Source organism: Drosophila elegans, unplaced genomic scaffold, assembly GCF_018152505.1.
Source record: "Drosophila elegans isolate 14027-0461.03 unplaced genomic scaffold, ASM1815250v1 contig_183, whole genome shotgun sequence".
Taxonomy (NCBI): Eukaryota; Metazoa; Arthropoda; class Insecta; order Diptera; family Drosophilidae; genus Drosophila; species Drosophila elegans.
Genome location: NW_024545550.1, coordinates 626233 through 732926, shown reverse-complemented (window position 1 = coordinate 732926; position 106694 = coordinate 626233). Strand labels below are relative to the sequence as shown.

At 42.7% G+C, this 106694-nt stretch overlaps 18 protein-coding genes across 39 annotated transcripts; 6 read left to right on the top strand and 12 right to left on the bottom strand.

The window, feature by feature from the left end:
• Positions 1-779: 779 nt before the first annotated feature.
• LOC108147045 (potassium voltage-gated channel subfamily KQT member 1) lies at positions 780-41548 on the top strand. Of its 10 annotated transcripts, none has more exons than XM_041707625.1 (19): positions 780-1176; positions 31598-31783; positions 32285-32502; positions 32567-32742; positions 33041-33166; positions 33227-33337; positions 33549-33736; positions 34276-34320; positions 35684-35880; positions 37678-37770; positions 39072-39199; positions 39281-39365; positions 39746-39788; positions 39854-39950; positions 40022-40378; positions 40441-40544; positions 40619-40734; positions 41001-41221; positions 41293-41548. In XM_041707625.1, exons 2-19 carry the CDS (start codon positions 31647-31649, stop codon positions 41377-41379), a joined length of 2529 nt encoding a protein of 842 aa, XP_041563559.1. In that variant the 5' UTR covers positions 780-1176; positions 31598-31646; the 3' UTR covers positions 41380-41548. The 10 variants fall into 10 exon arrangements, with proteins under 10 accessions (XP_041563559.1, XP_017128807.2, XP_041563554.1 ...); XM_017273318.2 differs by lacking the exons at positions 780-1176; positions 34276-34320 and adding exons at positions 31362-31514; positions 38051-38545 and having other exon boundaries at positions 39129-39199; XM_041707620.1 differs by lacking the exon at positions 780-1176 and adding an exon at positions 31363-31514.
• Positions 26874-29362, top strand: LOC108147044 (tubulin-specific chaperone cofactor E-like protein). Its single transcript, XM_017273317.2, has one exon. It carries the CDS (start codon positions 27715-27717, stop codon positions 29092-29094), a length of 1380 nt encoding a protein of 459 aa, XP_017128806.1. The 5' UTR covers positions 26874-27714; the 3' UTR covers positions 29095-29362.
• LOC108147042 (zinc finger protein 585A) lies at positions 41246-45074 on the bottom strand. Of its 2 annotated transcripts, none has more exons than XM_017273315.2 (10): positions 44328-45074; positions 44120-44275; positions 43800-44061; positions 43585-43737; positions 43386-43529; positions 43193-43328; positions 42676-43131; positions 42427-42613; positions 42138-42370; positions 41246-42078 (listed from the first exon to the last, which is right to left on the bottom strand). In XM_017273315.2, exons 1-10 carry the CDS (start codon positions 45049-45051, stop codon positions 41575-41577), a joined length of 2955 nt encoding a protein of 984 aa, XP_017128804.1. In that variant the 5' UTR covers positions 45052-45074; the 3' UTR covers positions 41246-41574. The 2 variants fall into 2 exon arrangements, with proteins under 2 accessions (XP_017128804.1, XP_017128805.1); XM_017273316.2 differs by having other exon boundaries at positions 44120-44266.
• Positions 45075-45469: 395 nt separating this feature from the next.
• Positions 45470-46890, bottom strand: LOC108147031 (odorant receptor 46a-like). Its single transcript, XM_017273288.2, has 3 exons — positions 45775-46890; positions 45621-45714; positions 45470-45558 (listed from the first exon to the last, which is right to left on the bottom strand). Exons 1-2 carry the CDS (start codon positions 46888-46890, stop codon positions 45661-45663), a joined length of 1170 nt encoding a protein of 389 aa, XP_017128777.1. The 3' UTR covers positions 45470-45558; positions 45621-45660.
• A 78-nt stretch (positions 46891-46968) lies between these two features.
• Positions 46969-48957, bottom strand: LOC108147030 (odorant receptor 46a-like). Its single transcript, XM_017273287.1, has 3 exons — positions 48130-48957; positions 47256-47344; positions 46969-47200 (listed from the first exon to the last, which is right to left on the bottom strand). Exons 1-3 carry the CDS (start codon positions 48955-48957, stop codon positions 46969-46971), a joined length of 1149 nt encoding a protein of 382 aa, XP_017128776.1.
• Positions 48958-49347: 390 nt separating this feature from the next.
• Positions 49348-51406, bottom strand: LOC108147052. The gene is made up of 3 exons (XM_017273336.2): positions 51196-51406; positions 50741-51133; positions 49348-50109 (listed from the first exon to the last, which is right to left on the bottom strand). The coding sequence occupies exons 1-3, from the start codon at positions 51248-51250 to the stop codon at positions 49502-49504; spliced, it is 1056 nt and encodes a 351-aa protein (XP_017128825.1). The 5' UTR covers positions 51251-51406; the 3' UTR covers positions 49348-49501.
• Positions 51407-51491: 85 nt separating this feature from the next.
• On the bottom strand, positions 51492-62830 carry LOC108147051 (upstream-binding protein 1). 4 transcript variants are annotated; one of them, XM_017273335.2, is made up of 14 exons: positions 62474-62830; positions 61443-61554; positions 61102-61347; positions 58256-58328; positions 57784-58179; positions 57069-57213; positions 56208-56738; positions 55589-55764; positions 53970-53975; positions 53806-53928; positions 53535-53739; positions 53351-53466; positions 52642-52716; positions 51492-52572 (listed from the first exon to the last, which is right to left on the bottom strand). In XM_017273335.2, the coding sequence occupies exons 1-14, from the start codon at positions 62828-62830 to the stop codon at positions 52149-52151; spliced, it is 2985 nt and encodes a 994-aa protein (XP_017128824.1). In that variant the 3' UTR covers positions 51492-52148. The 4 variants fall into 4 exon arrangements, with proteins under 4 accessions (XP_017128824.1, XP_017128821.1, XP_017128823.1 ...); XM_017273332.2 differs by lacking the exons at positions 53806-53928; positions 53970-53975; XM_017273334.2 differs by lacking the exons at positions 53806-53928; positions 53970-53975 and having other exon boundaries at positions 61102-61308.
• A 570-nt stretch (positions 62831-63400) lies between these two features.
• LOC121466880 lies at positions 63401-65823 on the bottom strand. Its single transcript, XM_041707801.1, has one exon. It carries the CDS (start codon positions 63582-63584, stop codon positions 63405-63407), a length of 180 nt encoding a protein of 59 aa, XP_041563735.1. The 5' UTR covers positions 63585-65823; the 3' UTR covers positions 63401-63404.
• Positions 65824-67777: 1954 nt separating this feature from the next.
• Positions 67778-68830, top strand: LOC108147029 (copper chaperone for superoxide dismutase). 2 transcript variants are annotated; one of them, XM_041707799.1, is made up of 3 exons: positions 67778-67887; positions 67939-68579; positions 68647-68830. In XM_041707799.1, exons 1-3 carry the CDS (start codon positions 67873-67875, stop codon positions 68780-68782), a joined length of 792 nt encoding a protein of 263 aa, XP_041563733.1. In that variant the 5' UTR covers positions 67778-67872; the 3' UTR covers positions 68783-68830. The 2 variants fall into 2 exon arrangements, with proteins under 2 accessions (XP_041563733.1, XP_041563734.1); XM_041707800.1 differs by having other exon boundaries at positions 67801-67887; positions 67952-68579.
• Positions 68831-69703: 873 nt separating this feature from the next.
• LOC108147028 (F-box only protein 28) lies at positions 69704-74001 on the bottom strand. Its single transcript, XM_041707513.1, has 6 exons — positions 73822-74001; positions 73189-73634; positions 71505-71753; positions 71230-71428; positions 70852-71159; positions 69704-70789 (listed from the first exon to the last, which is right to left on the bottom strand). Exons 2-6 carry the CDS (start codon positions 73570-73572, stop codon positions 70106-70108), a joined length of 1824 nt encoding a protein of 607 aa, XP_041563447.1. The 5' UTR covers positions 73573-73634; positions 73822-74001; the 3' UTR covers positions 69704-70105.
• A 721-nt stretch (positions 74002-74722) lies between these two features.
• LOC108147061 (protein RRNAD1) lies at positions 74723-76525 on the top strand. 4 transcript variants are annotated; one of them, XM_017273352.2, is made up of 5 exons: positions 74723-74824; positions 74877-75077; positions 75149-75966; positions 76024-76217; positions 76276-76525. In XM_017273352.2, exons 1-5 carry the CDS (start codon positions 74753-74755, stop codon positions 76359-76361), a joined length of 1371 nt encoding a protein of 456 aa, XP_017128841.1. In that variant the 5' UTR covers positions 74723-74752; the 3' UTR covers positions 76362-76525. The 4 variants fall into 4 exon arrangements, with proteins under 4 accessions (XP_017128841.1, XP_017128840.1, XP_017128839.1 ...); XM_017273351.2 differs by having other exon boundaries at positions 74723-74830; positions 76027-76217; XM_017273350.2 differs by having other exon boundaries at positions 74723-74830.
• On the bottom strand, positions 76445-78270 carry LOC108147027 (zinc carboxypeptidase). The gene is made up of 3 exons (XM_017273284.2): positions 78226-78270; positions 77639-78163; positions 76445-77570 (listed from the first exon to the last, which is right to left on the bottom strand). Exons 1-3 carry the CDS (start codon positions 78268-78270, stop codon positions 76578-76580), a joined length of 1563 nt encoding a protein of 520 aa, XP_017128773.1. The 3' UTR covers positions 76445-76577.
• A 793-nt stretch (positions 78271-79063) lies between these two features.
• LOC108147066 (septin-2) lies at positions 79064-80790 on the bottom strand. Its single transcript, XM_017273358.2, has one exon. It carries the CDS (start codon positions 80565-80567, stop codon positions 79296-79298), a length of 1272 nt encoding a protein of 423 aa, XP_017128847.1. The 5' UTR covers positions 80568-80790; the 3' UTR covers positions 79064-79295.
• A 279-nt stretch (positions 80791-81069) lies between these two features.
• On the top strand, positions 81070-85379 carry LOC108147046 (RNA-binding protein spenito). Its single transcript, XM_017273319.2, has 3 exons — positions 81070-81204; positions 81374-82009; positions 82073-85379. The coding sequence occupies exons 2-3, from the start codon at positions 81450-81452 to the stop codon at positions 83901-83903; spliced, it is 2391 nt and encodes a 796-aa protein (XP_017128808.1). The 5' UTR covers positions 81070-81204; positions 81374-81449; the 3' UTR covers positions 83904-85379.
• Positions 85380-85470: 91 nt separating this feature from the next.
• LOC108147048 (dynein light chain Tctex-type 5-B) lies at positions 85471-86838 on the bottom strand. Of its 2 annotated transcripts, none has more exons than XM_017273323.2 (4): positions 86645-86838; positions 86034-86114; positions 85772-85971; positions 85471-85706 (listed from the first exon to the last, which is right to left on the bottom strand). In XM_017273323.2, exons 1-4 carry the CDS (start codon positions 86768-86770, stop codon positions 85541-85543), a joined length of 573 nt encoding a protein of 190 aa, XP_017128812.1. In that variant the 5' UTR covers positions 86771-86838; the 3' UTR covers positions 85471-85540. The 2 variants fall into 2 exon arrangements, with proteins under 2 accessions (XP_017128812.1, XP_017128813.1); XM_017273324.2 differs by lacking the exon at positions 86645-86838 and adding an exon at positions 86354-86495.
• A 65-nt stretch (positions 86839-86903) lies between these two features.
• On the bottom strand, positions 86904-90948 carry LOC108147047 (PX domain-containing protein kinase-like protein). 3 transcript variants are annotated; one of them, XM_017273321.2, is made up of 8 exons: positions 90564-90948; positions 90125-90410; positions 89662-90070; positions 89427-89608; positions 89126-89365; positions 88760-89067; positions 88427-88622; positions 86904-88323 (listed from the first exon to the last, which is right to left on the bottom strand). In XM_017273321.2, exons 1-8 carry the CDS (start codon positions 90663-90665, stop codon positions 88100-88102), a joined length of 1947 nt encoding a protein of 648 aa, XP_017128810.1. In that variant the 5' UTR covers positions 90666-90948; the 3' UTR covers positions 86904-88099. The 3 variants fall into 3 exon arrangements, with proteins under 3 accessions (XP_017128810.1, XP_041563140.1, XP_017128811.1); XM_041707206.1 differs by having other exon boundaries at positions 90560-90670; XM_017273322.2 differs by lacking the exon at positions 88427-88622.
• A 464-nt stretch (positions 90949-91412) lies between these two features.
• LOC108147038 (COP9 signalosome complex subunit 4) lies at positions 91413-92936 on the top strand. Its single transcript, XM_017273301.2, has 2 exons — positions 91413-92082; positions 92145-92936. Exons 1-2 carry the CDS (start codon positions 91495-91497, stop codon positions 92793-92795), a joined length of 1239 nt encoding a protein of 412 aa, XP_017128790.1. The 5' UTR covers positions 91413-91494; the 3' UTR covers positions 92796-92936.
• A 52-nt stretch (positions 92937-92988) lies between these two features.
• LOC108147037 (acetyl-CoA carboxylase) lies at positions 92989-105403 on the bottom strand. 2 transcript variants are annotated; one of them, XM_017273298.2, is made up of 13 exons: positions 105225-105403; positions 104682-105073; positions 104479-104600; positions 101708-102074; positions 100246-100534; positions 96446-100179; positions 96076-96378; positions 95843-96013; positions 95350-95778; positions 94228-95097; positions 93814-94161; positions 93614-93748; positions 92989-93543 (listed from the first exon to the last, which is right to left on the bottom strand). In XM_017273298.2, the coding sequence occupies exons 1-13, from the start codon at positions 105382-105384 to the stop codon at positions 93409-93411; spliced, it is 7455 nt and encodes a 2484-aa protein (XP_017128787.1). In that variant the 5' UTR covers positions 105385-105403; the 3' UTR covers positions 92989-93408. The 2 variants fall into 2 exon arrangements, with proteins under 2 accessions (XP_017128787.1, XP_017128789.1); XM_017273300.2 differs by lacking the exons at positions 104479-104600; positions 104682-105073; positions 105225-105403 and adding an exon at positions 102846-103444.
• Positions 105404-106694: the final 1291 nt, after the last annotated feature.

Here is a 106694-nt window from a genome sequence, read left to right as displayed (position 1 = left end):
GAAAAGCAAAGGATAAACCATGAAACCCTTTCAATCAGTATTTATTTGTGCTCACTGATAAATTAGGGCTACGAATCCTTTTAGACCTAACTTTAATTCTGCGTATGTCATTACTCGGACTACAGTAAATAAACGAAACGAACAAGTTCCTCTTCCCATACACATTCGAGGAAAACAAACCGCACAAAAGACTACTCGAAACTGTGGCATCACGTGCAAAATCGAGGGAATTCATTAATACGCATTTGCTGTTTTGGCCTAAAGCAATTACCCTGAAATTTCAAGGGTTAACTTGGTGGGTCGGTTGGTTAGTGGTGGCTTGTAACGGTAACGGATACAAGCGAACGAAACTGTTGCGTTAATGAACTTATGAGTGGGTACATATACAGATACAGATGCAGATACGCTTCGAACAGATACGCATACAGATACACATACAGATACAGATACACATACAAATACAGATACAGATACGTTTACAGATACGAAACGGTGACCTACCAACCTACAAAAGCCAAAGGCAACAGTTTCGAACGGCAACATCGAGCATACGACATGTTGGCCGCAACGGTGACGTAGGCGTCGGCCAACAGGGCGGGTGTGTGATATTGTTGTCGGCCGCATTGGCGGCATCTTTTTGGCCCCTATCGAGAAAACAACACTTTTTTTTCGCAAACGAGCAACGGGCAGTGACGACGACGACGACGATGATGTTCGTTCGACGTCGCAACTTTTGGCATTCGAGCGGATTCCGATTCTGATTCCGATTCAGCTATTGCTCACTCGCTCGGCAACGCTGCTGCTGGCTGCTCCGTGTCCGCTCCGCTCTGCTCCGTTCTGTATTTTCCTCGGTTTTCCGCGATCTCGTCGCCAGTGGATAAGAAGCCGGCGGACGGCGATAATAGCCTCCGTTCACAGCGTGAAAATTATCAAGTTAACCCGTTCACAAACCCAATGCGGCGCGGCGAGGGATAGAAAATTCAGCCAAAACAAATAGCAAAGTTAAAAAGCGTTAAAAAAAAAATAAATAATAAAAGGTGTATTTTTGTGTGCCAGTGTGACGCTCAAACAGCAGTGTAACCAAATAGAAAATAAGAGTAATAATACTCAGCAAACAAATTGGGTAAACAAATAAGTTTAGCAGCCAACGAAAACAGCAAAAATCCAGTCGGAAAGGTGCGTGCCAGACTTATTTAAATAAATAAAAGAAGCCAAGTTCAGCTAAGTAAATTGCAAATATTGCATTGCCCAAATTTCCTAGCTGAAAGGCGGAGAAGGAGAGTTTATTTTGGTTGGAAAACGTTTTCAATCTTTTTGGCGGCGGAAACAACGTCCGATTTTATTCGATATACAGCTCTATATGTCTGCCCATGCATTGGATCTATATAAAAATATATGCGTATGGGGCACGGGTGTTTGTATACACCACAAAACAAATTCGTATTTATAAGATTTTATTTAAATATTCAAATATTCAGTTGTTAACGGCTCGTTAAAGCAAATTGTGCAGCATTCCTGGCCAAGAACAGAACATAGCAAATTATCGTTAAGAGATCCATCGACTATTCCTATGCTCGATTTTGATTTGTAAGTAAAGAAAACCAAACACAAAAAAAAAAAAAAAAGATTCGCAACGTGCGGGGTTTGTATCGAAAAACCCAAACGAGAATATTCATTAAAAATTCCTATGAATGCGCCAAGTAAGCGCCTACGACAACAGAAATGTGCTCATAAAATATAAATATATAAAGTGTTTAAATTTAATCAAAACTTTATTTTCGCTAATCGAAACGTTTGATACCCTCCAAAAATGATGTCAGCAAGGCAAATTCATAGAAATTTAATAGTTAGTTTATCTATGATTGCCCCCTGAAACCCCATAGACACATCTTATCGGAGTCATAAACAACTATATAGACTTTCGTATATGAGAATAAACTTATAAGACTCTCAACCTCGAAGTGACACTTTAAGATAAAGTTCCCGCACTTCTTTCTGATTTTTCATGCTTTAGCTAGAAGCGTAGTTTTCGGCAGATAATATTTCGCTGCGCAACAAAATTGACATGTTGACATTTTTGCATAATTTATAATGAGTCTGAAGTTTTCGCACTCTTTTTTTAAAGCAAATGAAATTCCAATTTGTGGTTTTTTTATTAAGTGAAGATATACAGAAGCGGGAAATTGCTTGCCTTGTATATTATAAACAAAATTGTTTTGTATTTATTGAGAATAATATTTTCAGTGTTTATCTTAAACAATATTTAACATAGTTTTTTTTGTTTCAATCGAGTTTATCAATGTAATTATATACATTTATACATTGTTATGAATTTATCACTATATTTTTATACCGAGCATTGAGGTTATTGTCTTAGGCAAAGGTTTAATAAACCTAATATTATAAAATAAATTTAAAAATTTAATAAATTGGAATATACTTTATAATGCACTAAAATTAGAAATATAGTTTTGTTTAACTCCGTTTTTGCCTATTACCGTTGACTAATATTTTTGAGACCTTAAATTTGAACTTAAATTTGAGAATAGTTCTCGAAACTGAGGTAGAACTATAATAGACCTTCCGCAGGGTATAGAAACGTGCTGGATTCTTGGTCCGAAAAAGTATTTTCATAGGCAAAACGTGCTGGGGATTGTCACCCGAAGAGAAGTGGAACTGAAACACAGCCTATTGAGGGGGGAGGGGGCATATCGTGCCCTTTGCGGTTGTCAAACCAATTTACTTAGCCCCCTTTCAAGCTACGGTACTGCGATATGGCAATTACAACCGAAACAGCAACAGAAATAGCAACAAAAAACTGAAACTGAAACTGAAACGGAGACTCAAATTTAAAGCAATGAATGGGTAGGAGGAGGGTTGTGTACGTGCCTGAAATTATATCGCCTGCCTGACATTCAAATTGGGGACACAACTCCGGCTCCACGGCAGATCGAAGGGCTTGGGCTGGCATTTGCATTTGGTAAATCAATTACCCACCCACAAGTGGAAAACATTTCACTTCGGCCCAAGGTCGATTGTTGGGGGCCTGCACTTCACACGTTTGCACCCATCAATCGGGCATCTGTTCATCCATATAGAGTATAGGAGCAATTACACCCCGAGCAGTTCAATCTGTTCGATTGGTTCGTGGCTAATCCCAGAGACAATTCCATCTGTTGGCCTGGTTAGCCATGTTAGCCGGGGTAAGCTCCTTTGGCCATTTCACAGTTGACAAATGTCAGGGATGTTGCCTGTGGACGACCCCGAACTTCCAATTTGCCTGGCTATCTTTGTGCAATGAAAAACGCAGAGCTTTTCTAAGTGAAATCCCTCGAAATGAAGGTCAAATGTGGAAGTAATCATGCTCTGAATGAAATATAAAAAAACATTTGCTTTGGGATTAATCCATGCATTCATTGATTAAATCCACGAATGAGTAGATAAGGTAATCTCAAATAATTCCGCCTTTGATAAAGTTTAATGAACAAAGAGCTGAAGCTTAAATATTTGTGGGTTTTTTTTTTATTTGGAAGGCTCTGAAATTGCAGTGTATAATAACGAGCCACCAGAATCCCCTTCTCTTCACTTCGATAACAAGTTCTTGCACAGCGCCAAACGAAAACGAACTTGTCAAACTGCATTTGCTTGATAAATGCGACTGATTTCAAACGGCATCAATGTGTCGTTAACCAGCAAAACGGATTCAATTGGATTCTCAACAAAGTTACGAAGTATCTGCCGAATCCGTTTAGTTTGTTGTACCGCCAGCAAAAGCTTATTTGGGTTAATCAAAAACCGGCAAAATGTAGCCCTTAAGCAATTTTTAATTATTGGAGGGGGAGTGAATGTAAAGCAATTTTGCATAATCGCAAAAATCAAAAATCGATGAAAACACAAGCGAGGGTTGTTTGTCAAGTTGGTTGGGTTAATGCCATTTTAATTAAAGTTTATTCAAGACTTCTCAAGAAATAAGTGAAATAAATCCCTAAAACATATTTCTAAAGTGCTGATTTACCTTGCTTACCCTAATTCAATAATAAGTGAAGTAACCTAATGTTATCCCAAAAATAATGGTAGGACAAGTTAAGTATTAATCAAAAGCTTGTTTACATGTCTAGACTTTTTTATTTATAGCAGGTTCAAACAAAATCTGGTTACCTAAATTACTGGAATGATTATTAAATTGCGAAATAAAAGCTTTGATCAAGCAAACATATTAATCACATTTTTGCCGTGAAAAATAAGCTGCTCAAATTCAAAATCTAAAAATATGCATGTTCTTCTTTGTTCTTCATAATGTAATAAATTTTGTCAATAACTTTTTTGAACAGCTCGAGTAATGACATTTTAATCAAAATGTATGTCTACTATATATATAACCTATTATGTTGATTTAAAGAGCAATTCCTATTAAGAGCATATTGCGCGTTGATTAATCATCTTTAAAGTGCGCTTAAAAAGTTGCCACGCCAGATTGAAAGTGAATAATAATGGCAAATAAATGAAAGGCATTTTCCCAGAAATTCTCAAAAGAATTCCTCTATTATGGCCTGGCTTCCGTTGACTCGGCAACTATTTATCATCGCTTGTTACCTTCGGCCAGAATTAATTCACTTTTGTGCATTTCCCATTGCATTCAACTGGAATTTTTGTTGAGAAAGAAAAGCAAGCAAAAGCGGAAAAACTTATGTTGAAGGAGGAAAAACTTTTGTGCCGGCACGAGTTCTGTAAGTCGGAGAACAAAAAGTTCGGAAAGGAACTTACCGATTTCCCCTTTCGCGTTGACCACAAGGATTCCGGCGAGTCCGTTTTACTCATGCCCAATGGGGCATTAATTAATTTGATGGTCCTCGACTGTCAATTTTTGAAGTATTTACATAAATTTGACATTAATAAACCACGAGCATAATGGCCGGAAGGATCACAAATTGAGTGTGAAATTTTACGCACCATTTAACAGGACGAGGAAGGAGTAGGCCTGTGCGAATCTTTTAAGGTGAAATACGGACAGAAATTACAGCACTCGGGGCACTCGACTCCGTAAAGCATTTAGCCTGGCTGTCAATTACCCAGAAATAAATTATGAACACGCCCACACGTCTCAGAAGGCGTAGAAATGGAAATGGAACCAGGCCAGAAGTGAAGCCAAATAGACATGTTCCTTCGTCGTCCTGCGTGTGTACACATGTGTGCAGACATTTCGGAATTATGCTGATATGTTCACACATGTATACAGAATTTTCGCTATGAAAATCGCTTAAGCAAGTCGCTTTTCTTCCCTTTTTTTCCCTTTTCCGGGGCAAAAGAGTTTCTTTCTCACTTAATTGTTGTCTCGTAGTCCCCTTCCTCCGCCATTTATACATGTCTCACAAAAGTTGGCAACGGAATTCATCTTGAGATGTATGAAGCAACTTAAAATTATTTTTGCGAGGGCCTCCAAAAAATTAAAAGCATTCGCAGGCATTCAAATGATTCAACATCTCACATTACCCATCTGCGGGTTTACCAGGAGTGTCACCATTTTGGCCAAACACAAACCCGGAATACTTAAACCAAATCAAATTGATTGTGGCTTCCATATTTGCTGATTTTCCTTGCAAATATTTTCGCACAAATTTAAAATTATGCATTCTGCGTTTCTCTGTTTAGGTAAATAAATTATATATGCTTTTTCTTTATTGATTAAATGCTACATTTTATTTATAACTTAAAAGCTACCCATTTTTGTAATATTTTATAATGAAAAATTAGTTATTGGTCTTTTAATTAAGTCATAAAAAGCAATAATAATGAATGTGAATAAGTAATTATTAATATGCTTGAATTAAATCATCTTCTTTTGCTTTTTGTGTGTTTTAACGTTGAGTAATCAAGAAATGGTTTCATAGTCTTAAATCGGTTAATTATTTTTAATTAAGCAAACTTGTGCCGGAGCTTATACACCCATGCTGCTGTTACAAGAATATTATGTTTTATAAAAGTTTTATCAAATTTTAAATATTACACATTAACTTACATTCTTCAATATCAACAAGTTCAGATGCTTACATTTGTAGATTGGTTCATACATTATTGCCTAGCCAATAACAAACCGTTGAAAATATTTTATATATTCCGTAATCAAGATATTGTTTATGTTTACTCAAAAATATTGAATATATGCATAGGCACTCATAGGCACTGTATGTTATGGCCCTTTATAAACATGAAAAAAAATGTAGGCAAGCCCTTTTCTGATGGCAAAAGTTTCATTTCAATATTGGAATCGAATGGCATAAATACATTTCGCCTTTCGCCAGTCGAGTCGAATAATATAAAATATTCGCTTTGGCATATGGTCGGGTTTATATTCATTCTCAGCCTGATGCTTGCACAGGAGTAGTCCATACACATGTAAATGCCAGACACACACACCTGCACACACATGTGTAAATAAGAGCGTTCGACTTCGAAATTTGCTGACAAGGATGGGATGCCCAATGCCTTCACCTTTTTTACGCCGTCGTCGTCATCTTGATCTTATTGCCAGCATTTTGTAAATGAATAGAAACCCCACATACACACATACACACTTGCACGGGCCCAACACTTTATGTTTGTTTACAATTTTGTTTCTCTCTTTTTCGCCTCTACTTCTTTGCCCATTTGCATGTGTGTTTATACGGGCTGACACACACACACACACGTGTTTATTTGTTATTGTTAACCTTACCTCAAATACATTTTTATGACATTCAATGGCAGCAGCAGAAGCAGCAACAGCACCAACAGCACCAACGCGGCGTATGCGTAATTATGTCAATGACGTCACAAGCCGCTAGATGCGTAGACCATCAAAAGTTCCAAGTACCAAGTTAATTTTCATCTTAGTTTCGGGCCGCCAGAACTTCTTGGTGGCAAACTTCAAAGCTATTTTGCTTGATGAATGAAAACTTTTTACGTTGTCGGCTTTTGCGGCCAGCAAAACCCTTCACAAACAGTTAAGGGTAACTTGCTTGGGGTGTAGCAGTGGGTGGGGGCTGTTCAGTTGGCCCTCTTGGAGGCGGCGCTGAATTTTCAATATAATTTTCCCATCATTTTGCACGAAATTGAAAATTTACGCCCAACTTTATTTTCGCTTTTAATTTGTGTGCCGCTTTGGCCATCCTTTCCCTTTTTACGGCACCTTCAGCTGAGACACACCCTGTCATAAACAGGGTGGCCTCAATACACTTAGACAAAATGTGTTGCTTATAACATTAAATTCAATAGTTACCCAGTATTGTTTATTGTAGAGACTTCGATACTTAAAAAAGTTCTGAACTGTTTAAGGAAATACAACAATCTAATTTTGTATAACATATAAAAATAACTGAAAATTTGCCAAACATTTAAAAACCATTAAAGATTTGTAAATATTTATATACATAGTTAACAAAAATGTTCATCCTAAGAAACTAATTATAGAGAACAATTAGATTCTTCGAGTGCTGAAACATGTATGTATGCCTGCTTAATAAAATTTGCATATAACAAAGGGAATGAGATTCGCAAAGGGGAGAAACAATTTATGTTCAATTGTAATCAGATTGATTACGTTTGGGGTCGGAGAAGTGAGGTGTGCAATTTGTATAATTGATTTAACATTGCGTGTGCCCAAGAGTCGCGGATATAGGTCTTAATTGGAGAAAACTCTGGGGTTTTCCCAGGCGCAAGGCCTAAGAAAATAGGTAAGCAAAAGCGAAATTCATCGGAATTTCACCTAAGCGTAATCTACATAATAATTTGTAAATGTTGACGTCTTGTAGTTCTCTCGGCGCCGCCTCAGTCTTGATTCGTGACACATTTTTGTTTTCATTTTCGTATTATTATACTGCCGTTGGTGGGTCTTTTGTTTGGGAAGTCCCGACGCAAAGCGATAAGGCACGTCTGGAATTGGGTCGTGTTTTGCTCAAATGTTCATGGCAAAACTTTCCTTTGCCCCGACAGGTTCGCACTTTTATTAGCCCGTGGCATGGAATTCCACTGACTTTGGCCGAAGTTAGTGCTCCACTTTTGCCACTTTTCCACTCTCGTCGGCCGAATATGATGGAGCTAACAATAAAATGTGACATTTCGCTGCCAAAATTATTTGCTTTGCGCTCTAGGTCGCGGACAATTGTTTGTTGGCCGACAAAAAGGCGAAATGGGTCAGGAAAGTGGGTAGACCAACCCTTCCAGGATAGGACACATAAAATGTGTAGCATACTTTATGGCGCTCAACTGGATAAAAAGGGGCAGAAAGCTAAAACGAAGCTTAGCACTTTGGGGATTCGGATTGATGTTCATTTGGTGCTCCATTGAAGAAACTTTCTGAAATGGAAGTTTGACGCTCGTAAATGGCTTAAAACATAAAAGTGATTTGTGTTTATTACAAACGTTCCCTAAACTACTAATATTTAATTGTATTTTAATGAAAACAAAAATTCCTTTAAAGTCTTTAATTTAGTGCCAACACATAAACTTTATCACAGCATTTTATCATTTAGTTCGTGTCAAAAATGAATGCATAAATCTGTGTATAATCATTATCTTTTAGTTTGATTAATGCGTTTTGTGTTTAGCAAACAAATGCATTAAAATGAGAGAACATCATTATTCTTAAATTAAAACCAATTTAAATCTGGCAAGCAATCCAAAGTTTGAAAATACAAAAAAATAGTCATGGGCATTCATTACCTCTTGTATAAAATTATAGCTTAAAGTCAACAAGAAATAGTTTAAGGTAAACTTTCCCTTTTAACTTTCTCTTTTGCAAGTCTAACTACAAAGCCCCAATTTTTGCAAAAGTTATTTTCTGGACACATGAGAGCTGTAATTAAATTGCCAAAAACAAAGAACGAACTTGAAATAGAAACCCAAAGAGTGGCAGCCTTCGACACGAAAGCAATTTCAAAGCCAACTTTTGTTGCGGCCATCCATAATACATGAAACATGGAAGCTAAACAGGAAAACCACTCCAACGGACTGTGGGCGGCGGAAAATAACTTTCGAAATATTGCGGACGTAATAAATGCAGCATTGAAAAGTGCACTAAAGCCCCATGCTTCGATACATCGAAAAATAGTGCCAACACTCTAGTGGTCAAGACCCAGGCACTTTCCCTGACCTGACACACATATAATTTCCCCCACGCAACTTTTCCGGGCTTCCGTGAGATACGGATCACGGATGCCACGTGAAAAGTTTGGGATTGGGGTCCGAAATCCGAGCTTAAATAACTTTTAATAATAACATATGGTGGTCTGCTCTCATGGACAGCATTTTTATGAAAGCATGTGGATCGTTGATTTTTTGTGAGCTGATTTTATAAAAATTCTTAAATAAATTTTTGCTGCTGGAGATGAGAAACTTCCAAGTAATATTTAAAAATGGGACCAACTCTTTGTCAAAATGTGTTCAAGTTATTCGATAAAAAATGTTTATGTAAAGATTAAAAAAGAGATTGCCTTGCACTGAAGAGTATGCTACATTTTCCTTACAAATTGTTGAAATACCTTGCCAGCTTTTCGATAAGTGAACAAAGAGCTGCATGCCCCAATTACCATGTCTCTGTTGATATTGATTAGGCCTACGAGCCTGATAAATTCATGAGTCTTGTAAATTAGAGACTTCTGTCTCTCTGCTGCTGTACTTTTGCCTTAGCAAACAATGGGCTCAGCAAAAAGAACCTCGAGCAGGGAACGTGCCACGACTTCACTAGATTCCCTTGAGAACCGCCGCACTCCACTTGGCCATCCTCATCCTCATCCTCAGTCCGCAGTCCTCATCCTCTCCGACCTCCTGGCTAAGGGCCTGCCCCACTCACCTCAGCTGTCCTTAAATACCCTTTCCCTTCTGAAAAAAAAAGTTAAGTGGATTTAGTGATTACTCAATTGATTTATTTAATAAATTTCAATCAAATTCAATTTGCTTGACAAGACAATAATTAATTTAATTGCAAAATAATCATTCAGCACTTCGCTGTTAATATGAACAATTGTTAAATTTACACGCAATAATTGGATGTACATTTTCATATTAACAGAGAATTAAAAGAATCGCACAAATGTGGCAGAAATTTGTTAAGCTAAAAATACAATATTCGAATGAGTTACTCCCATTATATTGGTATATTTTTAGTTAGTGTAATACACAGAAAAAACCAGAGAAATTGATAGCTCTGTTTTTTCTGTGTATAGAAAGTATAGAATTTTGCCATTGGGGGGCCCAAAAACAAAGTTGGTTGAAAACTGTTATTGAATTTCTGGTAAAATATGCATAGAAACTACCGTGTGCTAAATTCACGCTGAATAATTTAGCTGCCAATCCTGCCCAGCGGGCGGATAAAAAAAGATGGCTAAAAATCGCGAGAGTGGCCAATTGCATATTGAAAGGGCATTTCCGCTTCGTTGGCTGGCCAGTGATCAAATGGCATTCTTGTACTTGATGCTTTTTTACGATTTCTTGCCCAAGTTACCCCCATGTTGGCCGGAAAGAGGGCTAGAGCGTTTCGTTAGCTTCAAACGAGCATTTCGGGCCCGCCAGCAAAAAGCTGTTCATAAATTGCATGTTGGCTTTTGTGTTGGCATGTCGTAGACTACCCACCCACCCACATTTCACCCCACCCAGCAGGTGAATATGTGCCGTTGTGTACTCCATTTGGTTTTTTAATAGACCCAGCTCGCATTTAAACTGTTATGCTTGGCCTGGTCCGACGCTCTGCTGCCGACTGGGCACAAAGGGCCCTGCTCCTGGTTTTATCGTTTAAGCCAAATCAGTGTCGAGCTTTGGCACATATTCCTGCCGCTGGCGTCTCTGTGTGTGGGGATCGATGCTTCAGGTAGCCGAAGCGCAGCTAACTTTGGTATAAATTTACAATTTCAGACCCTGCCCACGGGATCTGAACACCATCAATTTCAGGTAATTCCCTTTTGGCCGCCAGTGGGCGTTTCTCGGCGGCAATTAGCACCGCCTTACGGACACATATTAATGGGTTCGTGCAGCTAACGTAATTAAAAACCAGTTAATTAGTGAAGTTTAAGCAAAGGTAAATATGAAACTAAATTGGCCTTGAACACATAACATAAAATACAATATTAAAAAGCAATTCAGTGCGGTTAATTAGCAAAGGTAAATAACGCTGGCAACTGTATGGATTCATAATATTCCATTTTCGAGCGATTGCTAAGTGGCGTGGGCAGAATTCGATAGCGGCCAAAGTGCTAAGTGATTTATACTGACGATTAGAATCGTACACGGAATGAAAACAAACATATGAAGCATTTCTAGTCGGGGAGTTCGATAACGTTTATATCGCCTCCATTACGAATACAAGGCAGAGGTGATGGAACATTTCAAATAATTTATAACCATTTGAAGATATCTATCTATCTAACTAATGTCCATAAAGCGCTAGTTCTATAGTTGTTTCTCCTTAGATAAGGCAAAGAGTGTTAAGTAAATCATTCGAAGGAAAGGAAAACACCTAAAAAGTGTCCATTTATGTATTTCTATGAATTAAAAATCAGCGTTACTATAATAGTAACTTAGTTAGTTAATAATTACCTCTAGATGCCAAAACTATGCTATTATTTTAAAGGATTTTATCACTTTGAAGTTATTAATTAATACATTAATTACTTAATTACATTTATAATATATACTTAAAGGAATTTTTCTTAGAGGGGTATTAACTAGTCGACTCTTTATAATTTATCCGCACTATTTGCTTCTAAATTGCTTATTCATACAATGAAAATCATTCATTTGATTTCTCAGCAACTCTAGAGATTTGAAACCCTCATTCTCAGGAGGCTCATTAGGAGTAATAGAAATTTATTACACTTGAGTAAAGAATGTCTTTAAGATAGAGAAGCAATTATTGATTTTGTGATATATAGACTACAATATATAAAAAAATTATATATTATCCAAATATATTTCCACAACTAGCAAACAAAAAAATGTGGCTAAAAAAGTGCAATCCAATCAAAATGAAATGAAATGCCAGGCAAACAAATTAGCAATTGAACAATTTCGCCCAACATTTGCCAGCATATTGGGTTAATGAGAGCCAGCATTTGCCATTGCTGGCATTAACTATTCATTAATTAAAAAGCCACAGCCTGCTGTCTGTGTTAGTTGTTGCAATTAAAATGAATTTGCACCGGAAATGGAAATGGAAAAGTTCACAGTTTGCTGCTGCTGACTGCAACACATGACGTATACGCAATGCGGTCACAGTTATTATTGGGTTGGCTAAAAACACGTGTCCCTGTGTGAGTGAGTGGCGCAAGAAGAACAAGAAGATGGCGGAGGAGGAGGAGGAGAGCACGTTTTCAAGTGTTTATTATAACTATTTTCCTGTGGTTTCTGTTTGTATTGTTATGGCCGGGTGTTAGTTATTAGTGCAGTTCGCTGTTCGTCCTTTGGCATCTGGCTTCTGGCTTCTGGTTGCCGGTTACTGTTCTGTGTATATTGCAGTTGGTCGCGCTATTGCGGCTTGTTGTGTCAAGGGTCGTCCACAAATTCACCACTTATTCCCCTTTCGCGAAACCCACAGTTTCTTGTTCTTTGTCGCTGTGACATTGTTAGCCGCAGTTGTTCAAGCCGCCTTTTCTGCACATTTGTTAGCGCCACAGAGCCGAAAATAGTTCAAAGGGAAAGCAACTCACCTGCAGGCAACAATCTGGCTTGGTTTCATTAATTTGCATATTTAGCAAGTCACTCGAGTTTCAACCGGCGCACTTTCAATTTCCTCGCTTTTCCTCGCTTTATTTTTAGCCAGCCAGCTAACTGCACTTGGCGCTCATCAAAATTCACTGTCGGAAGTGGTTGCTGCCAAAAGGAAATCTGCACTCGACTCCGTTTGTTATACTTGGCCATTAGACATCCGCATGAATACTATAGACAAACAGATATAAGCAGCTACAAATATATACAGGATGGTCGGAAGCAGATTGCGTCTGCACTGCGGCATCAGCTTATGCAAATGACCCAAGCGAGCTATCTGTCATAGGTCAGCAGATTATGCTAATATGCTTAATATCTGCCCCACTCTTCGTTTCTGGGAATTGGAATTAGAATGCGAATGGGGATGGCAAACGTATCCATATCCATTTACACTCTGTCTTTATCTTTGAATGTTTGAAGATTCTTGGCTTTTGATAAGCTCCAACCAGAGTCCTGCAGTGGCATTCAAAAGTCAATTAGTGAATGACAGAATAAACAAATCTTCATTAAGGGCTAAGGGATAATTCTATCTAGTGGTTAGTTCATTTAATTGAATTGTTTTGTCACCACATTAATCACATGCATAAGCACACCTTTCTCGAACGTTATTTAAAAGGATGCATCTGTTTACTTTCGTTATTTACTAATACCATAATATATATTAACCATCTGATATCTACATACCAAACAATGATAGTCAACTAGATATATAGATCCGAATATATAAAAAACGCTTAATTGCCTCATTTATCATCATAAATTTTTATCTATTAGCAACCAAATAATTTATTTGAAAAAGGCATATCAATCATTTCTTATTGCAGTTTGAAAAGCATAAGAAGTTGCTGGAATATTTAAGTCAAACGTCGAGCAAGCTAAAATCTTCTTCAAAGTTTTGCGAGAACTACTTTCAAACTTTTAGTTCACTGAGTTTAAGGGGCTGTAGATGGAATTTTTGGATACTTACCCCTCCGCCCTTTAATGCACATCGAAAACAATTACTCTCCGCGAATTTTCATTTTCATTTATCGTCCCACCAGCTCCCATTTGAATGTTTGCTTCATTCTTCTTATTCTTAACCTCGATATCAATTATTCCCAGTTCGTTTAAATCATTTTAATTATAAATTGTGTATAACGAAGCGAGGCAAAGCCGCTTAAAGCAAAAAAGGAGCGGAAATGCAAATTTACTCAGACGCCGACTGAATTCCTGCTTACTTGACTTGCATTTCAAATTTGTTTGGACCGAGATTACGCAAAAAGTTGTTAGGCCGAAAACTTCGAACATGAAAATGCAGTTCGCCTCCGTTAAACCTGCTTAAACCGATTTTCCCGCCCAGATCCTGAGAATGTGCAAGCAGAAGGAAACCCTAATCGGATTAGAGTTTGGCAAACTTAAGGTAGGCCAAGTGATTACCGAGAACTAGCCGAAAAATATGTGGGTCCACCATGTGTGAAACTTTGTCAACAGGGTTTTTAAGTCGTTTGGAAAAAAAAAACTGTATTAAATTTACCCAATTGATTTTTAATATAATATTTCGCTTTTAAAATATGTTAGCCTTTTGTTTTTCGAATTTATTTTCAATTTTTTTTTTCTGTGCACTATCAATTTGATTTTGGGAAATATTGGCTATCGAAAAGCAAACAGTCTGCTGGCTTTGTCGGAGCACTCGAGTGTGGTATCAGTTAATTTTGGAATCTGTCAAAAAGCATTCAGCGAATTAAACCCAATTGGCACAGCCACCATAGGGAGAAGAAGTTTCCGCAGCAGCCAACAGCCAACAGCCAGCAGGCAAATAAACATGGCACATGACACTGGATTACATTTCATTTCACATTGCTCACACAACCCACATAAAGAAGGGGAAAAAGCCAAACTGGAAAAATGGCAAACTAGCAAGCTGGCAAGTTGGCAAACTGGCAGCAGTCAGGTGGCGCAGAGACTGCTAAATTTTCAAGTGCAGCCAGCCAACTCTTTTAGGCGCAGCTCGTGGAAATTGGACATGAAAATGAAGGGCGCAGTGGGGGGCGGGCCTATTCGGGTGGGAAAAGCGAAGGAAAAGCGCACGGAACGTGGCAGTAATGCAGCAGCAAGTGGCACAAGTAGCAGCTGCCACAATTTGATGCAGAACGAAACACGATCGGACTGCCTAACGAACTTGCAATGCCCTCAAGGAAATTGGGAAACCAAATTTAATGATTACAATTGTGTTTTTTGATTGTGAAACAACAACATTCATCTTACACTAATACAATAACACCTCAAATAAACCGCAAATATTTGAGAAACACATAAGTAACTTAATTCAATGGTTTATATATTTTACAGATTTTTTATAGTTCCATTATTAGAATTACTTCTACTATACTTTGAACTTTACTTTTATATAATTCAATTAATAGTATCCTTCATTTAAATTAACTTCAAGTGAACAGAAATCTTTAATTGTCTAATGAAACTCCCTCTCTTTCGACTTTGACTAGGTTTTTGTTTCAAGTGCATAAATAGACCATAAAAAAAGATGAATCAATCACCTACTGCCCACCAAACTTACTTCATCATAATAGAAGTATATTTAAACAAGAAAATGTTCCCCCCGAGCTAAACAATGTCAATGAAATCGAAGAATATCAACACCAAAACAATTTTTTTTCATTTGCTGATGGACTTCTATTTTTGCCAAGTCATCAAGCAAATTATCCGGTACATTTAAAGTCAAAGCGAAATCCCCATCTAGATTTAAAATGGAAACAAAGAATATTTATGGCAGAAGTTTCTGGGGAAATGGCAGCCAAAGCCAGCTGGGTCTTAAGCCGACCAGTTTGCCAAGCTACCCCGACGGGCTTTAGAGTGCAAGGGAAATGCGGAAAATGGACCGTGGCCCACTCTAAGTAGTTCGTCTGTCTGCCCAAGTGTCAAAGCTTCGCCAGCCGCAAGTGTAGCATACTTTTCGAGCGGTCAGTCTTTGCGGCTGTGTGCTGTATACATAATGCATATAATGCGACGGACTTGTCTGTGTGTGTGGCCTAGTCCGAGTGGGGAATTGTTTCGTTTTCGTTTCGAAATGAAAGAAAATGCTGTTTAACGTGCTTTTTATTATTTACATCCGCGGCCCGAGGAGCAGGCAAAATAAACAGGCCCTAACAAGCAAGGAACCCCGCTTTTCCTCTAACCGCAAACTCATCAACATTTCCTCTTTTTTTCTGCATTTTCCCCTCGTTTAATTTTTTTTTTTTTTTTGTGGCACAGTTCCGGCTGCGAGGCTTTCATTTCTATGCAAATTCCTAATGCCGCAGGCGCAAAATGTTTTTATTGTATTTAGTGGAATTATTCACGCCAAACTAACTTTTGTCAGGCTACAAAGAGGCGAAACGCCTCATATGGCTTGAGTTTGTTTTGATTTTTAACTGGCGAAATTGCTTTGATGCCGCCACATTTTAATGACTCGAATTGGCCTTTGTGAGAATCCAAATGCCATGTCTCGGTTTAATTTCCTCCCAAGGTGTTCCGGAAAAACTGACATGTGCTTTGAGCTTTTTTGATTGCCGGCAATCAATTGTAATGACAAACAGTGCAAATATTTTCTCAAATCATTCAGTCAACCCGCAACCCGCTGCCATAATGCACTAAGAAAGGGAAGTGGCAATAAGCCGCGCAAAAATCAAATCAATATTATCGATCCCTGCACTCAAGAGCCGCACACAATATATAGTATATAAAACTATAAATTATTCCCATCATGTTACAATTGTATAATTATTGCAATGCAAAGAAGCGTCGGGGATTTGTCAATTGCCAGGAATTGAATGGGGTGTTAAAGCTTGACATGCATTACGGACTCTCTTTCGATTTTGATATGAAACCAACAAATGTATCAGCTTACTATTCTTTCTTTAAGCCCTTTACATTTAAAAAAAGCGTTGATTACTACAGAAACTGTTAAATTATGAAATATTATTTTAAACTAAAAAAATGGACTTACATATTTTACATGTATTCTATATTTACTACACTTAAATGATACATAGTTTCTTATAAAATTACAGAAATAAAATCTCCTATTGCGATACCTTGCTAAAAGCTTAACTAAAATCTTATAGTTATTTTTTCCTTTTAAATTTGTCTGCTTTTGTTATGCTTTGCCATATCAACATAGCATTTTGTCCCTCTTTAATTATATAATATATATTTATATCTTTAATCCAAACTTCAGAAACTCCCAATAACTGAATTATTATTTGCCACATTATAAATGTATATGACAATACTAATCCCCATTCATAACCTACAGAATCGGGCCTTGTTAATTAATTAAACGAAGCTATCTAAACGAACTAATTGAAAGCTGGCTACTGCAACCTGTTGTTCCGCAAGCCACCTTATTGCACAACGTGATACCCGCTTTCTACGACAGCAAAATCTAAATTGTCAATCAATTTTAGCTTGTTTAACATTCATGATACGAGTTTCAAGCAGAATGGACAATGTGGCCGAATGGGAATGGAAGAATTTTAGCTCAAGAGATGCCGCCAATTCCAGACAAGCTCTTATGTAACCCGACTCGTTCTATATGCCACTATATGGTAACGGTGCATGCATATCGGGGTATATGGTGCATGGCTGGCACCGACAACGTTGCGTATGAGCAACTTTGAATAATTAACTCACTTCAATGGCTGCCAAGCGTGTGGAGGTGGTGGTGGTGGTCCTCCCACAATATTCTCGATTCCCCCCAAAACCCTCAATATATATCCCTTCTCCTGTCACTTGATGTGGAACGTAATAAAGTGAGGGGTTGTGGCGGAATTTTGCGCTGACAATATAAATTGCAATTTGGCCATTGTCACTTGGCTCAAAAACTTGGCAGCGAAAAATGTTACACCAACAAAACACCGAGGACCATAAAATAGTTAAAATATTTTTTAATCAATTTGGCAGCTGGTTGTGACCTTTAAAAGCTTTCAATTTAAGGAAAATGAATAAACGGTTTGCAGTTCACACAAATCATCGAGGCGGAGAAGTTTTCCGATTGAGTAAAGCTAGGGAAAATCTAATCATTAAATTCTTCTACGGCAATATTTGTTATTTGATTGGGTCTGAAATGTATGTTTGAACAATCAGCCATTCTGGTGTAAGCAAATACAAAGCAAAGTTAAGTGAAATCTGTATAGGTTTTGCTATGAAACTTACTGACTTAAAGAAAATTTAAAGAGCTCAATGTATATTTAGCACAGTTTTTTTTAAGACATTTTAGTACAAACTATTTTAATTAATTTATATTTTAGAATACTTAACATATATTTATCAGATAAAGAATTTTTGAGTTTGGAGTTGTTTTGTTTTGGAAGCCATTTTGTTAGCTTTAATGATGGGGCTTATCCCTCAAGTTGTTAATCCCTAACTTCGTTGCCAAATTCTCGCTTAGCCACCAACTTTAAAGGTAAACTTTTGTCCCGAGTCACACTGTGTGTTGAGCTAATCAAATATGGGGGAAGTAAAATAATTGCCCGCTGAAGCCTGCTGAGAATGTAACGCAATTTGATGATAATTAAAATTATGCCTGCTGTTGGATGGACAAAGGGGAGCGGTGCGGGGTCGGGAATGTGTCACGAATACCGCTTTAAGCGGCTTATATGCCTGCCCCATCTCCCCGCAAACACCACCCCCTTGAAAGGAGCAAGGCCACGTCGAATGTAATTATCATTAGTAAAGACATTGCTGAACAATTTTTGCGTGTTCGCACGTACGCGGTTTTCCGAGCTCAGGACTTTGGACCCGCAGTCCTTAGTCCTCGGAACAGCCTAATCTTCGGTCAAACAAAAGCGACCACGCCCCCCGTCCCGTTGACAACGCAACCGCCCTCATTTTAATGTTTGCCTTTGGCAGCTGTTCAAACAAATTACAATAAATTCGCAATTGTACTTACAGAGCGGCGGACATTTGATTGATGTAAAGGCATCAACAAGTACAGCAGCAACAATGGCATTAAGATCTTAACATTTTAAATCAACAAACAACAAAAATAAATTTCAGCCCCAAAAAGGGGAAAGAGAAAATGCAAATAGCGCTGGGGAAATTAGCGCACTTAAAGTGATTCATTGATAACTTTTTGGCACGCCATCAGACAAAGTCGGTATGGTTATAATCCCGGGCACCGTCACCCATCAGCCATCACCCTCCTCCTCATCAACATCATCATCATCGGAGCAGGTCTAATCAGTGTCACACGCCATCAAAGTGGGCCAGAAGCCACAGAGGCGATATTCCAAAATAAAGGCATCCAAAAGGCATCGCGGGGGGCTGTGGCAGGTGCATAGATAATGGGTTAATGGCATTAGGTGCAGGGTAATCAGGGCCATTGTTACGGGAAAATAGGACTGACACGGTTAAACCGACCTTCCCACTTTTGGCAGATGTCTAGTCACACTGATTGACTAGCCAGTCAATCAAGTATAATATGATCAAGTGACTCAACAGATTAAAGCCAAAACTGTACATTTTTATACCCTTGCAGAGGGTATTATAATTTCAGTCAGAAGTTTGCAACGCAGTGAAGGAGACGTTTCCGACCCTATAAAGTATATATATTCTTGATCTAGCCATGTCCGTCTGTCCGTCCGTCTGTCCGTCCGTCTGTCCGTCTGTCCGTCCGTTTATATGCAAACTAGTCTCTCAGTTTTAAAGCTATCTGCATGAAACTTTCCCAAAAGTTGTCTTTCTATTGCAGGTAGTATATAAGTCGGAACGAGCCGGATCGGACGACTATAGCATATAGCTCCCATAGGAACAATCGGATAAATAAATGAAAAAAAATTATAACTTTGCTGTTTTTTAATTTTTTGTTTAGTTCTTCGAGATATAGTAATGGTTAAATATTTCAGAATTTTGTTTTAAATTTCATCAAAATCGGACGACTATAGCATATAGCTCCCATAGGAACAATCGGAAAAATAAATGAAAAAAAATTATAACTTTTCTGTTTTTTAATTTTTTGTTTAGTTCTTCGACATATAGCAATGTGAACAAATTAAGAATAACAACCGATTTCGCATTGAGTGCTGTGTAAACAAGTCCTGCCAGGAAGCACTCATCCCTAAGCAAATCAAAAACATAAGACCGGGGACTCCCCGTTGAAATCTTTACCTCTGCCGCAGTCCTTTCCGGATGAGTGGGAGCTTAGAATACACTTAACGTTGCCAGGCATTTTAGTTTGATTAAAAATATGGCTCTGGAGAAGGAACTGGAAATGCAGGAGGTATTATCTTTAATGTTTGCTAGTATCAGTCTGCGCCTGCTGGCGATTGATATGCAGATAATGGGATTGGAGTGGGTAAAATTGGATTTGCCGCTAACATCTTGGCAACTCTGCATCTGCCAGGGTTGCTAAGTAGGCCATGGCAATGTCTTTGCAAAACATACACATGTTCGTACAATCGCACACCTGGCGAATGGAATAATTCCATTGAATGCCAAGGAACTTACAATACGAGTAAACTTCTTCCATATGCACAAGAAAAATAAATGAAGGGAAAGGGAAAACGGGGGAAAACAGAGTGCCGCATGCAGTCAACTGTCAACGATTTTCCCTTTGCCAGCATTTTGCCCTAGATTTCATTATTGCCAGCAAATTAATTGCACACCGAGACCAACACAACTTACACTTGAATAAATGGATTTGTAAATGAAACTATACCGCCATGTGGTGCAATATTGTCAAATCAGTTTAGATTGTTTATCAACAAATACGTCAATAAACAATTTGTGTCTCCAAATGATTTTGTGATAAATAAAAAAAAATGCTCATATATTTAATACGAAGTTAAACTTTTGTATTTTAAACTAGCATTCTAGCCAATGGTTTCTATTAAATCATTTGAAAACCTCTAAAACTTTTATAAATTTAACTCTTACGAACTAAAAGATTTTAAGTATTAAGTATTTATAAGCAATGCAGTTACTATAATTTTTTCTTCATATAACTAAATTATATCATTATATATAATACTAAATTATATCTAAAAGGCATTTCTTCTTCTAAGTGTATCTATACCTCGGTGGTTTATGAATAATTCTGTTTCTGTTGACTTGACCGACCAGACACGCCCACGCCTGCCAAAGGACGACCACTAATTGCCCGTAATGAGCCACTATTGCTGGCCAAGAAAGGGTTGTCAAAGGAACGAGACGTGACCTTCTGAAATAACTACTTACTTTCAGTGCTGTTGATTCTTTTTGCACCCGTTCAAGAAATGCCTTAGTCTAGCTATTTTCAGCCTAATCAAGTTGACTTTTATACGAGACATTCCACGACATTATCTGCGAACTTTCCAAAGAGCCCGGGCGAAACCAGCCAAGCAGCCAACATAAACCTTATCAAGGCTAAGAGACTGTCTCTCAGTGACTAAGCCGAATATGATGGCCATAAAAATGTTACTTTAAGCTGATAACAGGGCAACGGAAAGAAAGCAGTCGAGTGTGCGAAATCCTTCTGCGAAGCAAAAATAAGCAAGAAATGCGATTATTGTAAGCAAACATATTCAAAAATAAATTTTTGACTACTTTAACACGGACATATATTTCCGTGCACTTAAGCAACGTAGCATATTAAAGCTTCAAACAGTAGAAGTACGATTAAGTAAGGCTGTGTTATATCGATAACAAAAGTATTATGAAAATAACAAATTTTGTAATTTATTTGATGCCGTCTACAGGTTCTAAGGATGTAAAACTTAAAAAGAGGTTGTTTATGTAAACAAAAAAAATAAAAATATAAGAAATTAAATGCATTTTATAATTTATAACGATGGGTATACCATAAAAATATTCTGTTTGGTCATTTTAATAATTATGAAATCAAAGAAATAACTGAATATTTATTTAAGTCGAATTGTTTGTTTCTCTTAAGTCAAAAAAATAACCTATAAGTTTGCACAGAAATACATTTTTTATCTCATGGACTTTTGTTGAAATAATCTTTTCATAATATCCTTGTACCTACAGTACATACACTTCACATATTTTGCATTTGCATAATAAATTCATTATCCCAGTCCCTGACTGTCACGAAAATTCATATTTCACAAAAGTGAGCGTTTTTCATTATCCCGCACTCCTTAAAAAGAAATCTCTCGAAGTGCTTGAAAATCATAAAAATGCGTAATGCTCAACCATGGCAACCATCATCGTCATGATGATGACAAACGATGAGCAATATAGTAGACCGGCTTATCCCCTTTTCCAAGGCAACATCCACCACTTCCCCAACTGGTAGACCAGCGAGAGTGCATAAAGTGCATTGCACAAATTGTTCTTTTCGCTGCCAGTACAATCTGCTACTGCAGCCGGAGGGTCAGACCGCAGAGACACCTTCCTCCGGACCACCTCCGTCGTCCCCGAGTTCCCAGAAAACGACACCGTCGGCGGTGGCACAACCGATGAACCCCATTCCTGGGGGCTGTGAGGTGTCGGCACGGGAACTGACCGAAAAGTGCAAATGTCGCATATTAAATTAACGCTGCTAGTTGACAGGCACCCCCATCCATCCCATAAACCGACCCGCAAAACCCACGGTTTCACGTCCAAACCAAATTAGTCAAAGCGTGGAGAAGCACAGCATAACAGCCACAAGATGGAATGGAATTAAAAATTGTTTATCGAAAAAAAACCAAAGTAAATAATATCTTATCAACAACGCCTGCGGTAAAACAAGTGCAAGTGCAAGTGCAAGTGCACTACATCCCATTACTGCTGCTCTTATCGACAGAACGTTGGTTTTTTTTATTATTCGATTCGCTTTCATTTGCCAGAATTTACGAGCCAACTTTTGCCATCTGTGAAATGGCTCAACGAATGGTACGCACTATATTACCTATACAACAGAGGTTAAAATAATGGCTCTATAGATTAATTTTCTAAAAGTGATTGATATCACATATTCGATTTCCAGTTTACCACATGGGAAGGTTAAAAAAGGTTTTGTAATTTCTTAATAACTATTAAAATTGTAGTAATTTATAATAGTATTATTAAAAAATATATATAATGAAACTATTCTTCTAAATAAAGTTATTAATTTCTTGAAACAGCAATAAAAAAATAGAACAAGTGAAAAGAAAAAACCGCTTATATATATAAAATTAAATTAAATTTTTCTCTTTAAAGTGTTATTATGTGTACCCCAACTGTTCATATATCACAGCCGTTAAATGGTACCGCAGACCTCATTTCAAATGCAGCACAAGTCGGCTAATCATAATGAAATTACTCATACGCAAGGTTAGCCGAAGACCAGACACATCTACTCCGACCCAGAGAGTGGATGCTGTTGACACTGGGTATCGTGCAATAATTCAAAATTCCGTCTAGACTCTAAATGAGACAAAGGAGATGAAAAATAAAGATGCTGCCAAGGGAAAATTGTGCCATTTCATATCATTGTTTACGCTGCCATTTCTGAGGTTGTGTGCCATTCGCTTTAAAGTCGTTAAACGTCGCAGACACAAGCTAAATTTTTAGAAACTTTATGACCAACCAAACACAACAACAACAACTCGTCTAGTTTCTGCATTAATTGACGCAATCGATTTGAAAATTCAATGAGCTGGATTATAACAGGCCTTTGTACCGATCCCGATGTGTAAACAAAAGCCAGCGTTTTTGTGGCCATTAAAGCAATATTTATATCGCTGCAAAGCAACAGAAAATTCCTAATTACCGCCAAACGCATCCATCTTCATGAAAAGGCCCCAATAAAGGCAAATCAATGCGCATATAGATCAGCAAATAATAAATTTAACTGATATACATGATGCATGATACATGTGATATATGATATACGATATTGATGGGCAAAGTGACCTGTGGCCCAGAGCACTGGTCACTGGGGAAAAGTCAAGTGAAATGAAAATTCTATTGACAAATGACTTATTTGCCGCTCTGCTTTCGCCGGCGAACCATAACAGAAAATTATATATTTTTGAACTATTAATGCACCAAGCGAAAATGCCAACAAGTCTAAGCGCAAAAATCCCAACGATTTTGGTTAAATATAGACGCAATGGTGAGGGACAACAGGGGTTGGCTTCGTATACAAAAACGCATGTAGCATATAGCTAATGAGCGATGTGGGTCGTCGACATAATTGATGACTTGATAGATGCAAACACACACGAGTCCCCAACTTGGCTATATGGCACAGGTTTAGGCCTACTTAAGTGATTGACTTCTGGGGTTAAGAGCCCCATAAAGTGTCAAGTATAGAAATGGTCAGCATATCACCACTTGCCACAGTAGCTTTTAATGCTTTTTGTGCTAAAGAGTGATTTAGGAGCTCTTTTTGCTTTTGCGAAATTTTCAACAATTATTTATGATTTTATGAGCCTTTGGTGCATACTGTTTGTTATCTGGAGCTGACGAAACACTTAAAGTAAATATGTTACTTCACGGTTGTATTTATTTTTATTGATTAATGAGTGCACATTTTATGAACCAATTTAACCCAATTCATTTATGGCAACTAATTCATATAATTATTTTTATACCAACATTTTTTATACGCACATATATACATAAATATATTTGTCTGCCTAACGCCAAACCTCCCTTGAAACAAAGGGAATACAATTCGTTTTTCAAGCAAGCCTTTCCTTTGGGAAAAATAATATTTGGAATTTGAGCATAGTCGAGGTAGTTTAAAATTCCTGCCTTGATGCAGGTATTCTTTTCAACCTGTCAACGATTTTGACTTCTCTATTCCTCATGTACTTGAATTTTTTTTGGTACAATAAAAATCGGCAATGAATGGAAAACGAAATATTGGAAGAACCTGATTGAACCCTCCTCAGACATTGACCAATTTGCAACTCGCTGTCAATCCGGAATATTAGCTTGCATGTGTGTACAAACACTTTTATCTATCAACCATATTTATAGCAGCGTGAACAGTGAAATATTCGCAAATTGAGTTCAGTCATGCAGAACGGGGCGCGAAAAAAACAATAGCAGATGAAATTCTGTAACGCGAAATTTACTAAATTTAATTTAAATTCAAAACATATCGCTTACACATCACTCAACTTAATTTTACCCTAAAAAAATATTTTAAAGCATCTTCTATAAAGGTTAAATTCTTAAATGTAATGCTCTCACTAAAAAAGCTGTTGTTATGTTGCATTTTTCTTAAAATACAGAATATATAATATCATTAGGTTTAAAAAAAAATAGAAAAAGGCTTTCTTGAATAATATTCTATAAACTAATTTTTAAAATTTAATTATTCTTCCAAAAACGATCGAAAAGAATACGTATTGTATTCAATTCTGTGGTATTTTTAATATGTTTGAAAACAATGTAAATTCTAAAATCTTCTAAGAAACAAAATAATTTTTTCGAGAGCTTATTAGGTATTTATAAAACTTAGTCCGTTGGATTTTTAAATATATCCCTCGTAAGGGTCGTTATAAAACTAAAAGATTTTTTGATTTTGGTTTCAGCTATGGAGGGCGCACTGTATAGCGAAACCTTCGATATGGTGATGGCGTTACAACAACTCTAACCAAAACGCCCCCCAATGACAAAGGAAAAGCACAAAAGAGCGGACACAGTGCTGCCATCTGTTTGCTCTTTGTTTGTTGATTGGTGTTGCACATGGCGCAAAAGCTTTTTGGGGTGTAAATTGGGGGGCTGGGGTGGGGGGAGCTTTCCTGCCCAAACAGAATCAGCTGGTGGCTGGCAAAGCTCCAGCACAAATGCTGCGTAATTTTTTGTTGTCTGCCAAAGCACCGTAATGCAAACAAACATGTGAGTGCTGATTTCCTCGCTCCCCTGCTGTTTGTTTTTGCTTTGTTTTCGTGGGACAACAAAACCCAGCTGTACGGGAGAGAGAGAGTGAGAGAGCTTTGAGTGTTTCTAAGTTGGAGCTCTCTGGTTCTCTTTCCCCCCGTATATCCCCTTCTTCTTCCACTCTCTCGCAAATCTATTGCGCACCTTTCAAGCTCTAAAGTGAAAACCCTTTGACATGTACCCACCAACCCCAATCTAACTGCATTTTATAAGCTGCAAGGTCGCACCAAATTTAAATCAATTTATTTAATTTATTTGTTTGCACTCTCCCATGCTATTTACAATTGCCACTTGTCACTCGGGATCACAATTGGCCACCTGTCACTCGTAATGAGTACCCACTGTGGCATGACCATTGACTTTATAACTGGTTTTCCTCACGGCCCGCCAGAGGCGCACTCACTTTCCACGGGGGACGCTGGGGCGGCCCTTGCGCCCAATTAGATAGTCGCCAGTATTCTCATTTATTTTCTATATTTTCTAGGGCCGCCTGTCAAGTGCACATGACAAGGTCATTGTAAATGTATTTATTTATTTTTAATATTTCCCCGCCCTGCTCTGCATTCTATTTATGCCTGCGCCAGAAACCCAAAAAAATGCTAGAGCAAGCCAAACAAATAATTTGTTCTGCCGTCTTAGTTTAAACAAAATTTCGTAATTGAAACAGCGTATTTATTTTTGTCGGCAAGGTCGCTGTCAAAGCGTTTACATGGGGGGCGGAACTACGCCGCGCTCGAAATTGGGCCCACAGATAATCAGGTTACTGTGACTTCCTCAATTAAAAAAATCCAAATTATGGAGTTTAGTTTAGTTACAGTAATATTTAAGAAACATTTTTTTGGAATTATATTTGCCAGCTAAAGGTCACTTAAACAATATTCCCTGTATCCTATAAAAAAAATGTTTACAAGTTTTAAAGTTTTACCTCAAATCCTTTCCAGTTACCGCTTATAATTTACTGGGAATTTAGTTATTTGAACATCAATATTAATATTATTAATTAAAATGTTATAAAGTCTTATTTTAGGTTTCTGGCTTTGTATCCACTTATTTTTTAATCAAGAGAATTTTAAATTTATGTATTTGCCATTGTGTATTTTATCGTTACTTTTTTATAATTGTATATACATTGTTTTTTTTTTATTTATAAATAATATACCAAGAGGTTTGTAATAAAAATTGATTATTATTCATTATTATTTTTACATGCACTATGACTACGTTCAAATATATAAGGGGGCAGTGAGAATTGCGTCTAAGGGTAAATTTTGAATTGGTATTTTACTGGGCTTTGTCAAAATTAACAGATAAGTTCTTGTCTGATCGGATTTCGGAAGCACCTCAGACGAGAACTTATCGCGTTTTTGTTTCTGAAAATTACACCTCGGCCTGAGTTCGCTGGAAACGCCCCAGTTTGGGCCCGAACCGCTCGTGTGCGCATGTCGAGCGACCTACACACAAAAAGCACTAAACAGGCCAGAATCCGAATCCGAATCCGAATCCGAGCACGAGCACACGACTCACCCGTATATATTCACATATAGATGTGGATGTGTATATGCACTGCACCACCGACTGCTGAGGAGTTTGGCGCGGTTCTCGGTGGTTAGTTGAGCGTTTGGTGGCACTGCGAACGGACGGAGAGCGTTGCGGAAAAGCAAAAAAAAACACAAACAAACAGAAGCAGAAAAGCGGAAAAGCTGGCCACTGCGACAAAGGTTAAGCAGCGACCAATACAAAACGACAACAAAGGGAAAACGCATCTAAGCTGCCAGAGAGATACGAAAAAACCAGCCAAGACCAACGCACTTTGGGTTTCTTTGTTACGATCTTTTTTTATACATCGAAGCACGTTGTAATACAAAAAAAAAAAGACTCAAATTAGTGCGCAATAATTAACAGAAAAGAAAAAAAAAAAAACAAACAACGAATAACGTGAAACGTGCGCAATAATTTGTTTAAAATCAATGAAGACTGCAACTGCGCAAAACTGAAAAATTGCATCACAGCCGACATAGCCGACACAGAACGGGAAAAGCGAGGAAAATCAATAGGGGGCAAAATAAGAGAACCCCAAACATATAGGGGGGGATTAGCACCCATAATATTATTTACCCAATCCCATAGGGAAGTGCATTCGCAATGCCTTCGCTTTTGGAGGCGCTGGAGCGCAAGTACTTCACAGAATGCGAGTTCGAGAATGCCCACGAACCGGAACTCCACAAGCGGAGCGACCTGCCCAATGACTTTACGGTCACAAAGTGCGGCGGACGCATGGAGTTCTCCATCTTCATACCCCGCCTGTCGCCCCTGACCAGTGTGCCAGCCCTGCTGGTGCTCAACGACTGCGACATCGACTCGGCCGGCGACTTCGAGAGCATCCGGGAGAAGTGCCAGCGGGTCAGGGAACTGGATCTGGCCCAGAACAAGCTGAGCGACTGGTCGGAAGTCTTCAGCATACTGGAGCACATGCCGCGCATCGAGTTCCTAAACCTGAGCAAGAACCAGCTGGCCAGTCCGATCAGTTCGCTGCCCACGGCTCCAACGATCAATCTGAAGAGTCTGGTGCTAAACGGTACCTATCTGGACTGGGCCTGTGTGGACTCGCTGCTGCGAAATCTTCCCGTGCTGCAGGAACTGCATCTCAGTCTGAACAACTACAGGCAAGTCTTGATCGACGCCGAGGAGGCGGAGCAGCGGCTGCAGGAGACGGAAACGCCCGAGGAAACGGAGCTGCGCATCACCAGGGCCCATCCTGCGCTAAAGACCCTGCATTTCACCGGCAATCCCGTCGAGCACTGGCAGGAGATCTGTCGACTGGGCCGGCTGTTTCCCAATCTGGAGGCCCTGGTCCTTGCGGACTGTCCCATACGATCGCTGCAGGCCGACGAGGGTAGCGACACGCACAGATATTTCCCCAGTCTGAGGCTGCTGAACCTCAGTTCTGCGCAGCTCGACAGCTGGTCGGCCATCGATCAGCTGGCCAAGTTTGGGCAACTACGCAACCTACGCGTGAAACACTGGCCGCTGTGGGAAAGTCTAGAGTGCACGGAGCACGAGAGAAGGCAGCTTCTGATAGCCCGATTGCCCAATGTGGAGATGCTGAACGGGGGGGGCAAGATCAGTAGCGATGAACGCGTGGATGCCGAGCGGGCCTTTGTCAGATACTACATGGACAAGCCGGAGGACGAGCGGCCGGCGCGGTACGAAGAACTCCTGCAGATCCACGGCAAGCTGGATCCGTTGGTCAATGTCAGCCTGAAGCCGGACAAGCGGGTCAAGGTGCTGTTCACCTACAACGATGTGAGCGAGAGTCGATTCGTGGACATCTACCTGACCGTCAACGATCTGAAGGTCAAGCTGGAGAAGCTGGTGGGCCTGTCGCCCAACAAGATGCGTCTGTACTATCTGGACCAGGACTACAAGGAGTTCGGGCCCGAGGAGATGCGGTACCCCAACAAGCAGCTGTACAGCTACAACATCCAGTCGGGCGACGAGATCATCATCGATGCCAAGAAATGAGAAGCATGAGGTCCCATGCTTCTGGAGAGGATTGGATTTACCCGCGATTAACGCGCTTTCGTCGTCCCCCCGCCTGGTGCCACAACTTGTGATCTTGTGCACGAATTATCATTTATATTTATCGTATATTACTTCTACTGTTAGAGCTGTTCTGTTCTCTCCAGCCAACCACTGTGTAAATACGTTCTGTAAAACGGCCAAGCGAACATTGCGCACCCACATCGTATATTTTAATTACTGCCTAACCTAAGCCACACACACACACACACACACAAAAGTAAACACACACAAAACAAGCAAGAATGCATTAAACAATTTTCAAATCAAACGATTCTTGGCGTTTTATGGTGATGGGCAGCACTTTCCGTTGGGGATCGCTGGAAGATCGCTGGAAGATAAGATATGCATGACTCATACAGCGGAATCAAAACAAATCAACACACACAGGCACATTTCCACGGATCGTGGATAGTGAAGAGCTTTCGCGATCCGTATGTCGATAACTGACTTCGGCACTGCAATTAACTCGCTCGAGGGGAGCTTTAAAAAGTTGCCGGAAAAAGAGGCCTGAGAACTGGCTCTCCCGCTTCCCACATACAATCAGCAGAATAATAACTATTTATGACGACTATATGTATGTCCAGTTAGCATATTATGCACTATAGACAATTATGTATGTATGCTAAGTGAAATGAATACAAACAGTTGTTCTGAAAATTTTGTTTTAGTTTTTACATAAATAAAATAAATTTCTTTCTACACATAGCTAAAAGTTAAGCTTTTTGGGAACAATTTAAAATATTGTTGGGCCAAATAAACAAAAAATCTTATTGATTAGCTTCCTTTAATTATTTTTGCATAAATAAAATGTTTCCTCAATACTGACAAAAGTAAAATACATTTTTCAAAAATTTAAGATTTGTTTTCATAAAAAAAGGTAACTTTTAAGCAACTACAAAAATATTAAATAAAAATAAACGACATTAATATTTCTATTATTTTGATCATAGCTGTGTACTTTATTTGACGGGGAAAGTCATCATTCTGGCCAGTTAAATTATGCTAATTGCTGCGAGTATCATCTGTAGTTGTGTTTTTAGCTGACTCACATCTAATTAGTATTGATCTATAATGTTAATCAAAGATGAGCCAATAAAACTCTGTCTTTGTTTAGTGATTCGTTGTTATGTTAAGATAGATTACTTGTAATCCATCTAACAGAAAACATTCAACTGGATTTCCTTATTTTAAACTCTTTGTTATTTGCTTATTCCAATTTTTTTTATTTCAGGTAGTTAAGCTCTTTACAAATGTATTTATCTAAGGTGTTGGAAAAATGCTAGCAAAATGGTTTATGGTTTATTTGATTTCAAAATAAACTCAAACAATTCACCTTGAATACAAAAATATAAGAAAGGGAAACTTTTTTATTTCAAAAAATTGCGTGTCCATGTTGGATTTATTGGCGCATTTTGACTTTTAAGTTTGTGCAGCCGTTTTACAATTTCGATCCCGCAAAAAAAAACATTTTTTTTTACAATCAGGCTTTTAATTGTTTTTAGAGTTGCTAAAGAAAAATATTTAAGAGTTTTATAAATATTTTTTAAATATTTAAACTAAAAAAAAAATTTTTTTGATTAAAAAAAATTTTGTTTGGTGATTTAAAAAAAAAAAGTTTTTTTGATTACTTACCTTTCTGTTTAGCAACTTTGGCCGTAGACATTTATCAGGTCCAGTTTCTCGTCGTTTGTTTCCGTATTATTTTAAATGCTACTATGGAAACCTCCTGGAATCCCATATCAATAGCAATAGAACTCTCCCATCAGCGGCTGGTAATTTTCCAGCACACCCCGAACGAATTGCCAAAACTCACCCATTTTTGGCTAGTGGGGTATGGCAAGTGGCTAAAGTTAATGACGTACGATCGCCTGGCAGCACGTTGGGCAAAGACAAAGTCGAGAGATCGTGACTAAAGCGAACCTGACCCGCCCACAACGGCGAAGGAGAACCAAAACGAAAACGTCGCTGAAGTACGCGAAATTTTATGGCACTTTGTTGATGACGAGGTGCAATATACTTGGGTATATAGGGTATATATTAAAATAAAACCAAATAGAGGTCTACGCAGACTTGGGGTGTCGTAAAAATGCAAGGTGTGTGGAACGAAAAAACTGTTTATGTAGATAATTAATAAAATTTACACATGGGGTTTTGAAAGTCTAGTTGTTAAGGAAGGTTTTTTAACCGGCCGACGATCAGCCGTCGATTGAGTTGCTATTGAATCGCCGTCGAAGCTAGACGTGTCCAAAGTGTCAAAAATATTAGCCGAGAGATTCCGAGAACCCACCGGGGTGGAATGAGATCAGAATGGATCCGGATAACGATATTTATGCCTTCTACGACATAAAGGGTTACAAGGGGTACACTTAAAACAATATAACCAGCTAACGTGAATTTGAATTGATTAAAATAAAGACTAAGTGGCTCATTATCTGAATTACAGGAAATGTAGACCGGGCAGGCCGAACTCGGAACGAATCCTGCAACCTCGAATGTCACTCCTAGGAAAGCCGCTGAACTACAACCGCGGCACCCGCCGCGATGTTCGCTACCGGCGTCTTCAGAGTCGCCTCTATAACTTCCTGGAGCGGCCTCGCGGCCTGCACGCCATCTTCTACCATGTGATGGTGTAAGTAAACACAAAATAGTATTTTAGTGGCATCCGGATCACACTTTAATTATCTTAAAGTGTTAAAAAAATGTTATGTTGTTTCAAAAAAAATTTAGACTCATAAACAATTTTTTTTTAATCTTTAGTTGTTGTTCATAAGCTAGATCTGTTTTATTTTACTTGATATTTAATTATGGTTTTTAAAAAGTGCCTAAAACGTTGTAATTAACTCCAATTATATTCAAATTTATGTTTATTTATATTTTACAATGACTTGTATATACATAGACCAAATGTCATACGTAGTATTAAGGATAAATCTAAATAAATAGTTTTGATTTAAACTTAAGTATATTGTTACACCTTTCCCCTCCGTATTGAGAATTAAAAATATTCGTGACAAGTGTCGGCTTAGATTTTTTATAAAATATTTAAAAATGAGTTTTCTCTGAATAATCTCCTAAAAGAAGAAAATTAATTTAATAAAACTTATCTAATGTTAATTCATTTTTCCTCAAGGTTTCTGATGGTGTTCACTTGCCTGGCGCTCAGTGTGTTTTCCACCATCAAGGAGTACGAGGAGGACGCCGTCTACATCCTGTTCCGCATGGAGATCCTGGTGGTCATCTGGTTCACGATGGAGTTTGGAGCTCGTTTATGGTCTTCGGGCTGCCGATCGCGATACCAGGGCTGCCTGGGTCGGATGAAGTTCGTGAAGCGACCATTCTGTATTATAGGTATTGTATTCTGCGCAATTTATAAGGATCAACAAGAAGCTAAACTGGGATTATCATATTCCAGATATTGTCACCATTTTAGCCTCAATTGTAGTATTAGGGATGGGCACCTCGGGCCAGGTGTTTGCCACGAGTGCCCTGCGTGGCCTCCGGTTCTTTCAGATATTGCGGATGGTGCGCATGGATCGACGGGGCGGCACCTGGAAGTTGCTCGGCTCGGTTGTTTACGCACATAGACAGGTGAGTGAGCTATCTAATTGTTCTAAATCTATTGCATCCTTATTATATTATTACATAACTAAAGTTTTCTGTAACACAAAGCTATTTATATGGTTTGCAAACGTATAGTCGAACGACAATAAAATCAATTTATCAGTTACCTTGCATTAAAGTATACTTATATTAAAGTGCACTTGTATTAAGGCACATTTACCTTAAACTCTCTTTAAATAAAAAATATTTGTTTGTGTAACATGCTTTAGACAAAAGTAAATTTAAAGATATTTTACATAGTTTTGTATTATATTTTTTAATTTAGGAGCTGATCACAACCATGTATATAGGGTTCTTAGGTCTAATCTTTGCATCATTCCTGGTCTACATGTGGGAGAAGGACGTCAATGACAAGTTCAGCAATTTTGCCCAGGCACTCTGGTGGGGTGTGGTAAGTGCTACAGATTCTAGTATATCTCCCAAGTGTTGTACACTCTATTCGCGATTACAGATAACACTCTGCACAGTGGGCTACGGAGATATGGTGCCGATCACATGGCAGGGCAAGCTCATTGCCTCCTGTTGTGCTCTTCTAGGAATCTCCTTCTTCGCTCTGCCTGCGGTAAGTCTTTTAAGAACAAGAATTCAGTTTAGATTTAAAATGTCATTAGTTTTCTAATTGTTACTATTGTGACTTCTACTTAGACAATCTTAAGTAATTTAATACTTTTTTAAGGACTAATGCCATTAGAGGCGCAGCTCTGTCTAATATTCCTTTGCGTATACTATACTAATGAGCCAATTGTCAATACAAACAACCTCTGATTTTCTAGGGCATCTTGGGCAGTGGATTCGCCCTGAAGGTGCAGCAGCAGCAGCGGCAGAAGCACATGATCCGGCGCCGCCAGCCGGCGGCCACTCTCATCCAGGCCGTGTGGCGATGCTATGCGGCCGACGAGCATTCCGTGTCGGTGGCCACGTGGAATATCCATCGAGTGGCCTTGCCCAGTCCGCCGGCTTCGTAAGTATCGCCTTCAATTCAACACTGACACTCCATTGGGCGGGGCATTTGAATGAAACTGAAGAATCATTTTTTGGGGATATATTGCAGAGGAGAAGTTCAACGACAATTGTACAAAAACGAAAAAAACACTTACACAGCCACAAACACTCGCACACTCACACAAACACAATCTGCATTGGTGTGTATAACCAAAGAAAATATTTGAAAATGTCTTCATGAGCTGGGCAGCTAGAAATTGTGAGAAGCGCATAGAAGAGCGCTGAATTTGGTAAATTAGCATGTGCCGCTCAGAGCATGAAATTGAAAATTTTACAAAATCCCTTAAAGTGTACAGAACAAGATCACAACCTTAAACACTGAACATAGGTAGAGCTAGAGATATATATATCATATGTCTAGAGTGTAGCCCGATCAACTATGTATATCTACCCGGCAATCTTTCTATTCGTCTTTCTTCTCTTCACCCGATTAACCACTTATGTTCTATATAATTTACTTAATCCCATAGATAATATAATTTTTGTAAACATTTTCAGTTCTGAAAACTGGGAGCGATTATTAAAAAACATAACTGAATATAGGTAAAACTTGATAACCATAACAAAAAGCAATCAAAATCAAGCCAAGCAAGACTCAAAGCAATCTGCCAATCATTCTGTACGGGCGGTGTTCCTCAGCCCCCTAAAAGCACCCACATCCGTAGACATGGCTCCCACATCTAAATCGAATCAAGTTAATTCGCAGCTTTTCTACCATCAGCACCAGTCTCTCTATCTCTATCGCTCTCTATCTGACGCTCTCGCTCTATCGCCTGGTCTTTCCATCTCTGTCTTCTGCTGCATTCGAAAGAATTCATTGCTAAATTTTTGATACTTTCCCCAAATGACCGAGGTACTATTAATCAATGTGTTACGAATTGATTCTTATTTTGTGTGTTCTGCTGCCCCGCGCCCAAAAAAAAACTTCATAAAAATGCATATAAATGTGTGTATAATCTATAATTAACACGTGAGTTCAATGATGCAAAATGAGTGAAAAGCTTTTTATTCGATTCTCTCTCTGTCTCTCTCTTTCGCTCCTTTTACCCCCTTAATCCATTCCAAATGAAGACACTATCCACCCACTCACTCCATCCCTGAACTTTTACGATTTTTGCCCCTAGCACCTCGACGCCTGGTTTACCATGGTTCCGTTTTTCAAAGATCAGAGCATCGCCCTTTAAATCCATTTCGCAGTCCGATTGAATTTTTTTATTTGAAACTGTAACAATTTAACAATGGGAAATCGAAAATTCAAGCAATTGGAAATTTCATAATACCTCTTTAAACGCTTGTTACTAATGGTAACAATAAATAATCTGTTTTAGGGGTTGAAAATGTCGAACCACTCAATTTTTGGGGCACTAAATTCAGTTTTCAAGGACAACTAAATTCTTTGCCCAACCGACTGGTTTTCATGACTTTGTCTAACAAAAAAATGGCAAAGATAAGAACAATAATAACCACATTGAAATGGTAAAGCACTCATATAAAATACAGCAGTATAAATAAGTAATATCTCTATTACATTCACTTAATAAAGCAATAATAGCGATGCTTTTTACTTTGAGTTACGGGCAATTAGTCGGAAATGCTCGACTGTGTGGCACTTCATTTATAACTTGTAAATGTTGGAATTAATTAATTCAATGTTGTCCTAGCACCAAAATGCTAACTTTAAATGTTCTTATCCTAACACGTCAATGTATGTATGCGCAATTACACGAACACACACACACAGCCTTCACCTACACACGTTAACTTTGAACCACAGTCGTATCCTGTTAACTATATTTGCCAGATAACCGATAACCTATCTCTTTACTATAAAAACAACTATGTGATAAGTTATGTTTGTATTTGAGTGTTGACTGAGATATATTTTTTTCGCACCCCTCGGCTGCAGACGGGCGTCCTCCAGCTTTAAGCACAATACGTCCTTCGTGGCCCGGCTGCCCACCATCCGGCGGCACAAGAGCCAGACGATCCAAACTCCGGGCGGAGGCGACGGCGGCGGAGTGTCCAAGCCGCCGGGCTCGTCGAGGGCATCCACGCGGTACACCCGCACCATCCGGGACATCAATGCGTCCGTGGAGAACCTGGGTAAGTTGGTGGGCCATCGATCGGGCAGCTCCTTCCGATTTCCGTTTTTGTTCCCCATTTCCATTCCATTGCGAATTTCTGTTTGCACACAGCCCACATGCACAAACTACACACACATACACACAGCTTATGAGGGTATTGAAGTGCGTTTCGTGACCATAAGGCGGGTCTTAAAAATATGTCTGACTTGTTTTTCGCAAAATTATCTAACCTGAGGTTTCCTTTGCCATTCTTAAAAATGTTTTTCCATTCCATCTAGATTAACTAATGCCCTAAACAAAAAATTAAGTCTTCGAATCATAACAAAAGAAAAACGCTAATAAACTTAATATGGAGTTAATTAATTAACTAACTACAGTTGATAATGATTAGTAACTTTCTTTTTAAATTAACTTTATGTGAACTTTTTTTTTAATTTTTATTAAAAACATCAATAAAATTCTAAAATACTAAGCGACCTAATTTTATACATCTATTTCAAAAATCATTTGTAAAACTGGTTAATCTTGGTAACTAAACTGAAATAAAATCTAACTATGATGTTCCCAATATAGAATTTATATTTGTAATACTTGTATAGTAAAATAATTTAACATCTATATTTGTGCAGAAAAAAAATATTGCCTTAAAGTAACGAAACGCACTGTTCGGCTCAAGCATGTTGTTTTTTCCAACTTTATTGTTGAACAAATAATAACACAAGGCCAAGATTTCGTTTGCTATTTACACAGTTCCAAAAAAAATTCCAACAAGACAAATCGCACTTCGAAATAAAGAGGTGACTTGAAAATTAAACAAGTTAAATTAGAAGAGAAAGATGTTCAATTCTATTTTATTTCAAGGGAATTTGCTATTTTTAGTTTACTTTGTTATGCATGCAGCGTTCTGCAATAAATTTCATTTTAACTAATTGTCAATAAGCCAGCCATTAATGGAAAAATAAACCATTCTAGGCAGCTTCGATGTGATATTAATTGAAATATTGCAGTTCTATTGATGTCTTTGCAAGTCCATTACAAATTTTTTGGCATTGCCATTAATAAGCCATTCCATTCCTTTTTGGATTTAATTAAATACAGATTAAGTCATAGCTGTTATTTGCGAAAGATGACCTAATATTAAAATGATAAAACAATACTGGATATTGAGTAAATTATTTAATTTTAAAGTCAAGAAAATAACTATGAAGAAAGTTTAACAAATATTAGAACATTTGTTTTTTAATTGGCTTATAAATTTTAACAAAAAAAACATACTAATAAATTTAATAATAATATTAAATCTCTTAACCCAGAACATAATCTTAAGGCTCTACCATAAAAAACGTACACCAGAAATGCTTTTACTTACGAATTTCAAATATAGGGCATACAAAATTTAAGGCCAAAATGATGTTCCCAAAAAATAACCATAAGCCCATTAAAAGTGTCCATTAAATCCGAACTATTTCTTGAATTTACCAACAAACAAACTAGACAAACCTTAAAAACAACCATCTAATCACGAAAAGAAAATTACATTTTTGTTGTTGTTCCTAGAAGTTGGATGATTTGATTTCTCACTTGTGGCGCATTACTTTTGATTTGTTCTCGCAACTCGTTTCTCGTGTTGAATGTTCCAATATTGTACGACCCATATATAGAGTGTGTACCGTACCGTGTCTCTCGAATCGCAGATATATATTGGCAACCATCCGATTCCAGTTACAGTTACAGTTACAGAAACGCTGCTCCGATTCGCAATGAGTGGAGTTTTGATTGTCGAGTTTAACGTTTGATTTGATTTGAAATTTTGCAGAGGTAGTACAAAACGGCAAATCCATGAATCCAAGTTTCAGCGAAGATTCAGTTGCTGAAACCACTTGCTTAAAAAATATTAAAAATTCAGACGGTAAGTCTACAAGGTCCTCTCCCCCAGGTCCTACAATACGAAAATCCAAAAAAAAAAACAAAAAAGAAAGAAAAAGAAAAAAAAATAATTATTATATCACACTATATTGTATTTGAGTGTTGTGGTTGTGTCAATGTTGTGAATCCAATGCATCCCAGAGATAAGATTGATTGAACTTTGAATTGATGTTGTTTGTTGGTTGGTTGCCTAACACGACTACTCCCCCCCCTCCGTTCCAATGGGTCCTATAATCCAGAACTTAACTTAACCAAATCAATAGCCAGCCAGCCCGCATCGCTGGCCAACTGCAAGCTCAGTTCGAGTGCCGGCTCCCTCACCCAGTTTTCTGATCGGCATGGGGATCAGGATCGAGATCGGGATCAGGCTGAGGAGCAGGTCAAGGTTGGTGGTTCCAGGAGAAATCTCACCATTCCGGTGGTGCTCTACGGCTTTCTGCATGGCAACTTCTGGGGCTCAACGCTTTCGCTGCGCAGTCAAAGGGTGGCTCCGGCCAACGATCGTGATTTGGAAGCTGGCCGGGAGGAGGAGGAGGAGGAGGAGGAGGACGAGAAGTCCGCGAAGGACACTTGCCAGCGGAGCAACACCTTGCCGCTGCCCGTCCATCCGGTCAGTCCCAGCGGCAGTCCAAATCCCAGTCCGGGCAGTGGACGTACGGGTCGCTTTTTTGCGGCTGCATCGCAATTTCTGGAAACCGGATTCAACGTTACCACCATGTCCAACTCCACCTCCACCAATCCAGCTGGCGACGTGGCAAGTGCGTGCTAGCCAGTGAAACGCATCTCCCAAAAGTATCTCCTCCGCCTGCGCTAGGGTTGCATGCTGTCCACCAACCCAACACCCCACCACATCCACAATAGAGTATCCGTATCCCCCCATCGGTTGCCCCTTTGATTTGTAGATGTAGGTGATTTGGTTCCACACCACGACAATCCAACACCCCTGAAATCCACACCCCTCCATCACACAGCGACACCGCACACCACAACGCTTGCTTCAGTATCTCTGGGCTGGAGGATCCTTCGTTCCTCGCATTTACCAACTTACTAACTAACTAACTAACTAACTTACTACCCAACTAACTAAGCTCTCTATCTCTATATATAATATGTATATGTATTAATGATAATCCATGTGTATTTACTAATTGTTCCATATGTGTGTGTAACGGTACTTTTGTATGTGTTGTTGTATATTTGCGTTGACGTTGACTTGATTAACCATATCCAAACCAAAAAAAAAAAAAAAAAAAAAAAAAACGATCCAATAACCAACAAGCGAAGCTAGCAACCAAAACCTAACGCACAAGTCAATCTCTCTGATTCACAAATTGCCCGCAGATGAGGAGGACGAGCCGCGCTGCACGCAGCTAACCAATCGGCACAAGACCGCCATCAGGTTTATACGCAAGGTGAGGATCCACAGATACCCTGTACAATTGGGGATTCGATCGGTAACATAAACTTGTTGGTTGTGCTTGATTCTCCAACAGCTCAAGTACTTTGTGGCGCGACGAAAATTCAAGGAGGCCTTGAAGCCCTACGACGTCAAGGATGTTATGGAGCAATATGCGGCCGGTAAGTGTAAACGAAATGCCACAAAATGCCTTTTTCAACCTTTTCAAATTTTTAAAAATTATTTAAAATCTAAATTTTTTTAAATTTAAAAGTCTAAACTTGCAAAACATGCAAAGAAATTTTTTTGAAATTTTCTTGACTAAAATTCCACCCTAAATGAAAGTACAAAAACTTTTAGGTATATCTTTATGTTGAAGGTGTGCCTTTTTGTTTTTTTAACTAATGAAAATTAATGGTTAAATATATCCTATATATTAAATTTTTACAGTTGATTTCCAATATTATATGCTGTCAATTTCCAGTTGATTTAAGAAGTTTGTTTTAAGTGTTGATCTAAATTTGGGTACCCATATTTCAATAATTTATTTTTTCTATTTAAGGTCACGTTGACTTGTTGGGGCGCGTTAAAATGCTACATTTGCGGTGAGAAATCAACCAAAATAACGCCAAATTTTACCCATATTAACAAACTTAAAACCAATCCCCAGCTTGGATCAAATCCTGGGCAAACAAGGCTCCAAGGCCAAGGATGTGTATGCATCCAAAATAAGCTTAGCCTCCCGCGTGGTTAAAGTCGAGCGACAGGTGAGCTTAAGTTTTTTGGAAATAAAGTAATACAACTATGATACAATTATATAATCTATAATCCCAAATAGGTAGCCGATATCGAAGAGAAGCTGGACGTGCTGATCAAGGCGTACATGGAGGATCGTGATAGATTCCTGGCTCTTCCGCTGCCAGCCAAGCCCAAAATACATTCCATTAGTCCTAGCCACAAGCCCCTGCACCACGCCCACAACCTGGCGATGATCGATGTGTGGAAACGGACGGCGGCACTCAGTGTGCATCCGGAGCAGGTGACACCCTCCGAATCCCTGCTGGATTCCTCGATGGCCGATGGCTCCGAGCTGCGATCCCTGACGGCCACGCAAACGGCCACCACGACAACGGATGCGATTGCCACACAAACCCCGATGCCGCCGCACATGCAGCATACAGCGACCAACACAAAGGTGTTCCCAGTCTAAAACTATTTCTACTATAACTATCTAAAACTTAGAACTCGCATTTTCAGTCTTCCGTGCTTAACTCATATCAGCTTGGATCTGAGAAGCAGCAGCACAATGATGTTTTTATGACTGAATTAGAGAATAGAACCAAAAAACGTGTTACGTTAAGGTGCGTTTTTCTGGCCTTTTTAAAACATAGTTGTACGGATAAGTTAATAAGTGTATAAATTTACAATTTAATAGCCTACATAGATCCACATCGGAGCCGTATAGCAAGCAGGAGCAACGCATTAACATACCCGATGAGGGAGCCGAGTCCCTGGACAGCAGTGCAAAGCCAACGCCGCCAGATAGTTCAAGTAATTAAATTAATTTACTCTTGATTTAGGCAAACCAAATTAGGCTATTAGAAAAATATTTAAATTTAGGAAAAAAGTAAAATTTTAATAAAATCTTTAAATGTTTTAATTTGTCTTTTTTTTATGAGTTGGCTTTTTTTGATTGCCCTTATTTTGCTTTAGTTATAACTTGTAACCAATATGGTTGCTACACAGTTACTAAATATATAGTCTTTACTTATTTACCAAATTAAAGTAAATTTGTCTTTTTAAAATCCCTCCTTCAGTTATACTAATCGATGAGTACGAGGACTTCGAGGAGGAGGATCTAAACTGTGAGGGCGAAATGGATCATTTCCCCTCCTGGGAGATCGACAGTGATATTGGGGTGGATGTGGATGTGGACGCGGATGCGGATGCCGATGGCGACTGTGATGAGTCCACTGAGGACACGGCATTGCTGCAGTGTGCCACGCGCACCGCCATTGTTATAACACCAATTAGCCCAGTAAGTTAGAGAGCATATCTACTATTTCCTTGACAATGTCTTTTAATTAAAAACTAAACTTTCAATTGCAGGTAAGCTCCGCACACAATCTTCAGCAATTAAATGACCAAACTACAACGCTTAATAAATCAAATTTGCTTCCGCCAGACTCTGGCTAGTTAATTGCAATTGAAGTTAGCCTAAACGTAGCTATTACATTATCATTAGAACTATGTATTATAAACTATGGAATACATATTAATGTCATTTTTGGACATCATTTGTGTTCAAACCAATTGGTAGCAAACAATTAAAAATCAAATCAAATAAATCTGCTTTAGCAACAAATCTTACTTAAACAAAACGTGTCTGCCTCAATGCTTGTTGTCTTGATCTGGTTCCTCGTCGATAAATGCGTCCCCATCCTCGTCACCTTCCTCCAATCCCATGCCATCCTGATCTTCTCCATCATCTCCTTCTTCACCGTCTTCTATAAACTCAATATTATCCTCGTTGATACGAATGCAGCGCTTCTTGGATGTGGACGGGCCGTCGCTGACATATTCATCCTCTTCGACGAGATCCTCCTGTAGGAAGATGACTCCCTTGTGTACCTTTCGCACATGCACATTCAGCTGGGAACTGTTTACAAAGGTGCGCCCACAGCCGCCCTCAAAATAATCACGGCACATGTACTTCGACCCATGAGCCCGCTGCATGTGCGTACTCAAGCCCTGTCGACGTCCAAACCTCTTCTTGCACACCTTGCACTCAAAGGCGAAGCGCTTGTAATGCTGACCCAGGATGTGAACCGATAGGGACTTCTTATTCCTGGTGGTGAAGCTGCAATGCTCGCAGCTGTAAGACTGGCCATGGAGCTAACGAAAAAGGTTGGATAATTAGCCCAATTGATTGATGGAAAGGCAACAATATTCACCTTCTGATGCGCCTCCATTTCACTTCTGTGATAGAAACCTTTCTTACAGATGCTGCAGGAGTAGCGCTTCTTGTTCGAATGGACCACGTTTACATGAGTATCATAGTTCCGGCGATTTTTAACGATCTTGAAACATTGAGGGCACTCGATGGGCTCGTGCCAATAGGCATGGTGCTTGGCCAGTGCATCCTGGCTTTTGTACGACGCATTGCACAAGGGACACGACACGTTGTCTAGAAAGTGTTTTGATTAAACTAAGGAAGGATATGTTATACAGTTCCACACTCACCATTATTGTGGCTCCTGGCCACATGAACAGACAAGGACATCTTTGAGCGGCACTCCTTCGAACAGAACTGACAAATCCACTCTTGCGTGGTCTTGGACGACTTCTCCGCCTGCTTGCTCGAAGATTCGTGAGTGCGTCGCTTGTGTGTGTACAAGGAGTTCCAATTCGCATAGGCCTCCGAACAGTTCTGTAATGAAAGTGATACTTTTGATTTCCAATTTGTGTTGCCCAATTCGCAGCAATTCTCACCTCCTGATCGCACATATAAAATACACAAATCTCAAGCTTGCGATGCGTCGAATCCGAGCGCAGTTGCTGATAGTTGCGCAGGTGATGGCGATACAGTTTCATGTGCGGAAAGTCCTTGCCGCAGGGCTGGCACCAGTACAATCCGTCCCTATGAACTCCCGACTCTCGATGGGCTTGCAGATGGGCCTTTTCCTTGAAGTACGAGGAGCAGTACTCGCAGACGTAGGCATCACGCAGTAGTTCCATGTATATCTTAGTGCCAAAACAGGCTGACTTCAGCGAGTCCACATGGGCAAGTAGTGTTTCGCGACTGTCGCTCACCAGGCCACATTTGCCGCACACGTGCACGTCCCGCTCGATGATCAGATGCTTCTTCATGTGAATATTGTAGGTGGCTTCGGTGGCGAACTCGCGTGAGCAGAGCTCACAGCTTACCACGCTGCCATGCCTGGCTCTCTGGAAATATAGAACCCAATTAGTTATTAGATCTAAATTTCAATGTCAAAGAGCATCTTACCAAATGGCCATTTAATCGCCCCCGGGACTCAAAGTTAGCCATGCACTCGCCGCAGGAATAGGTTGTGCTGCTCACATTGGCATGCGACTTGTTGTGCTCCATGAAAACGGCAGGATCCCGGAAAGTGCGGTCGCAACTAAAAGAAATAACAGCTTTAAATGGGTATAACCATAGAGAAATGCAGGGCGCTTACAGGTCGCAGAATAAGGTGCCCACAGGCTCATGGGCGTAATTCAAATGCTGGAACAGCTCATCAATATTGGTGCTGGCAAAGTCGCAGACGAAGCAAGCGCGAGGTCTATGTTTCTCCAAATGGAATTGGTTGTGGAAACTGAAACTGTTAGGGAAATTATGTTGTGGGTATTAGCATAAACAAAGTTATGTCGACTTACCGCTTCCAGGATGGAAACTCCAGGGAGCACATCTCACAAAACGAGCGGACACCGCGTTTCTTTTTAATGACATGGGCACACGAGTGCTTGTTGTACTGCAAAATGTTGGAGAAAGTCATTTTACATTCCGGGCAGCTGCCATAAATTGGAATCCTAAATAACAAAAGCTATGGTTAGTATGGGTAAGAAAGGTTTTGAAGAGTTGCATTAGTTACTCAGCCACGGGAGCATGCAACAGAACCAAATGCATGGCCAGGAACTGGCGACCCTTCAGCTCCTTGTTGCAGCCTTCAATGGGACACTGGTAGACATCTCTCCGCGTTCTGTGGGCCTTAACAATGTGACTGAAAAGACTCTCGAATGTGGGACACTTCAAAGAGCAGTGCTTGCACACTGTACACCACTCAAATGTCAGCTTCTCAAAGCTGGTCTTAACCACCGTGGCCAAGTACTCCGAAATGTCATTTATTTCATCCTCTGAAAGGCAGATTTTTGTCTTATATATGAGTTTTGAATTTGCAGATGTAAAACCCACTTTCTTTGATATCAACAAAGTTGAAGAGAACCACATTGCTGGCCTCGCCCTCGTCGATCTCGCCATCGCTTTGGCTTTCCTCGGCTTGAACTACTAATCTGGATGGACGAACCGCCGGCTTAACCTTGACATCTTCCAAGTCTGGATCAAGAATATCTGAAAATACGCATTTTGATTTTGTAGCTTTGGTTGTAGGTGATGAACCAACCTTCATGCTCGTAGATGTATACATCCTCCTCGTCCAGAACAGGCTCAGCCTCGGATTCGTGGTTCAGCAGAACCATTTCGGCTGTGGTTTCCGATTCTTCGGCGATGTGGATAACTTCACTGACCACCTCCTCAGCAACTGTTTCGTCTTCGTCGAGTATGTTTTGTATCAGGACACTTATCTGCTCCTGGTCAGCATCTTTGGGAGCCGGCACTGCTTCAATATTCAGCGGAGAAGTTGCCTGGGGAGGATCCTTGGCTCGGGACGGCGGCTGGGGCGCTGGAATTCCTTTGTTGATCCGGGCACTTGGTTCCCGGATGGGAGTAATGGGCACAGGGCGCAGGACCTTTGCGAGAGGCTTTGGGGGCGTTGGGTGCTTCGCAGGCTTCGCAGCTGGTGGCGGTGCCTCGACCTTGGTGATGATGATAGGCTCCTCCTGCTTGGGCAGCACCTCAGCCTGCAGCTCCTCGTCCTTGGCTGCATTTGCATCCCTTTCCCGCTGCAATTCATCGATGTCGAACAGGCGGATGAGATTGTTGACGCACACCTCGCACAGGAGTTGCTTTTTCTGGGGATCGGGTGCCACATCAATCTGATAGTGCTTGGCCAGCAGCGATTGGAGACCCAGCTCGATTCCGAACTCATCGAATATCTCCTGGTACTGGTATTTCGTACTGAATACGGAGCAATGCAGACAGCTATCGTTTTTCGCGTTTTCCGACATCTTAATCTTTGTCCGTCAGCGAATTTCAGGCGTTAGGACATTTTTAGGTGGTTTTTGCACTTTGTTTTGGTTCCCGCCGCGAGTCTGGTATTTATTTTCTCGCTGCCAGAGTGACCATATACCACAATTTTTAAAATGTAACCGTTATAAAAGTAAAACCAAACCAAACCAAAAGAAACACTTTATGAATTAAGTACTCCGTAAAAAAGTTAATTTATTTGAAAAGCTATAATAATAAATAAAAAAAAAAATAACACACATTATTTAAACTGTCAAAGAAACCCTAAGAGATGGATTAATATCTAGTTTTAACATGTGGTGCAAAGACTTTATTTTAGTTGTATAGCAAATAAAGTGATATTTTTAAGACAAACACAATAATATTTATTAAATTGAAATTTCTAGTTGTCGTGTAGGGTATTTCAATATCTTGTTGCACTTCGCAAATCGCAAATCGACCCAATGACGTAAGTCCTCAATCTGTATATCCCCAGTGTTGCTACTCCGCTGTAAGAAGATAAAACAAGAGTGTAAAACTGAAAGTCCTAGTCTTATATGGCAAAAACTACCTAAGTACATGGGTGCTATCCGCTTTTTACAGATTGAAATCTAGCTGTTGACCCGCTTGAGCAGAGCGAAATAGCTGTAGGAGCAGTTTACAATCTGGAAAAATACGTCTCAAATAAATATACTACATAGATAAGGATATTTCGGATGGCCTACAGAACCGAAGGCCTCCAAGCTGAAAATAAAGGTGGGATTCAAGGTGCGCAGGAGTATCGGTGAGTTGAAGCGCTGCATCATGAGCAGGACAATCCGCCGGTTCGACCTGTTCCATCCTGTCCACTGGGAGCTGTAGATGCTGTGACACAATCTGGAGCTTTGGACAGTCACCTCGTTGGAGGCGTAGCAAACGATGAAGATCTGCCAGAGCATCACCAGTTGGTAGATGCAGGTCTTGGCCATGAAGATGGCATCGCCATTGGCAATCGACATGGTGGACATGTCATACAGATTTGATATCAGCACGAGCACTGAGCACATGACTTGCACGGATCCTGGTACTCTTATGAACAATTCCACCAGATCCTTGAATTGCACAATGTGGTTGTAGTAGGCGGCACATTCGCGCAACTCCTTGGCAATCCTATCATTGTCCCGAGGTCCAACCACAGGGCCCAACTTCTCCAATCTGAGGACCAACATCTGGAGCTGCGCCTTCAAAAAGCAGAGCAGTGAGAAGGCCACCGAATCGTAGGTAATATTGAGGACACAAGTTGACAGAAGACACATGGAGTGATAGAGGTACTGCAGCCAATAGCAGATCATTCCCTGGATGTTGCACACCTCGAACATGGCCAGTGGTAGCTCCTCATAGTTGTCGAAACAGGGAACCAGGAGGATCAACGAGGCCGTTACAATGCATATGATGCCATAGAAGTTCCTCATGTGGACGACCGTCACTCTGGCCGATTCCAAAATCCGCCTTTCCTGTTCACTTTTAACGGCCAACTTTGAGGACAGCATCATCTCGACGAGACCAGCGAGTTTTTCGCTCTGCACCTTCAGGTGCAATAGCTTAGCCATGCAGGATATCTCGGTGGCGAACATGAAGAACACTTTCATGATCTCCCGCACTTCGGAAATGCTGGTTATCAGCGCCAAGGCAAAGAGCAGCAGCATGATGCAAAGGATGACCAGGATGAAGACAAACCGAAGGTAATGAAAGCGGCGCTGTTGGTCCGTGGCCCAAGTGGGAAGCCTCCAGACTCCGAGGATCTCAAAGTACCACACCTGGTACTTGTAGAAGTCCTTCGTTTCCACTTGATCCTGATACATGCTGACGATTTTTACTTTGACCATAAAATCCCTTGCGGAAACGCTTTTATAGGCCACTAACTCACCCGGCTAATAAGGCTAATTATGGAAATTGGCTACAGTGCGCAAAATAATTGAACTAAGAGAACAACCCACCGAGCTGAAAAGCATTAAATCAAAGCCCAGGCTGGGATTTAGGGTCCTTATCCGCAGAGTGGAGTGCAGGCGTTGCATGAAGAGCAGCACAATCCTCCGGTTGGGGCGACTCCAGTCCACCCAAGAGGTCTTGTAAAGCTCATGGGGCAGCTCCAAGCTGCGCTGGGTGACCTCACTGTTGAAAGAGTAATCAGCAATCTGCAGTAAACTTCTAAGATGTCCTCACGCACCCGGCAAAGTAGCACAATATGAAGATCTGACTCAGCATGCATGCCTGATAGGTGATATACTTAAAGAGCGCCAACTTCTGATCGGATAACTACATTTATAATTGAACAACACACAAATTAGATTAACTTAAATATAATTGTAATATATTTTTTTTTATAAACCTTAGTTGTAGAGAAGGAAAGCCAAATGCAAATCCCTAATAGAAACTGCAGGTCGACATTTAGAAAGAAAAGTTCTTATCAATGCAATTTTAATTATAAATAGCTAAAACTTTTAGGAACGCCTCTTAAGAAAAGACTCTAACGCTTAAGCAATCATAGTTTCAAGGAAAAATAATTTTAAATTAAATTAAATTTACTGAAGCTAGAGCTAGAGCATTAAATATAAGTTTCCTACAAATTAAGACGCTATAAATGACAGTTATTAAAAAAAGAAAATCTTTGAATTTTAATTTAAAGAGTTTCAGATCCGCAATCCAATCGAACCATCAAACAAAACAAAAGTATTATGTATTATTTGTATATGGACAACTTGTTAAATTGGGTATAAATATTTCAAATAATTTTGGATGCAATTGGTATTAGCCCTTGAAGCTTATCTATGTTTGTTTGTTTGGAAGTTCAGACAAAATGTTGTATTTTTTATTTATATCTTGAAGTATTGAAAAAGCTTTGTAAATTTAATATTAAATTATGTTGGTTTTGTCACTTGATCCTTTATCTTATATTGTCTTCTTAATATAACTTTAAATTGGGATGATCTTTTTCGATAATAAGTGATAACAAGATGGAAAACGAGATTTACATAGAGGACTTATATAAATTTGGATATCTATTATAATAATTACAGATATCTTCCATTATGTGTACTCACCAAAGCTATAGCATAAAAATTGGCAGTCAAAACCAATACCGAGCAGAAAATCTGCACCGAAATCGGTTTGCAAAGAAGTCGTTCGATAATTTGGGTCAACTCCACGATGGTCATGTGATAGCGGATGTTTTGCTTCAGTTGCTGTTCAACGGAGAATAAACCAGAACTATGAGGCTGACCCATCTTGTCCAGCCTCACCACCAGAATGTCCAGCTGGCACTTAATGAAGATGAACAGCGAGGAGCAAAGGGAATCGAAGCCTATGTTGGTGATGCAGGAGACGGACAAGGCGAGGCACTGGTAGCAGTACAGGAACCAGTAGCCAGGTGAGCCAGGATTCTCGCCAAAGGGATTGTACGTGCCCAATGGCAGGTGGGACCAGTCCAGAACGAATTGGGGTATAAGAACCATGGACAAGGCGGCCAGGGACAGAGTGCCATAGAAATCCCTAAGCTTCCGACTGCTGTCACTGGCGCCCGCAAAGATCACCTCCTCGTCGGCGCCCTTTGGCCGGAAATCGTCGTCGTCCAACCGCTGGAAGAGCTCCTCCAGCGCCACATTGTTGGCCTTAATGCTGAGCAGTTTGGTCGTATGTCCCACACTGGTGGCCAGCACAAAGATGGCCCTGACAACCTCCGACATGTCAGTCAGATTGGCCACCACGTGCATCACCAGCAGCAGATCGAAGAGCAGTACCCAGAAGCAGATCACATGCACATAGTTCACCTGGTGGCAGATTCTCCGCCAGTGTTCATCCTGTGGCCACAGCGAGAAGATGTTCAACAAGGACTTCTGGCCCTGGTAAAAGATTTCCGCACTTTTCCTCATTTCTTCTTGACGTTTTTCTTTGAACTTGAGTACAATTGTTTTGTGCCGAGTGTTTATATGGCTCCTCCGAGGGCATTTAAAAAGTCGTTAGGCGGTTCCAATTGTTCGCTAATCGTACTGGTGTGTCTTTCACTAAGCAATAATTATCATACTTAAGACAATTAAAAAAAAAATGTTTCTCTTAATAAATTAATATGTGTTATACGATGTTTAGTTGCGATCTAACATAATATTTTTCCCATAAATATTTCGTATTTTATCCAAAAAACATCTTCATGATTTAAGTATTCTTATCTCACACAACACATTTTGATAATATTTTTCTATCGACAAATATGGTTTTGATGTACATCCCAGAAAATTCAACTAGGTAAAGTTTTACTTAAAATTTTATTAAACCCTTTTTTTGCCGTGGAACTGATTTTCGCATTTTCCCTTTGTGTGCGTCTGTTAAATAAAAATACTAAATAATTCAGCCTGCGATTATTACGCAGGACAATTTGGTCATAGTCCTCGGATGAAATATGCACAAATGCTTCAATTTTCAGAGTGGGAACTGCCTGGGATCGCAACAGAAGGTGAATCCTTCATCAGGGTTATTCGGGAGACCCAGGGGGCAATTAACCGGATGACAAACTTCCAGACATTGTGGCCTCTCCCGCGAGAAGGTATTGTTGTAGGTGAGAAAGACGTACAGCCCATTACCACTGGCATCCCGCACCACTTTGTAGGTCCACTCGGGCACTGGGATCTTGGAGTCGGAGAGGAATGCCGGCTTAATGGTTCCCCTGGCATCTGGTAAATTCAGAATGCCAATTCCGCCGGTCTTGATGCGATAATAACTCGACTGCGGGATCTGACTACGCACCCACCTCTCGATTTTCTCCCAGTTACCATCGTTAATCGACTTAAATTGCGGCACCACATTCAGATAGCGAAAGGTACTACCCATCTGGTCCACGAACAGGAAGTCCGCTGAGGCCACCAGGTGACCTCGATTGATCACCAAGGAGTTGGCACTTCGCAAGTAGGACTGCTCATCGCCATAAATGCATTTGAAAGCGAAGTATATGTTGGACTTCATATAGGCAGCGGCCTCCTTTGGACTGAACATCTCATCGGTCACAAATTCGACGAACGGTCTCCTGGGAACTATGAGGGATTAGGCATGGATTATTATCTGTAGTTTAAGGGTTATACTTTCGCACACGGAAGATAACTCTCCTCAATTTCAGTTAATATTCGCTGATTAAAAGAATGGAATGGATGGTAAAAACAAATACCTGGCTACTGAACTCAAAATGTTGTTCCATATTAACAGCATAACTTAATATTAAAATATTTTATATAACGTGGAAAGTATTAGATTTAAGTTATTTATAATTGTATTATATATATATTAATAAATTTTTTTAATTTAAATGAAATTTTCAGATGTTAAAATCAATTTTAAAAAGTTCAAATGAGAAATTTGAATTTTTTTGTATATTTCTATATTAAAAATAACTTAATACCTTAATAGATAAAATTCAAAGCGAATCATTTTTAAATTTAGTAAGAAATACTTGGAAAATTTAGGGACTATTAGCGGTTTAGAAAGCTACATATAATGGTGTGTAAAAGTATACAATAATATATTTAAAATGTAGTAGTCCGTTGGATTTTTATCGAAAGACGTTAATTTTTAGTTCATAAGTTTAAAAAAAACTCATAGTTTGTTCATAACTCAGGCAGAGTGTTAAAGGGTTGACTATAAGTTAAGCAGAGTTAAAGATATACTCACAGAAAGTCTTGAAATAGACATCGCTCTGGGAGTACAAAACCCTACCCTGGGCGGCATTAAAGCAGGTTCGATATAGTTCTAGATTCTTTCCGTCTATCGTATAACCCACGGCATACAAGGTTCCCGGGCAATCGCCATCCCGGATCCGGGTGGTCATCGGTTGCATTGGATTGCCGCATCTCATGGGCAGCGGAACTGAAAACTGACCGCTGTCCTGGCATTGAGTTTCCACCATGTCCGAGGGATTGCAGTACATGAGCAGAGTGACGCCGGTTGGAACGATTTCCCTGCGCTGCAACTGTAGTGATCCACTGGCATCGCGATAGGTGAAAATCCTGTTTGATCCCTCCACCATATGCTGTGCTATTCTACAATCGCTTTGCACTTGCAAAGCTGCCACATTGACACAATTAATAATAAAGGGTTATAACTTACCAGAAATTTGATAGACTCACCTAAAGAGCACAGCAAAGTTAGGTAGATGGATATGTAGATCTGATTGCCAGCCATCGGATCTAGAACTCCTATTTACTTTTAAATTTTGAATATATGCCAAAATAAGAATTGAACTAAATGAGATTTTACATCAAACTAAATTTTGGGGAACTCCCCAAAATCACAAATTAAATTTGTATCTATCAATTTTAGTTGTCTATGATTTCGATAACCACATTATAGAGTCATCAACCCTCCGAAAAATGATATAAACTTATTATATACTAAACCCATGGAATTAACACACATATAGACCTTTTTTTGACAGTCCACTTGTGGATAACACTTTATTGCTTCTATCACATACAAAAGTTGTTGTTTGGTTGCTAGTTGAACTCTGCTTCGAAACAATTGCTCAATTCTTGTATTCGTGGTACTGTACTTGAAGATAATAATCATTATTGTAACTTTATGTTGCTTTTTTTTTGGGTTTTTTTTCTTTCTACTTCAAATAATTGATATTGGTTGGGTTCTACAAACAAATATATAATCGTTATATAAGTGATAAGCATACGCCATAGAAATAGACGAAAATTAAAAGTAGAAAAAAGAACGAATCGAAATGCGATTGCAATAAAGAGAATTAAATGTGCATATGTGGTCATATAAGGTAGGTTATTTAAAATACATATATAATAAACAAAACTTAAAGTGAGGACTGAAAACGAAATCTTAAATATTTTGCACTATTTCTTTAACGAAGATTTTGGGGATTTTAGGGAACAGGGGTTTTCGGGTTGCTTGCTTTATACTTGTTCAAAATTGCTGCGCGAAATCTCATACAAATTGAAGCATATATAGAAAACGATTTCAATATGCCATCGAACAGCGTGTAAATGCTATAAACTATACTTGGTTGCTCGAATGGTGTCTACAGTGGGACTACAGTGGGACTACGTAGCCGTAAGATCTTTCAATTGTTGTCCTGCTTGTTGATCAGCTTGAGGATGACCTTGCCGGCCTGCACCTCCAGGGCATAGAGGCTGCCGTCCTTGATCTCGTTGTTGAGCACCTCGTCGGTGACGGTGACAAGGATGCCCGACGGCCCCGATATGTACACGCAGCTCTTGTTGGCATCGTTGAAGATATTGGAGCCGCTGCCCGAGTACTTGGACTGCATGCCCCAGTTGTTGAACAGGGCGGCAGCGGCAGCAGCAGCGGCGGCCGATCCTCCGGCCCCATTCTCCTGGGCACTGGCCTTGGCCATGAACTCGTAGAAGCCGGGCATCTTGAACAGCTTCTGCTGCAGCTCCTTGGCCGTGCACGACAGCAAGTAGATGGCATTGTAGCTGCAGCCATTTAAACTGGCATACAACGTCAGCCTCGGAGCAATGGTCCTGCAAGAAGGCATAAGTTTATCAAATAGAGTATGTTCGTATTTTCCATAATTGAATTTGCAAACTTACTTGGCGCGCAATATGTTGAACATGCGGATGCCATCGGCCAGGCCGCAGATTTGAATTAAATCCTCCTTGGACATGCTATAAATAAATAAACGAATATAAATAAATCAAAATAAAAACAATTTATATGCATATAAGCTCATAAAAACCCCATTGAGACCATAGAGTAATAGCTAGTAACAAGTCAAGCATCTAAAGCGACTCATTTAGTAATCAAAAGAGTTTATGGTTAAGTTTGATGTTCCTTATCAATTGGCTGTGTATTCATGTTATCCTGTAGTCATTCCCCATTTGTTTCGCTATCTTTTAGATGTCAGTCAATAAGATTACCCAACTGCTGGCTAACTGATTGAAACTTTGTACTAAATTGCCTTGGAAAAATGAAATGGTAATCAAAAACACTCAAGCACTCTTAGTTTGCCAGACAAATGGTTCTTATTGACAAATTGTCTGGCAATTGGATCAACAATTCAGTTATTATGTAAGAGGTTTTGCGTTGTAACTGTTATCAAATAAAGTATGTCAAACAATGGTTATCACTAAACTTTCTTGATTAGACAATAAACTTTTGTGTTTTCGAGTTTTTAACAAAATGCAACGCTAAAAAGCAGGTTGGGACCTAATATTTCTAATAATATATAGATTATACAATAGTTTATATAGGTATTATTCTAAGTCAATCGTATAGTTAATTTTGTGCTGCACTACTTACCGCATGATATCCGCTCCCGAGAAGTGGGCGAACGTCGAAAGATAGGTTGTGAGGCGATGATTGGTCAGCCACTGCGTCACTTGCGAGGGCGTCGATTCCGGCATTATGTTCTGGCTCTGATATGGGCAGTAAGGGGTGGATTAGTTTGATAGTTTTTGGGGTGCAGTGGGGCAATGACACCTACATAGTCGTCCATGTCGGCGGGCACATGCTGCGGTGAGACCATGCTGGTGGCTTCCATCAGCTTGAGGGTGGGCGAATTGGTCGACGTCACCGAGTTGATGGCAATGGGGCTGCTGCTGGTAGCCGGAGATGCTGCACTTGGGGCAAACGGAAGCATCCCATCATACTTGGGTATGTGCACCGGCGAATTTGGCCAGAGTTTCATACTGCAAAGGGATGAGAGAACAGAATGGGATTAATACGCATAAAGTCTGACTGATGGCTCATCCTACAAATCCAGTAGAGCTCGTTCTGTATCTGGCGTTGGCAGGAGCGACGATCCTTCAGATGCAAGCGCATGTTCGCGAATGCGCGGGACTCCTCGATCGCGAAATTCGCATTTTGAACTTCCCATCCTGTCCCGCAGCCCGGAGAATCTGGTTTGCTCTTTGTTGGCGAACCACTCGCCTTGTTTACAAGCCACCCGATACGCCCTGTTGCGGCTGATTGGCTTGGCAAACCCGTTTCGAGTCTATTTTATTTTATATGGCTGCCTTTCTATCGGGGAACTTTTCCAGACTTTCGTCTTTCACCCCATCCCCCGAAATACCACAGTCACTTCCGGTTTTTTGAATGGATAGTTTGGGCCATAGGATAGCTTTTCAGCCTGTGATCGATATAATCGATCCTAACAAAACAAGACCTTATACAATCCTCATATCATTTGCCATTATTATCTATAGTGCTCGGCCTGCAAACAAACAAAATCATTGAGCAGAAACGAATACCGAAAACCGGTTAAAAGCAACTTTAAACTAAAAATAGCTTTGGGGCAGACGCAAAAACAACAAAGACCACGGCGCAAAATGCTCTTAGCTGATCTCTTAGCGCCCAATGATCCTTCAATGGCTCTCTCCAGATCTCGCCACAACTCTCCCCTCTCTCTCTCTCTTTGTATCTCTTTCTCCCGATTCTCCCTATTCTCCCAAACTCTCGCCAATCGAGGGGTATTCTCAGGCAGATGCAGAGAATACTCGCTCTCAATTCGATTGATCTTTATGATTTGGTGATCATGCAAATGACAAACTAAATGATTTCCCCTGGCACTCGTTGTAGGAAAATTCCACTGGAAAGTGCGTTTCGCAATTGTAGGGCAATGACAGATGGCTTATACTATATTTGGTAAAACGTATCTCTTTGTAGTCATTTTGGTATCAAACCAAGAAAAACATTTGATGTTACCACAAAATCGAAAGCTTATTAAATTCGAATGTTTGTTTACACTCAAAAAACATAAATAAACATAATGTTTTTGATGTTTTTATTTAAACAATTTCATTTTTTATCTCAAAGTAAAACTTTACTGGTAGCACTCGAATATAAATGTCTAAAAACTTAAAGATTTAAGGTGTTGTATATATAGTTATAGTCTTATGTTTGTTTATCAACGTTATCCATGATTTTACATACTCCGAAACTATTTGTTATAGTCCACAACATATATAATCCTAGCCACTACTAGACTCATTATTTTTTCCACAAAGAAATCAACCGAGAACCTACTTAAAAACAAAACCAAAATCTATAAATGAATTTGATTGGCATTGAAAAATAACTGAATGCCAAAATCCTATTGACGTTATAAAATATGTGCTTTTATTTGGCCTAGCAAGATTAACTAACGAAAATATGTATGAAAGTCCTTTATAAGCAAATCATACATTGGCCTAAGTGACATTAAATGCAGTCCTAACACGCCACCTTATGGCTCTGAGCCGCACTGTACGGGCTGAAAGGGGAACAAGTATATACGTGATACGTAATATGCACTTGATCTTAACTGGAAGTTATGTAAATGGTTGGGACTGCAGTCGCTGGGTCCGTAAATCAAAAAGTTCAGGCCGTAGCTGTCACATAAATAAGACTTGTGGCAAAATTGGCGAGCTCAATTGGAAGATTGCGGGACAGCGCAGCGAAATAAATTGTAGCTTAATTCTGGAGCAGAAGCTATGCCAGCTGGAGAGATTCACGCTCCCCCACTATGTCTCTGTTATACAGTTATACTGTTATACTCACTATTCCGGACTGTAGCAACCAGTGGTGGTGGTAGGCATCACCAGATCCAGGGATATATCGTTCATGATGGTGCACTCGTAGCTGGGCTGGAACTTATCCTGTTCCGACTGCGGACGCTTCTGGATCTTCTCGCGATCCTGCTTGTGCTTGCGATCGGCTCCCTTTAGCTTGAAGACCTGTAAGAAGTTGGGATTTAGTATACGTTTTCCGTGTGCTTAAGATGGGAAAATATAAATATTGGCGGACATTTCTCCTGAGCGGACAATTCTCTTAAGCGGACAATTTGTCCATACTAATTTATACTGTTTATAGAACAGAATTATTAGAATTATTATAAGTTACAAACAAAATTGTAATATAAAAATATATTACCATTCAATCTCTTTTTGGATTGTCTGGAATAACTGTTGGTCAGAGATATCAATACCCCTTTTAGGTTATTTTAATTGGCACAAGCTATAAATGTTTATGGAACTTGCTTTTCTTACTTTTCTCTGCCTGCTGGGTAAAAATTTATCTCGGTAACCGGACAAAAAAAAGTCTCTTTTAAGCGGACATATGTATATTTCTGTTAACGGACAAGTTAATGCACTTTGACTGGAGGAGCATCCACACTTACCTTGATCTGGCAGGCAGCTGCGTGGACCGCCTGTTTGCCGTTGTTGTTGCCGCCGCCGCCGCCGCCATTGGCCATTGGAGACCTTTCCGGAGATGCTGGGGCAGTGGAACCACTGTTGCCGCTACCGCTGCTGTTGCCACCGGCGCTACCGCTACCGCTATTGCTACCGCCAGTGCTGTTGTTGCTGCCGCTCGAGCCGCCCGAGTTGGTACTGTTCGTGTTTTCTATATAGGTTTCAATCTGCAGTCGGAAGGGCACTCCCTTCTCGCCGCCGTGCTTCTTTGGAGTAAATTCGGTTGAAATGCAGTTGACCTTGATGTAGACGCCGACCTCCTTCAGCGGATCCCAGAAGATCTCGACGGTGTTCAGTGAGCCGGAGCTCAGTGGCTGCGACACGTGGCACAGGCCGTACGAGAGCGGTACGTCCACCTCAATGATGCGTTCGCCTGGGCGGGATTGCTGCCATTGCTGCATCTGCTCGCGCTCCATGAACTGGAGGCGGCGCTCGTGGAAGCAGATCTTGATCACGCTCTGCAAAGAGGGAAGTGCGAAGGGAGGGCGATGTAGTTGTGAGTTGTGGTTGTGGCAAGAAGTGAAGTCAATCGGAAAGTTTTTTTTTCGCACACGCAGATTTCACATGTACATAGCGGAGGGGATGATTTCTGCCTCCCAGTCACATCTCTCAAGTCGACCGGCTTAATTGGAGCTTATTAAAATCAATTGAGCCCCCCCCAGATACACACATTCGGTCACACAACACAGACTCGCCGACCAAGTCTCTCACTCGACGGTCAAATAATTCACCGCATCACATGACTCTCCGCCTCAATTGGAGGCTGCGGACAGGGACTTTGGACTCACCTTCAGTATCTTATCCCTGTAGAGGGACAGGTCGCCGATCTTCTTCAGCTTGATCTCGTAGCTCTGGCCCTGGTTGAGATACGTCAGGGTCTCCTCGTTGTTCTTGGTGGCAATCGAAGTGGCCGCTGCCAAAATGTACTGAAATCTGAAATGGCAAGGAAGTGATTATAATCTTTTAGCTTAAATTCCCATCAGTCGCATTTGCTTTTCAAATCTACTTCCTTTGTTTTATACGCTATTATCCTTTCTGATGCTTTGAAATCTTTATTAGTATTTGCCTATTCTTAAGTATGTGGTTTGTAATAAACTTTTATATAGAGAAAATCACTGGATATTAAAGTTTTAATTGCTTTAACTACTTTAAAAAAGAGACCTTTCTAAGGTCAGATAAACGTTTACAAAGTTTTTTTAACTAAACCCAAAAAAAAATGGTTATATTGTTACATGAATTTTAAACTATTGGATATGAAAAATTTCTCAATAATATGAGTATTAAATTTTTACCACAAAAGTACCAAAATAAAAAAAAAACATCGGTATAGAAATGCTAAAATATTTAGAATTGAATGAATACTTATAATTTAATACTGACAGTAGATTAGTTACAAGACAAAATTATTAAAACTAAACTGTAGACTATATGTTATGTGACCCAAACTCTTAACCAGCCTATGAAATCTCTTCAAGAAGAACAAAACTACTTTATGACACTCACTTGTGATCCTCGGAGTGGGTAGCTCCATTGGCCGAAACGATCTCGATCTTTGCCGGATCCAAAACGCTTAGCTGCTGCTGCTGCTGGAGTTTGCCCTTCTCGTTCAACTCATACTCAGTGTTGGCCAATGGCGAACCCTGCGGTGAGCCACATCCGCAGACGAGGCCAGAGTTCACATCATGTTTGCCGTTTCCGACCGAACCCGATCCGGTAGCCGACTCCTGGCCGGAATTGGCATGCGGCGGTGAGTTCTGGGAATCGTCCAGCTTGGCAACGGCCACGGACGGCGATCGTGCTGCATTTTCCAGGGAAATCTTGGGACTCGGCTTGATGTGCTCCGTCTGCGGCTCCTGCTTCAGGGTGGTCAGTGTGGGCGAGAACGACAGGAAGTTCTCACTGAAGGCGGAGGAGGGTAAACGTAAATTGGATCAGATTTAATTTAGGTTTGCATTCGGAGGGCCTCTGGTCTTACTTGTTCAAGTACGAGTTGCTGTTAAACTCGGCATTCAAATCGAAGCCAATATCATCGCTCCAGCTGCTGCGACCTGCGAATTTGAAGAATACCATAAGCTACATTTCAACCCATATCTGGCACGTTTGAGATTTCTTTTAAATTCGAACTGTTATCACAGAGTGACGCACTCAAAAACCATCGACGACCTTAAACCGTTGACGTCAAACTTGTGTCTTGGCCAAAATAAATTCTGCGACATTTTGTAAGGCCAATTTATAATTAAATGATAAACACGTAACTATAATTTTTGTATAGCTTCAGCTAGTGCTTTTCTACTGGTCCCCATTACAATGTAATTATGTCTATTTATGGAACACAGCGTGTAATTCGGGATGTTCTAATGAGGCATTTTAAGGTATATTTATATTTTTGTTAAAATGAAATTGATTCTTACAAAACCATGGTGGCTAAAATAAGAACAGCAGATACAAAAGCACGTTTTTCCATGCGTCGATCTGGCGATAAGTTATTTTAAGTTCTATAACTTCATGTTTCTTTTCCTAGATTAAGCTTTTAGAAAATAAAATCAATTTCTTATGGATGAACAGCTAAAGTTTTGATGATATTCACTTTATAAGTTAAGAAAAATTTGTCCAAAACAGAACCACAAATTTGCACACCATTACTTTCAATTGTTTTTACAAAATTCCTTCAAAAATGAATGTGGCCTTTAATGAATACATGTTTGTAATGCCTCGTTAATTGATTTAATCTGCCTACAGATAGAATTTGGGCTTGTGTGGGTTCCATCGGACAATACATATCTCGATCACAATTGATTCAGAGTTATCCAAGAACGAATGACGCACATCGCATTGCCGCTGCTCACTCATTTCACATTCGCGATAGTGTCACAGACAATTGTTTGATTAAAAGTATCTGTAAATGTGGACATTGGGGCATCAAATAGAATGGATGCTCCCGCTTAGTTCCCTTGACAAATGGCAAGGGGAAATGGCTTCCATATCATCTTTATAGCCTTCGCTTATATAAACGGCCAATGTGGGAAAAATGCCTGACAAAGGGAAAGGCCATTGGGACCGCCGCAATGATCTAAGATCGGTTGTTGCCTGCTCTATAATCGTGGAGTTCTGAAAAAAGCCAGCCTAATAGCGGATTGTTGGACGACAAAACGCTAGCATTTAGTCTTATCTGCGCCGAGTGCCACCAATGCGGATGATAAGCCATCAGCGAGAGGGGCAGAGCTTTAGATTGGACTCCAAATTATATGGTCGGGTCCCCACACACACCACACACACCACACACACCTACTGCCTACCCGAAACGGTTTGTTCCGAAGTGTATCAGTGGGCCAGTGTCATGTCGCGACCACTCGTTTCGATGTAATTAGTCCGAAGGCCCTGCGTGATTTTCGGTGCAATCGCAAGGGCATATCTACAAAGTGCAAAAGGGTTCCGTCGGCTAGGGGTTTGTTCGGGCCATTGGAAAAGTACTGAGAGAAGATTTATTTCTTTACTGGCAATCTATTATTAAAGCTCCATTGATTAACACAAGTCGAGGTGCTAAGTTAATTACTGTTTTATGGCAAGTTTGAACCATCGCAGGCTGTTAATTTCATTACTGCCACCGAACTTCGATATTAAAACCCATCGCATGCTAATGATTTTATGAAACTATTTAAAGACTGTGCCTCTCAGAATGCAACTCCGCCTGCACCAGGTTTGCCCAACTACTTGAAACACCTCGAGTTTAACCTTTTGTCGAGCTCAAACCTTAATTGTGATCTCACGCATATGTCGCATTACTCCATGTCTGATAGACACAGACTAATTAGCGATCATATTCCTCTGTTTATACGCCACTTAGCACCTGCCAACAGAAAGACTCACGTTTGTCTTACAAACTTACGATCGAATTAGTCGATAGATCGATCTCGTACATCTGTCTGGGCATTCCAATATGTATTCATACTTATACAGGGACGTATAATCAAAGAGGAGCAACTCGGAAACGGGTTCTTTTCAGCTGCAACCACAGGAAGAAGTCCCAAGTCCGATCGAGGCTTTTTTAATTCTTGCTTTCATCAATTGTGGGTCACCGTTCATTTTATGCAAATCACCAAGCAAGACAATTCAATGAACAATATAATTTGTATCGTACTTGTGTTGTTTTAATCATCTTTAGAATGAGAGTGTGACATTATTAGACCCCTTAATTATTTTTTGATATCATCAAAGAATATTCGATTTTAATTTAGTCGCTGGACCTGTTTTCAGTTGCTTTATAAATTATCAAGGCAACATTTCCAAGCTTCTGGGCTTTACTTTTGATTTACAGCGATTGAATCAAGTCGATTTCAAACTTATTGACCTCGTATACTTTTTAAACTTACAACCTTTGAAGAAGTAACGTAAAAAATTTAAAATATTCAAAACGAGAACATACATTTGTTGCTCGTCTTTAAGCGATAAGAATAAAGAATTTTTTAGGGGACTTTATTTGAAGATGAGTCAGTAAAAGTTGTTTGACTTGGGGAATTCCGAAACATAAACTGCATGAAAGTTTAGGAACACAACTATAGTGGTCTGCTACTGATTAATAATCATAACATGAGTCAAAATACTAGAAGTGGGAGAATGTAAAGTGCTCACGATCAACTGATATTTCCATTAGCTAAAAAACCACTATCATTTCATATCATATGACCGCAACTGTATGTATATAAAGTGCCAAGTTCTGATTAGGTCTAACTTAGTGTACATTTTAGTAGAGAACACTGGATTTCCTCATTAATTTATGCGATTATAAACCATAGTGATAGTTAATAGTGATGAAGATCTTACCCGAGTGCTTCTCGCGCTTGTGCTTGTCCTTCTCCTGATTAGCCACTTTGCTGGGCAGCTCGCCGCTCTGCGATGCTGTGGGTGAGTTCTCACTTTGGCCAATGTCCAAAGAGTCCCAATCCATTCGTCTTTTGCGTGAGCCGCTGTTCAGGTAAATGGTCTGTACGTCGATGATCTGCGGTCCCGGCGAGTCCTTCGACTGGGCGTCTACGACAATCGTAATTTGTTCGATTAGCGAGCTGGTCTCTGTGTCGAAGGTGATGACGAGATAATGAGATGATAATGATGGATATAATGAGGTGAGCTGACTGATCTGGGTGAACTGATTGCGGCAGCCTTACCTGTCCACGATTCCTCAGAGTTTGGCGGCGAGTCAACAAAGTTGATCACTTGCTCATAGTCCGATCCAATATGCTGGTGGTGATAGCCGCTTATGAAGTGGCGGTTTTGGATCTGGAAAACCGAAACGGAGAGGATTTTAGTTTGAATCAATGATAGAACCGAATCAGAGCCAGAGCCAGAGCCAAGCTACAAAGCGTGTCTAGCCGCCAACGAGGCTATGCCCTCTCAGCATTATCTCGATTAAGTCCAGCTGGAATACTATATATGTAGGTTCGAACCTTGCTGATAAGGCGGCTAACAATCTCGCCCATGCTCTCCCAATCCCTCTTTTTTTCCCTGCATCGAGAGAGAGTGGGTGAAAACACCCAACGACTTATGTTTTCTTTGTCGATGCCGAGCCGATGAGGACTCGAATGCTTTCGAAAGATAAGTTCGAAACACGCTGCGATGTGTGTAAACAAAACGGAAAATGGCTCAGCTTGAAGAGCTGGGCAAAGAAGACCCAGATCATGCGGATATATATAAACGGACATCCAAAAATAAAGAAACAAAAAATACGAATATCGACTGGGCGAGTGAGACCGACTGTTGACGTAACATTTGCAACTATTTATTAAGCGCAGTTCTGTTGTTTTTCCCTCCATCTGTCCACCACAACTTTGTTATATGATACACCCCGCCATATAGTATAATTAGCAATTGAACTATATATTTATATTTGCCTCAAGGCAAATAGATTTTGCTAGCGAATCTTGAGTAGGTTTCTTCATTTACTTGTAAAAAAAAACATTAACAGTGGGTTTTCTGTTTAAAGAAGCAAACTAACGATGGTGTGAAAAACAGTTGAATAAACATTTAGTGCTAAAAGTAGTCTGAACACTTTCAAATAGGTTTAAATGAAAATATTTTGTAACTTGAACTTCCTTTGTGGCAGATACATATGATCAAAACATCTTCTATTACAATTACAACCTAAACCTATTTAAGCCTGGAAAAAGAAATGCGTTGGTGACTTGACCTTTAAACTCACCTGATTTAGATTTTCACTTACACTGTTATTAGTGTTGGTGTTGTTGGTGTTCTGGGTATTACTGTTGTTGTTGATATTATTACTCTGATATTGATTGCGATTTATATTGTTATTGAATTCCATTTGGTCGAATTCGTTGAAAAGGTTCAAATCGAACTTCGTTGGAAGGGTGCGTTGTTGGTGTTGATGTTGTTGTTGTTGAAACTGTTCCGCTTGTTGATGTTGTTGAATGTGATGTTGGGGGTGGTGGCTCAAATGTTGTTGTTGTTGTTGTTGTTGATGATGAGAATATTGTGGATCAAATATGCTTTGTAAATCCAACAGACCGGAGTTTTGAGAAAGAAACGAAAGCGCCATTCGGTAAGTGAGTTAACGGCGTTGGAATCGCGTTCTGTTCTCTTTTAGTCCTTGATTTTTTGTTTGTTGTTGTTTTATATTATAGCCGCCTGAATGATTGGATTCCCCCGAAATACGAAATACCGCTTCCGACCGGAGTCCTTTCGCCAGCAATTTTGTTCAAGTTTTTTGGTGCAACGCGAAATGCAACAAAAGTGTTGGATTGATGGTAATAGTAATATTCGAAGTAGAAACTGTTATTGATCGACTGACACTTACGGCTTATTTGCTTAGGTTAACATTTTGGCTTGTTCAAAATGCTCATATGACACACTTAATCAAAACGTTCGTCGCACAGCACTTGGATATACGAGGTCTAACAATATGCACTTGACGTGAGTTCTACTAACAACCAAATAATATCTCTAGTTTATTCATATATATTTAATATAGGTAAAACATTTATAACTTGCTTTTTTTGTAACTTTTCTAACTTGGCTCACAATTGAGTGGAATTGGAATTGTTGCGTTGTGCGTAATGTGTTCTTAGGGCCTTTTCCGGGGGGGATTCGGCGGGGATTGGCCCGGGGGCAAATTAAAACAATACGAAAAACGAATTGTATAGTTTCTTGATACCGGTGGTCTCACGCTGACGATGGCTTCGAAGTAGGGTATTTTCGATTTTTAACAGCATTTTGGTCCGGAGATACATATAGCTCGATTTCGACTGATATTCATTAGACATGTGCTGCAGTCGTATTTCAGATTTCTCCATTTATTTCTAAATCGGTGATCCCGAGTTGCAAGTTCAAATTGGTTGATGTTGGTTATTTGGTACAGGTCTCACTGGCACTTGTAAGACTTGTGTAACGGCGGCGATTCTACGACGCTGTCTCTAGCTCTGTTTGCTGGTTGTTTGGACCACTGTCAGATGGCGACGGACATTATATAGCAGTTGTTTACGCTGGAATCGAATATTGTATATATATATATATGTTTTACTGATAGCACAGGCTTCGCGACTGTTTTCCTAGGCGATTTCCTCACAATGCTTTTGAAGTTCTCTGCTTTCGAGTTTTCCGTTTGGATTTATTTGGGGGTTGCTTTTTGGTGTTTATTTAGTCACTGTCAGATATGCGACAACATTCCAATTAGCAGTTAAAGCTGTGGACACTTGTAGGGGTTCGATTCCAAAAATAGGATTATCAATGGTGCTATATAGCTGTGGGTTTTCCTTGTTTTTAAGACACTGTCAGAAGGCTGACATTATTCCGCTGTTATTAAGGCTGGATACTGATACTGATATCACTGATGACGATTGTGGGGGTGTTTTTTTTTTTTTAACTTTTTTTGCGATTCAACAATGGGTTAGACCAACGGTTTTAGACACAACTACTCGGTTTGCTCGACGATTTAGCTCTGGCTTGCACTGACTTTGCGACGTTACTGTGAAGTTGATTCGCTTGATTTTCGCTCTTTTTTTTTTTTTTTTTTTTTTGTATGGGTGTTATCGCGGGCTTTACGTTTGTGTTGGGGTGTTATATATCAAGCTGGGCGAGATGCCAGTTTCTTGGATCGTCACTTTTTTTTATTGGGGGCCTAATTTTTGCGGCGGCGAACAGGTTTTTTGTTGGGGCTAATTATTCACAAAATGCTCTCGTCTTTCATTAGGCGAATTAGGGTTTTTTTTGCGAGTTTTTTTTCTTTCTTTGCTTCACACGATTTAGCACTGTATTTACGACAAAACGGAACGTTTTTTATCTGTGGATTCTGTTTTGCGATAACGATAACGGTACGTTACGGTACGATTCGGTGGTTGGTGATAACTTTGGCTGCCAATTCAATGGGTTAAATATATGTATAGTTTTGGATTTACTTTCTGATGGCCGGACTCTGGCGAGCGTGCTAAAGGAGCACTTTTAGTCCGACGAAGCGAGGCTTCGAAAAGCCCAAAGAGACGAGCATTTTGTGCGGCAGAACCTTGGTCGAGCGGCAGCCAACGCGGACACGAGGTTAAAATATCAATGAGTTGTGTGAATTTTCGCCGTTAGCGGGAAACTACAGATACACCAGAATTCGGAATCAAAAAAGTGCGATGCGATGCGATGGAAGGAATAAAAACCGTTCCAATCAAGACGACGTCGCTGCTGGGTTGTCACCAATACGAGCGCGGAAAAAAAGATCGCGGGCCGAGTGCCCGAGTTGCGATCACGACGGGGGCGGCACGGGAACGGGATCACTTTTCGGAATTAAGCCGAAGATGCTGGCAAATTGATGCGGATGCTGCTGCTGCGCTGCTGGCTCTCTGCTGACGTCGCTGCTATCACTCAAATTGATTGTGGCAACAACAAAGTGTTTGTCTTGTTGAAGTGCTCACACACACACACACGTACACTCTCTTTCTCTCAATTGGAAAGGGCTTTGTGTTGTTATTCTGATTGTTATTGTTATTGTTGCTGTCGCTGCACTTGTTGCTTTGCTTGATATTCCGTTACTCTCGTTCTCAGCTGTTTTTCCACGTTCTTTTGTGTGTATATCGGCGTTTCGCTGCGAATGGCAAAGCAAAGCCAAGAAGAATGCTATAATAACAATAAGTTAATTAATTCAACTTGCTGTGGCTGTGGCTGTGTGTTGTGGAATTTTCCCTCAATTTGTTTTTGTTGCTTCTGCAATTGAATTCAATCGTTTGGCTTGTATGTATCAGTGTTTGTGTTGATTTTTTTGGGCCGTTTTTACGATGCGCGCGTCGATGACGTATTAAATTTTTGGCACGCACACTTAAAGACGCAAGACCAAGAAAAATAGACTCGCTAATTAAGCTTTTCCGCTCGCGATAAACAATAAAAACTCGTCAACGTGTTAAAATTTTCTGCTGCTTTGCTTATTGCTGATGATGCTGCTGTTGTTGTTGTCGCTGTAGTTGTTGGTGCTCTTCCAGATTAGTTTTACACTCCTGCATAAAATCGCTGAACATGAACGTGTGTTTTAACCGATGGTACAAAAAATAATGATGGCGAGCGCACGAAATCAGCGCTAATATTAACACAAAACACAAAAACACTAGCCCGCTATATCTCTCTCTCTACTCTCCCGCTCTCTCTTTCTCGCTCCCGACCGCACGGCTCTAAAAGAGCAGCGCAGTCCGCTCTTCGGCACACATACTAAGACCCACTGGCTGCCCCCCAATGTAACTGTGTGTCTTGTGGAATGCCATAAAAACAAAGGCAAGGCTAATTTCCCATGGCACGCACTTTCCAAGAGACCTTAACTAGCCCCTTCCAGGTTTCATTAGACCTGCTTCCAGAAAGAGTTCAATTTTTTTGGGGCTGACTTGCATTTGTCAGCAAAGGAAAAGGCAACAACGAATCTTAGTGCTATTTATCAACAAGAACAGCTGTTACCCGTTAGTCGCTGCCCCAAAGAGCAGCTACTAAACTAAAGAGAGTTTTCGCAGAGTGCACCTGCTTGGTATTTTTGTGTGGGCGCCATATGCTCTTCAGAGTTGCTCACATATGGCGTCGATCTATGTATAGCTAGAGTGGACCAGTAGGTTCACGGATGGTCAATTAAATTGGTAATTAGATTATGACTTGTAAAATTTGTGCATTTTTATATAAATCAATTTAAAACGATTCGAAATTGAAACTATACAACAGTATTTTTATATTCATATTGATTTATGTGTTTTTTTTTTCAATCTGGTTTTTAATTGAAGTATCGAAAATTATTTAAGTCATATGTCATATTGTGAATGCAAACTAATGTATGTACATATATACAACTATTAAGCCACATTTTTGGGATGAGCACCAGGGTCTAGACCAAGTAACGGTAGTTTATGCCCACTAATTGTTATCCCCCGATTTCATTCATCTCAATCCCCAAACACCGTGCTAATTGAGCCTTAATTGAGCAAAGCAATGTGCCGAGTTGTCGAATTTTTGGAAATTGACTGGACTCGGCATTAGTATTATTTTTCCCTGTTATAGTGCTTCCTTTTACAGTTCTTCAATTGAAGGCAATATTAAATATTTCTCAATTGTTTTTAAATTGCCATCAATAACGGGGTCCAAGTGAAATTAATTTATTTTGCACAATGAAAGTCAAAGACGCAATTTGCTGCAATAAATTGGCGCGCATGGAATCGCTTCATCGAAATTGGTTGCACGTTTTTTGAAAAACCGCAACTAAAGGAGCAACTTTGGGGGACTTTAATTAGCGCTGTTAATTCAGGCGAGTTAGCAGTATTTGGCTTAAAAATAAATATATATCTTTATGGCCATTGATTAAAACCGTCGGTTGCCATAAAGAAAAGTTGAAAAAGCGTAATAAGAAGTGAATGAAGCAACAGGTCTGAAAATTAACAAAGAAATTTAAATAATTAGCATCTGCGCTACTTCGGAGTTAGTATTTTAATTCGAGCGCTCAAACCCGACACGTTTAACAAATCGTATTATAAAAGTTTAACAATGCCGAGCTTAGGAGTAACCAAAAACCAACATTAATTCGATAACTTTACGTTACAGCTGACTTCAATCAAAAAATAAAACAAATAAGTCTTAATCGATAAATTCAAATTTAATTATAGCGTAACTAATTTTGTTTGGTTGTTAAAAATAAAGTTTTATTTATTTGAATGCCATGTTCCAGATACAATTCAAATGTTTTCCAACAAGACAAACAATAGTAATTTAAATTTTATATATTTACGAGCAGGAATTTCCTCACCATTATTTTGGCTTTGGTCTTTTTAAATATTTATCTTGAGACGAAGAGTATACAATTCGTTTGGCTTTTTATGTTTTTATACTTCAAAACATTACTAATAAAATCCCTGCTTATTGTTAATGTTTTTAAATATAAAAACAAAAATTATAAAATGTATGTGTATTAGTAGAATTGAACGTTTAACGGTAAGGCAACACCACTAGGGGAGTCCCCCAAATATTTTGTTCATTTTTTGGTTTAATTAAACATTCGTCGTCTGGTCACACTGTTAAAGCTCGAAAGTCGAAAGGGCCAAAGTTTGTTTATCATTGTTATTCGGCACTTTGGCCATAAAAATGAGCTCCATCAAGGTAAGTATGCATATTCCAGATCAGCAAACATTCTCCCATGTTAAAGTGTAGATTGAATTTGCAGTGCAGATGCGCAAGGGCGATGAGGCGTACGCCGGAGCACTGCGATCGGCGCTGGATGGCGTGGGCCAGGTGGAAATCGACACCCAGGAGGGCCGAGTGATTGTCCAGACGCAGCGACCTTGGTCCGAGATTCACGACAAGATCGAGGCCACCGGGCGCAAGGCCGTACTCTCCGGTTTCGGCGGCCAGTCGGCGGTGGCGCTCATCAACACCACGGGTAGTGTGGTGGATAGAACGCCCATCCAGGGAGTGGTCCGGTTCACCACCATAACGGCCCAGGAGCCCGGAGTGGTGGTCGATGGCGTGGTGGACGGACTGACGCCCGGCCTCCACGGATTCCACATTCACGAAAGCGGTGACACCTCCGCCGGCTGCTCTTCCGTCGGTGAACACTACAATCCCCGCCAGTCGCCCCACGGAAGCCCCACATCGGCGGCAACAGAGCGACATGCCGGCGATTTGGGCAACATTCGGGCCGATGAGAGTGGCAGGGCCACCTTCAGATTCGTGGATCCAGTGCTGGAGGTGTGGGACATCATCGGCAGGGCTGTTGTCATCACAGACGCTCCCGATGACCTGGGACGTGGTGGCCACGAAAGAAGTCTGGTCGATGGCAATTCCGGCGAAAGGTAAGCACACATGATTATCACCCCTTTTAGCTCATTATTTGACGAATTAAATTGTTTCCCCCATAAGGATTGCGTGTGGCATTATTGCTCGTTCGGCTGGTATCCTGGAGAATTTCAAGAGAATCTGTGCCTGCGATGGTGTCACCCTTTGGGATGAGCGCAATAAGCCACTGGCTGGCAAGGAGCGCTCCCAAAAGCTGTAACTTTGTTTCCTTTGTCGACTTTGTAAATAAATGTATTTTTTGTAACTACTCACAGGTTTTGATCTTGAAATATGTAGTTGACTTTTAAACATAAAAATTGGATATAGGCAAGTGTGTTTTGAAAACGCGATTGTTCCTATTACTAAGTATAATATGAAACATATAAGAACAAAATATAAGAAAATGTTTTCAGAAGTAAATAAGGCAATATGTACGATGTACGATATCTGCGAGACTTTAAATATTAAATATATCAGTGGGAATAAAGTATATATATTCTTGATAAGCATCACTGAGAGAGCAGATCTAACAAACTTTTATGTCAGTTTTAAAGCTGTCTGCATTAAACATTCCCAAAAGTTTCCTGTTTCAAATAGACCAGAACGACTATATCATATAGCTTCAATTTGATACCTTTGCTGTTTCTTAGTACTTCGAGATATGTTAATGTTTTATTATTTTAAAAATAGGGTTTAAATTTGATTAAAATCGGACGACTATATCATAAAGCTTCCATGGGAACAATCGAAATAATAAAAAAAAAAAAAATTAAAAGTTAAGTTATCTGACTTTAAATGTTTTTAAATTCTTTTGGAGATAGTATTTGTTTTATAATTCAAAATTAGCCTTTTAATTTGATACAAAAAGGGGGTTTTAAAATGCTTTGAAAAAAGTCAATAAGGTAAGATCCTGAGAAGAATTTTGCAAACTTTGTAAGTAACTATTCCACAAGCAAACAAATTAATATGTAATCGAAATATTCCTTCAAAATTATTGTTTAGAGCTCAAGAAGTAAATATATGTTTGCGATAAAAGCCCCTTCCATTGTAAGTCAGCGATTCTTGAATGCTTTTAAAGTTTTATTTAAAATATTTCTTTGCCATTGTTGGTTTGTTTTTTTTTGTTTTTTTTTTTTTTTGTTTTTCTTAGTTAAAATTAATTTGCTTTTAAATTATTATTATCTGTTTTGCTCTGCCAATAACTACGGGATTCGTGTGTGTGTGTTCGTGTAGTTTGGTGGTTAACTTGAATTGTTTTTGCGGGGCGTTAAAACCGATGAACATACAGACACGTTTGTTGTACTCGATAATAATAGTAATAATAATAATAATAATAATAATGATTAATATTCGAAATGCCTAATGCATTTGACATTAATAGATATATGTGTATATATTTAATTTGATTCCTCCGTTAACACTACGGCGCATGCCCCAATCCCTGGCCCACATCCTTGGTGGTCAGGAGATGGAAGGCATGCACGATTTCTATGTAAATAAGTGGTAAAAAATATGTAAAGTGTATATGCGTAAGTCCTAATGCTTATTTACTGCGTTTGCCGGGCGTATTTACATATCTGTTGGCCTTTTGTACTCTACGTGCTTTCTTCGCCTCCTCGGGCTCCTCGAGTCCCTCCGCTCCGGCGGCCACATTGTCCGTCGGCGGAGCCACCGCCACATTCTTGGACACTGGACTGACAATCACGCCGCTGCGCTGATGGTTGCCGTAGAACAGTTTGGCCGAATACCCGCCCACTGCTTTGGCAGCTGCTCCTCCTGCTCCTCCTGCTCCACCAGCGGCAACCGCCGGCAGCAACTGCGACTGAGGGGCAATCACCTGAGCCGCCTTCGATGTGGACGCTATGGCATTGGACGACTGCGCCTCCGAGGGCTGCTTGCGTTTCAGATTCTTGGCCGCACTGCTCACGGCCAGCAGCTTTGCCGTGGTGGACTCGTCCGGCGAGGCGAACTCCTTCAGCTCGCCCACGCTCACATCGCTCTCGGCATCCGCATCTGCATCGGCATCTGCATCCGCATCTGCATCCGCGTCGGCATCCTCATTGATGATGATGAAGTGCTCGGGATTAACGCCCTGGTTGACCAGCACTTGAAAATCCTCGGGCGGCACAACGGGCGCCACCTTCTGATTGCACGAACTGCACACGGCCGGAATGGCCGGGCTCTTGGAGCGCCAGAACTGCAGCTCCGTCTTGCACTTGTTGAGCTCCTGTTCCAAAAATGTAGGCAAATAAGTGTGTATGACACAGAGAGTGTTAAAGCTTAACTTACCTGCAAAAGGGTGGAGAACTTGCGACTCATCTCCTCGTTCTTCTTGTCATTCTCGTCCAGCCGATTGGCATACTCGAGCGTCTGCTTCTGCTGCTCGGCCAGGAGATTCGATTGCTCTGCCAGCTGCTTGCTCTGCTCGGCGGCCTTGCGCTTGCAGGTGCGTAGCTCGGTGCGCAGCACCGACAGCTGATTGTTGTACATCTTCATGCCCTGCTTGATCTTGCGTATGCCCTTGCGGAGCACCATGTGGTTCTGCGGCGGCGAGTTGCTGGCACTGTCCTCGAGATCTGAACTGATGGCAAGCGTGGCTAACAGATGGATAGATGGTTAAATGGATAGATGGACACAGATGGCAATTGAGTCAATTAGACCGCTTACGTCGCTTTGTGGTGGTGGGCAGCGTGTAAAAGTCCTTGTTGAAGTACGCCAGACCCGGTAGCGTGGACTCGATGCGGTCCTTGAAGTACTCCATGGCCATGGTGGAGAGATCGAAGAGCTCGTCGGTCACCCGATAAGGTCGCTGCAGCCTGGGCGTAATACTGATATAGTTGAGGATTGCCTGCACCTCGTCCAGTATCTGGGGAATGGGAAATAAGAATAAGATCTTCAATAGCCTTTGCCTTTGAGCTAAAGAGAGTTTTGCATGGACTTACGGCGCCCGGAAAGAAGCAGCAGTGGCCCCGCTCGATGTGCTTGCCCATGGACATCTGGAGCAGGGAGAGTCGCATGTAGCACGTCTCGATGATGTCGCACTCGCAGGCCAGCGGATGGTTGCGGCGGGCGGACTCCCGACGCGGCATGCTGGCCTTGATCGACTGGAAGCGGCTGAACGTGGTCTTGATCTGCTTGGAGAAGGCCGAGTTCAGCATGGCCATGCAAATGTCGTTCATGTGGTGCGACACCTGCGAATAAGCGCATCCGGAAGACGGGTTAGCTAAGGGAGTTTGGGGTTACAACTCAACTTAAAAATGTTTTGGGTTTTTTTTTTTTGGGCTAAGCGGAGATTCAGATTTCGGCTGCTGGGCCCGCATCCAAACCATTCCACGAGCTGGAGGTTCTGCCTGTTATTAAATTATATCAGATTACATTTATGGCCGCTACCTACGACAAATAATCATGCATACACACACAGCGAATTGTGGCAGGGAGACGCGGGTGCAGGCAAAAATGCCAACGAAACCCAAACGCCGAAGTGTAGTTACCCTCGTGGTCTGTTTTTTCACCAAATATGCATTAATATATTTTTTACCTAGGTTTTCTACGGCAGGCTGAGGAGTTTTAACGCTAATTCTGATTTTTTTTGCTCAGCTAATTTGCTCATTCAATGCAGTTAACATCTTGAAGTTAATAATCTTTTTACTAGTACTTCAATATAACCAAATAAATAAGAGCACCTTATGAAACTTGGTTAAAGGTCTACAAATAACTACTAGTAGCTAATTATATTATGTATTATTTTTATTTATTTATTTGCAATTTAATTTCTATATTATTTTGTATAATTTATTTATAATTAAAATATTTACTTGATGGTAATCCCGATTTTTACTGAAGTAAGATTAATTCATATAAATTTTTTTTTTAAGTTTTACTACAATTAAAGGTTTACCAATGTTGTATACATATTCATTCATAAATAAAAACATTTCTTTAAAGATGAATAACAAGTGACACAAATAAGTATTAAATGCCTATTATAAAGTGATGAAATATACAAATACAAAGGCTGTTTATGGCACGCTTGTTTTTTTGCTACAAATAATTTAATTTGTTTGTGAACTACAAACTATTGCAACTTTGAGGCTTTTTGCGCTTCATTTAGCTTTCAACGAAGAGAGTTACTCAACAGAAACAAAGAATCAGTAGAAATGGACCTGCTAAAGGCTCACTTTTTGCCCAGTTTTGCCCCCAACCGAAGACCAGATGCCTCATACGCTGCTAAATATAAACAATTGCAAGTGCATGTGCATGTGCATGTGCCCTCGTGACAAAGTTTTAATTGCCTCCTGCCAAGGGAAATCCGAAATCCGTCGGTTGGAGTGGAGCCCACAACGCATGGCAAAAATAATACACATCACATAGTAGCAGCAGAATATTAAAGCTGGCATACAAGTGCAGGTAGTTTAGTTTGTCGGTTGGATAGTTGGTTGGTTTGATGGTTTGATGGCTGGATAGTTGGATGGTTGGACGGTTGGATAACCCAAACCAAACCAAACCAAACCAAACCAAACCGTACCACGCTTGCAGCACTTGGGAAATTGCTTTTTATTGATTTAATAGGGGCAACCGGCAATGTTTTTGGGTGCAACTGGAGAGGGCATGGTGCGGTGCACTTACCAATCTGAGAATGCAAATTTTCTTAAAGTCCAGATAGCTGAGTATCTTCTCAATCAGCTCGTTGGGCAGATCCATCAAACTGAGCGTTCGCTTGCCAACGGCGGACTCCTGTCGTTGCATTTGCATGGTGTACGAGTGGTGGCGAGTCACCACGCTGGCGGAGAAGGCCAAACTGGCCGGCGAGGCGACCTGACCAGATCCCTGCCCCTGATAACTGTTGGTTCGCCGCATGACCAAAGCTCGCGATGAGCTGGACTCGGGCGGCTCCTGGACCATAGAGCCTGATACCGAACCCGATCCAGATGCTGAAACCAATGGAAAGGCAGGAACCCCATCCGATGCGCTGCTTCCGCCTCCACTGCACATTTGGCGGGTGGACACCATTTCCTCCCAGTGGCGTTTCGGTGCTTAATGGACAGAATAAGTGCGAGGACGCTTCGAGTTTGCTACAAAAGTAAGAGCACACACGGAAAAAAACACCGAAAGATCGTTAATTCACCATCCATCCATATATATATATCGTATACACATATACAGCGTCTCTTCGCTTGCTGCTTTATCCCCCCGCAAAAATTTCCTTTGAAATTGTATGCTACGCACTACGAAAACTCGAATTTCGAGCTGACTTCGTACCCGTTTTATCAAATGGAACTATTGCATTGACATCGTTTTTAGCCGCGCTACACCGTGGACCAATATATCTAGTACTTTCGGTCGCTCTTCCTTAACGCTAGCATCCACTTTAACTCAGTTTTTTCGAGCACAATTAAAACTACATACACAATCCGTGGCAAAAAAAAAGTCGAAGTGGCTAGGGCTGGAAAGGCAACGACTACACCGATATTTCCGCAAACATTCAAATTATCGATATTTTCTTATTGCCGGGCTCCACTACAACAATATTTAAATGTTTCCACTACTTTAAATTACACCATACATTGTTTAAGACCTATCCTTAAAGATTAAAGCATTTGTTTTATAATTAACAAAATGCTTTCCTTAGAAGAGCTAAGCTTTATTTGGATATCAAACAGAAACTATAATTTTTTGTTTTTATTTCAAGAAAATTTTCAGATTTACAGTCAGTTTAAAACTATTGGTTTATAAAATTTATGTATTATCCTTCTAAATAATCAAATTTTCAAATATTACAAATGAAATATTCTATAAAACGACAATAATTAGATTTTATTAGATTTGTTGCGTATTTGTTTGAAAACAAAGAAGCTAAGACAAATAGTGAGCAACAGTAAATCACGGAGTAAATTTGTATACCGACAAAATAAATAAAGCTTTTGGGAAAGTTTCAATTAGATATCTTTAATATCTTTATAACTCGACAACAAGTTGGATGACCCTAACAGAAATTACATGTCTTAATTCTAGAATAACATTTTTGTTTAATAAAACTTTAACAGCTGTGTCGATTTTTTATAATTGGTATTATCGATTAATCGAGTAATTGAAGACCGGAACCCGTGGTTAGAAGCTCCGCTAATTCAAAAGCGATGTATCAATTGATGTAATGTTTTGATGTATGTTCATTAGGCGTTTTTAACAAACGATGGATCTAAAAGAAAAACTTAAGAAAAGCTTAGGGCTGCTTAAAAAATATGAGTGGCTGTTGGATGCCTATGTTTTGGTAAGTGGATACATATTTAAGATTAGGACTAAAAGCGGATTTTTAGGATTTCTATCTGGACGACCATTGGAGTAAACTTCCTGAAAACTGGCAGGTTGACTTGGAAAACATTCCCTTGGAGAATCTGGCAGAGCTGCTCCTACACGAGGATCATGATCTCCAGTCGAAATGGCCAGAGGAGCTAGTGGAACTGCAGCATGAGTTGCAAAAACTCTGCATCAGCCGTGCACCCAAGAACAAAGACGAAGTTGGTAAAATCCTGTCGATGTTTAATACCAGAATCAGATATATATTATATATATGATACTCTACACATAGAACTCCTTTCCCTGCCCACTTCTGGATCACCCCAAGCTAAAGCACATGTTCCTGAAGCGGGTGAAACCAAAAAAGCAGCACGAGATTGCCAGGATGGCGGAGATTTGTGCCCTTAGCCATCGACAGTCACCAGTTGACTTTGTTGTCGACTTTGGAGCGGGCGTGGGCCACCTGGCCCGCATCCTGGGCTACGGATATGGACTGCGAGTGTGCTGCTTCGAAATGCAGCCCGATCTCAACAAGCAAGCGGCGGAAATCGATTTGAAACTGGAGTCCATGGCAGCGAAACACCTGCCACCGGATGAGACCAGCCACTTCCAGCGACCAGTGCATCTCACCCAGCGTTTGGAGAGCGGCACACAGCCCGAGCTGTTCCTCTCCAGCATCCGGGATGCGCTTCAGCTGAAAGACTACCATTTTCGCTTTGGAATCATCGGCCTGCATCCGTGTGGCAATCTGGGACCTACACTGATGCGTATGTTTCTCGGCTGCCCGCAGGCCACATTCCTCAACTTTGTGGGCTGTTGCTACCAGAAGATGACCACACGGGGCACACAGCCCCGGGATCAAGTGCACGGCTACCCGCTGAGCAGGTTCCTCCACGATAAGCCCGAATCCCAGTTGAGCTACGAGGCGCGAGAGATCTCCTGCCACGCCCTGGAGGTGTACCACGATCGCCTGCGGTCTGGGGACTACGAACATCTCCGGATACACTCCCTGAGGGCCGCCACCGAGCGCATCATTGTCCAGCAATTTCCAGAACTACGGCACTGTGCGCTCCGGAATGTGAAGTACTCACCCGGCATGACTTTCCACCAGTAAATAGCCTTAGAGTTCCAACAAAAATCTCTTTGTCATCTCTTTATTATGTCCAGCAGATATTTCCGGAGAGCAGTGCAGGGAACTCGCTTTGAATCTCTTGACAGCCGGACTCTGAGCAACCAGCAGACGGAAACCGACCTGGCCAACTGGCGGCGAATAGTTTCCTTCTACACGCTGCGACTAATGATGGCTCCGCTGGTGGAGAGCATCATTCTCTACGATCGCTGCCTGTTTCTCACTGAAAATGGTATTAATCCGCCTTCAAATAGGTGCCAAATCACGTATTAATGACGTCTTGTTTGCAGGCTGTGAAGTCCATATAGAGGCCATCTTCGATCCGCGTCTCTCGCCCAGAAACCACATCACTAGGGCAGTGAAATCCCAGCACTGATAGGATAGAATTACCCTAATCTGGCCACAAATCCCACAAAAGTGACATGCCCCGTGTGATTCTTATCGTTAAGTGCTTTGTGGTTGCTTTTATATGAGTTTATTTTTATACAGATAGAGATAATATCCGTGTAGTTGATACAAAATGCACTTAAAGTTTGTCTAGATCGTTGAACGTTGAGAAAAAATGCTTGCTCCGGTGAGACCAGAGGTCCCTTCACTTGTAGTAACCCTTGTCGGCCGCCGCCTCCACAATGGTGCGAATGGCGGTGAAGGCTTCGCTGGCCGTGGGCTGGATCTCCACGGCGGGCAGGATGAACAGGTCCTCGCTATCCGGCGGACCACGCAGCTCGAAGGTGTAGGCAATCGGTATGCCCGCCTCGGAATGCGCCCAATCCATGCTGCCGCCGCTGGACGGATAGATGGTCTCGTACAGACTGCCACTCACATAATCCCTTCCGCTCTCCGCCTTGATGGCCTCCGATGCCCGCTTGCCGAACTCCTGCAGGTCGTCGTAGTTGGACACCCGATCCTTGGTGTACCCGTACGGGAACATCAGCATCTGGGAGTAGGAGTGCAGGGCAATGTACGTCTTGATCTGCTCCTTTGCCACATTTGAGCGGATGAACTGGATGAGGCGCTGGGTCTCCAGTTCGCTGCCAGCAGAGGGTCCGGCAAAATCGTAGCGGGTGGGATCGCTGCTCGATCCCGTGGTGTTCCAGTGGTCCGGATAGTTCCTGTTCAGATCCACGCCACGGCAGGTGCCGAACAACTGGCGATTCTTGCGCCACATCCGGTCGTGTTCGAAGGTGTACTTGTAGCCATCGGGATTCACACAGGGAAAGACGATCCAGTTGTAATCCTGGGCCAGTCTCTGCACCCTGGGATCCTGCGAGGTGAGCAGCTGGTTAATGATGTACGTGGCCGCTGCCGGTGCAATCCACTCCCTGGCATGGATGCCACTCTCTATGAAGATGGCCTTGTTATCGGGACTGCTGCTCAACTTGATGCCCTTGATGGCGTTGCCCTGGGTGCTGGTGCCCATGTCCAGGACGCGGACGCGCTCCGGATACTTCTCGGCCATCTTATCCAGCCACTCGTAGATGGTCTTCAGGTGGAAGAAGTGCTGCCAGTCGAACTGCGAGGCATCTATACCCTCCGGCTGAACTTCGCCCATGTTGCGGTCGATCTTCTCCTGGAAATTGTACGTCTACAAGGCGGTATTCTCTGTTAGATCGATCGATTTATCTGAGATGTACATATGAATAGCGGACTCACCAGCACCCGATGCTTCACCTTGTAGGTCTGGAGCAGATCGGCGATGTCGGCCACGCGATGAGCGGCCACCAGAATGGACAGCTTCTGGCCAATCTCGCGGGCATGGCCGATGAAGGTGAGACTGTCGCTCTGCTCCTCCAGTTTCTGGAACAGGGCGATCTGCTCCTCGTTCTCAAACTCCACATTGTAGATGCGGTAGTTGTCGTAGCGTGCCTGGTCCGCCGGAGGAGCCCCAGTTCCAGCTCCCCTGGCCACGGGGCAAGTGCCACTTTCCAGTTTAGAACCAGTACCGCTCGCTGCCATCGCTACAATCTGAATGACTAAATATTGCGCCCCGATCCGCAGTTTTAGCATATTTATTATTACTTTTCTTTCTATTTTTCGACTTTGTTTGCCAGAGAGCGAGCGAGCGAAAGAGAGGCGAAGAGAGCCGAAGAGAGGTATGTAGCTATCGCTATCAGCGGAATTGGAAAGGCGCGGAGGGAGAGGGAGAGGGCGGGGGCGGTTGGAAAACCAGAAGTTTCGCTTTCATCACATCACAGCTGTTTTGCGGACTAATCCAGTAATCCAGGGCGGCGACTGGTCACTTGGGTTTCCAATCCAGCAGGCAAGTTGCACCGACACAAACGCATGTCCTACGACCGTCATAAAACGATTCCGGTTAACGGATCTATTTCGCTATTTTACAAGGTAACTCTAGTCAGGTAGATTACACATATTAAGACTGGTTTTCTTGGAATTCATTATATTGAAATTTTTGGAAAATATATTAAATACCTAATGAATTTTTCTATTTTACTTCTAACTCAGAAATAGTTTAGGTACATTCATTTTATAAATTATAAGAGATTTATAAACAAAGCATCTTCAAGTTTAATTTTTAATAATAGTTAGTTATATAAAAGTATACATATTATTCTGACTTATATTGAGTTGATTAATTTTAAATTATTTCATATTCAAATAAACGTGAACCTTAAATATATACATATAATATATTTAAACATTTACCAAAATATTTGAATTTTTTAGAAAATTTACTTGTAATTTTTTAATTTTAAATATAACTGTCATAAATGACCTCCAGTCGATGAATATGGTTAAAAATTAGCAGAGCAACTTGTTATTAAAGATTCCCACAGAACAATTAACTAAATCAACCAAAACCTAGGCCACGCGAAAAATTAAATTAAAAAACTGTCAATTTAATGTAATATAATTTTGAAGTACATTGCAATTCAAAACTCATCATTCTTAAAATTCATACAGAACCAATAATGCTGATTTTAGAATTTGTTCAAGGAACTGCGGCTTCCAATGCCACCAAAAATAAGAGTAGCTTTTGTATGAATAAGTAGTCTTTTGGCAATGAAATCATAATGATAGTGAAATCTCAAGCAAAAATAAAAAATATAACGATTTTTTTTTTTTTTAATTTTCAAATTTATTTTATACACTTTCATCTTAAGGAAACATTATAAATTCGTCAAGTTTTTAAATCTAAGTTTATTATTAAGAAATGCATTATATAATTCTTTGATTTATTGTGTGTTAAATTAATATTGAATAAAAAGAAAAAGGTTAAAAATCGATCGGATCGATGGTGTTTTGAAAATCGAAGTCGTTCGAAATGTCGTAAGCCTTAAGACTAAGCAAACTACTTCTTCTTGCCCCTGCCCAAGGTAAGTGTGTGCGTACCGTTGGCCAGTTGGAGCTTGCGCTTCTGCAGCTCTTGGCACTCCTCCTCCAGCTGACGACGCGCCTCCTCCAGTTGGGCCTTTTCATCCAGATGCTCCCGCTTCAACCGCTCGAACTTGATGTGCAGATCCCTCTCGCTGTCCTTCAGCTCGTTCTCCTTCTGCTTGACCCGCTGGACGAACATTTGACGCACTTCCTCTTCTTTGGCCTGGAGGCAGGCCAGGTGGTCGGAGCGCTTGGACTCGAAGGTCTGCTGAAAGGACACCGGCTGGTTGTTGCTGTCCACGTCCACGAAGCCCATTTGCTGCAATCGCCGCTGGCGGAAGAGCTCATAGTGGCGAGAGTGGGTCAACTCGCGCAGATCCTCCATGTTCGTGCGGATGACCATCTCGCGCAGCTTCACAAAGTCGCAGTGCGCCTCGTTCTCGATGTGCACCGCTCCCCAGGGATACTGGCGGGCACGCACCAGCTTTCCGGCCACCTTCACGAACTCCGTGCTGCCCACAACGGCAAAGGGCAGATGGCCATTCATGGAGACGTTGGTATCGGCCACCGTTTCGTCGTCCGTGGGGAACTGGTAGATGCTCACTTTGTTCCGGCGCAGTTCGTTCATTATCCGCTCCTTGAACCCAGCCAGCTCCGACTTGGAGATGGTGTCCGCCTTGGCGATGACGGGTATGATGTTCACACGCGTGTCCAGCTGCTTCATGCACTCCAGATCCATGGCTTTCAGTCCGTGGCCAGTGGGACAGATGAAGTAGAGACAGGCGTGGACGCGACCATCGTGGGCACTGGCCATCGTGCGTTGGATCTTGAGCTCCTCCTGCAGATACGCCTCGAACTGGCTGTCCACGTACTCCACCAGGGCCTTGTAGCTGTCCGCCTTATTCACCTGATCCCCGTATCCAATGGTGTCGCAAATGGTTAGCTTCAGCCGGACATTGCTCTCCTGTAGCTCGTAGGTGTTCGCCCGCAGCTTCACATTGGGCAGGCAGTGCGGACTGGGCGTGGCCCCAAAGCTGGTGTTGAAGAGCGTGTCCATGAGCGTCGATTTCCCGAGGGCCGTCTCCCCGATGCACAGGATGTTGAAGCTGAAGCCATTCTGCACGCTCTTGTTGACCAGTTGATCGGGCAGCGTGTCGAATCCCACGTGGCCATCCAGTTTGAGCTGTCTGGGCGCTTTTGGCGCAACCACCTCCTGGGTCTTCTTCTCAGTCGCTAAATGCACCATTTCGCTTTTGGTTCTGGCGGAACAATGGTTCCGGTCGGCGATGGCGCTGCCCTTTATACTCTGGGCACGGGTAGGAGCGGAAAGGTTCCCAATCACCCATTTGGGTTTTCCGGCATATGAGGATTTATATATAATCTTCTTCTATTCGGCCGTATTCTACCTGTGATCTATTTTACCTGCAGCCTTAACAAATTTGAATGATTTGCCGCGAGGCAGTGCTGCTCGATTAAAATATGAATTTCGATAGAAAATAGCTCTAGTTTAGCTATAAATAAAACATGTACTCGGGGGTGCTCCTCAAATGTTTATTCCAAACGAATACTATTTGAATTAAAGAGCAAAAGCTAACAAACATAATACATGTATTGTGAATTGGCATTACATTATCTCAGACTTACACTTTTTAAAAATAATATTCTGATAGTTTTAAATGTTATGGCTTGAAAGTAGCCAGAAATTCATCGATAACATCGCCACTTCCAGGAATGGCGAGTACGTCGGCTGGTTATCGATAGCCGCACTTCCACTCTTGACGCATACAGAATTTGCAAAGCCGCAGAAAATTACAAATCCCAGGATTATCCGCGATTTATTAGCAAAAGTGCACTGCAGTCAACTTTAGAAAAGAGCTAGCGAGGTAAGATCAACAAAATATATAAAATTTTCTTAGTTTTAGGGGAATTCCCATTGCAAAGAGCGATTTTCTTTGTCGTTGGAGCGCCGCCATTTTCTTTTCACTTGGCCGCCGCTTGTCCGCTTGCTTTTCACAACGTACTTTCACAAGGCCAATCTCGGATACTTTGCAGAACTCCCAGTCCCAGTTGCCAGAAGGTTCCCAGGCAGCACCAGCACCCGAGGAAAAGCGCACCGGAAGAGCCGCCCATGAGTAGTCATAGAGACGGAGCCGGAGCCGATCGAATCACAATCAAAATCCACAACATGAAGCGCAGCGCCTCGCGCTCCCCGGGTCCGGCCTCCAGGAGCAGCCTGTCGCGCAACTCGCGGAGCATGGGACGTGGCTACGACAACGGCAGCGGTGTGCCGGGCGACTCTCCGGAGCGACTGTCGCCAGAGCGCATGCGACGCCGTCTGGAGCGCTCGCCCAGTCCACGTGGCCGCTACGGATCTCCGCACCGGGAGCCGTACATGCGTGGTCCTCCGCCCGCGGAGCGTCCGGCTGGCTACAAGGTTTTGTGCGTCAGCGCTTTGCCGCCAAAGGCGCCGGACGATTTCATCGAGGAGACGCTGTACCGCGAGTACAAGAAGTTTGGCGACTTCAGTGTGCGGCTGGCCCACGACCTGGACGAGCGGGTAGCCTACGTCTGCTTCCGAACGCCAGAGGATGCGCGTGAGGCCAAGCACCACAAACCGCGCCTCATCATCTATGACAAGATGGCTATTGTTGAGCCGGTGTACAAGAGCAGCACCAGGCCAGAGTATAGGTGGGATTTTGTATACAAATTTCGATAGTTTCCCTTGCCTTACACTCTATTTCCACTTTGCAGACCTCGCGGGCACTCGATGTCCCCGCCGGACTACGAGCGCTACCACTACTCGCGCTCACCAATGGGCCAAGGGGTTCCGCTGGATCACCGCCGTCCACCGCTTGATCCCTATGACCGCTACGGTCCGCCCCACATGCACCCGCACGCAGTGCATCCACGCGATTACCGGCCCATGCACCACGACTATCCCCATCCGCCACGCGGACCTCCTCTGCATCGCGGCGGCCATCCGCATCACATCCATGGTCATGCGCCTCCACATCAGTACTCACCAATGAGGCCGTTGGCACCACGACCGCACGCCCCCTACGAGAAGCCGGAGAGCAAGAAGGACAAGTTTCCCAACTACCTGCACCACGTGCAGCCCGAGGATGATCCCCTCTCCACGCGCACCCTGTTCGCGGGAAATCTGGAGGTGACCATCGCCGACGACGAGCTGCGTCGCATCTTCGGCAAGTATGGTGTGGTGGATGATATCGACATCAAGCGCCCGCCGCCGGGCACGGGCAACGCGTTCGCGTTTGTGCGCTACCAGAACCTGGACATGGCACACCGGGCCAAGATCGAGCTGTCCGGCCAGTACATCGGCAAGTTCCAGTGCAAGATTGGTTACGGCAAGGTGACTCCGGCCACACGCATGTGGATCGGAGGTCTGGGTGCCTGGACCTCGGTCACTCAGTTAGAGCGAGAGTTTGATCGCTTCGGGGCCATCAAGAAGATCGAGTACCAGAAGGGCGAGCCGTACGCCTACATTCAATACGAAACGGTGGAGGCGGCCACGGCGGCGGTAAAGGAGATGCGAGGATTCCCGCTGGGTGGACCTGAGCGTCGTCTTCGCACGGACTTTGCAGAGTTGCCGGGCGCCACACCGGCGGCTCCATTTAAGGGCTCCAAGCCGCCGTATGACGAAAGTGCACTGGAGTACAGGCGTCCAGAGTATGACCCGTACTATGAGGAGTCCGCGGCGTACGCACCGAGAGGTGGCTACTCGCCGTATCCTCCTAGAGGTGGCTACCGTGGAAGAGGTGGCTATCGCGGAAGGGGACGAGGCATGTACCACTACCACAACGATGTTCACAGGCCGCCGCATCCCGGCTCCTTGGCCGGTTCATCTTCGTCGGTGCCGCCGCCCGGCGGAGTGGACGACGAGTGGCGACGCCCACCGGGAGAGTCATACGACAGGGGAGCCCGCTCCAGCTCTCGGGAGCCTGGCGTGGAACGCTCGCGCTCGAGGTCGCCCTTAAAGCGGGCTCGCTCTCCCGGATCGGATTCTGATACCTCGACTCGTCGCAACGATGCCCTTGGATCGGCCAGTACGGTGCCGGATGTGGCGCGCAAATGCAGCACCGTTTGGACCGGAGCACTGATCCTCAAGAGCTCCCTGTTCCCAGCGAAGTTCCATCTGACTGATGGAGATACCGACATTGTAGAGTCGTTGATGCGCGACGAGGAGGGCAAGCACAATCTACGCATCACCCAACGACTGCGATTGGATCCGCCGAAGTTGGACGATGTGCAGAAGCGGATTGCATCCTCATCCTCGCATGCTATCTTTATGGGCCTGGCTGGCTCCACGAATGACACCAATTGCGACGATGCCAGCGTGCAGACGCGACCTTTGAGGAACCTGGTCTCCTATCTGAAGCAGAAGGAGGCGGCTGGCGTCATCTCGCTGCTGAACAAGGAGACCGAGGCCACCGGCGTGCTGTACGCCTTTCCACCCTGCGACTTCTCCACGGAGCTGCTGAAGCGCACCTGTCACAGCCTCACGGAAGAGGGTCTGAAGGAGGATCACCTGGTCATTGTGGTGGTGCGCGGCGGCACGGCCTAAGGTGGATTGAAATCGGATGCCGGGGGGGCGGGAGAGGCAAGTGCTGGACAAACTGGAGGTAATGACTAGCCACAGTGCTCAAGGGAAGGGAAGACTCCGCCACACCTAACTATAATGTAGCAGCCGTAGTCGTATCTTAGATGCCCCTCTCTTAAACGGAGGAGGACGAACTGGGGGTCACATACATGCAAGGGTCGTGTATGTGCACCCTCCAAGCACCGCACGCACACACACACACACACACACACACACACGCAGAGACACGAGCAGAACCGAGGAGACATCATCCACACCTCATGACCCCTGACCCCTGACCCCTGATCCCTGACCCGTATTAATTACCCATTAATTAACGTTCTTTTGCAGACAGGATCTCTCTGTTTATGGTTTCATTTCAAGTTCTCGATGTGTTAGTGACAGTGAAGTTATTACATATTTTTATTATTGTGCTAAAAAGTTTGAGACAAATCAAACAATATTGTCTCCAAACGCATCCATACAGTTTTTCCAATTTTATTATGTTAAAGTGTACAACTGAGTATGAAAACAACACGAGTAAAATACCTTAAATTTTCTAAAAAAAAAAAAAAAAACAAATTTGAGTGTCCGCTTAAGATCAACAACTAGTGCGAAATAATCTTGATGAAACAGTTTTTGTGTTCTTTTAAATTGATTTCTTTCATTTGATTTGTGTTTACGCTGATGATTTTTGCTTTGGTCTTTGGTTTGTGAACTATGTTGATGATGAAAATACAGTGCGACAAAAAGTGCACCCACAGTAGTGGTCTGATTGTCCAGATGAGATGAGTCCAAAACGAATGTTACCAAAGTGTTTCCAGAGTTTGTATTGCAGTGCGATTCCGCCGTAAAAAGAGCAATCAGTGCGAAGTGCTTAACTCTGGCTGAGCTTCAGTTGCCCCCCGATCTCCCAGAGGTTCGTTCATTGGTGTTTTTGTTTTGGCCTGTGGGTGCGTGAAAGTGGCTACCAAATCCGAATCTGTTTATCCGTCTTCCATCCGAAGAGAGAACGTCGTGTAGCATTTGCTCCAAAATGTCTCTGCTGTTTGATTGGGTTTGGCAATTGTTACATTGGTTTTCTTGTGGCTGCTCTCAACAGAATGGTGTTTTGTTTATAATTTATACATATGCGTTCATGCGACATTTATGTTTCTGTGAGTTCAAGTGTCATTCCACGGGCCTCAAATCAATTAAGATATGATGAAAATCCAATTAGTTGGCCCAGTGCATGTGCTGTGTATGCGTGTGTTCTCAAAATATATTATCTATATAAATATATATACATATATATCGTACTGATATATATACCAATCGTTAATCTTTAACACTAAGAGATAGTAGTCACGATCAAACGCAGTTAATTCACATCATTAGACAGATGTACGAGTAATTTATGCTTCAAAAAATATTATATATAAAACTATTATACTGCTCTTTAAATAAACGTCAACTATCGAATCCAAATGTGTTCAAAAATGTGAGTTACAGTGTGCAACCAAGTGCCGAAAAAAGTGAATCAATCAGAAGAACCAACGGAGGAAGGTAAAGATTATGCAACAATAACTTTAATTTTAATAACAACTCGAGGGAGAGCCCAGTAGTGCCACGAATACTGGGCTTCAATCGTAGTACAGGTAAAAGGTGGTGCAGACCGCAAAGTACGAGGGTCTCTCCACGCTGTAGGTCACGAATCCGTCTTTTTCAGCATCCCACAGGAAGTTCACCATCGAGTAGAGACCCTGCATCAGGAACTCACCCACCGTGACCAGCACAATGTAGCGATATCTTGGGAAAGGTGGGGATTAGTGGTTAGTTGGGTATCAGGATTATGTGCAACCAAGTCAAGTCACCTGTCGTAGTTGTCCAGTTTGATCCTATTCTTGATCTCCTCGCTGACCTGGGCAGCCATGTGCAGCGAATGCTTGGGATGGAACATGTACTCATCGTTATAGTGCCGATTCATCACCGCCTTGATGATGTTCTCCACGCGCTCCTTGTTCAGGGGATTCTTTGACTCCAGACGATAGGTGGGCATGAACCGCATGGTGGGCTACAAATCGTGCGGATCTTAAGATACAAAGGAGGTTTGGAAGTTAATGCTACTTGGCTCACCTTGGCTGCCGGAGCACCCATGCCCAGGGGAACGCTCAAATGTGACTTGGTCAGCGATCCGCGCTGGCTGCCCGCTGGCCTCTGCATGGTGATGAAATGGGAAACCAAATATGCATGTTAGTTCAACCGCAGATATATATCAAACCCTCAAAACCCCCGATTAGAATCCCCACAAGACTATTTGCGTGACTTGGCCAATTTTCAGACGAACCACATACATTCCATTCTCGTGTTCACATTCCGTTACAAGCATCAATATCAATTCATTAAAAAGATATCAAATACCTATTGCCACCATAATGGCAAAATCAATCGTGTACCTTTGCGCGCTCCTGCCCAAGGTAGAGATTCACCAGACCCGACCAGTTCTTAGCTGCAGCGGCTGCCATTTTATTTGTTGTACTAATGGAATCGAGTAGTCGGGTCGAGTGCGTCGCGGTTAGCCATAAAACCACAAATGATTATGCCATTAAGTTATTCCCTGCCAGATTACTTTGACGGCCTGTCGCCGTGGCAATTCGTGGCAGTTCGTTTGTGGCGTTTGTTTGTTGAATCAATACGGGGCCCCAAATTATGCGCCACTTGTCAGCCAAACTAGCAAACTAACTTACCGGCTTTTGACTGCCCTCGGCCGACTTTTCCTTCTTCTCCTTTTTGCCCTTTCCAGTTTCCGCCTCCTTGGCAGGCGCCTCGGGCGCCACTTCCTTGCTTCGTCGCTCCTCCGGCGAGTCGCCCATAATCACAGTGTTTTAACTACAAGTTTTTCGTCAGTTCCCAGTCTCAAACACAAAACTATAACCTTAAGGAACTCAGGAAAATAAGTGACAGGGAGTCCAGCCCCCTTAGATCGACAGTAAAACAAAGGCGGGCTTACAACGACAATGGGTTTACACTTTATTTGGTTTGCAATATGTGTGTGGGGAATATGTTTCGCATTTTGTGTTATCATTTTGGTTCGGTCTCCGGTTTAAAGTATATCAAACACAGTTAGTAGACGATAATATACACACACAGCAATTTACGTTACGATATTTACGTTTAGTTCTGGGTGCTCTTGTGGCCACAAAACATCAATTACATATATATATATACACACATATTCAAATATAAATATACTCGACACATAATTCGAATTTGGATTTCCATTAAATACACACCTAATAAATTGTCTATAAAAAAGAAAACAATAACAGTGCGAATTCATTCTTGGCCACATTTCCTTGTCTTTGTCTGTTGCTACAACTATTTTGAGTCCAGGACTCCGAGTATGTATAGATGTAGACTATAAACGAATAGTTTGAGTGTTTTTAAAACATTCGTGGCTCTTCGAAATATATATAAAAAAAAAAAAACAAAAACTGAAAGTCAGTTACAAAACCTGCAGTACAACTACTAAAAATTGGCGATAAAAACACGCTGGTGGAGATAGCACAACACCGAGGAACAATTTCTTAGACATCTAACATCCACGTACTATATGGGCCAGTGGGCCTTATAAAAGAATAGCTTCACGCGTCTCGTGCAAATTTTGGTGCAGACTTATGTTTGTAAATATTGGAAAGTACTAAATTTCTCTGTATCTCGTTTCATTCTTGTTCTACATTTTTTTTTGTTTCCATTTTCATGTTCATTTTAGATATTCGTACCAAAGTTAGTTTCAGTCGTGTAGTGGACACATAGGTAAAGCTTTAGTTGCGATCCGGGAGTCTGCTCGCAAATGTGTGACTTGTAACTTGTTCCATTTTCTATATATGTAAGTGTAGACACATTCCGTATGCAATGTATAGTGGACACGTATAAGATGCAATAATTATAATCAGTGGGTTTCGTTAGTACATATATGTAGGTAGTAATTGCTGGATTGTTTTGGGTTATATGCTAATGCTCAGCGGTGTCTTCGATCTGCTGTTTCTTGTTTTTTCAATATGCCTCTAAAAATGTAGCTTTTGGAATTCGATTAGTTTCGTGTTACTTTTTTTTCTTTTGATGGCACCGTTATTTCATAACGCCACATTTGGTCCAAAAATTGTTATGTTTATAAATCTCTGCATCTCCCAGTAGCGCAGCTAGTCGTTGGAGCGCACCTTACGCAGCGATCCGCGATTGAATTTGCAGATGGACTCCAGCAGAGCGGAGCGGGTCAGCTCGTCACCCTCGCCCTCGCCGCCTTCCGTATCCTCGGCCAGCATGTTCGGTGTAGACGACTGCCGTTCCACCGGTGCGCCGGGTGACGCCGGCAATTCCTGCTGATAAATGCCGCCCAAGTGCGGCGCCGGAGTAAGCGGTGGGGCTAAAAAGGAAAGCGGAATGGCATGTGAGTCGAGGTGAGTTGAGGGGAAGAAGCTATAAAAAACTACTGATTGGAAGCTGTGATTGGTTGTTCAGATAACTACATTTGATGCCGGCCATGGTGGGCTCCTCGGGAGTGCTGTCGGAGCGGTTGAAGGAGTCGGCCCCACATAAACCGCCGCCAACCACTGCGGTGCTGGAGGAAGCTGCCGCTGCAGTCGCAGCCACAAGCGACAAGCGTCCATTGTTCGTTTGGATTGAACCTTGCTGCTTTAGCTTCGACTGTTTGTGCTCTAGTTTCTAGACGTAAGCATCGGTTTAAATAAAAGGAAAAGAGAAACCAAAGAGTGTTCGTTAAAGGGCTGTGTGAGATTATGAACTACGTGAAGCGGTTGAGGGTTTGGGTGTTTGGGCTTTTGGGTTTTTGGAAAACTAACTGCTTTCTGCTTGGACTTGCGTTTCTCCTCCTCGGAACTCATCAGCTCCTGGACGCGCACAATGCGCTTTTGGTTCTTCACCGACTTCTGTTCGTCTCGCAGGCGATTCTCGCTCTTGATGGCAGCCTGCTTAAGCAGCTCCTTGGCGTTCAGGGATAGCTTAAAGTACGGCTTCTCTGCACTGCCAGCGGCGCCAGTGCCCTCACTTGAAGCGTATTGTGTGAAGAATCTATGACCCAGCAGCTGCTCCAGCGTCGGTAGGCCAGCCTTGCATGCTTCCTTGGACAGAATGCTCTCCAGCAGGGATTCTGCAAAGGTAAATGGATTAGAGCCGAGCACAAAGCTTGATTATTTCGAAGCACCCACTTAACGCCTCGGGACATTCGGTGATCTGGCGCACAACCGATTCCTGCAGCGGATAACCCATGGCCATTTCAAACAGAACGTGGCCAAAACAGTAAACATCAATGGTCTCGATGGCATGGATCTTGCTGTGCTGCATAAAAAATGGCCGGTAGAAAGCGGGTACGCCCAGCAAAAAGTTTTCGATGTCCAGTAGCTTAACACAATCGTCCACTATCACTATGTTTCCGGAATGTAGGTGACCTGTTGTTAAGTTGTCAAGAAATTAATGAAGTGTCTTTAGATAAAAAAAGCTGTATCTTACCATATGCGTAGCCCTTGGAATGCAAAAATATGAGGGCCTCGAGGATTTGCTTGCCGTAGGTGGCCACCTGTTTCATCGAGAGGGCAGTTCGTCCCTTCGGATTGCCGTACTTGCTGAGGAAGGGATTCTTTGGATTTCCGGCCATGCATAAAACATCCTTCAGGGTACCGTGCTTATGGAATCTATAGATCACAAACTTAGTTACAATCTTTGATATATAACTTTGAGTACTGACTTCCTGATGACGAGGCAGCCGTTTTCGGTGTGGGCAGCCAGGAGCACCGGCTCGATGTGCGGATGCTGCAGCCCCATCAAGCTCTTCATTATGCCACCGATTTCCTTCTCGTCGACAAACTTGTCCGGCCCGTATTCGAGCCACTCGGCCACCACCTCGGCTCCGGGCTCCAAGGTACCCGCATCGATGGAGTGACCGCTGCCGTTGCTGCTTCCGGCGGCAAAATGCTTGCTCTGATGCGTTTGCGAGCCGCTCTTCACCAACTGCTTGTTGTGGCTCTTCTCCGGCGGCTTGGTGGTCACCTTGAAGTAGTGCTTCCGAAGGCGCCAACCTATGGCGCCCATACTTCCGCCCAGCGACCATGTCGTGTCGTTTCGCAGGCATAGCATGGCATTCTGCACGGCATGATCTGTAGAGAATGAAAAGTAATGTAATGTATATAAGCGTCACGAAGTGAACCCACCGTGAAAGGATTGCGAGTAACTCTCGGGATCGACGAAGCGCTTGGCTGGCAACGAGGAGGCCAGTATGGGATTCATTAGTACGGCGTTTATGTACACTTGCAGGGCTTGCTTCCGTTCAGCTACGAACTCCGGACGCATGTTACCAAAGATGCGCTTGCGAGGCAGCGGCAGCTCGATGCCGGAGACGCGTAGAGACTTGTCCAGCCGGTCGAAGTCATTGTAGCGGCGCAGTACGGTCCAGTAGTCCTTGTTGCTGCAGCCCCTCCACACGCGCAGCAAGTACTCCTGCAAGCAGACACGCACAGACACATATGTACACACACTCGCACACACTCGCCGATTGCATGAAATCATCAACAATTATTGATTTTTCACTGGGGTCATCAGCTCCCCTTCCCCTCCACCTCCCCACCCCATCCTTGGAGTTACACTACCTACCGTATGTCCGGCAACCTCCTGGACAGCGGTTATCTCGCAGCTCAGCGAATGGGTGTCGTCAATTGGCAATTTCCGTTCATATCTGCTCGCAAATACGGCCATTGGACTCCTTTGGATACATTTTCCACTTCACTCAGCGAGCTGCGCTGCACCCGATTATTGTGTGTATGTGTGTGGGCTTTGTCCCGTCACCACCCTTTTGGACGCAGATTGGCGTAGGTGTTCCCACACACGAGGCGTTCTCGAGTTCTTCAATTAAACCAGTATTATCTGCCACTTGCGAATTGTGTGTTTCGATTTGTGTTTTAGTTTTTCAGGCCAATTGCACCTGAATATACTTTTTTCACTGTTTACATATAATCGTTAAGAGCCAAGTGTTGCACAGTTCTGCTAGTGGGGTACTTTTGCATTTGGCGTTTGCCAGCACTGAATCAGAGATGTCCCGAAAATATGCTTTGAAAACTGTATTTCTGGTAGCTAAATAAATATGGAAAGCCAGTTTACAGCAGGAATTGCAATCAAGTGGTGTTAAATCGAACTAAAAATGGTGAATGTTGTGCAACTTTAATTTTTAAGTATCGCATGTTAGAACTATGTTAAATTGTTTAGAATTCTTGTTTTTTCAATTCAAAAATTTTTTGAAACTTTTCACAAATATTTGCTAAAAGAGAGTTCGAGCATAATCTATTAAGAAACATAAATACGAATCATGTAGAGGAACATAATGCAAAACTTAGAAGTGTTTACTGAAATGTACATAGAATTTATAATGGACACATCAGCAGCTCAGTTACCATAAGTTCAGACATAGCTTGAAATGAGCTAAGCGCTCAGCACTTCCGCGGCCGGATTCGCGAGCTATCGATAACCGGGGATGAGCTTGCGTTGTTGTTCTTAGCTAGTGCGAAGTAATTGGGAAATACAAGTGAACATGGCCGCAAACTACGCAAATCCGGGCAAGGGCATCTCGACGGCGGTCCTGCGCAACCAGCTGATGGGCCTGATCAACTTCACCGGCACGCACAAGGACCAGGCGGACAAGTATCGCCAGCTGCTAAAGACGGTGCTGGCGAACACCGGCCAGGAGCTGATCGATGGTCTCCGGCTCTTTGTGGAGGCGATTGTGAACGAGCACGTCAGCCTGGTCATCTCGCGCCAGATCCTCAACGACGTGGGCGGCGAGCTGAGCAAACTGCCCGACGACCTCTCCAAGCAGCTCTCCCACTTCACCCTGGAGAAGGTTAATCCGCGCGTCATCTCGTTCGAGGAGCAGGTGGCCGGCATCCGGTTCCACCTGGCCAACATCTACGAGCGCAACCAGCAGTGGCGCGATGCGGCCACGGTGCTGGTGGGCATTCCGCTGGAGACGGGCCAGAAGCAGTACTCCGTGGAGTGCAAGCTGGGCACCTATCTAAAGATCGCCCGGCTCTACCTGGAGGACAACGATTCCGTGCAGGCCGAGCTGTTCATCAACCGTGCCTCACTGCTGCAGGCCGAAACCAACTCAGAGGAGCTGCAGGTGAATTCCATCTTGTGGTTAAACCCTTGCCGACTATATCCTTCGAAAATCATCAAATTTAGGTGCTCTACAAAGTCTGCTATGCCCGTGTGCTGGACTACCGGCGCAAGTTCATCGAGGCCGCCCAGCGATACAACGAGCTCTCCTACCGCAAGATCGTTGACCAGGGCGAGCGGATGACGGCGCTGAAGAAGGCGCTCATCTGCACAGTACTCGCCTCTGCCGGACAGCAGCGCTCCCGCATGCTGGCCACTTTGTTCAAGGACGAACGCTGCCAGCATCTGCCGGCCTACGGGATTCTGGAGAAGATGTACTTGGAACGCATCATCCGACGCTCCGAGCTGCAAGAGTTCGAGGCTCTGCTGCAGGACCATCAAAAGGCTGCCACGCCCGACGGCTCCTCGATCCTGGATCGGGCCGTCTTCGAGCACAATCTGCTGTCGGCTAGCAAGCTGTACAACAACATCACCTTCGAGGAACTGGGCGCTCTGCTGGACATACCAGCGGTGAAGGCGGAGAAGATCGCCTCCCAGATGATCACCGAGGGCCGCATGAACGGACACATCGACCAGATCTCGGGCATAGTGCACTTCGAGAACCGCGAGCTACTGCCGCAGTGGGATAGACAGATCCAGTCGCTGTGCTATCAAGTGAATTCCATAATAGAGAAGATAAGTGTGGCCGAGCCAGATTGGCTAGATAACCTGAACTGAACCCGGCTCTCACCAGATCCTCACTCACCTTCATATTCATGAGAGACGTCGGCCAATAAGAGCGCAGCAAATCGGATATTAACCGCGCCTGCGATAGATTTCATTTTTAATTTATAAAAATAAATGAAATTATGTACATTATCGATCCTGTGGAACCAAAAACAAAAGAAAAGAAAACGAAAAAAAAACACAATTTACCATCCAGCGATTTTTAAAAAATGTATTGTACCATATGTATATATATATATATATATATATCTATATATATATGTATTTTCAGTAACTCGTATAATTCAAAAAGCTCTGTGTACAAAGGACTTTAGTTCTTACACAACTAATGGAATGATTTGTATTCAAGGGTTATACATAATCCAATATGTACACGATACAACTAGTTTATCGGGGGGCCACTGAGGCAACAACCTACCCATGCCTACAACTCCAATACATAACTAGATTTAGGCTAATTACGTTTAAACAAATTCAACTAAACAAAATGCACATCATGCTGGGGACTTGCGGTATTTTACAAGCGCAAAAAAGGGCTGAGAAATGTGGTGAAATGGGTGTGGGTGTTTGGGGGCCTAAAACGAACTTAGAACCTAGCGTATAATCATCCCTGGTTGCTGTTGGAGGTCTCTTCGTTCAGCTGCATCTGGGCCAGTGTGCGTACGACCACGCCCCTATTGACGGGCGTCAGACCTTGGCAGAGACCCACCACAGCGTCCAGCGCCACATCGGGGCAGTCCTATGTGGATCAAAGATAAAACCAGAGATTTAGTTTGGGAATTGAAAGTTTAAGGGCTATCTAAACTTACCTCAAGCATTTTCGAAATGGTCGAGATAATGGCATCCCGTCTCACGGAATTCACGTTGCGGGAAACAATGGATTCGGCATTGCTCTGCTCCTCATACCAAGACACCATCTCCTCGTTCTTGTCCCACAGATAAGCCTGGTAATAGATTCAGATATGATGTTGAGGTTGGCTTGAGTGATGATGCGCTAAAATCTACTCACCTCTGTGGCTCCCTTTTCCTCAACCAGCCAGCGTCGCAGCATCTGCTTGGCCTGGCCCACGGACAGGTTGTCCTGGGCGCGCAGTATCTTCTTGATGTACGCATCCTCCAGCAGGAGGCGGCGCAGGCGCCAGTAGAGCCAGCGACGGGAATCGCGCCACGGCACAATCTCACTGATGCACTCCTTCTCCAGCATCCGCTCCGGCGTGTCGTGCAGGTCGGCGAAGTGAACTGCCACCGTGTGATAGACGTGCATGAGGACAGCGATGCGAGCCTTGATCTTCTCGTCCACTTGGCCAGCCTTGATCTTATCGCCAGCCGCATTGGCATCATCGAACTCCTTTTTCAGCTGCAATTGGAAATGCAAATTGGAAATTATTCTCGAAGTTCAACTCCCGTTTTTTTTGGAACCTACCCCAATGGTGGTGGGATCCAGGCGATGTATCGTCTTGACCAGGTCCTTCTCTTTGTACTTGATCTCCACAATGCCCTCCGGCTCGAGGACACCACCTCGTGCCTCCGGATCAGCATAGGTTTCCATGTAGCGCGGGTTAATTAGCGAATCCAGCACGGCCCAGGCTCCGCCACGCAGCTCGGCATTGGGCGGCAGGTAGATGAGCACCGGCTTCTTGTACTCCCGCAGGCCGTCGACGATGTAGGCACCGAACTTGACGATCTGCTCGTACATGTCCTTCATGCCGCCGGAGAAGCCACGCCAGTTGGCGAACACGATCAGCGGCAGCTCCTCGCGCCCAAAGTCCTTGATGGCCTGGGCCGTTTTGTACGAGGAGTCGGGGTACCACACCTGGCCCGCCTGCTGCAACGTCTTGGCCTCCGAGTCCAAATTGGCGGGATCGGCGGGCATCTCCACCTCCACGGTGCGTGTCTCGACGGCAATCACGCCCACGGGTACACCGCCCAAACGGGCGCGTCCGGTGACCACTGTCTTGGCCCACGGCGCCATAATCTCGCTCCACGAGTCGCGGTCAAAGAAGCCGTTCTCCCATTCATTGGCATTCACGGGATTCACCCGGCCGCCGAGCATCCAGCGCGGATCGTACGGCGACTTGGTTGGCATGAAATCCACGGGCCGATCGATGCGATCGCTGGGCATTACAATGGGCAGGTCGCAGCCAATGTAGGCGGGGATGTACGAGAGCCAGTCGAGGATGGTGTACACACCGTCCAGATCGATGGCCTCAGTCTTGTGGGTGACTCCGTTGTTGAACATGATCTGGGTGCCACCCAGTTGGTTGTTCGAGGCGTAAACCTTGCGTCCAAGCAGCTGGAAATTAAAGATAATAATAACAATCAATATTTCGCTGGTATATAAACATTTGGTTTGGCTTTGTATAAATATTATTTTTAGACCTCAGTGAATCATGTAATTGATATCTATTTTTAGTTTAAGTATGCCACTATAATTTCATTTTAGTTGGAAACAAATGCTCCAGTAATTGAGATCTAATTTTAGTTTAAGTGTGCCACTATAATTTCATTATAGTTAAAAAACAAATGCTCCTTGAAATTAGCTTACCTTATTGAGCGCAGCATAGCCCGTGAGTATAATGTGCGAGTTGTCGATCTGGATGACGCGCTGCCCCAAACGGACCACATACGATCCGATGCCGATGGTGCGACAGGTGACCATGGCAATGGTTACGATCTCCTCGTAGGCCTGCGACGTCTCGCCGGCAATCAGACCGGCATAGCGCAGGTTCTCCACGCCCAGGCCATCGTCCTTGCCGATGATGTCGGTGATCTTGTAGCGCTGCTCGCCCTCGTCCTCGATGAGGATGGCCCGCACCGAGTTCAGGTTGGCCACCTGGGCATAATCCTCGGTGGTCAAGTAGAGGTACTTGAAGCCCTTGTCCGGCTCCTCTGGATCCTCCCATGCGATCTTGAACATTGCCTTCACCTCCTCGGCAAGTCCGATGCGTGCACCGCTGTTCACGGAGATGTAGATCTAAGCAAAAGAATATTATTTTAATATAATAAGGAGATAAATTGTGGAGGATAAGCCCACTTACCCTGGGCACTTTGCGTTGACGGGCCAGCTGGGAGGCCTTGGCGAACAGCACGTCCTCCTTGATGCCGAACGAGCCGATCAGGTAGGTTAGGTCGTTGGCTATCACAATGATCTCACGGCCATTTGGATATTCGGGAGTGGCCAGGACAATGCGCCAGGCCACCATGCCGCACTGGAATGAATGAACAAATATATTTAATTTATATTTATAAGCATATAGCTAGAGAAACCCACATTGTTCTCGCCGGGCAGGCGCTGCATCTCCACCAGACTGTCGCCCTCGAGTACCAGCTCCTTGCACTCGATCAGAATCTTGTCGGGTATGCGGATGTCGACGGTGGGACGCGCCTTGGAGAATTCCCGCCAGTGACGCTCGGTCATCTGGCGGAACATGTCGGGCACATCGTACACATAGGTGGTGCCGTTGGACTGCGCCTGGAAGCGTTTCTGCTGCAGGAAGTCCTTGGTCATGTAGGGCGTTGAGATGGGATGACCATGCAGCGATCCCTGCTTCTCTCCGTACGCCTTGAACTTGATCTGCAACGCGAAAAGTCGGGTATTTAGTTATTGTATAATTTAAGCCGATTTCGAATTAAGGACTTACGATTCCGGTCTCTGGTTCCGTTTGCTCCGTGTACATGGAGATGTCCAGGAAGTAACCCGAGTCATTGGCAATGCACAGACGCACGGCCTGAGTGGGTGACTGCGGCGACTGGCGGATGACCATCTTGAGCTCGGCCTGCAGGACGCGCAGCTTCCACAAACGCGGACCGTAGCGCATGATCATCTTGGTCACCGACTCCTCGATCTTGGCCGGGTCCATGATGACGGTGGGCACAAAGTTCAGGAAGATGTGGTTGCAGTCGGTGCGCTTGGCATGCGGATGCGAGAAGGCCACCTCCAGCTCGTCCATGGCCTCCAGCAGCACACGCTCTCCTTCGTTCTGCAGATACTCGAAGGACGCCTCCTTGGTGATCAAATCCGAGTGCCGGATAATCGAGCGTATGAAGAAGCGGTAGTCGGTGACCTCCTGACCCTTGGACACCTTGGCCTTGCCCAGATACAGGTGCATCTTCTGGTTGGCCGTTGGCAGAGCCTCCAGATCGTATGTCTTCATGCGATTCAGCTCCAGATGGAAGGCAGATGCCGGCTCCAGATGCCGGTAAATACGATCCTCCGTGAACTTATCCCTGGCTCGGTACGTAAAGAACTTGGGGAACTGACGCTTCTTCAGGGCGGCGAACGTTATCCTACGGATGCGTCGCTGGAACAGCTCCTCGCTGTGCTCCTGGCAATAGTTGCCAAAGATCTGGGCCATCTGCAAATCGTCCAACTCGCCCGTTTCCCTCACCGCCACACTGACGATGTGTATCGGTTCCGTGGACTTGGCCTCCTCGGCGGCATTGGCCCGCGTAACCGGATCCGAAAGCGACACATTGATCGACGTGCTGTGCCGGCTGTCCGAAATGGAGTCGGCCGCCTCCACGGCCTCCAGCACCTTGGCATTGACCATGGCCGGCGAGACGAAATCCTCGAGCAGATCCAGTATCTCGTCCGAGTACATCTCAAAGTGCTCGAAGGAATCGAAGGCCGCTATCGCACCGGTGCGCACAAACGAGCTGCCCAGTGTCTCGGCCGCCGCCTGGTCCAATCCCTCCGGCGACGACATGCGCGAGAAGAGCCTGTTCGGATGCGCGGTGGGCAGGAGGAACTGGAAGTGCACCAGTGGCAGGCCGCCTGAAAGCTCCAGATGCTGCAAACAGGTCAGCTCGTAGGAGGTGTAGGCTCGCCGCACATACACCTCGAGGGCGGCATTGCACACCGCCCGATTGGAGTGATAGAAGAAGTCGTGCAGGATGTCGAAGATCGAGGTCTCCGACAGAATCAGACGCTGCAGATTCTCGGGATGAAAGTCGTGGCCGTACATGTCCACGGCCGACAGGAATATCGACTCCATTTGGTTGTGGCGCAGCTCATACGCCGGCTGGTGGGCAGCGATCAGCACCTGGCGGGAGCGCAACGCCACCCTCGAGTGTTCCGCTCGGTTCAGCGAGGTCAACTCGCTCAGCGTGTTGGCCAGTTCGTCGGTGAGGCCGGGCTCGTTGGCCCACAGGTGATCGATGAGCAGGGTGACCAGCAGATTCTTCTTGGCCACCTGCGAGTGCGAGAAGATGGTGTTGACCACCGTCTGCATGTCGTCCTTGTTATGCTCCCGCACCAGACCCACACACTTGTCGTAGTGGCCGTGCTGGAACTGCGACTCCACGTCGTAGTACTGACGCAACAGCTCGTGCACGGCGGCCTTCATCCGGCCGCGGATGCCGTTCCGGTAGCGCTGCACCAGCTGCACAATGCTCTGCGTCGTCAGGAAGAAGACATCTCGGTCGGCGCGCTTCTGCAGCGTGGCCGCATGGCTATCGATCACGCTGGCGATCTGCTGCGACGGGAACTGGGCCAGGACACTGGTTATGTTGCGCTCGTACAGCGTCATCAGCTTGCGGATCTTCTTCTCCACCGAAATGGGTATGCGGCCCGAGATGGAGGCGATCACCTCTTGCAGCTCCAGCAGTGGCAGCGATGGATCGCGCAAACTCTGCATGAACTTCTCAATGATGTCCCTCAGCCGCTGGGCATTGAACGGTTCGGGCAGACAAAAGCCGGCCAGCGTGTTCTCCAGGATGCTCTTGTAGGTGTTGTGCACCCGGTTAAGTTTCTCCGGCACCGGTGCATTCTCCGGCAGCAGAAACTGACCCTTGAACGGCTGCGCCTTGGTCACCAGCGACGGATCGTCCAGCTCCAAATGGCCCAGCAGGGAGCCGGGATCCAAGACTGCACCTGGTCGACGGACAAATGTTACGGTGCCCGCTTCGAGGGACGTCAACGTCATGACCATCTTCATCACCTCGATCTCGGCATAGGCCTGACCTTTGCCCACATGGGCGCCATCCTCGACAATCATGTTGATCAGTTTTCCTGCCGACGGACTGCGCAGCAGCGATGGATCGTTCTCCTTCTCGAAGACGCACGTCTGGTTGCCGATCACAATGCGGTAACGATCAACCTCCTCCTTCATGTACGTCGTGTAGGAGGCACCCTCCAGCGAGATGAGCAGGCCGCCGTCGGAGAGGCGGTGCACCTCGATCTCCTTGAACGAGCTGTTCATCAGCAGGAAGTACGAGTTGGCACCGCTCTTGGCAGCCTGCACCTTGTAGCGGATGCCATCGTTAATCAGCTCCACATCCACCACGTTGGTCAGCGTGTTGGCCGCCTGGATTTGGCCCTTCTCCAGCGAGGTCTGGAAGCTGGAGAAGCTCTCGGTTATCTGGCGATCGGCGATGTGCAGCGCACCGCACATCACGCCCAGCAGGATGTCCGGTTTCTCGGACTGCACACGCTCCGCAATCAGGGCATCCAACCAGGCGGTATCGATGCTGTTGTCCAGGAAACGATTCGTCTCCAACAGCGTGATCAGGTACTCCACGGTGGTGCGGAAATCGCCACGAATGGACAGCTCCTTGAGGGCAATCACTAGATTCTCTCGCGCCTGCTGACGATTCTCGCCCCAGGAGAAACAATGTCCGAACTGTGAGTCCGCGAACTCGTGCAATCCGCCGCTGGCGGCCACACTGAAGTAGCCCCACACGTTCTTGCTGGACCGGAAGTTCAGCTCCTGGACGGTGCCCGAGCTGGGCTTGAAGCCCTCGTCCGGATTCTCGGAGGTGATGCGGGCAGCAATGACGTGTCCCGAGGGACGCGGCTTGTTCGGCGGATTTTCAAAGTCAATGACGGAGGAGCCCCACGGTGACTCGCCGTACAGCAAACGGATGTCCTTGAGCCGATAGAGCGGTATGCCCATGCCGATCTGCAGCTGACAGGCGGGCAGATTCACATCGGCCACCATCTCCGTACACGGATGCTCCACCTGCAGACGCGGGTTCAGCTCGAGGAAGAAGTAGCGACCCTCCGGATCGTACAGATACTCCACGGTGCCGGCACTCACATAGCCCACCATCTTGGCCAGCCGCACAGCGGCCTTCTCCATGTCCTCGAACACCTCCGGCTGGGCCACAATGGCCGGCGCCTCCTCGATGATCTTCTGATGGCGACGCTGGATGGAGCAGTCACGACCAAACAAACTGATGGCATTGCCAAACTGATCCGCCAGCAGTTGCACCTCCAAGTGGCGAGCTCCGCGGGCCAGTTTCATCACGAATATGGGTGAGCCGGGCACCTCGGCCTGCACCTGTCGGAACAGAGCCGGAAACTCCTCGGTGGTGTCCACGCGACGAATGCCCTTGCCACCGCCTCCCTCCGAGGCCTTGATCATCACAGGAAAGCCTGTGGAATACGATCATCACGATTATCACCTCTTCATGGCACTCAGCATTGGGGATGAACACTCACCAATCTTGGCAACTGCAGCCAGACCCTGCTCCACATTGGTCACACATCCGCGGGCGAACAGTTCGCTGGATATCTTGATCTTCTTGCCACTATACTGGGCCTTCAGATCGGAGCCGGACCAGGGCAGGGTGGGAATATCGGCCGTTTGGGCCACAATCGAGGAGGCCACCTTGTCGCCCAGCGCCCACATGGCTCGCTCCGGTGGGCCGAGGAACACCAGTCCCTCCTTGCTGAGCAGCTCCGGCAGCTTGGGATTCTCAGAGGCATGACCCCAGCCAGCCCATACGGCCTGAAATCAGAAATAAACGTTCGCAATCAGTTTTATTTTGTTTAATAATAATACCCCAAGGACAGTGGAGTGGTTGTGGTTGTGGGTGTGGGGTAAATTATGGAGCTTTATGGTCGGCAAAAATCAATCGTGACGTCATTCGAAGCGGCACGAATCGACAACACCGGATAGCAAAACAAAATAGATAATTCACACTGTGCAACAAGACGTCGTCGTCGCCATTGCTAATTAACCTCAAGTGCCTTGCAATACATAATGGAAAGTAAACAGTGACGAGTGCATTATCACTTGGAATTGCTTTCAACGCATTTCAATCTAACCACCTACATTCCAGTGCACTCTGATAGGAAAGGAAAAATGGAGGGTATTAGATAAGTTGGTTTTGAAGGCAATCTTCTACTCAGGTTATAGTAATTGGTGGTTAATAACATGGTTAATATTGAAAAATATAAAAACTTAATGAGTCAGACCAATTCGAAAGTAATTACACAAGTCTGAATATTTTTATAAAATACTTGGCAAGTTTTTAACTGTCAACAGATAAAAAATGGCTTTAAAAGGGGTCAACTTTGAAAAATAAAAATTTTTAACTTTAGACAAGTCAAGTAAATATTATATATTTCTAGTCCAACTTAATAGTTCTTAATCTGGACGTATATCTAACAACTTGTTAACTTATTTGTGTATAGCCAATCGACACGTACAATCGTTTACACCGTTAAAGTATCCGTGAAAACATACTAAAGGCTTTAATAGAACACATTTTAATAGCACTAGAGCGTACATTATACGATGAGTAATTTCGGAAATTGGGCTGGGCGGTCGGCTCATACTTTGTATATATTTCCAAGTAATAAACAACCATTCCCTGGGTATTATTTGGGCACATTTTGTAGCACAGTGTTGGCTGACACACACACACCCACACTCTTTGGGTGGTTCCAAATGCCGGCCATCTCGAACGAATACACACGAATACAAATAGGGGTCTGTGTTTATTTGTATGCGGGACGGGACGATCGCTTGACTTTGCCAGTTGCCCCGATTGACAGAGTGCAAATACAAATCATACCATGCGGTTTAGGTGAGCCGACACTGGCCAACTGGCCAACTGACCGACACTGGCCGACTGGCCACTTCTATGGCAATGGCCCCCAGAGATTCCGGACTCACCTGCACTTGGGTGCGAATCGCAATGTCCACAATGAGCTCAACATTGGCGTAGTTGTTGTTGTTGGATCCGCCGGGCACGGGCACATAGTGATCCGCCATCTTGATGTACTCGGCATTCGCCTTCAGATCCTCCGGCGTGACCATCACCACAAACCGAATGGCCCGTTCGTTCTTAAACATCTCGTAGGCCCACCTTCGGATGGAGCGCATGCACTTGACGGCCGCGATTCCATTGTTGGCGATCAGGACGCGATTGATCACACGTGTGCCGCCGAAGCGCTTCACAAACTCCTCGGTGGTGGCGATGTGGAAGTCACGATCCTGATGCCGATCCTGGCCCAGTCCAGTGCCACGCGACATGCTCGGCCTGCAAAATCAAGTAGAGTTAGATAGAGTTTTCACAATCAGAAATGATAAAATAATTGGAATTCTAGAAAACTATTAAAAGGATAGACAATTCCAAATAAGACTTAACTTAATTTACAAACTCTCTAAGTGATTTAAGTTTTAAAACATGAATTTGGTATTTTAAAATAAGAAGATTGTAATTGTAGTGTATCAATTAAAACTGACTTATGTTCTAAAAATCCAAACCAATAGACATGTTTAAATAAAAAAAGAAATTAGCCAGACCGAATTATTAACAACGATCTTTTTATCACCGGAAATGGAGTTTTGCTGTTCGAATACGAGAAAAACCCATTTCAAATATTTAGTAAGACTTAATTAATATTTACCCATGTTTTTTTAGATTTATATGTTAAAATATTGAGATTTAAGTTTTGGTAGCTCAGATTAGTATCATCACATTTATTTAAACGCTGACTAATGTTCTTAAAATTGCAAACTGAAAGCAATGAACAGGATAAAATAGTTGTAGAGTTTAGCAACACTCAACTAACAACGAACTTTATTCGGCCATAGTTTTTGCTGATTAGTGTAGATAATGGCGCGATGAGACAGGTGTTGTAGGAAAAGGGGAGGAGGCGGGCACTTGGCAAGAAGATTTGACAGAACCGGTTTAGCTGACATGATCAAAAGTTCTTGCATATAGTTCGCTTTTGTTTACACCATGTGTCGACCAATATCACATTTCAATAAACAAAAGGGGGTATTTTATATGGTTAATATGATTTACTTCAGGGTTCCCACCACGGGTACGCCCAGTAGCGACGATGGCGACGCCTGGTTGTTAGTGCTGTGATTGCTGATGCTGGCACTGCTCATCTCGCCGTCATTGTTGTTATTGCTCTCGTTCTGACCGCAATCCACTGCCACAAATTGGGGTATCACTCCCGATGATCCCGAACTGGCGGCCGCTCCATTGGCATTTTCATCCCCGGACTCAACAAGTACGAAACGCTTGCTGGCGCGACGCTTCAACATTCTGATTAGCTCCACGAGGGCCAATAGCATCCAAAGGGGATCTGATAATATATCTTTCTATGGGCTTATACCCCTCGCAATTATGCAAGTGTGACTAATAAGCGGAGCGCACACACAATATTTTAATGCCACACTGCTGCACCACTTTCACCGTGCTCCGCTGGCCGAAAAAAAAAAATACAATACAAATACAACAAATACAAAAATCAATGTCGAACGATGGCCGCACACGCGAGAAACTTTTTTTTTTGGGCAACGGGCTTCTGGGGCTACTGGGTTATGGTTATGGCTATGATATTTTATCGTATTTCTGGGGGGTAAACAGTATCAGCGGAACAGGGACCGACGGAGCCGACGACTGCCTGGGAACTGAACTGGTGTTGGCCACCAGCGTCATCGACATCGACATCGCTCATCCGCCACATGGGCCGGAGAAGCGGAGAGACACCGACGAAAAAAAAGAGAGTGCCAGTCAGTCGGTCGGTCGCTGGCAAAACAAGTTTTAAACATTATGAATGAAAACAAAATGCGGCGTCCCCACATGGCACTCTCTTTTTCTCGCTTCTTTTTTTTTTTTTGCTTTTTCTCTCCATGTTTTGCGCAAAGCGAAAAGTTCTCGCTAAGCTGCGAGACTGCCTCTCATTCGCACACACGGCCTCGAGCTTTGTGCCGTCTCTTTTCCCTAAACTCACGCGATATGTTTGGCGGCGTTTGGCTGTGACGCAGTCACCTGTTCTTTGTTTTGCTCGCTACACTGCGCGAAAGTGGGTACACGAAAATCAAAAACATATATGTATCTATCTCGAGTCATAAACATTTCATTGTTGAAGTGCTAAATTAAAGCTATAGCTTCAGTTCAAGTGCGTTGTTTGTCAGATTAAAAAAAAGGGAAAAACAAACTTGACAAATTTTAAAGATAAGATATCAACAAAACTATTCAACTATTTCAATTAAGCAGTATAACACATACAGACATACATTTTTTCTTATACGTTTGAAAGAAAATATATTTATATTTTCTAAATTATATTTTTGAGGCTTCCAAAACAATTTCAAACTTAGTTTAAATTAAAAATATTTGAGTTGTTCAAAATTGTTATGTTTCTCAATGCAGGATTAAACGATCTATGATAAAAAACAAAGACTTTCAAAATTAATATCCTATGACTCAATGCATTCATAATGTAAGATTTGTGTTGTGTAGTAACATTACAAAAGTTTTTAGCTGTTTAGCAAATAAATAGCTTATAATATGAGATTCACAATCACTCTTTTGATATTGGTGTAAAACTGCTGACTATTAAAAAGCTATGTACCTAATAATGACATTCTGTTTTTTTTGTGTAATTTCTATTTTTGATTTGGGTAAACCCAATTCGGCTCACCTTAAACGCTTGCGCCGCTCGGAAATATCGCCGTTCTGACGAATATCGTTCTGCATCTTCTGGGGGAACTCGTCGCAGGCTTCGCCCGCCTCGGCAGCCTTCTCATCGATCTCATCGCCCACCTGTGGAATGCAAAACAAAAAAAAAGATCCAACGATCAGTGATGGGTGCCAAAAATAATGGGATCATAATAGTGTGTTTACCAGAAAGCTGGGCCTCTCGCCCTCCGCGTTTTGGGCTGCCGTGTCATTGGACTCATTTGTTTCGCTCATTTTGCTTATGTTGATGTCGATGTCGATGTCGATGCTGTTGTTGTTGTTCTTATTCTTGTTAATGCTGCTGTTGTTGTTGTTCTGATGGCAGGTGATGCGGATGTTGTCGTTGCTCAGGTCAGTCAGAGCGTTGTCCTTCAACTGTACGCACAGCTTCTCGCTGGAGAACTTGACCTTCTTGATGCAGGCCTTGGGAAATCGCTTTTCATCCGCTTTTACTGCGGGAGATGCTGTCTCTGCTGCAGCCGAAGGATTGCTGGTTGTTGTTGTTGTTGTTGCTGTTGTTGATGGTGTTGCTGTAGCTGCAATCACGCTGGAGTTGTCTGTAATCACAGATTAATAAGCAATATACACGTTAATCGCGATCGGAAAAGTCATACACACATTATAGACTAATTAAATTCGGTTATCAGCTAGGTGTGCGATTTGTGTGCCCTTCAAGTGTTTCGATTTAGCAAAGTTGTGGTTTCTTACGATTGATGTTGCTGTTGTCGCTGTTGCTGTCGCTAGTTGCTGCTGTCGTGGCCGATGATGTTGCTGACGATTGGATGGTTTTGAATCTTTTCTGGCCGCGGCCAAAGATCAGAGTCAAGAGGAATGCGAGAAAAGCGGCCAGAGTGGCTATAAGTAACATCGGCTATATCCAAAATCGGCTGCTTTAAATCGGTGAATGCAAATCGGATTAGATAATCGTTTCTTGTGTGTCTGGCTTGGTTTAATTTACATTGTGGGTACAGTGAAAGTGTCGTCTGTGCACTGCTATGGAAATTTGTATCATCTCGTTTCGGAGACTTTTCAAGTTCAAAAAACTTGCCACGAATTTGTAGGCCAAAGCGGCGAAACAAAACAAAATAAAAATGCTAATCTATGCATAAACTAGTTGGTCAGATACAATTAAGAAACCGAAAAACCAAAACATCAGACCCCAAAATATATCGTTGCCAGGTCAATGAGGCAGCAGATAAGAAACATGGATAACGATTGAGGTATACACTATCTCAAATGATGAATATATCAATAAAAGTTAGGAAACTAATAACATCAAAAGTGGCTAAATAAATTAGTTTTTTAGCGTCTATTAATACATTTAATTTGATATCAAGCGTATGAAAGAAGATTATCATTTATATATTTATAGTAGAATTTGTTTAGTTCGACAGAAGCGTAATCAATGACAGATCATTAGATGTCTAACTGCGATTTAGCTATATTTAGCTTGAAATCGAACAAATTACATATAACACTTGGAAAATTCCGCATTGTAAGTATATGCATGTACAAATAGTTTCCAATATACTATACGAAAATACAGAAACTCAAAGTGTTACCGCGGGGGCCAAAAGTCAAAGATTGCTGTGCAAATGAACAACCCTCTACTAACAATACTCGTTGGCAGAGTGACATAACTTAAAAATGCGAAAATGAATTTTGGATATTGGGGGTACAATGTGCAGCGCATTAAAAATTTAAAACAAAACGCCGAAGAGTGCCAATGGAAAATGGAAAAAAAAAAACAAGCTGACAGAAAAAAAAAAAAACCCAGTTGGTGTGTTGGAAATGCAAATTGGCTTCGCCAGTAGAAGAGGTCAATGATTTTGGCATTACAGTGTGTAAGTGTGCCAGCCAGCGGGGCTTTGAAAGGCATGGAAAGGTGAATTAGACCCCGCCAATCGATCTCGGGCAATAATCGGGGTATTATGTAACGCCTGGCGGCAGGCGTTGGAAATCTCTTGGAAATCTCACAGCGAGCTAGGATTTGGGTTACACTCCGCGTTAGAAAACGACGCAACGCAACAGGTGTGGTTCCGCACTCGAATCGCTCTGTAAACACCTCTTAAGTGAAGTCGTATGTTTTTCTATCACCGATCTAACGATAAGAACACAATCAACAGCCGAAAGTACAAAAATCTTACTAGCTGCGCGTTTATCTTTAGGGCAACACTT

Bases quoted from the DNA above. Each gene is read 5' to 3' on its own strand.
- LOC108147044 (XM_017273317.2), top strand. From the start codon at position 27,715: ATGCCTTCGCTTTTGGAGGCGCTGGAGCGCAAGTACTTCACAGAATGC.
- LOC108147045 (XM_017273318.2), top strand. From the start codon at position 31,462: ATGGATCCGGATAACGATATTTATGCCTTCTACGACATAAAGGGTTAC. The intron at 32,743-33,040 runs GTGAGTGAGCTA...TTTTTAATTTAG, and splicing joins TTGTTTACGCACATAGACAG to GAGCTGATCACAACCATGTA. The intron at 41,222-41,292 runs GTAAGTTAGAGA...TTTCAATTGCAG, and splicing joins TTATAACACCAATTAGCCCA to GTAAGCTCCGCACACAATCT.
- LOC108147042 (XM_017273315.2), bottom strand. From the start codon at position 45,051: ATGTCGGAAAACGCGAAAAACGATAGCTGTCTGCATTGCTCCGTATTC. The intron at 43,530-43,584 runs GTAAGTCGACAT...TTTCCCTAACAG, and splicing joins GAGTTTCCATCCTGGAAGCG to TTTCAGTTTCCACAACCAAT. The intron at 42,079-42,137 runs GTGAATATTGTT...CTTTTTCGTTAG, and splicing joins AAATGGAGGCGCATCAGAAG to CTCCATGGCCAGTCTTACAG.
- LOC108147031 (XM_017273288.2), bottom strand. From the start codon at position 46,890: ATGTATCAGGATCAAGTGGAAACGAAGGACTTCTACAAGTACCAGGTG. The intron at 45,715-45,774 runs GTAGGCCATCCG...GTATTTTTCCAG, and splicing joins GCTTGGAGGCCTTCGGTTCT to ATTGTAAACTGCTCCTACAG.
- LOC108147030 (XM_017273287.1), bottom strand. From the start codon at position 48,957: ATGAGGAAAAGTGCGGAAATCTTTTACCAGGGCCAGAAGTCCTTGTTG. The intron at 47,345-48,129 runs GTGAGTACACAT...TTATAAATGTAG, and splicing joins ATTTTTATGCTATAGCTTTG to TTATCCGATCAGAAGTTGGC. The intron at 47,201-47,255 runs GTGCGTGAGGAC...CTCTTTCAACAG, and splicing joins ATATTGTGCTACTTTGCCGG to TGAGGTCACCCAGCGCAGCT.
- LOC108147052 (XM_017273336.2), bottom strand. From the start codon at position 51,250: ATGGCTGGCAATCAGATCTACATATCCATCTACCTAACTTTGCTGTGC. The intron at 51,134-51,195 runs GTGAGTCTATCA...TCAATGTGGCAG, and splicing joins AACTTTGCTGTGCTCTTTAG to CTTTGCAAGTGCAAAGCGAT. The intron at 50,110-50,740 runs GTGAGTATATCT...AATCCCTCATAG, and splicing joins TGTCTATTTCAAGACTTTCT to TTCCCAGGAGACCGTTCGTC.
- LOC108147051 (XM_017273335.2), bottom strand. From the start codon at position 62,830: ATGGCGCTTTCGTTTCTTTCTCAAAACTCCGGTCTGTTGGATTTACAA. The intron at 61,555-62,473 runs GTGAGTTTAAAG...TCGGTTTTCCAG, and splicing joins TAAGTGAAAATCTAAATCAG to ATCCAAAACCGCCACTTCAT. The intron at 52,717-53,350 runs GTAAGTAGTGCA...ATTTATTTATAG, and splicing joins TCGGGAGCGGATATCATGCG to CATGTCCAAGGAGGATTTAA.
- LOC121466880 (XM_041707801.1), bottom strand. From the start codon at position 63,584: ATGGAGAAATCTGAAATACGACTGCAGCACATGTCTAATGAATATCAG.
- LOC108147029 (XM_041707799.1), top strand. The intron at 68,580-68,646 runs GTAAGCACACAT...TTCCCCCATAAG, and splicing joins GATGGCAATTCCGGCGAAAG to GATTGCGTGTGGCATTATTG.
- LOC108147028 (XM_041707513.1), bottom strand. From the start codon at position 73,572: ATGGTGTCCACCCGCCAAATGTGCAGTGGAGGCGGAAGCAGCGCATCG. The intron at 71,754-73,188 runs GTAAGTGCACCG...GCTTATTCGCAG, and splicing joins AAATTTGCATTCTCAGATTG to GTGTCGCACCACATGAACGA. The intron at 71,429-71,504 runs GTAAGTCCATGC...CCCATTCCCCAG, and splicing joins GCTGCTTCTTTCCGGGCGCC to ATACTGGACGAGGTGCAGGC.
- LOC108147061 (XM_017273350.2), top strand. From the start codon at position 74,753: ATGGATCTAAAAGAAAAACTTAAGAAAAGCTTAGGGCTGCTTAAAAAA. The intron at 74,831-74,876 runs GTAAGTGGATAC...GCGGATTTTTAG, and splicing joins TGTTGGATGCCTATGTTTTG to GATTTCTATCTGGACGACCA. The intron at 75,967-76,023 runs GTAAATAGCCTT...TATTATGTCCAG, and splicing joins CCCGGCATGACTTTCCACCA to CAGATATTTCCGGAGAGCAG.
- LOC108147027 (XM_017273284.2), bottom strand. From the start codon at position 78,270: ATGCGTTTGTGTCGGTGCAACTTGCCTGCTGGATTGGAAACCCAA. The intron at 78,164-78,225 runs GTGACCAGTCGC...ATGTGATGAAAG, and splicing joins CTGCTGGATTGGAAACCCAA to CGAAACTTCTGGTTTTCCAA. The intron at 77,571-77,638 runs GTGAGTCCGCTA...ACCGCCTTGTAG, and splicing joins AGGTGAAGCATCGGGTGCTG to ACGTACAATTTCCAGGAGAA.
- LOC108147066 (XM_017273358.2), bottom strand. From the start codon at position 80,567: ATGGTGCATTTAGCGACTGAGAAGAAGACCCAGGAGGTGGTTGCGCCA.
- LOC108147046 (XM_017273319.2), top strand. From the start codon at position 81,450: ATGAGTAGTCATAGAGACGGAGCCGGAGCCGATCGAATCACAATCAAA. The intron at 82,010-82,072 runs GTGGGATTTTGT...TCCACTTTGCAG, and splicing joins AGCACCAGGCCAGAGTATAG to ACCTCGCGGGCACTCGATGT.
- LOC108147048 (XM_017273323.2), bottom strand. From the start codon at position 86,770: ATGGGCGACTCGCCGGAGGAGCGACGAAGCAAGGAAGTGGCGCCCGAG. The intron at 86,115-86,644 runs GTAAGTTAGTTT...ATCACCATGCAG, and splicing joins CCGAGGGCAGTCAAAAGCCG to AGGCCAGCGGGCAGCCAGCG. The intron at 85,707-85,771 runs GTGACTTGACTT...ACCTTTCCCAAG, and splicing joins AAACTGGACAACTACGACAG to ATATCGCTACATTGTGCTGG.
- LOC108147047 (XM_017273321.2), bottom strand. From the start codon at position 90,665: ATGGCCGTATTTGCGAGCAGATATGAACGGAAATTGCCAATTGACGAC. The intron at 89,609-89,661 runs GTCAGTACTCAA...TGTGATCTATAG, and splicing joins GGCTGCCTCGTCATCAGGAA to ATTCCATAAGCACGGTACCC. The intron at 89,366-89,426 runs GTAAGATACAGC...ACTTAACAACAG, and splicing joins TTCCAAGGGCTACGCATATG to GTCACCTACATTCCGGAAAC.
- LOC108147038 (XM_017273301.2), top strand. From the start codon at position 91,495: ATGGCCGCAAACTACGCAAATCCGGGCAAGGGCATCTCGACGGCGGTC. The intron at 92,083-92,144 runs GTGAATTCCATC...CATCAAATTTAG, and splicing joins CCAACTCAGAGGAGCTGCAG to GTGCTCTACAAAGTCTGCTA.
- LOC108147037 (XM_017273298.2), bottom strand. From the start codon at position 105,384: ATGTTACTTATAGCCACTCTGGCCGCTTTTCTCGCATTCCTCTTGACT. The intron at 105,074-105,224 runs GTAAGAAACCAC...CTGTGATTACAG, and splicing joins CGACAACAGCAACATCAATC to ACAACTCCAGCGTGATTGCA. The intron at 100,180-100,245 runs GTGAGTGTTCAT...CGTATTCCACAG, and splicing joins GGCTGCAGTTGCCAAGATTG to GCTTTCCTGTGATGATCAAG.